The sequence below is a fragment of the Panicum virgatum genome, chromosome 9N (genome assembly GCF_016808335.1).
Source record: "Panicum virgatum strain AP13 chromosome 9N, P.virgatum_v5, whole genome shotgun sequence".
NCBI lineage: Eukaryota > Viridiplantae > Streptophyta > Magnoliopsida > Poales > Poaceae > Panicum > Panicum virgatum.
Genome location: NC_053153.1, coordinates 56,888,726 through 57,029,199, shown reverse-complemented (window position 1 = coordinate 57,029,199; position 140,474 = coordinate 56,888,726). Strand labels below are relative to the sequence as shown.

Genomic DNA, 140,474 nt, shown 5'->3' with positions numbered 1-140,474 from the left:
CTCTATCCGTACCCGGATCATCTGGCCTAACCAAGACCGTAGCATAACTTATGAACGATCTAAGCATGGATTGATAAACTATCAAGATAGTAAAGCAACCATGGCAGAATTCTATATTATGAATAGAAGTCTGACAAGTTGGATACAAAGCCATACCAGGAGCCGAGGATTGCTCAACGACTCCGATGACGACTTGCTCGCTAAAGAGAACTAGCATAGCTCCACTACCTAGCTAAGAGAGCAAGAGAGAGGAGAGCCTTCTTGGAGAGAATGGAATGAAGTGTGTGTGTGTTGAGAGAGGGGGGGGGGAGAGGCCCTATTTATACTACTTAGAGGTTGGTTTCCCGCCAACGCATATATGGAAGGTGATCAGGTGCCTTGGCCGTGACTCCTCCTCGAGATGCACCAGGACGCGTTGCAGGCCAGGTTCGGCCGACCCCACCTGTCAGCCGTTCGTGCTGATCCTTTGCTGGGTGGTTGATTCGTTGGATCTTATCCTTATCCTCTAGTGCATTTTGCGTGGAGGCCCCGTTTCCTATGACATGTGGGCCCTCTTTGTAAGGGTGTGACGCCGGATGCGATATTCTGCATAGTTATGTGGCGTATGCTGCCTGTTTTCGTCTTATTCCGCTCTTGCTCATCTGAAATGTACAAAACTCGAAAACAACTGTGGAGCGAGGTTAGTGATACAAATATGTGAGTAAGGCATGTAGTTTTCCTTTATTATTGGGTATAGTTGAAGGGTGAAAATGGCACTTAAGCACCGTCAACAACTCCCCCAAGCTAGCCCTTTGCTCGTCCCGAGCAAAGTTTTAGACTTAGGTTGTTGATCAGGAGTTGCTACAATGTCACATTCCTGACTTATGCCCAAGGCACAACCGAGTGTTCTTACCTTTATTCTGAATAAGTTGGCCTTGTTCGCACCTTTTACCTGACTCCTGTGGGGCTTATAGCATCATCCTCATCTTTGGCGGTTGAGGGTCAGAACGGCTTGTAGAGTACCACTTACCACTCCTTTGTTCAACCGTCAATCCGGAGTTTTTTATAAAGTTTTTGAAAAGAAATATTGTAGTTCCTCGGGTGATCTCTCGGATCGCTCAAATGTGTTTCATTCCTCACCAAGGCCTTTTTATGTGCCTTTGTTTTTCCATCCTACTTCTAATGGCTCTTTTTGGCGGATCTGTAGGTATGGAGGATATAATGGCAAACTTGCTTCTCATATTTCGCTAAGTCAAAGACCGGATCCAAAGGAGAAACAAGTCATAAGCCTTGATCGAGATGTGCAAGTGTGTGGATATTTTTTTTGGTGGATGGTGGATGAAACTCCTTTATATGATTTCTCTCTCCCTTGTAATATCTTTGGTATGGGCTATATTTTCTTTTTCTTCTTTTTTTTTGACATGCCTTGTGGCATGTGGCATACCTTCTTTGGGTATGCGTCTTTCCTCTCTTTTTTTTTGACATGCCTTGTTGGCATGTGGCATACCTTCTTTGGTATGCATCTTTTATTTCTTCTTGTATAGCCCATACATTATGATGATAACTTTAGAGAGAGATAAACATGGTACAACATGGAGTTTTATTTGTGGATGATGGGGGATGTACTTGCTATCTTTCATATTTGCTCAACTTTTATCCATTCTTGACTAATCATGTAAATTAATCAAACATCTTATAGCTCGCGAGTGGTGGTGACCTTGCCACCTCTCGTCTTGTACCGTAGCTAAGCATGGCTAAGCATATAGTTCGTGACACCTATTCAAGCATACTCATCTAAGAATGACATCCTAATCAAGGTTGATAATGTATCAAATAGGTTCTACACAATCAATGATATATATATAGTAACTCATGCGCAAACAAAACACATATACTTCATTGATCCAAAATAGGGTGTAAGAAATTCTTAGGGGCCTGTCTTGAGTCTCGACGGGAGTAGAGTCTCCAACGATCTCCGGTTCAAGCTCCTCTTGCTCCGGCGTCACGGTCTCTACACGAGTGCAATGATGTATGATAAATAAATATGTCATGAATGATTGACACAGCATGCAAATGGTATGAGAAGGTATGATTTAACATTGCAAAACTATGATAAAAGGGGCTAGACATATAGTACATATGTGGATTAATCATAGCTAAGTGTAAGGGTAAAGAACAACTAAATGCGGACCGTCCGGCTTGGGAGAAGCGGACCGTCCGGCTCTAAACGGCGGACCATTTGGCGGACCGTCCGCCGGTCAGGTGCGGACCGTATTGGGTGAAAACATGCTGTCTGACTAAATTGCAGACCGTCCGCGTAGGTTAAGCGGACCGTCCGCCTCTCAATTTGTGAAAGGCTAAGAATCGTGCAGAGTCTCTGTTGGTTTTTGTCAGGATTTGGCGGACCGTCCGGCCTTGTTGGGCGGACCGTCCGCGACACGGCCGAGGCTCACCGGCGAATTCGCCGCTGGTGATTCCGGCCACGGTTCGAGGTGGGATTTGTTTCTAGAGGTTCTTTGGAGTTTAGGGAGTTCACTTTGGCAACTAAACTTCACATGCATTAGGGTTTCGAAGCTCTAGGTCAACAATGGTGATTGGGCTCTAGGTGAGTTTTTGGCCTCAAATCCTAGGGCAATGGGGGATGGATCGGGGAGGGGAAACACTCACATGCGTCGAGTAGGATACCGGCAAGGGCTTCAAGGCGACGGGGTAGGCGTGGAGTAGCTCGGGGTCGTCTTCCTTGCTTGGGGCTTGAAGGAGGTGATGGAGTAGAAAAAGAACTCGTTGGGGAAGATCCTCCCCAAGGAAGAAGAGGAGATCGGGGCGGTGTAGCTCGTCGGCGTCGTTTCTTGGCGATCTCCGGCGATGCTCCGGCGAGGTAGGGCTTCAATGGCAAGAGAGGAGGAAGGGGAGCTCCTCCATGGCTTAGCTAGAGAGAGAAGTGTTTGGGGAGAGTGGGAGGGAGAGAGAGAGGGCTGGGAGATGGTTCCCAGGGGAAGAGGGGTCGGGCTGACGAGTGGGGCCCGAGGGTGGGACGTGGCGCCCAGACTCTGCGCGCATGACACGCACCAGAGATGCATTGGCGGACCGTCTGCGAGTGAGGAGCGGACCGTCTGCGGATGGGTGACGTGGCAGTGATGTCGATGTGTCCGAGGTTAACTGTGGTCGGCCACGTGGCATAACTGCGGACCGTCCGCCGTATAGGGGCGGACTGTCCGCCACTACCAAAAATAGTGGACTAGTCTAAGGTTTAATTCTATCCTTAAGTGTGAGCTAATTATGTTTAAAGCTTAATGATGCACATGATACCATGTTTAACTCGTTTACAAACATAGGGCTGTTACATTTAAGGACTATTATGCGTATTTTAAAAGTACCGGAATGGGAATAAGAACTGAGATAAATTTAAGAATCGTCAATCAATAATAGCTTAATATCTTAATATAAAATAACCTGGCCGTTCTGCTGTCGAGTCTTGAAGAAGACGAAGAGAGATCCCGACCAAATCCACGAGATCCACGCCATGATCTATCCGTCATTGGAAAGGACGACCTACCACTGAACCAGCTGGTGATCGATAGTAGAATTTGTGCCGCAAAAGAAAAGAAGCCGGTGACGTCGTGACGACACAACTCGCACATCCGATCCGTATTACTATATTCCTCGTTTCCATGGGCTGCTGCTTCTAGAATCAATCGTAAGCAGGGCCCTGCCATGCCCAACTGCCCTAGCAGCAGTATTCCCAGTGATGATGATAGGCCACGCTGCAAGCATCGCAAAACTTCGTCGCAAGGACAGATTAAAGGGCACAACATGCGGCACCACCAGCTCTTGATTTGATTGACGCAAACTAAATGACCGGACCAGCTCCTGATTGGCTTGCTCATGATTCAATATATGAAATTTACCAGAAAACGTTTTTAGGGGCGGGTAGATTGGCATTTTCAGTCCCTATCTCACACAGCTAGAAATCAAGTTTTCTAGAGGCGGGTATAGGCCCTGCCACTGAAAATCAATTTCTAGGGGCGGACCATGGCACCAACAGCCCTTGAAAATGATGTTTCCAGGGGCGGCTGATGCCATCACCCGCCCCTGGAAAATGTTTATAGGGGCGGCTCAAAGCATGAGCCGCTCTTGAAATTTATTTCCAGCCAAGCCGAAATTTGAAATTTCATTCAAATTTCTATTTTCCGCCAATCTATTATAATTCATTTTCCTCTGTATTTACTTATTCTATTTTTTATTTCCCGCCAATTTTCACCTGTAAAGCAATTGCCCGATTCGATTCAGGTTTTCAAAATTCTATTTCCGCTTTATTTAAATTTGTGTTTCCCGCCAATTTTCACCTGAGCTAGTGCGCTATTTAGGATTTTTTTGATCGATGATGAATATATTTCTTAAACATTACTAATTACAAATTCAACATAAAATCATATAAAAGTATCATTACATACATCATTAGATTACATCCATCATAAATGTGCGTAGAGTACAGACATCATGTACATTGAGAAATGCTAGTAGAGCCGGCCCGAAGATCCTGATTTTCCCACTGACGGAGGCTTGCATATTTTGGGTCGGTTGATAATTCATGCCCAGGGTGAACATGTTGGAAATATGCTCTTGATGCAATCATATTTCCTTGTATTCATGGTTAATAAAGTGTACCTTGAATATTCATGGATGACAACTTGTATTGATTAATGCTTATGTGAAGTATTTGTGAAACTCTATACTTGTATGAATATTCTAAAATGTTCATAGTTGGAGTTCATGCGAGGATACACATGAATATTAGACTAGCACATGTATTAGTTGATTGACTACGTTTCACAAGTCATGGACATGGGGATGTCAAACTAATAATGTGGGCTCATGTGAGATAGGAGACTGAACTGACCCAACACGAGATGATGACTTCTCATTACACAATATGTATGCTGTGTCCTAAGACCTGAGATTGTCGTATGTACTCAAGATGTGAACCGACTTACTTAGGAGCCATCAAACGCTGCACCGTAACAGGGTAGTCATAAAGGTGGCTTTCGGGTCTGTCAAGAAGCATGCTGTGAGACATAGTTGGTCAAGATGTGATTTGCCCTTCTCTACAAGAGAGAGATATCTCTGGGCCCCTCGAGTGATTTGGATCAGGAAATGCATGGCCATGCTGGGTTAAGAGTTAACCAAGTATTCCGAATCACAGGATCGAGAAAGAGTGGTCGGCTTTAAACTAGACCAAATATCGTGAGGCAAAGGGAACATCATGTATATGATATTGTGGCGGCTCGTCTGATATGATCTTTGTGTGCGTATAGTAGTTGACATGTCTTGCTAGAGGCCACTGTCTACTATTGGGCCAAGTAAGGGTACTCGGGCCATGTCTATTCGCATGTGAGCCCATAGGATCACACACTTAAGGGAAAGAAGCATGATAAGAATGCCCTTAGGTGCGCTAATGGGCCATTTTGGCCCAAAAGGGGGCACCCAAGGTGGGGCCCAAGGCAGCCCACCTAAGGGGCTATATAAACAGAGGAGAGGGCGCCTAAAAACCCTAACCCTGGCTACTATTCATGCGGATAATGGCATGAATTTAATATCAGAATCACTAACCATCCTAACCTCGGCCCAATTATTGGTCGTTTTCGCGTTTGCACATATATTTTGGAGGTACTTCATTTTTGCAGGTTTTTGACCAATTTTGGAGCATGAAATGGCGAGGCCCACGATCACGCGATGACACGAAGAAAGACGAAGGCCAAAGCCCGAACAAAGGATCGAAGGCCATGATGATTAGAGGCCCGTTCATGCACATCCACCCTCCAATGAAGCCCAAAAGACAAAGCCCACAAGATAAGATCAAGATACTTCGGGGCTAAACAAAGCAAAGAGATATTTAAGTAAGTATTTTCCATCCTATCCTTCTCCTCGAAGAAATCTCAAAGATAACGACGTCTAATGGGGTGCAATCGTGAAAGACATAAACTCTAGAAGATTCCAGGAGACTTGGGGAGAAAGATGAACACGAGCTGGCAAAGGAAAGTGCCAGGCCGGCCAGCCTAGGCTCATTGGGCCGGCCGGCCCAGCCCTTTTTTAGGTCGGTTCGACCTCCCCTTTGACCGAGGGTTCCCTGAGGCTATTTAAAGACCCCTCCCCAAGGTTCACGCAGAGATCAATTCGGGAGACGACGCCAAGGAGCAGAGAAGATAGAGGGACACCTCTCGGAGAGCCGAGGGTCATGCTAGTTGTCTAGGGTTCGCCCTAGCCGACGTGGGAACCTTGCAAGGAAGACCACGTCGGAGTTCTGGAGCTAGGATCATCAAGATCATGGTAGGGCCCCGGTTGTGATCTTGTGATGTACTATCATTCATGGTGAAGTTATTTGTGATTCCGAATGTTTAGCGACCATGTTCTCTCTTTCGATTTCATTCTTTTCTTTGGGTTCGCTTCATCCTAGATCTATTATCGAGATAGATCACTTAGCATGATCTTGTAGTCATGGTGGCTAGAGGTTCATGACAGAACTACCAAAGGGGGTTCGACTTGCTTCAGGGTATTTCATTCAAAAGGGGGGCGTCGTGACAGGCCGTCTCCACAGAGTAGGCGGAGTATCGAGGGATCGGATTGGAGATTTTGGGTTTAAAGAGGCTTTTCATTGAGATTCACATCTATCTTACTTCACTTTATCTAGCTGGAATTACAACATATGCATGATCTAGGTGATCTAGATTGGTTATCTCTAACTTTCTCTTGCTACCTTCGGTGTTTGTCGTGTTTTTAATAGATTAGATTCGTTTTACACCACATCAACACAAAGAAATTTCTATGCTAGTAGATTGTTTCTTGTTTCTTTGGTTTCGTGGATTGATAAACCTTGGGGGAATACTCTAAGGGAAAAGCTACACGAAACCGTGCGCTTGCGGTATATAAATCGGGGGCGCTAAGGAGTGTTAACACATATGAATTGTTGCATTTGATGTAATGGCCTGCGTGCCAACCTGTGATGATCCAAGTCGTGAATGTAATTTTATTTACTAGCTATTAGGTGTAATAGCAAGTTCTAGTTCTTGGAGTTTTCATCACATGAAGGATGGTGCACATGTACATGGAGATGGAGATCAACATGGTGAACAAGTTCCATGAAGATGGAGATCTACACGGCGAACAAGTTCTATGGAGATGGAGATCACCAGAAGAACAAGAGCCATACTGATTCACAATTATGTGCTTGCCGTTCTTAATGTTTTACTACTATGTGCATCATAGTAGAAGTAGAACGATCCCTCACAAATTTCGAGCTATCATGCCCTACCAACTAAACCTTTCACTGTTACATGTCTTGTACGATTGGTGGTGGGTCTATGAAATTAGGGTGCCACTGGTTTTCCTTGACTAGACAGGCTGTATCAAATACATGCATGCATAAAGGGTTGGTTAGCTTGACAAGGTCATCTTAACGGTTAAGGACCTAGGGGCATAAAGGTTGGGAGCGAGACATGAAGATGTCACCCAACAATAAGAGTCATATGTGATATGATTAGCAAAGAGTTGCTTACCGATCTATCTAGTCTTTTAGCGGTGATGCTAAAGCTCACTAGTCGACTTGATAGTTGTGGGTCTTGAATCGCTAAGAATCAATAGAGGGATATTGATTTTAGTGGGAGTAAATTCTGTTAATTGCTTAATATCGTTTACTCCATCATGAATATGTTTGTCTTAGTATTTTGCATTATTATTTTGTTGTAGATCATGGTCCGCAATAACACCCAATCCTTTTCGTTGCGTTCGGTCCTTGAGAAGGACAAACTGAATGAGACTAACTATGCGGATTGGATCCGCAACCTGAGAATTGTTCTCAGGGTTGAGAAAAAGGAAGATGTTCTAGATACCCCATTACCAGAAGATCCTGCTGATGATGCACCTGCTGAGGAAAAGACTGCTTACAGAAAGGCTTGTGACAACAACCTTGAAATAAGCTACCTTATGCTCGCTTGCATGGAACCTGACATACAGATGCAGTTCGAGACAAACCTTGAGGCACACGATATGATCGTGGCTCTTCAGGACATGTTTCAAACTCAGGCAAGGACTGAAAGATTCAATGTGTCCAAGGCCTTTGTCGAGAGCAAGCTGGCAGAAGGCACTGTAGTGGGTCCGCATGTAATCATGATGGTTGGTTACACACAGAGGTTGGAGAAGCTGGGCTTCCCACTTGGCCAAGAGTTGGCCACTGATTTCATTCTCGCCTCTTTACCGCCAAGCTATGGGAACTTCATCTCGAACTACCATATACATGGGGCTGAAAAGGGCCTGACTGAACTGTGTGGCATGCTCAAGGCAGCAGAGAGTGACATCAAGAAGAGCACAAGCGGCGGCCATGTGATGGCTGTCCAGAACAAGCCTGCTTTCAAGAAGAAAGGTTCTTCTTGTAAGAAGAAGGGCAAGGCTAAGGTTGCGAACCCTAAGCCAAACCCTGCACCCAAGGCTAAACCTGGACCAGCTGCAGATAATGAGTGCTTTCATTGTCACGAGAAGGGACACTGGAAGAGGAATTGCAAGCTGTACGTCGCCTCGTTGAAGAACCGTTCTTCCACCTCAGGTACGCTTGTTATTCATATTACAGAAATATTTCTCGCTGATTCTTGTGTTAATTCTTGGGTATTTGATACCAGATCGGTTGCTCACATATGCAATTCAATGCAGGGACTAACAAAGAGTAGAAGCGTTGCAAGAGGAGAAGTTGACTTCCGCGTCGGCAATAATGCAAGAGTTGCTGCTGTGGCCGTCGGGACGATGCAACTTCACCTACCATCAGGATTTGTATTGGAGCTTATTAATTGTTATTTTGTTCCTAGTTTGAGTCGAAACATTCTGTCTCCTTCATGTTTGATGAAGGATGGTTATTCTTTTACGAGTGAAAACAATGGTTGTGCTATCTCTAAGAATAATATGTTTGTGGCTTTTGCATCCATTGTGAATGGGCTATTTGTTTTAAATTTTGATGATTCACCTATCTGTAATATTAATGCTAGAAGGCCTTGGCTTGTTGATTTGAATCCTACCTACATGTGGCATTGTCGTCTCGGTCATATAAGCGAGAAACACATGAAGAAGCTCCATTCGGATGGACTTCTAACTTCGTTTGATTTTAAGTCATACGAGACATGAGAAGCTTGTTTGCTAGGCAAGATGACCAAGACGCCATTCACAGGTTTTCCAGAGAGAGCATCGGACTTACTGGAACTCATACATACTGATGTATGTAGACCAATGAGCTCGATTGCTAGAGGTGGATTCCAATACTTCATAACTTTCATTGATGATTTGAGTAGATATGGCTATGTCTACTTCATGAAACAAAAGTCTGAAACTTTTGAAAAATTCAAAGAATTTCAGAGTGAAGTTGAAAATCAGTGTGGCAAGAAAATTAAAGCTTTACGATCTGATCGTGGAGGCGAATATCTGAGCCACGAGTTTAGCAATCATCTAAAGAGTTGCGGAATTGTTCCACAACTTACGCCGCCTGGAACACCTCAGAGAAATGGTGTGTCTGAGCGACGTAATCGAACTCTGTTGGACATGGTTCGATCAAGGATGAGCCAGTCGGACCTACCGTTATCATTTTGGGGTTACGCTCTAGAAACAGCAGCTTTCGCATTAAACAGGGTACCATCAAAATCCGTAGACAAGACACCATATGAGATATGGACCGGCAAGACTCCCCGTTTGTCTTTTCTGAAAATTTGGGGCTGTGAAGCATTTGTCAAACGTCTGCAGTCTAACAAGCTTGCACCCAAATCGGATAAGTGCATATTCGTGGGATACCCAAAGGAGACCTTAGGGTATTACTTCTACAATCGATTTGAGGGCAAAGTGTTTATTGCTCGGAACGGAGTTTTCCTGGAGAAAGATTTTCTCAAAGGAGAGAAAAGTGGAAGAACGGTACAACTCGAAGAAGTTCGAGATGAGCCAATAGGACTAGACTCTACAAGTGACACTAATGTAGCTGAACAAGTTGAGATGCCTATGGTAATAGAAGCACCTCCGCAACCATGAAGGTCAGCAAGGCTCCGCGCAATGTGGGAATTATTATTGTTAGACAATGATGAGCCTGCGACATATGCAGAGGCGATGGCAGACCCTGACTCCGAGAGATGGCAAGATGAGATGAAATCCGAAATAGAATCCATGAAGGAAAATCAAGTTTGGAACTTGATAGATCTGCCTGATGGTGTGAGAACCATAGAGTGCAAATGGATCTATAAGAAGAAGAAAGATATGGATGGAAATGTTCACATCTATAAAGCTCAACTTGTCACAAAAGGTTTTCGACAAGTTCAAGGAGTTGACTACGATGAGACTTTCTCGCCCATAGCGATGCTTAAATCTGTTCGGATTATTCTAGCTATTGCTGCATATTTCGATTATGAAATATGTCAGATGGATGTCAAAAAAGCTTTCCTCAATGGAAATCTGACCGAGGACATGTATATGATGCAGCCCGAGGGTTTTGTCGATCCGACCAATGCTGGAAAGATATACAAGCTTCAAAAATCCATTTATGGATTTAAGCAAGCATCTCGGAGTTGGAATATTCATTTTGATCAAGTAGTCAAAGGGTTTGGCTTCATTAAAAACGAAGAAGAAGCTTGTGTTTACAAGAAGGAAAGTGGGAGCTCTGTTGCATTTCTAATCTTGTATGTAGATGACATACTGCTGATTGGAAATAATATTCCTATGCTTGAGTCTGTAAAGACTTCACTGAAAATAGTTTTTCGATGAAGGATTTAGGAGAAGCAGCATACATACTGGGCATCAAGATCTATAGAGATAGATCAAAGAGGCTTATAGGATTAAGCCAAGATACTTATATTGACAAAGTGTTGAAGCGGTTCAACATGGAAGAGGCAAAGAAAGGGTTCTTGCCTATGTCACATGGCATACATCTTAGCAAGACTCAATGTCCTACGACGACTGATGAGCGAGCGCATGAGCAAAGTTCCATATGCCTCAGCAATTGGATCTATCATGTATGCAATGATAAGTACACGCCCAGATGTTTCTTATGCTCTAAGTATTATGAGCAGATACCAGTCTGTTCCGGGTGAGAGTCACTGGACAGCTATGAAGAACATTCTTAAGTACTTAAGAATAACTAAGAATGTGTTTTTGGTCTATGGAGGTGAGGAAGAGCTCGTTGTAATGGGTTACACCGACGCTAGCTTCCAAACTGACAAAGATGATTCAAAGTCCCAATCAGGTTACGTGTTCACAATAAATGGTGGTGCTGTTAGCTGGAAGAGTTCCAAGCAGGAAACGGTGGCCGATTCTACGACAGAGGCCGAGTACATCGCAGCTTCGGAAGCTGCGAAGGAAGGTGTTTGGTAACAAGCATTAAATCAAATATATAGCTAAATAGATCTAAAATTTCTCAAACTTGTGCAACTACAAGGCTTTAGTGACATGCATGCATGGAAAATGTTTCACACTCAGAACTTTAATATTTCTACCAGCATAAATACATTAGCAAAACTAGTAGATCTAGGAATCTTGAAAGTTTGACCTAGTTAAAGATGTCAAAAAGGGTTCAAATTTTTACCAAGCACTAGCAACACTGCAAGACACATTCTAGCCAAAAACCACATGAAGTTACTGAGTACAACTCCTAGAACAATTAAAGCTTATTTATTCTATTCTTTTTCTTGGATTAACATGCAGACCAAAACTGAAGATGTGTATGTAACAAAATTTGTAGGTCTTGTAACAAGGATTCCAAAACATTTGGATTTGTATTTTTCTGATTTTTCTACGAATTTCTAGGCATTTTCAAATTTCAGCCTAGAAACAAAAGGAAAAGAACTGAAATCTTGCAGATAGGTCCGTAGAAGAAAAAGAAGCTTTGTAATGTAGCCCCTGGCTCGCCTGAGAAGAAGACAGGGAGGGGAATCAGCCAGCATTCCGGCTAGGGGACTCACCGGCGGCGAGCTAGAGGTGGCTAGGGAGCACGAGGAGGTCAAGGCGCATCGGTTGGTGGTTTTGGTGAGGGCTGGGGCGGTTGGCTGGGGTGTTTCCCACGGCGAGGTGCGGCGGCGGCTCGGACAGCTCACCGGCGGCCGTGCTGCGGCGGTGGAATGGGGGTGTGGAGGGGTCTGGGAGCTGCGCGACGCTTGGGCGGTGCTAAAGGCGGGGTCGGCGCGGGCAGAGGAGGTCTGGAAGGGTGGACCCGAGGCGGCGTCGAGCTCGCCGGAGTTGCGGAGGAGGGGCGGTGGTGCTCTGGGTGCCTGGAGCGCGAGATCGGGGGTGTGAGGGGCGGAATGGAAGGAGAGGGATGAGGCCGTGCTCGTGCGCGTGCGCCAGAAGGGGAACCGAGGCTCTTCCCCGAGCTGGCCACGGCGGCGGCGAGGTGGCGGCCGCGGAGATGGCCGGGGCGGCGTGGCGAGGGAAGGAGGGCTCCAGCGCGGGTGGGAGTGGGGCCAAGGGGTCGCGTGTCACAGAACAGTCCAGATAATACCAATTAAGTGTAGTAATTAACCATTTAACTTAAACCTCTGCTACTGCACTTCACCAGTACACCCAGACTGCCTGCTATAACCAGGATCGATTACACGGGAACTCTCGCCAAAAGACGAGCACAGGTGATTACAAGCAACAAAAGTTTTCAAACTTAACTTACAACCAGAGTTAAATAAAAGTCTCCAAATTAATTTACAATAAAGTTTTACAAGCCAGAGTTACATTTCGAATACAGAGTTCAAATGCAGCGGAAAATACAAACAGTTTGAAACAAGTTTCAAAATACCGTATAGTAGATAACGTCGATGACAAAAGACGAGCTTCACATCTTGCCCACTGATGTGAGGCTCACCTGCCTGCACTTCACGGAGAAGACAGAACCCACTCGACCGTCCAACCTAGAGGAAGAGGCTGACCAATCCAGGACGCACCGATCTCTTCGAAGTCTTCCGGAAGAAAGCCTGCTCAGAAGGGTTACAACCAAACCCTGAGTATTCTAATACTCAGCAAGGCTTACCCGTCTATGGGTATACTTAGCCCATTATCTAGACATGCATAGCTCTTTGGCTCTGGAGTTATTTTGCTGAAAAGCTACTAATACTGGATCCTTACTTTCAATATTTTAGCTCCAATTGTGTTGATAGCTAGAAACTAGGTTTGCCTAGTTCTCTAGAGCATACATGGTTAATCATATTATCTTTTCAAGAACATCAACATAAAACCATCTTTTCTCTTTCTGTCCTTTCAATCCTTACTACGATGCGACGCATTGACCAAGGCTCTCATATCCGTGAGTTACGGCGAATCGATCCGATTTAACCTTGCAAGGTAGACCTAACTCACACGACACGTGAAAACCCCGTCGGGCCACAAACGTCAACTGTTCCCACAATTACCCCGAAGTCTGAATCAAGCCCGCAAACACCCGGATGATGAGCCCCGCATGTGCGAACACTCGGTGAACCCGTGGGCCACTTCACCATCCGTCAACCCTACCCAGCACCGCAGGTCGAGACTCAGAATCCGACGCAATTTAGGTAATTAGCTTACCGGTTTCAACTACCTCCTACTTCCGGCATGTGGTTAGTACTGTTCAATCCTCAGTCAAAGGGCCAACAACGGAACGGTCCTCAATCGACACAGGCGGAGACTCACTTTCTTTACTCACAAACATGTCCAACTTTCCCTCCGCCTGGTCTCCAATTCCCTTCTCATTGCATTATTTCTCACAACACTGCCTGAAGTAACAACCCTATATCTCGCGGGTGACAGGAAATCACCCGTCTTCTACCGAGTTTACTTAAGCATAGCGGTGCTAGCGATAACTGCACTAGTAAAGACGCTGGGTATTCTAGATTATGCATCTATGGTTCCAATCAATTCCTTGAACGTAAATGCACAATACTTTAAGTATAACATGGAGTAATTAAAATAAGGGATATGCTCCGGGGCTTGCTTTGCAAGTCAGCGGGGTTAGTGACTTCTTCTGGAGTGTGCTCGACTGCGTCCTCCTGCTGTTCTCCTGCTTGTGGCTCCCGGACCGGCTCGGCAATTAGCTTGTAGGCGACTTCGGTTTCAGCGTCTATACGAATAAAATGTGCCATGCATGAGACTCAAGAAAAGATGCAATGCACTGCAGTACCCGCAACTAGAATTATAAATAAAACCGATGAACAGCACTCTCAAAACTACGGTCCAAAGGAATGGTGTAGTGCTGAGATGGGATTTCGGTTGCTAATTCCTTTTAGCCTGAAGTGTTGCCTCCAAACAACAACTACTAAACTTGCTTCGAAGGTTTAAATACAACCCTAGAGCAACATGGATCAAATATCCAGGGGCTTGTTTTGTTGCAAAAACACATGCATGCATGAAAGAATTAAATATAACAATTATAAAAGAAACGAGCCTCACTAGGAACAAAAATAAAAGCAAGAACTTGACTTGCAGATATGAACAAGCCGCAAGAATTTATCAGCAAACATGATTTTGATAAAGCATGCCACATAAATTTTCCAACATTTAATGATGACCGGAAAATATTTATTTCACTCTAGCAAGGTAAACTAAACATAAATAGATTTACACAAAAGTGTACAACACCAGCATATGAAATTTTTACAGTGTATTACACATGCAAAGAGTAGGTTACCACAAAAATTTCAGGATTTTTAGACAAACAGAACAACCGGTACAAAATAATCTAGATTAAACACAAACCATAAATTTAGCAGGGGCAAAAGTGACATTTCACCTGCATAACTATTTTCCCTCTGAAGATTAGGATTTAAGAAGACTAACAAAATTTGGTTTGCATTTTTAGGATTTTTCCTTGATTTTATACAAACTTTCAAAGATTTCAGCTGAAACAACAAAAAGAAAAAAACTCTCCTTAACCTCTTGACCCGTGGGCCCCACTTGGCGGTGGGAGAGAGAGAGCAAGGCGAGGGAGGGCGCTCCCCTGCTCTGCCTGCCTCGGCCGCGCGCCGGCGGCGCGCCTGCGCGAGCGCGGCGGTCCTGGGCCGGCCGGCCGGCGGGGTAGCGCAGGCGGCAGCGGCGGCCCACACACAGGGAGGCCCGCGCGCTCGCGGCCCGCGCGGGGCAGCGCGAGGGCGGAGCCCGGCGGCGGTGTTAGCGCGGCGGCGGTGGCTCGTGGCGGCGCGGGGTGGCGGTGTGTTCCAGCCGGCGCGACACAAGGCGGCGGGGAGGCGGGGCAGACCGGCGGCCAGGGAGCCTAGGAGACCCCGGGGCACGCGGCGGCACAGCTGGAACCCGGGCGGAGGCGGCCCACGACGGCGGCGGCGACTGGAGCTTCGACCGGCGGCGGCATGGCCGTGTTCCAGCGACGCCGGCGCAAGAAAAGGAGGGGAACGGGGTCGGGAAGCACGAGGGAGGCACGGGGAAGCTCACCGCGGGCGCGAATCGACCGGAGGAGGGCCGGAAGGGGGTCGTCGACGGCGAGGGCGAAGCTTTGACGGAGACGGCGATGGTGGCCGGTGGCGCAGGGGTCGATTCGGCCCGGTAGAGGGTCACTCGAGCTTGGGAAAGGGGCGGAGGAGACGTGAGGTGAGGTTGGGCGGCTTGAGGCGCGGGGAATCTAGAAGGGGCGGCGAGTTTGGCCGAAGGGGACACCAGCGATGGCACTGAGCTCGAGCTCGGCTCAGCGTGAGCGTGTGGAAGGGAAGGGGATGGCGAAAACGAGCGCGACTCCGTGCGGATATGGACGGGCGTGTGAGCACGATGGGCGAGGTTCGTCGGCGCGACGTGTGGCGACTCCAACGTCGAGGCCGGCGAGGCACTGACCAACCGAGGAGGCACAGTAACCGAATTTGAGTGATTTTTAGCCGACTTTGACCGTCCAAAGCTCCAAATTTCATATGGGAACATGAAATTTTGCTAAAATAAAAGTTGTAGAGGACGAGAAAATCTACAACTTTGTTTTTGGGCGAAAGTTGATTTGAAGCTCGGACCATTGAGAAAAATGCGCTCGAACTCGGCTAAACCGATGTTTACCGCGCGAACTCGATTAACGCTAATGACCGTGATTAACCTTGATTAGCGATTAAGCATGATATTAACGTCACAACTAACACCGGGGTGTTACATCGCGGGGGTGCCGCGTGTGGTGGTGGGCAGCAGGAGGTGGCCTCCCAGCCTCCCTGAGCGGCGGCGGCACCGCTCTGCGCCGGCGGCAGCGGAAGCAGAGAGGGAGAGAGGAGGAAGATGACAGCTGGACCTATTTGCAATTTCTGAAAAGTTTAGGAGTCCCACTGTAAAACAAAAATAACTCCTAAACTAGGGCTCAAATGAAAAAGTGCCCAACAGGAAAGTTGTTCAACTTTTCAAGATCTACAACTTTGGTGTTGTGCAAAAATTGATTTGACCAAAGGTTAAAGAGTTATTTTGAAAACATAGAAATGATTTTGAATTTAATGGACTTTTGTCATTTCCAAAGAAAATTCACCTTAATTTCAGACTGAAAAGTAAAATTTTCTGCCATGTAATGATTACACTGAATTTTACAAAGAAACCCTCCACAAAAGCAATATTTGCCCATCCTATTCAAATTAAATTATAGAAAGGTCCTTGCATCAAATCATATTTACACAATGAGCCTTATATTTTTAAAATAAGACCCTTGTTCAAGCAATTTAAGCACATGATGCATAAAATAAATGCAGTTCTACTGTGCAGACACCTAGGGTGTCACAGGAAGATGGCGACAGATGAGGCATTTACGACTTCTCCATTAAACGAGGATGGCCAAACGAGTTTAGTCGTGTCATACGATGGCCGTCATGCGGCAAGGGAGACGTGAACGGAATGCGACATTAAACGAGTTGTGTCATGTGAGGATTTATATATATATATATATATATATATATATATATATATATATATATATATATATATATATATATATATATACAACAATGTTGTAATAAAATAATATACACAATAAAGTCCTCGCAACTAATAAGAAAGTCAACAATTTATATATATACACAATAATAGATTTTTCAAGTCAATAATGCTAAAATCCTTAATTCCACAACTTATATATAGGGCTACAACAATAAAGTCCTTTAAGTCCACAATTAATATATATACACAATAATAAAGTCTTTCAAATTATTTCTAAGACAAATAAATAATTATAGGAATTATTTCTAAGACTAATTAATAACTATATTATTTCTAGAAATTCTAAGATATATTTATCAACATATATAAAAATTATTTGTAAGACTAATAAATAACTATAGGAATTATTTCTAGGAATTCTAGGATACATTTATCAACATATATAGAAATTATTTCTTAGACTAATAAATAACTATAGAAATTCTAATATATATTTATCAACGTATACAGAAATTATTTGTAAGACTAATAAATAACTATAAGAACTATTTCTAGAAATTCTAGGATCAACATATATAGAAATTATTTCTTAGACTAATAAATAACTATAGGAATTATTTCTGGAAATTCTAAGATATATTTATCAACATATACAGAAATTATTTCTTAGACTAATAAATAACTATAGGAATTATTTCTATAAATTCTAAGATATATTTATTAACACATACAGAAATTATTTCTTAATGTAATATATAACTATAGGAATTATTTCTAGGAATTTTAGGACACATTTATCAACATATATAGAAATTATGTAAAAAACATATATCGGAATTCTAGGACACATTTATTTCTATGTACAAAAAATTGAAAAAACCTATACTGTGTCGCGGAGCAAGGGGCGGAGAGGGGCTCGACGGCGCGGGTTCGACGGAGGAGAGGGCGGCGGCGGCGGCGGCGGCGGCTGGGGTCCCGCAGAGCTCGAGGACAACCGGCATGGGGAGGACGCGGTGCGGAGGACGGCGGCGCGGAGGACGGGATCCGGAGGAGAGGACGGCGGCAACGGCGCAGGTCCCGCAGAAGGTCGAGGCCAGACCGGTGTGGTGGCAGGGACGGCGGCACGTCGCTGGTGCAGGTGGAGGAGGAGGCGGCGCGGACGACCGGATCTGGAGGAGAGGGCGGCGGCGGCAGCGCGGATGCCACTGGAGCTGGAGAACGGCGGCGGCGACGCTCACCCTGGGCATTCGGTGTCGGTGTTTACCTCCAAACCTGCTCAGGGATACCCTTAGCAGTAAGGTTTGTAGGTAGGGATCGACTGCTCTGGAACTCAATGGTGCATGGAACACAAAGATTTAGACAGGTTCGGGCCGCGAGTTGCATAATACCCTATGTCCTGTGTGGTGGTTTGTATTGCCTCAGGTGTTGATGATTGTTTTAAGGGGGTCCCTGCCCGCCCTTATATATCCGGGGGGACATGGTTACATGGAAAGCCCTAGCCGAGTACAGTTGGAGTCCTACTTCAACAAGATCGGGTAGTTTCCTTTGTACTGCAGCTAGTTCTACGCCTATTCGGGTAGTTACAAGAGATGTAAGACACATCCATGATCTATCCCTTACTCTAGAACATTCTATGCCTATAAGCAGTCCCTCTGCCCCGGGTCTGACAAGCCCCCGAGCTCTTTGTAGCCGAGTCCTGCAGGCATCGAGTACTTGTCTGGGCGTCTTCGAGTACTTCAAATAGTCAGAACATCCTTCTGGTTTCTTTTTGGCCTTCCTTCAGATACGTCGAGTAGTCCTCAAGTACTTCTAGTTCCTCCGAGGCTATGAGGTGCTCAAGCCCCGAAATCTTGATCATATATGGTGCGCGAAGTACTCGCGCTCCATATGGAGTAGCCCCCGTGCCTTAGGTTGAATCGCAGAATCAGGCTGAGGGTCACTTCAGTTTTTTTCCTTTATTATTTTTCAAAAAATTTGAAAAATAAATCTCTAATGCACATATCCTACAGCCTCCGAGTCTTGAATTTAAATATCTCAGTTTAGATTTAAGAATCAATAACTCGTGACAAAATTTGTGATGAAACTTTTCCGAGAAGGAAACAATTTGTTGATCTTCCAGGTATTTATAAAATTGCAATCAGAGACCATATAAACCCGTTCGGTAACTCCTAGGGCTTTTATCCTCTTGACACCTGGCCGTAATCAAACTCAGATTTACACTTCCTGTGACATCCATTAGCCCCTCCCGTAGCCCCCTAGCCGAAACTCGTGACATTGAAATGGCTCCCAAGATGGACAAGTCCAAAGTTGAAGATGAAGCAGTTGCAAATCTTTCAACGGGCTGGCATAAGAGCAAAATGTCTCAAGCAACAGTGCAAGAACTGGAGACTATGGGTCTTCTCCAAAGTCAAACTATGATCCAATGGCGCGCAGGCGAAGGTACCCTTGAGACCGTTATATTCCGTGATTTCGTGGAACATGGCCTTGCCATTCCTGTTTTTGAATTCTTCCATGCTCTTTTGCAATTTTGGGTAATTCAATTGCATCATCTCACTCCCCAATCCATCTTGCATCTTTCCATATTCACTCATTTCTGCGAAGCATTCCTTGGGATTCTTCCCCATTTCCATCTTTTCCAACATTTCTTCATCCTTGTACCCATTCCAAATGCCACTAAACCTTCCGTTGTTGGCGGATGTGAACTAATACTTCACCCTGAGACTCGGGATGAGTACTTAGCTTATGATCCAACGGGTAAAGGAATCAAGTGGAAAAAATTCTGGTTTCACGTCGGGAACTTTGAATCTCCATTCCTAGAAAGAGTTTCTGGCGCTCCCCTGTAAGGATCACCGGGGTGTCCGATCCTAGAGGGGGAGGGGGTGAATAGGGTCGCTAATCGCTTTCTATCCTAGGGCTCAATCTATTTGCATAAGATAAACCTAACACGTCCTACACATGCTAGTTATGACTAAGGTTTATCTATGCTACTCTCTACTTACCCCTAAAAGACTTGCAACCTATAGCCAATCCTAATCAAACTAACTAGGAAAGTAAAGGCACGCAAGATAGAGCAAATACGGAAATGTAATATGGTAAGTAAAGAGGTAAGGAAGAGAATATGCAAACTCCCGTGAAGACACCAAGACACACGATTTAACGTGGTTTGGTTAGGACACCAAGTCCCTCCCTACGTCCACGGCCACTTGTCCAACACGAACAAGTGTGATGCCGAGTCTCTTCGCTTGATCACCGTCTTGCGTTCGCCACCAAGGCTTCCGGCAAGCAAAGGCTAAGTGGCGCCAAGTCACCAAGACAAGGCCACCACCACCGTCTCTCTCAAAGCGTCACCAACGACACCGTCTTCACTATTGGAGCTTCTCACCAAGAGGGGTCTCCTTCCCCGCACAAAGTGTCGTTGCCGCTCCACACCAAGTCGCAGGGTCACACGACGAGTACATGGTTGCTTGCCGCAGCAAGACTTTGCTCAAGGGAGCTCTCGCAAGAACTAATGCCTATACAAGTGCACAAAGCACTCTCTCAAAGCTTCTCACAAGTTAGATATGACACTAAGCTTTGCTAGGATGGTTGGAGATGTTAGTTTGCTTGGGCAACACTTCCTTCAACTTTTCTGGCATCCAACATTATGCAGCAACCGGCCTTGGGGGGTATATATAGCCCACGCACCCCAAAAGAGCCGTTGGAAAAGTGGTTGACAAAAAGCGCTATCATCGGTTAAACCGATGATCCACTTTGTGTCATCACCGGTTTAACCGGTGAGCACCTTTTTCCAACTAGCCGTTATACTTCAACGGCTACCTTAATCAACCGACGTAATCAACCGGTGAATGTATCTTCATCGCTGGTTTAACCGGTGCATGTAACTGTCCTAGAGTTCCCGAAAACCAACTCTCTGGACAACTACACCGACGTTCACTTTGCCTTGATCGCCGGTTTAACCAGTGCCTGTAAAACTCCTGCTGCTTCTTCGGCCTCCAAGTCCATTACACCGGTGAGTGTAAAACACCCAACGCCGGTTAATCCGGTGCCAAACCCTAGCTCGCAGCTTCTGTGTTCATTGCACCGATGAGTGCAATTTGCTCATCATCGGTTTAACCGGTGATAGCAAATTGTCTTCGTTTTGATCTTTTCGACTTGGATTTCTTCACGATCTCTTCAATTCTTGTCCTTTGTCATCACTTGAACCTAAAAGCCTGAGAATTGTCATCTTAACAATCATATTAGTCCAAGTGTTGTGTTGTCTATATCAATCACTAAAACATTATATTGAAATATGGCATGAGAGGCCATTTTCGCTACATCCCCAGGTCCAAGAAAACTGGTCGAGTACAGGACCTGGTGGCAAGCAAGTCGAGTGCATCCTTGGAGCTATTGCAAATTGGAAAAACAAAGGAGTCACTGGTGATCATGTGGTTTTCTCCTTTGTGAGCCATCGGATCCAGCCGCTCCAGCATCGAAAACATCCTGCCTTCATATATGAAGGTACAAAGGATCCCACCAAACTGTCACCCGAAGCAATGGCTAATTCCGAAGCAATCAGAAGATGTTGTAAAGTACTCAATAACTTTGACAAGTCTTTGAAGCTACCAGCACTCTTCTGGGTAGCCAATCCTCCCGAGAAGACCAGGGTAAGTGTTGAAGAACACTGCCAAGTACTTGTAGATAAAGTTTTTAATCTTCTGACAAATTCTTGCCTCTTTTGCTGAAAAACTATAAGACATGTTATTGTATGCCTCCAACTTCAGTAGATGCTGCTCCTTCTAATGATGGCAAGAAGCGGAAAGCAGCTCCTGGAGCTATGTTGCAAAGGAAAATACGTCGTCTCGACAGTGGACAGTAAGAATCTGACATTCTTTAATTAGATCATGTTTGCCTCAGCTTTATTATTTCAAATTTCACTTGGCTAGGATCCAATATCTCCCAGCCCATGAGAAGGACTAGATCCAGGACTTCCGTAACTGGATGGAGAGTAGTCCAGAGACAAGTACTCGATCCACCCCCGAATCTCCAATAATTGGGTTGATCGAGAACTCGACTACTCTCTCCCCGAATGCGGACATACCTGAGACATCAAAGGAGCCGGCTCTTGAGGTACCCGCACCTACTCCTTCTGCAGCTGCTCAAGGTACTTCAAGTGCTGCTAGAATTGGCAGTAATAGAGCTGAGGGGTCGAGGAATCCCACTATTCGACTAGTACCCTTTCAATCTATGCCCCACTCTACACAGGAGGAGTTGGGAAAGGAGCTCTTTGATGATCCATTGCTATCTGTAGACAATGTAAAGAAGCTCGCAGATTCCATGCAATGGTGCTTTAAATATACCAAGGTAAACCTTCTTTTGCTGCTGCTTGTTTGTGTCGAGTAGTTGGTGACATCTGACCAATCTCACTTTGGAATTTTATAGGAAGTTGCCAATCGGTCTTTCTTAAAGTCTCATGCCTTGTATAAAACTGTGGACAATCAAAAAACCTTGGAGCAGAAAAATGCTCTAATTGCCAAACGACTAGATGAATCTCTTGCTGCTCGAAACAAGCTGTATGAAGCAAACCGAAAGCATCATCAAAAACTTTGAGACATGAAGCGGCAGATCAAGAGCCTCGAGGAAGAAAAAGCCAAGCTCCAAGAACAGTTACAGATTGCTCAAGCTTGTGAGTATTTTGATCCTTATCTTGATATTGTTCATCAATGCTTTGAATAATCATTAAGATATCCTGCCATCAGGCTCTCCAAGCGACCATAATCGACTAGTAGGAGTAGCTCAGGTTATTGTGGATATGGTAGATTCTGAAGAGGGGTCGTCGAGTAGTAAATCTTTGGTAGAGCATCTAGAGGAGGCTCCCATGAAATTCTTCGACGTCATGACGGCCACCTCCAAGAATTATATGACTCATATGATTGGAGTTGTCAAGTCTTACTTGCCTCAGTACAATTTAGCTCCCATAGCTAAAGGAATAGCTCCTAATTGTTCTGATGAGAAATTATAGGGCTGTTGTAAAGAGTCGGAAGTAATTGCTGAGGAGATTTTGAAGAACTTGGCAGAATGATCTGCCTGTAACAGTTTCTGTCATCTTCTGTAAGATCTTGTCGTTGTATATATATTGCTTTTATCCTGTTGGTGTGTCTTCAGAAGTATTATCTGATACCGTAGGATAAGTAGAAACTACTCGACCAGTCGAGTAGAATGTTAGCATGGAGTAATCTCTACAGTTGGTCAATTAGGATGAATCCCGTCGGATTACCTAGATAGAAAAAACTGTAAAGATATCCATAAACTACTCGAGCAAGCGAGTAAGTTGTCCTGACCACAGACTGGAGTAATTTTTAAGATAGATCTATTAGGATGAACCCTGTCGAGTTATCCAAGACAAAACCATCTTAGAAATATCCAATACCTATTTGAACTGGCGAATAGGGTGTCTAACTTGTAGACTGGAGTTACTACTAAGATTGACCGGTTAGGATGAACCCCGTTGGGTTACCCCAGAAGGACAAAATTTAGTAGTATCCATAACATACTCGAGCAAGTAGTTTTGTCTTTTTAAAGCAAGGCTAGAGTTCCTTATAGTTGATCTGTTAGGATGAACTCCGTCGAGTTACCCAAGATGGACAAACTAGTAAAGGTATCCATATTCCTTCTCGAGCTAGTGAGTAGGTTGTGTCCTTATATCGAGGACAAGGATGCGGCTTGTATAGTTATCCCGACAGAGAACTGTGTAAGCTATCCTGAACTGGTTATCCAGTCAGTATGAATCTGTACAAATTATCCTGGTTGGAAAAAACCTTTTGGGGAGTAGTCAGAGATGATGGTGTCACATTGAAAACTGCCTTTAATGTAGTCGAAAAGCTGATGAAAACCCTTGCTTTATTAAAGAGATCAACTGACATCACCATGTTACTTGGATCAAGGATAAAATCTGCGCAAGTGTTCAATATTCCGGGAATTGGGTACCTCATTGCCATTTGCATCAGTAATTCTATATGATCCGGGTCTTGTGACCTTAGATATGATGAAAGGTCCCTCCCATCTGGAATTTAACTTGTGCAATCTGTCTCATCTTGAATTCTTCGTAGAACTAGGTCTCCAATATTGAAAGATCTTTGCTGGACATTGCGATTGTGATAGCGCCTGACTCCTTGAAGATATCTAGCCGATTGAGTCAAAGCATTGATCCTGACCTCTTCGACTGAATCTAACTCAAGTTGTCGAGCTTCATCTGCCTCTCCTTCTTGGTAGGCTTCTACTCTAGATTTCCATATGATATCAGTGGGTAGTGTAGCCTTTGACCCATAGGTGAGGAAGAAAGGAGTTTGTCCAGTTGCTTTGCTAGGTTGCGTTCGCAACCCCCAGACCACATGGAGTAATTCTTGAATCCACTTGCCACCTTTCTTTGTGTTGGCATCGTAGAGTCTTTTCTTCAAGCCGTCGAGTACTAAGACACACTACAAGAAATCATTTAATCTATGACGAAACAAATTTATCACAGATCACTAAAAAAATGTCACAAAATAATATCTATGACAGTTTCGTGACAATTTTGGATAACGTCATGGAATGAGCGTCACAGATTAAATCGATCGACGTTTTTTGCGTAAACGTCACGGATTAACACAATCTATGACGTTTCTAAACCATCACAAAATGACCCAAAGCCCACTTAGCCCAACCCAAACCCAATATCTATGACAAAAATAAACGTCACGGATGTTGTCACGAATAATGCCACGTGTTCAAACATCAATGACATGGACATTGACGTGGCATCCGACATGGCGGCTGACGTGGCTGATGATGTGGCAGCTGACATGGCTAATGACCTGGCAGCTGACATGGCAGCTGGCAAGTGACATAGCAGGTGCTGCCAGCCCAATTTTGAAAAGGCACAATTCAGAGTGGGCCTAATTTCAGCCCAACATTTATTATCAACTAACCAGATTCAGCTTTTTACACAGCCCATATAAAAAACAACCCACCAGTTTTTCCAGCCCACTTATTAAAACAAAAGTTCCATCCCAGAAATCACAATAAGCAATTACAACCCATTTTCAGAATTACAACAATTTTCACAAGATACAAGACAATATGCAGTGACATTTCATCATAATCATAAATTAGAAGGTAAGAAAAAAAAGTAATGGATCAACCCCTTAGTTGCCATCTTCAAATTTTCAATCTCTTGCAATGGCTTGTTTCAAAGCATCTCATCCTCTACAAATCTTTTCTAACAGTTTGTTCCTTGCTGCATCTCATCCACAACCTAAAGAGAGCACATCGCCAAACAATTATCAGCACGCAATATTTGCAATGGGAACTATTGGCCAAATATCTACTGAAACTACAAGCATAAATTCAGACAAACACTTAGACCTATATTACTTTCACAGCAAAAGTAATGATTGAAACATATTTGCATTTAAATGTTAATGTATTAACTTTCATATTACTTTCAGAAAAAAGTAAAGATAGGAACATAAAACTCTAGTATAAGGTAACAAATTTAGAAATATGTGTACTGAGTGGTTGAACTTAAAGGTAGAAACTCTAGTATAAGCTAACAAATCTAGTATAAGGGTTTAGAAATATGTATAAGGTAGCAACAGTAAGTGCTAGCAGCCCTTGATCCTGGAAAACTAAGATGGACTAGTTCCATTGTTATCAACTAGCTAGAGCAGCTAAAAATGTAAGGAGCATGTTCACAATGTAATTAAGAGGGGGAGTAAATAGTTCAGGGGATCTATTGCGCTTTAATATCAGTCAAGGTGCAGATGCTTCGCCAAACATGTAAGACTTGGGTCAAGGATAACAATGCTGAATACTAGGATAATACATGTACAAATATTCAGTTATGGGATCAAAACAAATTTGTACATAAGATATAGTACTGTCCCTCTTTGAAGTTGCACCCAAAGCGTTTTTACTACTCGATTTTATAATACAAAAATAGAGGTAAACAATCACAGAGGGTTGTAATTTGTAATAGGCATTACATCTTTCTGATTTAATCCAGCGAATTGGCACAATGTGATTAACAGAAATTTCATTGAATACATCAAGTGCAAGATGTAAAAAGCTAGCAGCAAACAATCACTCAATCTCCAAAAGCACGCATCAAATCAAAGGTTAAGCAGTCGCTTACCTTGGCACTAGAAAAGCCAGCCACACGCATGGGTGCTCCCAGGTCTGAAACCAAATCGATTTGGAGGACATCAGTAAACAAATCGGAGAGACATATATGGAGGGAGAGCAAGAGAGAGATGCGGCCATAAAATTGCCAGGAGAGGAGACGAAGTCTGGAAGAGAGGGACGAGGGAGCAGGGCGTGGATCTTGGAGCAGAGAAGCGGGTAGTGGTCGCCGCCGGTGAGGTGGGCGAGGAGCCGCCGATGAGGTGGGCAAGGAGCCGCCGGAGATGTCGGACACAGGAGCCGAGGTAGGAGACGTAGATTGACACAGATTCAAGGACGAGCGAGGTGGCTGACCGCGAGTCCTTGAGGTCGAGGAGGCCGTCGCCGCATCCATCCTCCATGCACGGCTGCCTCCACAGGCCACTGATCCAGTCAAGTTGGCTCCGCGAGGGTACACCTGCTGATGCAAACACTCAAGATTAGAGCAGGGCACGAACAAATCAGCAAAGCGAAATTGAAAGAACGCGAGCCCCATAAGCCGCCGCGCCCCCATGCCGCAAGCCGCCGCCCCGCTAGCGAGTCGGAGGAGCAGGCCGCTACCGTCTTCCACGCGCTAGTGCTGACTGCCGGTTGTCGCGCCGAATACTGACGCTGCGGCCCTCCTCATACCATGCCCATGCAGCCGGATCTGAACCTGGCGCGGTCGAATTTGGTGCTGGCCAGTCGTCCATGGCATGAGGCGGAGGGGGAGCAGAAGTGGATCTAAGGAGGACGGACGCGCGGCAGCGTAGGAGTCATGGACGATGTGGTGGGGCGGCTTCGTTGGAGGACTCGGGGCCGCCACGGCGGGATGACGGAGGAGAAGATTGGGGTGCGGCAGCGGAGGAGGAGATGGGGAGCAGAGGCGGATGAGGGTTATGGGAGATGCGGAAGATATGGGTGCGGTGGCGTCGGATGAGATAAGATTACCAAGAAACCCTTCTAGGGTTTTGCTGGAAGCCTATAGACTATAGAGTTAGATGAAGCTGGGGTAGTATAGACATTTGCCAATACTTTTGGGCTGCCTCGTTACTGAAAGGAGGAGGCGGAGGAAGCCCAAAATGAATTCAGCCCGCCTGCCTAATTGGTTTTTTCTTTTATTTAGTGAAAATTTGACCTTTTCATCTCAATTTGAATTGCGTGTGCCTCCGATGAGAGTTTAAAAAATGTAAAAAATATATATTTAGACTCATATGTTCCTTTTTATGCATTTTCCAGTAGATGGGTGGAAAAATCTATTGCCTGCTATGGACAAATCAAAATTTTGTTTGCAATGAACCACATAAATTATCAACAAAAAATCTAAATGTGATTAAAAAATGCTAAAAATTGGCATGTCAACATATATTTGGGTCATAAGTTTGCCACAAAAAAATAGATGATTTAGATGAAGTGGTATATACATTGTTCACAAATGGATACATGTCTTATAGAGTTTCTTACAACTCCACTCAAACTTCGAGATTTAAGTATCATATAACATTTTACGAAAATGTATGAACTTCAAATTTAGATATAACTTTATATTTACCATAACATTAGAAAACATGAGGTTACATTAACAATTCTTATGCAAAAATATATTTTCGTGTTCTCCTCTAAGTTGGGAGAAATGAAGCCATATTAATACGACTCATGAAATAGTGATGAACATGCAAAAAAAAATACTATTAAAAGAAAGTTGGTGTTTTTTGAAAAATTTAGAAAAAAAGAATCGATAAATTTGAAGTTACTGTGACTGAGAAATACTACTTTCAAGTTTTTACTACGGATTAAAAAGGAAAATATGATGTATCCAGCAAACCAGGCAAGCCACGTGTCCTGTTCATCGCGCCAGTCCCCACCTGTGCCTATTTATGTATATATATGTGAACCATGTCACAATATTCACAAAATAACTAGCAGTCCAGTGGTAGAGCTGTGGACCTTGGACAGTCAGGTCCCTGGTTTCGACCTCCGGTGGCAGCATTTTTTATTGTGTTTGCGTCGATTTTTAAATATCGGAGGGAGGACAACGAGGCCAACGCGACGAATCGCTGGTTTTTTTATGGTAGTTGGTTAGTTGAATTAAGTAAAAGTAAATAGCAAGTTTGATACAAATACAGAGATAGCTTGGTGGTAGATGCGCGCCGGTCTTAAGCATTAGGTGCTGTGTTCAAACCCACCTCCACTAATTATTTTTGACCTCCACCCAGGAAGTTTGGAGTCTAGTCGAGCTGGGCCGGCAGAGCCGCCGCGGACCGGCGGGGTGAGTAGAGTTGGGCCGAAAAAAAAGAGTAGCGCCGGGCCGGGTGACTGGGCCGCATCGCTATTAAAAAAAAGCCTGTGTTGCTGCTAACCGGCGCCGGTGATGTGAATGCTCGTATAGGTAAGTTGGGTGATGTGGCACTATTAGAAAAAAAAATTGAAAAGCAATTGGCGTGATGAATTTGAAAAAACGTCACGGTGTTTTGGGCTTTAGTTTGTTATTCGTGACGAATTTTTTTAAACGTCACAGTATTTTGGGCCTGATTATAACGAAATTAATAAAATGTCACAGTTTTTGGGACGAGTACCCATAATAGCGAATCCATGACGTTCTCAAAGAACGTCATGCAAATTTCATCACAGACTAAATAGTTTCTTGTAGTGACATTGATACGCTCTACTTGACCATTTGCTCTAGGGTGAGCTATTGAAGTATATTTGACCTCTATGCAAGAATTGTCGCAGAAATCCCAGAAAGACTGTGATATGAAGTTAGAGCCAAGATCTGTGAGGATAGTATGAGGAAATCCAAACCGGTGGATGATGTCAGAGATAAAATCCACTGCTCTGTCTGACGAGATCTTGACAATGGGCTTGTACTCGATCCACTTAGTAAACTTGTCGACTGCTACTAGCACATGATTAAATCCTTCTGGAGCTATGGTTAATGGTCCGATCATGTCCAGACTCCAACAGGCGAACGGCCATGAAGGAGGGATTGTTATCAAGTTATGTGCTGAGACATAAGTTTTCTTGCCGAAGAATTGGCAGCCGGGGCATCGTCCGACAAGGTCTTCTACGTCTGAAACAACTGTTGGCCAGAAGAACCCTTATCTGTAAGCCTTGCCGACTAGTGTCCGTGATGCGGTGTGATTGCCACAGACTCCTTCATGTATCTCCCTGAGGATGTCTTTGCCTTCTTCGAGGGTAACACATTTCATTAGGAAGCCAGATGCAGAACGCTTGCAGATGTTGTCGCCGACGAGGACAAAACCCTTGCTACGCCTGATGATGCGGGCAGCTTCAGTGCACTTGGGATCGACATGTGGTGGAAGCTTGAACTCCTTGATGAAGTCAGTGAACTGAATCTGCCAGTCTTCTTCAATCATCAGTACTTCTCTGACTGTGGCCGAGGCCCCTGCATCAGTACCTTATTGGCTTTGTACCTTGACTGATGGATGATGTAGTTCATGAACAAAGACTCCCGGTGGAACAGCTGCTCGAGTAGAACCAAGTTTGGAGAGGACGTCGGCTCCCACGTTGTTGTCACGATCCACGTGGTGGATTTCCAATCCTGAGAATTTTTTTGCGAGCTTTCTGATTTCTTCAACATATACATCCATTGTGTCCATGTTCATGTCCCATTCTTTATTTACTTGTTGGACGACGAGTAGAGAATCGCCGTAGACAAGTAGTCGCTTGATGCCAAGAGCGACTGCTAGTCGAAGGCCGTGTAGCAGTGCCTCGTATTCAGCTTCATTGTTGGAGACTTTGAATAAGATTTGGAACACATACTTTAACTATTCGCCCTTGGGGGAGATGAACAGAACTCTCGCGCCGCCTCCGTCGAGCTTGAGTGAGCCGTCAAAGTACATTACCCAATGCTCAGGGATGTTGTGAGGTGCTGGGACTTGATTTTCCCGCCATTCAGCTAGAAAGTTGACTAGTGCTTGTGACTTGATTACTGTTCTTGGCTTAAAATTGATTTCCAAGGCTCCCAGTTCAACTGCCCACTTTGAGATTCGTCCAGTGGTATCTCGATTGTGGAGTATATCCCCCAATAGGAAGTCAGTTATTACTAAGATCTTGTACTCATCGAAATAGTGTCGAAGCTTCCTGGAGGTGATTAGGATTCCATATAGTAGTTTATGAATTGATGGATATCTAACCTTTGATTCAGAGAGTACTTCGCTAATGAAGTAGACTGGTCTCTGGACGCCGTAAGCATGGCCTTCCTCTGGGCGTTCGACTATGATTGCCGTACTGACTGTAACACCCCTGTGTTAATTGTGCTCGCTAATCCCATGTTTAATCACAAATCGTGGCTTAAACACGTCATTAGCGTTAATCTTGTTCGCATAGTAAACATCGTTTTAGCCATGTTTGACCCCGTTTTTCTCGATGATCCGAACCTCAAATCAACTTTCGCCCAAAACAAAAGTTGAAGATCTTCTCTTCCTCTACAACTTTTATATTAGCCAAATTTCAAGTTGCTATAGGAAAATTTGAGTTTTGGATGGTCAAACTTGGGTCAAAATTCATTGAACGTTACTGTGATGTTCCTGTGCGTCACTGTTCTCGCCGACGCCCATACCGCGACCGACGCCGGTGACTCCATGCGTCGGCCATCAGCGATCCTCGCACGCTGCGCGGACGCCTCCTTATCCGCTCACGACGCCCATCCTCCATTCCTCCTCATCCCCTTCTCCTTCCTTCAAGCTCTCGCGCACGTCGAGCCGACGCGAGCAGAGCTCATCACGCCAGTTGTAGCTCGCCGCCCCCGCTCGATTCCTCATGCCCCAACCTCCCTCGCCTTGCCCTGCACCCATGCCGCCCCTCCACAAGCTCATTTGTGCCAATCCCGGCCGGAATCGGGCCTCGCCGCCGCGGCCACCATTGAAGCTCCACCGAAGCTCCGCCCTTGCCGTCGAACTTCCCTTTCCGGCCTCCCTCTGCCCAAATCAAGCCCACGGTGAGCTCGGTCGCGACCTCCTCTCCATCCCCGACCTCTTCCCCGCTCGATTCCAGCGCCACCGACGCCGGGAACGTGCCGCGCTGCCGCGGCCACCCGAGCGCCGCCGCTGCACCCGCCGTGGGCTGCCTTAGCGCGGGCTCCAGCTGCGCGTCCGCGCACCCCAGAGCCGCCTGAGCCCCTGGTCGTCGGCGCACCCCGCCTCCGCCACGGCCGGCCGTGGCCGGGCCGGAACGCCGGGGACCGCCGCGGGCCGCCGCACGCGCGCCCCCTCTGCGCCTCCCCGCAGCCGCCCCTGCTCCGTCCTGTGCCGGCCCCACTGGGCTGCTCCGGCTGCGGGTGGCCCAGGCCGCGCCGCCGGCGAGCTGCCGGTCGGCCGCCGCCGCTGTGGCCACGGCCATGGCCCCAGCACGGGAGAAAACAGGGGAGGGGGAACCTGGGAGCTGGGCCGGCGCCCACTGGCATGTGGGGCCCGGCTGTCAGCCCCCTTTTATGTTTTCCTTTATGGTTATTTCGGCTGCAGACTTTAAAAATGTGTAGAAAAAGATAGAAAACTGTGAAAAATGTAAAGTAAATTTTTTTAGGTTTCTAAAATCAAGATCTTCAAAGGAAAAATACTCAAGCATGTGAAATGTCAATTTTGTCCCTGCTAAAATTGTGGTTTGCGTTTAAGCTAGTTTATTTGTAGCTGTTGTTCTATTTGTCTAAAAATCTTGAAAATTTACTGGTAGCTTACTCTTTGTATGTGTAGTCCACTGAAAAATTTTCAGGTGCATAGCTTATGTGCATGTTTGTGGATCTGTTAGTGTTTGATTTCCTTTTCTAGGGCTAAAAGAAATGCTTTTCTATATCAATAAATGTTGGTAATTTTATTTATGCACTCCTTATCAGTAGTTTTTCATGATAGAAAGGTTGTGCTACTAGATCCTTGTGGAGTATTAAGTTTTGATCTTTAATTATTTCCTAGCTTCGGTTTTTATCCCCGATTCTCGTGGTTAGTTAAAATTTAAGTCCGTAGTTTATGTTCTCCTTGTGCTCTAGAGGTGCGATTAGTCGTCCTAGGTAAATTCAATAGCCTTGCTTGAAAGGAAACACTTCAGGCTAAAAGGAATTAGCAACCGAAACCCCATCTCAGCACTACACCATTCCTTGGACCGTAGTTTTGAGAGTGTTGTTTATCGGTCATGCCTATGCTTCCAGTTGCGTGTATTGCATTTCATTGCATCGTTTCCTGAGTTTCGTGCATGGCATATTCTTATTCGTATAGATGCTGAAACCGAAGTCGCCTACGAGCTGGTTGCCGAACCGATCCAGGAGCCTTTCGCAGGAGAACCGCAGCCAGGAGAAGTCATTGATCAAGCTTCCGAAGAAATCACTAACCCTGCTGACCTGCAAGGGAAGCCCCGGAGCATAACCCCTACTTTCAGTATCCAATGTTATTATTTAAGTATTGTGCATTAAGTTTTCTAGGAGTTGAATGAAACCCTAGTATGCATGTCTCCCTAGGTACCTAGGAGTCTCTACTAGTGTACAGGTCGTTAGTACTGCAATGCTTAATCAGGATTCGGTAGAAGTCGAGTGATTCCTGTCACTCGCGAGATATAGGTCCTTGTTACTTATGAAAGGGTTGCTAAAGAATGAATCTTCGGGAAAGAAAGGAAAAATGGAGACCGGGCGGAGATGAATTTGGTTATGGTTATGGAAGGTATGGAAAGTGAGTCTCCGCCTGTTTCGATTGAGGACCGTACCGTTGTTGGCACTACTGATCGAGGATTGAACAGCACTAACCACATGCCGGAATTAGTAGGTAGTCGAAACCGGTAAGCTGTGTACCACTTTACAACGATACTTTGAATCCCTACCTGCTACGCTGGGCGTGGGAGTTGGCGGGTGTTGGATGGATGCCACCTTCGGGTTCTCTGGGAGTTCGCCGTGAGGGGGCCAACACCTGGGTTTTAGCAGGTGCGATTCAGATGTCGTGGTAACGATGGAAACAGTTGATGCGTGTGGCCTGACAGGGTTTACATGTGTCGTGTTGGTTAGGTCTACCTTGCAAGGTTAAATCGAATCGATTCGCCATGACTCGCGGATATGAGAACCTTGATCTCTCTATCACATCGTAGTAAATGATGGAATTGGGAATGGAAAGTTGAGAATATGAGGTATAGCTGTGGTGTTATGAAAAGATAATGTGATCAACCATGCGTGCTCTAGATGTACAGGCAAATCTAGTCGGTATTTGTATAATAAACTTGAGCTAAAATACTGAAAGTAAGGATCCACTATTAGTAGCTTTACAGCAAAACAACTCCAGAGCCAAACAGCTTTGCATGTCTAGGAGTTGGCTAAGTATATACTATAGTCGGGTAAGACTTGCTGAGTATTAGTATACTCAGGATTGTTGTTGTAACCCCTTTGAGCAGGTTGTGTCTCCGCTGACTTCGAGGAGGTCTGTGCATCCTGGATTGGACAACCACTTCCTCCTGGGTGGACTGTCGAGTGGGTCCCATCTTCTCCGTGAAGGTCGGCAGATCGGCATCACATCGGTGGGCAGGATGTGGAGTTCACCTTGTATCCTCGTTTGCCTCTACCGTATTGTTTTTGAAACTCCGTTTTAAACTTTCGCTGTACGTTTAAAAACTCTGTATTTTGATCTAGCTAACTTATCCGTATAACTCATTATTGTAGTTTAATTTGGGTTTTGTTGTATGCTTGTATCACTTGTGCTCGTCTTCGTACGGGTCTACTAGTGCAATTGTGATCCTAGAGTACAGTAGTTTAATCGGGATTTACCTGACAGCCTGTCATATTACACAGTTTTAAGTGCACAGTAACTGGATTAAGTATTAAGATGATGGTTAGTGCACTTAAGCCGGTTTAATTTAGGCGGTGCTGCTACACTGACTACGTGAGTAGTCGCGGTGATGTAGAGGAGTAGCTCCTCGCCTGGTAGTGGAGCTGTAAGAATTGGCGGTGACTGGAGATGATGTTTGAGGTTCTCGAGTGCTTCCGCGGCTTCTGTAGTCTACTCAAATTTGTCTTGTCGCTTGAGGAGCTTGAAGAAGGGTAGGCCCCGTTCACCAAGTCTGGACAAGAACCGGTTCATGGCTGCCATGCAGCCTGTAAGCTTTTGGACATCCTTGATAGTAGCTGGGGCATCCATGGCCATGATGGCAATGATCATCTCTGGGTTGGCCTCGATTCCTCAGTTGCTGATGATGAACCCGAGTAGTTTTCCAGACTGTACGCCGAAGACACACTTGGTTGGGTTGAGTTTCCAACGGAATTTTCGGAGGCTATTGAAGGTTTCTTCCAGGTCAGTGATGAATTGATCTTGGGTCTTGGTTTTGACGACAACATCGTCAACATAGGCTTGAATATTGCGATGTAGCTGGTCAGCGAAGCACAGTTGTATCGCACGCTAGTAAGTGGCACCAGTGTTTTTCAACCCAAAGGACATGGTCTTGTAGTCGATTACTTGATCAATGCGGGGTAGCCCGAAAGGATCCTTTGGGCAATGCTTGTTTAGATCGGTGTAGTCGACGCACATCCTCCACTCATTGTTGTTTTTCTTCTGGACGAGTACAGAGTTGGCCAACCATTCTGGATGGTCGACTTCTTTGATGAACCCTGCTGCGAGTAGTTTCACCAGCTCCTTCTTGATGTCTTCTCGCTTGTCCGGGGAGAAACGTTATAGCCGCTGCTTCTTTGGTGTAGCTGTGGGGTCAACTTTCAAGGCATGCTCGATCAACTCCTTGGGCACTCCTGGCATACCCGCTGGTTTCCACGCGAATACGTCTCGGTTGGCCCTAAGGAAGTTGACGAGCTCGAGTTCCTATTTGTCGCCCAAGCCAGCTCCGATGACAGCAGTTTTGGAGTCATCTCCCTCTTGTAGCTGTATAGTCTTGGTGCCCACATTGCCAGTTGGTTTAACCGACGACTGGCTTGATTTCTTGGATGGCATTGAGTCCTTGTTGAGTGAGAGTTCCTTAGCTGTAGCAAGTATTTCGCTGATGGAGCTAGGAACTCGGATTGTGGCAGCATGATCTATTGCTTCCTTGTCGCATTCAAAGGATTTGAGGAGGTCTCCTCGCGGGAGAGTACTCCTGTGCTGCCTGGCATCTTGAGGAGCAGGTACACATAGTGTGGTGCTGCCATGAACTTGGCCAGCGCAGGTCTTCCCAGTATGGCGTGATAGGAAGATTCGGAGTCGGCTACTTCAAACTTGATGTACTCCGTCCGGAAGTTTTGTTCTGTACCAAATGTTACCGGGAGGGTGACCAAGACAATCGGTGTAGAAGAATTTCCGGGAATAATGCCACAGAATGGGGCCTTGCCTGGAGTCAGTAGGCTCATGTAGTTGAGACCCATCTTGGCCAATGTACTCGCGAAGACCAAGTTGAGTCCGCTGCCACCATCGATGAGTACTCGAGTGAGCTTAAATCCTTGGACAACTGGGTCGAGAACCAGCGGGAACTTTTCGGGTTCAGAGAAGCTGGTCCATTGGTCCTCCCTGGAGAAGGTGATGGGGACCTCGTTGTATTTTAGTGGCCTCTGAATTGCTGGCTCGACTGAGAGGATTTCTCTAAGTAAAAGCTTCTGGGCTCGCTTAGACAAGCTGGGGTCTCCGCCGAATATGACGTTGACGACATTTTGAGGCTGTTGGAACCCATCGGGGTCTTTCTTGTCGTCTTCGTTATCCTTGTTCTGCTTTTTCTTAGGAGCATCTGGAGGCGCCGACAGGAAGGATTTACGCAGGATCATGTACTCCCACATCGAGTGGTTGCTCTTGGGGTGGATTGGGCAGCTTTTGTTGTGAAGGATCTTGTCGAACTGATCCTGCGGCTTATCATTCTTCTTACCACGCGGGGTGCAATCCATAGTACCGACGGTATCGTCAAGTTTGCGCTTATGCGTGGGATCCCGCTGGTTACTAGGGCCTCCACGGTCGTTGTGGCGCTTCCCATTGTTGTCGTTGTTACGGCATGGGAAGCGGCTTCGTTCTTGCTCCTCTTTGTCTGCCCATCGCTGCATCATGTCGCGTAACTCCACTACTGTTTTGGGGCGGTTGTGCCTAAAATCACAGTATAGAGGCCGGACGGTAATGCCGCTCTGGAAGTAGTCGATGACATCATTGTCGGCGACGTTGGGGATGGTGACTCTTGTGTCGAAAAAGCGCTTGACGTAGGATCTGATCGATTTGCCTTTCTCCTGCTTGCACATAGGCAAGGCATGTCGGGTAGCTACTCGATGTAGCGACCCTTGGAAGTTGTCGATGAAGGCCATCTTGAGATCATCCCATGAGTGTATGGACTCGCGTGCCAAGCTCTCGAGCCACGTGAGGGGTGCGGGCTCTAGGGCCATCGGGAAGTAGAGGACCTTGGTGTTGGTGTCTCCTCCTGCAACACTAACAGCGATCGAGTATAAACGTAACTATTGAGAAGGGTCTTGCTTACCGTCGTACTTTTGGATGTTCGTTGGCTTGAAATCCTTCGGCTACTCGACATTATCGAAGACTCTGCTGAGGGCTTGGAAGCGATCGGAGTTGTCTGCAAGCTGTGATCTGCGTCTTGCGTTGATGATGTCCCGTGCGTCTAGTACGGAATTGGTTACTTCTTCCCTGTTGTGGGCGCTGTTGTTGTTGCGACTTGGTTGGGGCCCAAGAGCTTTGTTTGCTGGTGGTTGGCCACCCCTGGGGCGATGGATGCTTGCGACTTCTTGATCCTCTTGATTTCTTTGATTTTGCTGCTCCAGCTGTTGTTGTTGATGATGGCCTCCAGGAGTACGGCTTGCTTGAGGTATGACTGTTGCGGTGGCCCTCGACCGAGTGCCGTGAAGTGAGGACAATGGGTTTTGTCTCTCGAGTTGTTCAACAGCATTTTTGGTAAGGTGTATGACATGTTCCATCTCTGGGTTTTGAGGCATCTGCATGAGACGCAGGGTTGCTTCTGACATCGTGGCGATTGGGGTTCTGAAGACTGGATCCGCAACATTGTTGAATTCGTTGTTGAGATTGCGCGGGGGAAGGCGAGCTCGCTCAGCAGCTCGGACCCTGTGTTCTCCTTTGCGTTGATTTCTTGCCCTGCGAGCTATGCGAGTGGCTTCGTCCTCATCTTGTGGAGCGTCTTGGGTCAGATTGTCTTCTGAAATCTTATCCAAAGCTTCATTGGGGTCATGCTGGCTTGGAGCACCTCCGGCTTGTTGGATGATCACCGGAACTAAACGTTTGGGGGAGAAGCTTTCTAGATCTGATTTGCAATCAGCTAGGACAGTTTCCCCGGAACCCGTCTCCCTCTCGGTTGCAAGGGGAGTACCGTGTTGAAACGGGAGATCATCAATGCTGGCAACTTCTCGAAGGTTATCGAGTAGTTCTGTGAGAGTATGACTTTGGCAGGACTTGAGTTGGATTTTTGCCAGCACATTGGTGATGAAATCCAGGCTATCTTGAGATGACTCGACTGGATCAGTCGAAAACGGGTGCCTCCCGGCTAGTGGTCACTGAGTGGTTCTTGACGTAAAGGAGACGATCCAAGCTATTTCAATAGATGGAGCTGATCATCTATTTGTAAGTAGAGGATGCATTGCGCAACCCAAGGACGGGTTGAGCGAGAGGAATCTCAATCCGAGTAGAATTCGGTTTGAGATCAATCTGAGTCCGAGTAGAACCCGAGTTGTCTTCGATCTCCTTGGCAAGGTCGGGAAGCAGCATGATGCCATGATCATCTGATCCGGCGAGCTTGTTGGAGCTTTCTGACGTGATGGTCTTCAGCGTGGGTGAGTTGGTTAGGTGGCTGTCAAAGCCGCCCGAACCGTTGGCGACGCAGACCCATGAACCGAAGACGAAGGTGGCACCTTGAGGAGGTGCCATGGTGTTGAAAGTGAAGGTGGCCATCAAACTCGCCGATGAACTCACCGAGTCCCCTACCTGGCACGCCAGCTGTCAGTGTTTACCGCCAAGCCTGCTCAGGGATACCCTTAGTAGTAAGGTTTGTAGGTAGGGATCGACTGCTCTGGAACTCGATGGTGCAAGGAACACAAAGATTTAGATAGGTTCGGGCCGCGAGTTGCGTAATATCCTACGTCCTGTGTGGTGGTTTGTATTGCCTCAGGTGTTGATGATTGTTTTGAGGGGGTCCCTGCCCGCCCTTATATATCCGGGGGGACAGGGTTACATGGAAAGCCCTAGCCGAGTACAGTTGGAGTCATACTTCAATAAGATCGGGTAGTTTCCTTTATACTGCAGCTAGTTCTACGCCTATTCGGGTAGTTACAAGAGAGGTAAGATACATCCATGATCTATCCCTTACTCTAGAACATTCTATGTCTATAAGCAGTCCCACTGCCCCGGGTCTGACATTCGGTAATACAAATTCGGTACCCATACAAATTCGGTTCCTCAGGAAGTCGGTACCGATTGGTTACTGCAGAAACTCGGTACCGAGGAAATTCGGTATCGGTACTTTCGGTTCGGTTCCGGTATTTACCGAAAGAACCGAACAGACTACAATGACATGCAATATCAAGTTTCAATAGCCAACTTTGACACAAATTCAACATGATTCCATAGAGAATAATAGTGTAAAAATCATACATATAAAAGGCCACAATACTACATGAGTAGATTACTGTAAATATGTAACAAAGTTGTCCATAAATACATAACAAATACGTAACATGAGCTGCTACATGCGTAATTCGGTACTAGTTCGGTACTTCGGTTTACCGAGGTACGGAACCGAATATACCTCGGTAAATTTGGTTCCCCAGAACTAGGAACCGAACAGGGAACCGAATATTTCGGTTTTGGTACTTTCGGTTCGGTTCTCGGTAAATTTGGTTCGGTACTCGGTATTCGGTATTTCATGCCCAGGGTTAGGCAGCGCGGATCCCGCTGGAGCTCGAGGACGGCGGCGGCTGCGTGGCTGGATGGCGGCGGTGGCGTGGAGAACGGGCGGCGGCGCGGGCTCGGGTCGAAATTTTGGCAGCCTGCCGGCGTCCCTCTGTTCCAAATCGAAATGTGGCTAAGTCCCCAGGCGCCTCGATATTTATAGGAGAGGTATTTCCAGGGGCGGGTGACGCCACAACCCGCCCTGGAAACGATCTGTAGGGGCGGGTGACATCACCACCCTAGCATTTCTTCACAATCTCGAAGTTTTCTAACCCCTTTGCACTACCAACCAACAGCTCCACTTTAGTGTGACGCAACAACTGTCTCAGAAAATCACCATCATCAAGTTCATTGCTATCATTATCACTGCCAAAATCGATGGGACTCCGGTCGACACCATCAAAATAACCACCACCAACACCTTGATCCTCACAGCTAGCATTATCAAAGGCATCAAAACAATATATTAAACTCGGGCTCTTGCATTATTTCATCGATTGAATTCTCTCTCTGTGGTTGTTCTTCTTCACCATGCTTATTCCAGATCATGTAGTTGTCTACAAAACCACTAATCAACACATGCGATCTAATTATAATTGTGTTGCTGAATAATCTCATATTTTTGCAGGTTCTGCATGGAAAATGTATCATTTGTGTCTTCTCAATTCTTGCATGGTTTTCCGCAGCTTGAATGAATTTATCCACTTCTACACAGAAATATGCATCCGTCCTTCGTGCTTTGTACATCCAAGTTATATCCATCTCTAAACACCAACAATAGAAAAACAATACATGATTCAAACGAATTAAAACAAGATCTTAAATAATTTGTGAAATATATGCCAAGTAAATCTACACATAAACATAAATATTGGAAAAAGTCAATTTACTATGTCATCCGATATAATAATAAATCTTTGAACAAGGGTTAATCCTAGGGTTAAAGTCTTGCATTTTCTGAAGGTATTTTGTTATTCTTTCGGATTTCACATAATTTCAAACAAGAGAAATAATTATTCGTGTAAAAACATAGGATGGAAAAAAATATCTTGCATGTGCATAAATAAATGAGGGAAATCATATCATTTTTTATCTCCTGTATATTTTTTGGAAATATGTTCACATCTAAATGAGGCTAAAACTTAAAGATTGGGCCCAAATAATTACCTAATCATGTGCACCAACTAAAATAGCGTAGGTTTATCCAAAAAGTTAAAGTAATTCGTGGCTTAAATGTTAAATCCACCTAATTTAGATCTACATCTAGCTAGAGGAATGAGAGCACAATTTGACCATTAAAATTAATCCAATAGCTTAAAAAAACATAGAATTAGGTGCTACTTACCTCCTAGAGCCTCCAACTTCAAGAAAATCGAGTTTAAAACCTTCCCCCTATTTATGATGCATGGAAAATTCGGATAGCACCTCCCCCGAGAGAGCACTGTTCTATCGGGAGGAGGAAGAAGTGGCGCGCCCAGATATTTATGGTGCTTTTTAGGGGCGGGTGGCATTACCAGCCGCCCCTAGAAATGGTTTTCCAGGGGCGGCTGATGCCACCAGCCGCACCTTAAAATGGGGCACATTTCCAGGGGTGGCTGATGGCACCGGCCGCCCCTGAAAATCGAATCTTTAGGGGCGGGTGACGGCACCACCCGCTCCTGAAAAGGAGCCCTGTTTTCAGGGGCGGGTGGTGCCATCATCCACCCCCGAAGATGCATTTCCAAGGGCGGGCGAAATGCTACAGTACCCAGTTTCTGTTGTAGGAACGGGGTACATTTGCACCCGCCCTGGAAAAAAAACGAGGTGTCCCTGGAAATCATTTCTGTAGTAGTGTTAGGAAAAGATAATTATATAACTTTAAAAATGAACTAATTCTTTTGCCATAGATGTCATATATTTAAAAACGCTTGGGGTATACTAAAGCAAGGATCTACATGTGATGTTTGATTGTTTGTGCAGTTACAAATATGTGTTTATGAATTTGTATATGTGCTGCACAGTAAAAACTCATAAAAATACTATATATGAACGTAGCTAGCTGCTGCTACATGAAGCCAAGGCGGCATTTTGCAGTGTTAGCGTGGTTAATTATACTTAACTGTGGCGAAAAAGCATGTAGCCTAGTGGTTACAGGAGCCTCAGTAGCACCTCAGGTTCTGGGTTCGACTCCATGTGTGAGCGAATTTTCTAAGATTTAACGGCGTTGTGTTTTCAGTGGTAACAGAGATTTGAACTTTCTATGATTTAACGGCGTTGTGCTTTTAGTGATACTTTCTATGATTTAACGGCGTTGTGCTTTCAGTGGTAGGCGATGTTTCTGTCGACAGCAAGGCGCAATTTCGTCAATCTCAAGGATTTGCCGGCTCAGTCTTCGAAGATGTTTATAGAAGTATGGTTTATGCGTACGTGTGTTGGGTGAGTATGGTGCGCTGTGAGTGTCTGAGTTGTTCTGTGTAATCTAAAAAAATTATAATTAACACGAGTTAGTGGGATGTGTCCATCTACAGTACTGCAGAGGAGGCTCGTCCATTTTGGTCAGTAGTTAACTTTGATGGTTTGCATGTTGAAACGTACGAACGTATTAGCACTTGTTGGTCACTAATGCGCGCGTGTTACGTTGAGGCTGTGCTTCGGGCTTTTAAGTTGCCACCAGGCACTGCTTAATATGATTAGTGATCACAGTGGAAAAGACAAGCAAGTCAACGAAAAAACTCGGCATATACGTAGATTCAGAGGCGAAGCTACATGAGCTTTCTCTGATGCACAAGCACCATGGTGACAAATATTTTTCCTAATAGTTAACTGAATTTTACCATATAAATTATACTAGCTTCATTGATTGTAAATTTGTAATGGAGGGTGCACCAGGGTCAAAATCATTTTGGCTTCGCCACTGCGTAGATAATTATGAAGAGAATAATTAAGGTAGAAAAAGAAGATAAGGGAGAATGAAAACTTGCAAGAAGCAAGAAGTTGCTATGGTGTAACTGAGATTGTGCGACATATATATCACACAAATAGCTAATCGTCCTATGCATGCATAGAAAAAAAATCGATTTTTTTCGGGGCTAGTAACAACGAAAGTGTGGAGTTAAGGCAAAAGAACAGTGCTGTCAAGGTCAAGGGATAGAAGAAACTATTATTATTGGACCTAATAAGGAATTGAATGGATAAAACACAAGCTTTCTGACTGTGACTTGTAGTTGAAGTTAAGGAAAGTCATTGGACCTAATCCTACGTATAACTTGTTAAAAACGGACAACTATAGTTGGAGAGAGGAGGAAGCGACCACATAGAATTGTCCAACCAGATAGCCAGATCGGATATATGGAGACAGAGAGAAGCAGATATGGGCCGGTGCGATGGAAAGGGATGCGAATCCTGCTGATGGTGGTGTGCAACACATGCAAAAACAATCCTAATTTTTGTTTGCCTATGCAAGTGGAAAATGCTACGGATTACCAAACCACAAATACCAGCGCAAAGCAATCAGCCGTATAAATAGGCGGCCTACTGCATACCAGCGGTGCCAAATCGGGAGGTGCACGCACACACTAGAACAGGCGAACAGCTGAACAATGGAGGTTGCTAGCGCGAAGCTCGTCAACAGGGACGAGATCACGGGCGCCGCCCTGTCCACGTTCGCCGGCGACTCCACCGACATCCCCGAGAGTTACATCAGGACGGACGAGGTCCTTGCCGCCGAAGTGGTCGGTGAGGACGAGGCCTACGAGCTGCCGGTCGTCGACATGGCCAAGCTTCTTGACCCTGATTCCTCGGCCATGGAGACGGAGAAGCTTGGCTATGCGTGCCGGCACTGGGGATTCTTTCAGGTTCATTTTGGAACCCATGCTGTGTGTGTGTGTCAAAGTGCGGTTCCAAATGAACCCTGATTCTACACTACATGCTCATGTGCAGCTAATGAACCATGGAGTTGACGAAGCTGCAGCACAGCTTATAAAGGACAGTGCTGTGCAGTTCTTCAGCCTGCCACTGGACATCAAGAACAGAGTGGCAGTGCCGGAAAAGGGTGCTGGCATTGAAGGATATGGCCACCACTACAGCAGGGGGCGAGGTGACAAATTGGACTGGGCGGAGGGCCTGATCCTCATCACGCAGCCAGTCCAAGAGAGGAACATGAACCTGTGGCCCACCAACCCGCCCGAATTCCGGTCCGTCTCCTGTTCCGTTCATTCGGGTTTCATGTCTTTTCCTTTGGGCGTGTAGATTAAATGTTTCAGTTTCATACTCAACAGAAATCGTGTGATAGAGGTTGGTTAAATAAATGCAAAAATGTTCCTTTGGTTTCTAGCGATGCACTCGCCACGTACTCAACGGAGATGACAAAGCTCGCGAGGCGGCTGCTGGGCTTCATGGCAGCCGACATCGGAGACGAGAAGGAGGAGCTGGTGGAGGCCTTCACCGGGAAGCGGCAGAGCATGGCGATGCACTACTACCCGCCGTGCCCCCACCCGGACAAGGTGCTGGGCATCACGCCGCACACCGACGGGCTGGGCCTGACGCTGCTGCTGCACGTGGACGACACGCCGGGCCTGTAGATCAAGAAGGACGGCAGGTGGTACCCCGTGCGGCCGCTGCCGGGTGCCTTCCTCGTCAACATCGGCGACATCCTCGACGTCCTGACCAACGGCGCCTACACGAGCGTCGAGCACCGGGTGATCCCGGACGCCGGGAGGGGCCGCACCACCGTGGTCTTCGTGGAGGAGGGCACGGTGCGAGGGATGGTCGCGCCGCTCCCGGGCCTCCTCAAGGAGCAGGAGCCGCGCTACAATTCCATCGAGCTCCAGGAGTACGTCAAGGGCATCCTCAAGGCGATCCCCGAAGGGATTCGGTTCGTGGGCACCCTCAAGATCTAGCAAGAGATGCGTCGTCCTGCCTGAAGAATGTCGATCAAAACGGTGAGGTGCTTCGCGTCCTGTCTCGTGTCCACAGTCCAGTATTATGTGCGCTCTTGGGAAAAATAAAGGCACCCTGGGGTCAAGTGTGTACTGCATGAACCGTCTTGCGTGTGTCAAAGTTTGCTTGCTGTTGCTTTCACCTAAATTTCATTATCTTGTTTACTATTATGTCAAGTGTGTACTGATATGCATCAAGTGAGTATATTTTTGTTGTTTGGCCCTCATTTGGTTGGATACCAAAAATCTGGATAATAACAAAATGTTCATAGATAGGTATGACTTCAATACAAGCAATATTTCCTATCATTTTCGAACTTTGGTTTGGCTTCTAAGGGCATAAACTAAACAACTCCAACTCTTTTTCTGTGTATCACAATCATCTGATCTAGACTCCATCATACAAAAAAATAACGTAGTTTTGGTAATGAAAGTGGGTTGGGTGGGTGTGTTTGGGGGGGGGGGGGGGCATGGCGGCGGGGTAACTTGACGTTTGACATGAACCAGCAGTCTTCACTGGAGTATACGTAATATAAGTTCAATCCTGCTTAAAATCCTGTCGCTTTTGAAATGAACTAGTAGGGGAGTATGTTTTATTTAGAAAACATCGATGGCAAACTTGTTACTAAACTTCCCCAGGTGATTATATATCCAACTTATATATTTGGGCACTGTACTAACTTTTTGTTACTAACTTAATTCAAACCGAACCTGCCTAACCTTATATTATTAGCTTTCATGGAACACCAGAGAGTCACTAAAAGGAAAAAGAACCTGCAGTTTTTGGACTATATACCTTCGGTGTCGTCCTTTCTTGCAACAATGTTTCGAACATTCTACATTTACAGATCAGTTCAACTTGTGAGCCTTTAGAGATCCTGAATCTTTTAAGCAGCAACTGTGTTGGCCTTATTTCATGGAAATTATCGTCATCATGGGGTGGAGTATCTTGACTACAAGAAATGGTGCAATTTTCAATAATCAACAACCTTCGGTTCAAGGGTTGCCCATAAAGCAACTTTTAAGAAAGAATTTTCCATGGTTATACATGACGTAACAAAAAGTACTTCCTCCACATTTTAGAATGTCTGGATCACATTGTGCAAATCTATTTCTTTTTTCTCTGTTAACTCTTTATTTATTAATATAAACAAATAGGGGCTTGCCCCTCCTATTTCACTAAAAAGCCTCATACTTGACGGGTATTGATAGACAGTCTCCAGTGCATTGCTTTTAGCAAGCGTTTTATCTAATTATTTTGCTCTTGGTGTAAAACCGTACCATTAACTATAACCATATAAACTACCACATATTGATTAAATTTATAATATGGCTAAATATGTGAGAAATTAGACACAAAGCTTAAGGTTTATTAGTGTGCTTCACTATGATTTTTGTTGGTTCAGGGGCTAGCAAAGACGTGTGCTAAAAGTTTAACCTGCAAAACTACGAAGGAGGTAGGTTTACCCAACCTGATCGACTAAAAGAACTTTAGCTCGATCCAAAACCAGTGATCGCGTTCTTCCACCAAAACTCGTGGAACACGAGCACCCCACTCTTTCTATATTCAAATGTTAGATGCAAAGTACTCCGTCCATTTCAAAATGTATTGGTTTTTTAAATTTATAGTATTTGTTATGTACCTAAATATAATGTATATCTAATTGCATAATAAAATATACGAATTTAGAAAAGACAAAATGACTTACACTTTGAAACAGCGAGAATATACGATTAACTGATTGGCTCCTTTTACAAAACAAACTCTTAGCTAGAGATAGTTTAAGTAAAAGGGGTCGATGAGTGATGACACACCTGTCGATGAGTTCATGGGAGAACATTAAGCCCATGTGACTTTTAAGCAAATGGATAGTAAACTTGCTAAACAGCGAAGGCACATGGCAGTCTTTACTTAGAAATAAATATTTGAGCTTAAAATCTCTAACACAATCCAAGCTAAACCGAACGACTCTCTTTTTTGGAGAGGGTTAATGAAGATTAAAAAAGAAATCTTGGCATGTGGATCCAGAAACAATCGAAATTTTGGGAGGACACTTGGGTGGGCCAAAGGCCATTCAAAAAACAGTATCCATCAATTTACAACATAGCTCACCCAACCATATGCATCAATAGCAAGTGTGTTAAGTTTAGAACCCCTAAACATTTCATTTAGAAGGGCATTGGTTGATGAAAAACTCCAATAATGGCTTGATTTGGTAGCTAAGATAACCAACATCAATTTAGTTGAAGGGAGTGATCACTTTAGATGGAATTTACATAAAAGACAGTGGTCTTTACTGTTAGATTTATGTACCTCCACAAGATAAGTCAAAATGCTCTCTTTCGCCATAAATTCATTTGGAAACTAAAAATTTCTCTCAAGATAAAGATCCTTTTTTGGTTTCTCCAAAGAGGAGTTATCCTAACAGAAGATAATCTAGCGAGAAAGAATTGGCAGGGGAGTTTGAGGTGTTGCTTCTATAATTATAATGAATAAATTATACATCTCCTCTTTGATTGTCACCATGCAAAAGAGATTTGGAAGATAGTCTATTTAGCCACAGGGTTAACCCCGCCAAGAACGATTTCCCATGTCCTAGGAAATTGGCTCTCAAATTTTGATAACAACGAGAGACGTGTCATTTTGGTGGGGGTAGCTGCATTGCTTTGGGCTATTTGGAGATGCCATAATGATATTATTTTTGACAAAATTAAGTATTCGTCGTTTATGCAGGCTATTTTCAGGGGACCTACTAGTTGTACTTATGGGCGCAACTGCAGCATAAGGTACGATAAATGTGATGTTCCGAAGGGCGAGTCTTACATTGGAGACCGTTGCCTTGGAGATAGCCAATCATGGGTGGAAGCATAACCTTAGAATTGGTTTAGATTATTTTTCCTTTGTTCATTCCCCAGTTAACCAATAGATGTCTATGTTTGTAATAATTATTGGGTTGTTTATCCATTATTTAAAAATATGTACTTCAAGGCTCAAGGCCCTGTTTAGATCCAAAAACCCAAAATACAAAATTTTTGTAAATCGTCTGTATAATGTATTAAATATAGTCGAAAAATAAATCGCATTACACAAATGGAATGTAAATCGCGAGACGAATCTAATGAGTCTAATTAGGGTGTGATTAGACACTAAATTGCTATAGTAAATCTACAGTAAGTGTGTGCTAATGATGAATTAATTAGGCTCATTAGATTCGTCTCGTAGTTTACAGACGAGTTATATAATTAGTTTTTGATTAATTTACATTTAATACTTCTAATATTGAAGATTTCCTTCAAAAAAATCCTAAAATTCAAAATCCAACGTGATCTAAACAAACCCAAGTCCAGTTCTCTTGTCACAGCTCTCAACGAGGCCCAAGTCCACACGAACCCCAAGCACTTGCGCTCCGCCGCTCCCGGCTCCCCCAACCTTGTTTCCCCAGCGCCGCCGTTTCGGTGCTAGCCGCCGCCGCCGGGGAGAGCAGCCGTTGGCCACACTCCATCACATTCGCAAGCAAGAGTAATTGATTCGCACAGCATCGCTTAGTTTGCTATTGGCTTATTCCCTTCATCATTCATCGGATTACAGAGGCCTTATCCAGTTATCCAACTGCAGGCCGACCACATCACCACGGCGGCTCCTGGGTTCCACGAGATGGAGGAGCTCCCCAACGGACGAGCTTCTAGTGGAGATCCTCTGCCGCCTCCCCGTCCGCTCGGTGTGCCGCTTCAAGTGCCTCTCCCGGTCCTGGCGCAAGCTCATCTCCGACCCCGACTACCGCGAGAAGCTGCCCCAAACCATGATTTTAAATAGCCGGCTATAACTTTGTTATAGCTACTCTATAGCATTTTTAGAGAGTTTCCGCTACGCTATTTGTATTTGTGCTGCTATGTCAGCTATGGCCGCTAAATTGGGCTATAGCTGCGCTAAATGGTGTAGCTATAGCACCGCTATAGCTTTATCCTTAGCTCAATGCTATTGTTTTGGTCTTTTGGACAACTGCATATTTGATTGTATGAATTTTATTATATTGTCAACTTAAATAATGTTCCTGTAGATAACTGAATATTTGATTGTATGAATTTTATTGTATTGTCAACTTAAATAATGTTCCTATAGCTCTAGAAATAGAGTTATGTTTATGAAATTTGATAATTATAATATTTTTGTGCATTTATTACTTGCATTTTTTATGATTTAGTAGTAAACCGCTATTTGCCATATCCTGCTATAGCCTCCAAAAAAAATACGCCGCTATTTGCTATAGCCCGCTATTTAAAACCATGCCCCAAACCCTGGTTGGATTGTTCTACCAGAGCTTCAGTGGCGAGCGTTACCCTTGCGTGGCTAATCACTTCACCAACGCACCGGGAAAGGCATTCTGTGAGGAACGAACTATTCCGACTATGCTATACTACTCTAGATCGATGGATCGGAAGAACAAAAGCAAAATTCAGCTGGAAATAACTGCATTAAGGAAATTCAGTACCGATACACAGTAGTGGTCTGATCTCCACGCCGACAGGGAGACGGCGCCTACAGCTAAACCCTAGCTAACAGAATGAGTTCTTCATCCACGATAAAGATCAACAACCCTCCTACTCCGCCTTTTAACAGTTGGCGGCCTGATTACATTTAGGACTTAATTAAACATATGCTTAAAAAGATGCTAAGTTCAGTGCTTAACAGCTACTCATCGACGACAGCTCAACTAAACGCTGTAGCCCGTCATCAGTTATCGGAAGCCGTTAGATGACGATCGGACGATGATGATGAAGTCGTTGTTGCTGAAGCGGTATGATGAACGCCGACTTCCCTTGGTGCTATTAGACTGAATACTTCTGAAGACTGAATGGCAATGCCTTGCCTGACAAAGCCCCCGCCCCCGCCCCCGGTAGCATCCTTGTCCTCAAGGATGGAAGGATGGAAAAACCTGCCTAATGAATGATGCATCCTCCCAAGTGGCTTCTGAAGCTGGCAAATTTGACCACTGAATTAACCATTGGACGACTGGTTCATTATGACGAGGGATCATCCTTCTTTCCAGAATGTCAAGTGGAGCAACTTTGATATTGGCATGAGCATCAATCAGTGGAAGATCAGGTGTGGGTACTACCTTGGGTCCAATGTGCTTTTTCAATTGACTTACATGGAACACAGGATGGAGTTGACAGGTGTCAAGTAGTAATTAGATTTTGTAGGCCACTTTGCCAATCTTCTCTAGCACTCTGAAAGGACCATAGTACTTGGAGTGAAGTTTGAGGGATCTGTGAATGCTGAAATAAGAGTGTCGATAGGGTTGTATCTTCAGATAAACCATGTCACCCACGTCTAGCTATCTCTCAGTGCGATGTTTGTCAGCTTGATGTTTGATACGAACTTGTGCCTTTAATAGATTATCCCTGATGAGTTGGTTTGCTAACTGCCTAGTCTGCAAAATGGTTCTTGCTGCATCTTCAGGGCAGTTAGGTAAAATGACTTCAGCAACTTGTGGTGGAGGAAAACCATACAGAGCTTGGAAAGGTGTAATATTGAGAGATGTGTGGTAAGATGTATTATACCACCATTCAGCAAAATAAATCCAATAATACCATTTTTTTGGTGTGGTGAAACACATGCATCTCAAGTAGTTTTCTAGACATTGGTTAACTCTCTCAGTCTGCCCATCTGTTTCTGGATGGTAAGTCGTGCTGAGATGAAGTTTAACTCCCAATGATTTGAACAATGCTTGCCATAAGTTGCTAGTGAATATTATGTCTCTATCTGTCACTATAACAGTGGGTAGGCCATGCAATTTAAAGATGTGGTCCAAAAAGAGGGTAATGACATCTTGTACTTGAAAGGGATGACTCAATGTGAGAAAATGAGCATATTTTGTAAATCTGTCAACAACAACTAGTATCACATCTTTGCTGTTAGATTTGGGCAAACTCCACAAAATCCATTGAGATATGAGTCCATGCCATTTCTGGTACTGGCAATTGTTCCAACAGGCTAGGATAGGGATTACGTTTAGATTTGTTTTTCTGGCATATAGGGTAGGCCTTGACATAATCCATAACTTGATGACGCATACTAGGCCAATAGAAGACAGATTTGAGTCTTTTGTAAGTAGCTCTCTCACCAGAATGCCCCCCTAGTGCAGATTGATGGAAACTGTCCAACAACTGAAGTTTCAGATTTCCAGTGCTACCAATGAGTATTTTGCCCTTGTACCTGAGTATACCATTCTGCAGGGTCATGGATGGAACAGCTGCCTTGTCAATGCTGAGTTTGGCAATAAGATCTTGACACTTTGTATCCTCATTATAAGAAGTAATTACTTGTTCAATCCACACAGGAACTACACAAGAGATGGCTAATAATTCAGCATGGCTAGCTCTGGATAAAGCATATACTACTTTGTTTTCTTTTCCTTTCTTGTATTCCACCACATAGTTAAAGCCCAACAATTTTATCAGAAATTTGTGCTGAATTCCATCAACTAGTCTCTGTTCAGGAATATATTTGAGGCTTTGCCGATCAGTTCTGATCACCACAGAGGAACTAGCCAAATAATGTTTCCATTTTTTGAAAGCTTCTAGGATTGCTATGATTTCCTTGTCATATGTAGATAAGGCTGCTGCCTTTGTGCCCAATGTTTTACTGAAGAAGGCTATTGGCTTGCCCTGTTGTATCAAAACAGCACCAATACCATGTCCACTAGCATCAGCTTCCAATACAAAAGGCAAGGTGAAATTTGGTAGAGCCAAAACTGGGGGTGTTGACATAGCCTGTTTTAGAAGCTAAAATGTTGTCTCTTGTTGGTCAGACCAAAGAAAAACATCCTTTCTCAGTGCATCATATAATGGTCTACAAATCACTCCATAACCTTGCACAAATCTTATATAGTACCCAGTTAATCCTAAAAATGCTCTGAGCTGAGTGATTGTGGTAGGTGAAGGCCATTGCTTGATGATACTCAATTTGTGGGGATCAGTGGCTACTCCATCTTTATTGATGATATGACCGAGATACTCTATTTCACTTTGAGCAAAAGAGCACTTGCTCATTTTAGCATACAACTTGTTGCCTCTCAGAACTTCCAAAACAGATCTCAAATGAGTCACATGATCAGTCATAGTGGAACTGTATATCAAGATATCATCAAAAAATACCAATGCAATTTTTCTGAGATGCTGAGCCAGAATTGAATTCATTAGTGACTGAAATGTAGCTGGGGCATTGGTTAAGTCAAATGGCATCACCACATACTCAAAATGACCTAGATGTGTAGAAAATGTTGTTTTATGGATATCTTCTGCCTTCATTCTTATCTGATGATATCCAGACCTCAAATTAATTTTGGACAATATCTGAGCTCCAAACAATTCATCCAACAAGTCCTCAATGATTGGTATGGGATACTTATTTTTCACAGTGTTGGAATTCAGCTGTCTGTAATCGACACAAAGCCTCCATGTCCCATCTTTCTTTTTGACCATAATGACTGGGGAAGAGTATGGACTCAAGCTTGGCCTAATCATTTGGGATGCCAACATGTGCTTGATCAATTCTTCTATAGCAGTTTTCTGATGAAATGGAAGTCTGTAGGGTCTCTGATTAACCACTTTTGTGTTATCCAGCAGAACAATGGAGTGATCCACTTCTCTTGGGGGTGGTAAATCAGTAGGTTCCTGAAATACATCCTGGTATTCCTGTAAAACTTTGGAGATAGCAGGTGGTAAATCTTGGAGATTCTCAAGAATAGTATCTTGGGATATAGTGTTGAGTACAACTATTGATGAACAAGCTTGCTTCTTTAAGAGGTGGCACAACTTCTTTGGTCTTATTAATAATTCTAATGAGTTATCTTGGAATTTGGAATCACATAGGGCTTATGAGCACAGTGGGGTGGTAGATATTCATCCTGGGAAGTAATGTGCTTAACACAATTCTTGGTTACAGTGAGTTCTCTAGTTCTCAAGTTGAAGCCCACTGGGCTATGAGCAAAGATCCAGTCAGCTCCTAGGATAATGTCATAACCTTGGAATTCTAAAAGTCTGAAATCAGAACTGAATTCCTGGCCTTGAATGGAGTAAGAACAAACAGAGCAAGTTGTTTCACTTAGCATTGTAGAACCATTGGCAGCTGCTACTTGTAGAGGTGTGGTAGCCGAAATCTGAAACTTGTGCTTTGTAGCAAATTTTGCATTGATGAACGAAATATCACTGCCACTGTCTATCAAAGCAATAGCTGTGATTTTGCCAAACTGTAATTTCAGTGTAAATACAGTTGCAGAGGGAGTAGAGCCACACAGGGCATGCATAGAGACTTAGGCCACAGGAATGGGTGGAGCATCAAAAAACTCGCCATCTTCTGACTGAGTTGTATCATCAATGACTGCAACCTCCTCTTTGCCCTCTTCATTTTCAACAAGGATCATAGAAAATTTTTGTTTGCCTTTATAAACCTTTGTATGTCCTGGAACCCAGGGTTCCCTACATTTGAAACATTTCCCAGCTGCTCTCAGATCAGCTATAGTACGGTTAACATTCTCTTTAGGCTCAGATGGTTTTTGTTCCTTGGGCCACTGTTTAAATGGTTTCTGCAATTGAGGATACATGGTGTACTTCCTAGGTGGAGGATTAGCCTGTTCTAATATTCTAGCAAACCAGAATGCTTGAGTGAGGGAGGATGGTTTGTGGCATTGCAGATGGTGTTGGATATACTCCGTAAGGCCTGTAATAAAACTGGAGACAAAATAATCTTCCTGTAGAGATGGATTGTTTCTTTTCACCAGACCCATGAACTCCTCAAACTTGTCAATGTATTTTGGGACAGTAGCTATTTGATTGAGATTGTGAAATTGGCCAATAATCTCAGTAGTGGAAATTTCTAGAAACCTATCTTTCAACAATCGACAGAATTGGTGCCAGGGTAATGTGGAAGGATTGCATCCCGTGCCTTGCCACCAATACTCAGCTTTGCCAGACAAGTACATGACAGAATTCACCTCAGTAGGGACAAGTACATGACAGAATTCACCTCAGTAGGAACAACAGCAAGCTCAAAGAATTTTTCAGACTTCCTAATCCATCCATTAGGGTCAGTACCATCAAATTCAGGAAATGTCAGTTTGGGTTCCTTTGCTACTACCTTTTGTTGGAACTGCATCTGGGATGCAAAGTGATGTTGCCTATGATTGATTTGGGGCTGGTAATCCATTTGTTGGGTTGGTACAGTATGAACAGCAAGGTGTGGTGGTTTGTGGGTATACAGAGCAGATGGAGGCAGTGTATTGTTCTGGTCTCTGTTGGCTGCTTCATAGAAGACTGCTAGTTCCATCTCACTCCAGGGGCAATCATGCAAATCATACTCTGTTTCTCTCATATCCTGATCTCTAGTAGTCTCTCCATGCTCGGAACCAGTGAAAAACTGGGCTTTGGTTGAGTCAGGAGGGATGTAAAAATAGAGAGAGCCTTGTTTATGTGGGGGACGAAAATGAGTAGACTTGTGGATGTGAGTAATTGGCTTACCCTTGACATTAGAGCCCTTATCTTCAGCAATTGGGGTTCTTCTCGGAGGGACAACTTCTCAATTTTGCCAAGGATCTTATCCAGGGTATGCTCCAGTGCAGTGTTGCGTTCTTCCTGGGTCTTCATAAAGAATCCAAGGTACGGCGAATTCCATCGACTTCCACCGCTGTTGCATAAGCAACCACATCAGACTCACTTGGGTGCACCATCTCCTTCTTGCAAATTCGGTTCAAGACAAACTCTCCCCAAGAAAGATCTGCAAGATTGGTCTACCATCACCTGAGTTACGGAAGTAGCTGCGGAATTTTACACAAGGACAAGCCTTGCAACCCTTGCTACTGGTAACTCGCCTCCAAAGCCTCCTCGGTTCTGAATTGACTTTGGCTCCTGGAATTTTACACAAGAACTTGTCTTGCAACCCTTGCCTCTTTCAATTCAACCGATAATGAATGGGATTTTGGGGGTGTTGTTCATGGATCCGGGTGGGATTTTGCACGAGTGAGTCGAAACCACCTATCCACTGCGCCGATCGGACTAGATCCAGAACTATGGCTTTGGAAAAGAGAAAAAAAATTCTGACCAAGGAACAACTAGCTTTGATTACCAATTGTGAGGAACAAACTATTCCGACTATGCTATACTACTCTAGATCGATGGATCGGAAGAACAAAAGCAAAATTCAGCTAGGAATAACTTCATTAAGGAAATTCAGTACCGATACACAGCAGTGGTCTGATCTCCATGCCGACAGGGTGTTGACGCAAAAATCAACACACTGGAATTTGAAGGCACTGTTCGCCAAGCTTCAGAATGCAAACCAAGCGTGCCAGTCAATCTGACCTGCTGATTGACAAGGAAACAGGGTAAATGTTAAATTCGAGGGTGTATCGGCTGGATTTCCGAATAACCCTCACGCAGCGTATCGGCAAGGAGCTGCCGATACAGAAAACAACAGATCGAACGAGATAAACAGGTATTAAAAGCGATCTGCGGGAGATCGACAAAAAGCTGCCGATATAGGTAGCAACAAACGGCTATATCTAAAGCCGACACGTGCCAGATAACAATGCACAAACCCACGAATGTATGGATCTGAGCAAAGCTAAGCTTACAACCGATCTAATCAGCTTTTCAAGATCTAACGCTACAACAAAGGAACTAATAGCCAATTAAACAGATTGCTAAGCCGGACAAATTGTGAATAAATCTAGACAAGAAAATAGCGATGCGCCAGAGATCAAAGCCTAGATGAATTCGATAACTATTGAATAGATCTGAATGAAGCAACAGTGATGCGCCCGAAAGCTAAAGCTCAGATTTACTCGGTAAACAAAAAAACTTACTAGCAGATCAAGTCGCTCGAATGTGAGGCGTCCTTAATCAACTCGAAAGAACTCGCAGAAAAAGAAAATAGCGAAACCACAGACAGAAAAGTAAATTATAAGGAAAAAGTAGAGTTTGTTGATTGGTCATATGACAAACCTTTTACAATTGGCGGGGTACATATTTATAACCTGAACTAACTTGCCTGACAAGCAAAATTTAAAATAAAAGGAAATACTAAGATAAATGGATTCTAACTTCCCTTACGTAGAGTCCTTGCTAATTAAGCTTCCTCGCCGATCCGTCCGTGCAGAGACTGATCACATACGCAATCATCCTAGATTCCTTCTGTGCGGCACCTTTGCTTCCCTATATTTTAATCAACTTGCCATGCACGGGCTGCCCTTGATCTCCTCATACATGAAGTCTTCTTTATTTTGTCTTGCATGCTAATCGATAATTACCCGGACAGATTAAGCTAAATAGCTCCTGCATCATTCGCCACACAAGCCAACAAATACATACACGTGCAGACTGCATCTTCATTTAGCTTGCCTTCAATATCAAATAAAATAAACCGGCCAGGGTACTAATCACGTTTGCCTTCTTCTCCTTCCCACGTGACTTTACATACATATACGCATGCAAGTTCCCATTAGCCTTTTGTTTCAATCGCTTTCATGCGTGAATCTCCAGCTACCAGACTTCCGGCTTCATCGGCAACTGTTGCTGACTATCAGCGTTCCTATTAACACAAAAAGCGGATTGCTTCGTAATTCAGAGTACATCGAATTTACCAAAATTCGGTGTCAACACAGGGAGACGGCACCTACAGCTAAACCCTGGCTAACAGAATGAGTTCTTCATCCACGATAAAGTTCAACAACCCGGCCTCCTACTCCGCTTTTTAACAGTTGGCGGGCTGATTGCATTAAGGACTTAATTAAACAGACAATTAAAAAGATGCTAAGTTTAGTGCTTAACAGCTACTCATCGACGACAGCTCCACTAAACGTTGTAGCCCGTCATCAGTTGTCGGAAGTCGTTAGATGATGATCGGACGACGATGATGAAGTCGCTGAAGCGGTATGATGAACGCCGACTTCCCTTGGCGCCATTAGACTGAATACTTCTGAAAACTGAATGGCAATGCCTTGCCTGACACATTCCTTTCATCTACCCCTCTTTCTCCTTCTTGCCCGTCTGCAGCAGCGATGTCGTCCCCTTGGACTGCTGCAATGGTCTTCTCCTCTGCCACTGTTTGCATCCGAGTCCTCATGACAGCGAGGGGAATAGGCCGTTCCTCTATGCCGTGTGCAATCCTGCGACCAAGAAGTGGGTGATGTTGCCAGTTGGCAGCTGGGCCATCAGCGAGGTTCGCACTGCCCGCTTGGGATTTGATCCCACTCTCTCGTCGCACTTCCATGTGATCGAGTATCTGGAAGGTGAGGGTGAGTACATCACAGGGGTGGATATTTACTCATCCAAAACTGGATCATGGAGTTCCATGGAGAGTGAATGGAGTCATAATGCTAGTCTGTGCCATGGTTCAAGAAGTGCCTTTCTTCATGGTATTATGCATTCTCTCGTGCTTATGAATGAAATTGTAGCGGTGGACATGGAAGGAAAGAGATGGAGGACAATTCTTACACCTCCCAGTGACGAATTTGGCTTCATCCATCAAGCTCAAGGGTGCTTGTTTTGCTTGGATGTGCATAATAATGATTATTACAAACTGTCAATCTTGAGTCTCGAAGACTATGGTACAGACAATGTTGAAATATTAGGCAATTGCATGATTAAATTCTGGAATAAATAAATCATGAACATAACTATATCTAGCATGAACAACTCTATCATACTAGTGGCAAGGCACAATAGGATGATTAGCTCTGAGAACATGATTAAGAACTGGATGGAAAAACAGATTACGTACTGAGACTTGGCTTTTGGGAAGACGAACGGAGATGACCGGACGAAGACAGTCCTGTTGACGGAGTGCAGCAGCCGATGTCGAAGACGACGGTTCGCCGCGGTGCCTGACTTGGATGACGGACGAGCCGTGATGAAAACCTTGGAGCAGTCGCGCCGGGCGCTTCCCAAAAACCTTATTCGTCCTCTCTCGGTGCAGGATCTCGAGGACGGAGGTTCTGGAGACCTGCTCTCCCGATCGTCGGTGCACACCGACCCTCGGGATGGATTAGACTATGATGGCGGCGCAGCAGTGAGAAAGAGGCAAAACTCTAGATTTTGTAACCCTAACTCGGTTTTGTAACCTTAGCTTGAGTTGATGTTGTTCTCTGGTGGTAGCCTATGGGTTAGATATATAGAAGATTCATAGGACCTCCTCAACTTTCCCAAGCAATGTGGGATTAAAGATTTGCACCCCTACACCACTTCCTCATGCCCACATGGGCCTTGAGATTTATTTGGAATAGCTGAAATATTTAATGGGCCAAACCCAAATTCGAACAATCCCCCACCAGATCTCAAATGCCCATTTAGATATTTGTATGTTTCTCACTACTATTTAATATACTAATACTTCGATGAGGACTGTTAAGTTGAACTCACATCTAAAACTTCAAGCTACACTTATCCACAACTTGAACAATGGACTATGCCTTGAATTGCAAGTTTGGTGCAGACAAGTTTCACTGAAAGTCCTAACCAGTACACGGCTGCCAGTAGCCTTCTCCGCGGGTGGAGCATATACGTCATACTCCCTGGTCTCTTCATGAGCTTGTTAGAGATTACCCAAATCTCATAGACTGCGATGTTTAACAGTCGAACTCATATAGGTATATTTCTTTCAAGAATGCTCTGTAGGACAACATCTTTGCTTATCAAAGCCAATAGAAACACATTAAGGCGTATAGCCATCCTACCTTACAGTATTTGAGAGTATTGCATCTTCACTTAGAGAGGGTTTAGAAAGAATTACTCTCCTCAGTTCACCAATAGCTTGTTCTTCCCAGGTACTAATTCACGGGATCTCCGATCACATAGGTTGGGTTACTACTTTGGCAACTTACACATGTCTCATACCCATCTCCCTCGATGCACCTTCTATCACATTCCGTGATAGCCCTTTTGTAAAGGGATCTGCCAGGTTCTTCTCTATTGAAATATAAGTCACACTTATCACTCCGGAGTTTCTCAACTTCCTGACAGACTTCAGTCATCTCCTGACATGTCTTGATGACTTTGCATTATCCTTAGCACTATTAACTTTGACTATCACTGTTTGATTGTCGCAGTTCATAAGGATAGCCGGCACTGATTTTTCAACCACAGGCAAGTCCATCAAGAGCTCACGCAGCCACTCTGCTTCAATAGTAGCTGTGTCCAAAGCAGTAAGCTTTACTTCCATGGTTGACCGCATCAAAATGGTCTGTTTGCAAGACCTCCATGATATCACACCACCTCCAAGGGTAAAAACATACCCACTCGTGGCATAAAGCTCATCAGCATCAAATATCCAATTCGAATCACTATATCCCTCAAGCACAACGGGGTGCCCAGAATAGTGAATCCCATAACTCTTAGTACCAACTAGATAGCGCATAACCCTTTCAAGTGCATGCCAATGATCAATACCTGGGTTGGACATGAACCTGCTCAATTTGCTCACAACAAATGATATATCGGGTCTCGTTGCGCTAGCTAAGTACATGAGTGAACCAATTATCTGAGAGTATCTTAGCTAATCTTTAGCAATTTTCTTGTTCTTTCGGAGTATCACACTGGGATCATAAGGAGTCGAAGAAGGCTTGCTATTCACATAGCCAAAGCGGCTCAATATCTTCTCCACATAATGAGATTGCGAAAGAGTAGTCCCATTCTCATCCTTGATCAGCTTGATGTTCAGAATCACATCAGCTTCACCCAGATTTTTCATATCAAAACTCTTTGATAGAAAAGACTTGACATCATTGATCACTTCAATGTTCATTCCAAAACTCAGTATGTCATCCACATACAAACATAATATGACTCCTGCACCCCCACCATAGCGATAGTACACATATCTATCAGCCTCGTTTATGACAAAGCCCGCAGAAGTTAAAGTTCTGTCAAACTTCTCATGCGGTCATGCCATTGCTTAGGCGCTTGTTTCAGACCATACAAAGACTTTAACAATTTGCACACCTTGCTCTCTTGACCCTTCACTATAAACCCATCAGGCTGATCCATATATATCTTCTCATTCAACTCTCCATTCAGGAAAGCTGTCTAACGTCCATCTGATGAACGATAAGACCATATGATGCAGCCAAGGAAAGGAGTGCTCGAATAGTAGTCAATCTAGCAACAGGTGAGTATGTGTCAAAAAAGTATTCGCCTTCCTTTTGTGTGTAACCTTTGGCCACAAGTCTAGCCTTGTACTTCTCAATAGTACCATCAGGCCTAAGCTTCTTCTTAAACACCCATTTACAACCCACAGGTTTGCAACCATAGGGTCGTTCAGTGAGTTCCCACGTACCATTGGATAGAATCGAGTCCATCTCACTTTGGACAGCTTCTTTCCAATCATCTACATCTGGAGATGCATATGCCTCAGCAATAGTAGTAGGTGTGTCATCCACAAGGTACACAGTGAAGTCATCACCAAAGTATTTTGCAACCCTTTGTCTCTTGCTCCTTCGAGGAGCTTCACTGTCATCCTTGTCAACGATTTCCTCACGCTCAACTGGTTGTTCAGAAGTCTCAGTAACATTTGGAGCACCAAGTTCAGAAGTTATCTCAGGAGAAAATCTAGACGTGCTATGCATATCTTTCATAGGAAAAATATTCTCAAAAAATATTGCATCACGAGATTCCATAATACTATCAATATGCACATCAGGTATCTCAGATTTAACTACTAAAAATCTGTAAGCTATACTCCTTTGAGCATATCCTAGAAAGACACAATCCACTATTTTAGGTCCCAATTTGCGCTTTTTGTTGATTGGAACATTGACTTTCGCCAAGCATCCCCATGTACGCAAGTAAGAAAGCGATGATTTTCTCCCTATCCATATCTCATATGGGGTATGATCTTTATTTCTGTTTGGAACTCTATTCAGGATATGACTCACAGACAATAAAGTCTCCCCCCACTATGCTTTAGATAAACCAGCAGTGTCTAACATGGCATTAACCAAGTCAGTCAACGTGTGGTTCTTTCTCTCAGCAACCCCGTTTGACTCGGGTGAGTAGGGGGCGTCCTCTCATGAATAATACCATGTTCCTCACAAAATTCATCAAAGATTTTAGGAAAATATTCACCACCACGATCTGACCTTAAACGTTTGATCTTTCTCTCTAGTTGATTTTCAACTTCGGTCTTATAGATTTTAAAATAATCAAGCGCTTCATCCTTAGTTTGCAACAAATAAATATAGCAAAATCTAGACGCATCATCAATCAAAGTCATGAAATATCTTTTTCCACCCTTTGTCAACACACCATTCATCTCGCATAGATCAGAATGTATGAGTTCGACTGGTGCCAAGTTTCTCTTCTCGGCTGCCTTGTGAGGCTTTCGAGGTTGCTTCGATTGCACACAACTATAGCACTTCGAACCTTTGACAATAGTGAAATTCGGAATTAAACTCATGCTGGATAATTGAGACATTAAGCCAAAATTAACATGACATAAACGAGAGTGCCAAATACTCGCATCATCATTAACAACACCGCAAATATGGTTCACAGACTTATTACCAAAATCTGCAAGAGAAAGGCGGAACAAGCCTCCGCAATTATAGCATTTACCAATGAATTGTCCATGTTTCGACACGACTAATTTATTGGACTCTAACACTACCTTAAACCCATCCTTACACAGAAGGGAGCCGCTCACTATATTCTTGTTGATAGTTGGGACATGCTGCACGTTCTTCAGCTGCACGATCTTTCCTAAAGTAAACTTCAGATCTATTGTACCAACACCACGAACAAAAGCATGTGACCCGTTTCCCATCAGCACGCTTGAACCTTGGACGGCCTGATAAGAAGAGAACAAAGAGATATTAGCACACACATGAACATTAGCACCCGTATTAAACCACCAACTCATGGATTAAAATACTAAAAGAACAGTAGATAGATTACCGTACCCATCCTCAGTACTTGCTAGTGTCGTCATGTTGACATCCTTGGATCATGTCCCAGGATTAGCCTTTGCCTTGCGGTCTGCACGATTTGGATAGTCTCTTGCGAAATGTCCCCCATCACCGCACGTGTAGCAACCTCCTTTGGAGTTTGTTGTCTTCTTTTTCTTGAAGGTAGTAGTCTTGACAGGCTTGTGGACAGCCTTCTTGTTCTTGCTGTGTGGGTGGTGCTTCTGCACCATGTTGACGCTAGAGTTACCCTCACCTCCATTCTCATAAACATCCTTAGCCCAAGATTTCTCCTCAACATCAAGAGATGCTATCAGATTTTCAACTGATATTTCCTGTCTCTTGTGTTTAAGAGTAGTGGCAAAATTCCTCTAAGAAGAAGGCAACTTTGCAATTATGCACCCAGCCACAAACTTGTCAGGTAAAGGACACTTAAGGAGTTCGAGTTCTTTGACAACAACTTGTACCTCATGAGTCTATTCTACAACAGAACGGTTGTTCACCATCCTGAAGTCATAAAAGCTCTCCATGGTGTACAGTTCACTGCCAGCATCTGTTGCATCATACTTAGCAACCAATGCATCACACAACTCTTTTGCATATATTATGTGTATGTACACATCAACCAGACGATCAGCGAGAACACTTATCACGCATCCCACGAAAATGTTGTTGGCATCCGTGAACTTCCTCCTCTCCTCAGGAGAATGTTCACCTGCTGGAATACCAAGCCTCGCTTCCCATGCATGCAGCACAGTAAGCCAGAGACGAACCTTGACTTGCCATCTCTTAAAGTGCACACCAGTAAACTTGTCTGGCCTCAGTGCATTAGCAAAACCAGCCATAGTAAAATCAACAGATTGCCTATAATAATATTTTTAGATTGTTGAAATATTAGGCAATTGCATGATTAAATTCCGGAATAAATAAATTATGAACATAACTAGATCTAGCATGAACAACTCTATCATACTAGTGGCAATGCACAACAGAATGATTAACTCTGAGAACATAATTAAGAACTGGATGGAAAAATAGATTACGTACTGAGCCTTGGCTTTTGGGAAGACGAACGGAGATGACCGGACGAAGACAGTCCTGTTGACGGAGTGCAGCAACCGATGTCGCAGACGACGGTTCGCCACGGCGCCTGACTTGGACGAAGGACGAGCCGTGATGAAAACCTTGGAACAGTCGCGCCGGGCGCTTCCCAAAAGCCTTATTCGTCCTCTCCTGGTGCAGGATCTAGAGGACGGAGGTTCCGAAGACCTGCTCTCCCGATCGTCGGTGCACGCCGACGCTCGGGATGGATTAGACTACGATGACGGCGCAGCAGCGAGAAAGAGGCAAAACTTTAAGTTTTGTAACCCTAACGCGGTTTTGTAACCTTAGCTTGAGTTGATGTTGTTCTCTGGTGGTAGCCTATGAGTTAGATATATAGGAGATTCATAGGACCTCCTCAACTTCCCCTAGCAATGTGGGATTAAAGATTTGCACTCCTCCACCACTTTCTCATGTCCACATGGACCTTTGAAATTTATTTGGAATAGCTGAAATATTTAATGGCCCAAACCCAAATTCCAACAAAATGGGTATTGAAGCCTACAGTCAGCACCTTGTGGCTGTTGGGAGGGAAGAAATTGCGATTTGATCAGGACTGCAAAGTGATTGCAGTTCATCTGCAGTGTAATTTGATTTTCTTTGTTTTGGGGTGGGACAATACGCTGATGGCATATGAAATGGACCGCAGGGAAGTGCGCATCACCCGCAATCTTGGACATGACTCCTGGGGTTCCTATCTTCCATATGTTCCCTTCTGTTTGCTCCACTGTTTGCTCCATTGGCAGACGAGTACTGAAACGGACATCGAAAGTGCAGCTCCACTGTTTGCTACTGCAATACCGTACCAATGTTTCAGGGAGTATATGTCATTGAGCATTTCTATCAGTTCTAGCAATAGCAATCAGTCAGTCAGTTGAGTAGACCTTCTGTTTGAACTCTGAAGTTTTGTTGTACTCTTTGTGCTGTTTTTAGCTAGACCAATGTTGTCTAATTACTGAAGTATCCATACTGCCTCTATGAAAGGTTTGCCTTATTCTTTCAGTTAAATTAGTTATATTCCTTGTTTTCTTTTGGTTTTCTTCGTGGATGATTTTAAGGTCAGTGTGTGCTTCTGGGGATAAACAGTGACTGTCTTTCTGTCTCAAATATAGCTGAATCACTTTATTAGACTGGTACTTTTGCGGGTAGTTTGTCTATGACTCTTGCTTCATTCATGCATCTTTTATGTTGGAGAACCACTGTCTAACAGTTTGAACTTTAATCAGTCCATTGAGTATTTAGCTTTCTTGACACTTTGTATTGAACTCTTTCATGTGTGCTGAACACCCTGAGCTGAAGCCTGAAAGTTACAAGACATACCACTATACTTTCTGTTGGTGCAGATGTCTCCAGAGATTTTCAGTGCCCTACGTTAATTCAAATTGCAATCACTATTTACCTGGTAATATAATGTAGTAACACAAGCTCTGAAAACTTTGAACCAGTGATGTATTGTGGCCTGAAATGGCTTTGTATGGCATGCATGGAACATTCTCGTTTGCATGAAGTCTCTGAAAGCAGTATCTAAAATTGGTGGCCAATCTGGGTAGAGCTTTAGCTGGTTAGCAGGAAGAAAGTGAAATGGAGGAACCAAACCACTAGCATTTATTGCAGTTAGCTTTGATAGTTTCTACAATATGTTAGCCGGGTATTCAGGGCATGTTTGAGTTTTTTGGTATATCTTGGTGTCCAACTGAAACAAGGTTCGATCTTGCTTCCCAATTTCTTTGTTTTGGTATCATTTTGTGCCTCTTTGTTTTTCAGATCTGTATAAATGTCACTTTGGCCTGTAGCCATGTTTTGGTCACGGTCCCTTGTTCTTCTCTGTTTTGTATGACTGTATACCACAATTAGTCATGTTTTTTTTTCTTCCCATGGATACCCATAGTTCATCTTTAATCTGATATAATTGAGATAAGCAGCACCAATTTTGTTTCAAACGTACAGCAAAAAGATAGCCCTAATTTTATTTCATTTCCATTATACCGAAGTAAGTAGAATGGAATGGTTGAATAAAGGAGGAGCAAATACATATACATTGGTCTAGAATCAACATGTACTCTTACTCAGGTGCATTTTCTCTCCATATGTATACAAATGATTAATGAATCAACATGTACTTTTACTCTGCTAATTGAATCACTCTATTTGCAATGTCTGAATGCCGAAAATTGGTATCTATTCAGTTAATTTGGGCGTCCACCCGGAACGCCCATCTTACACAGTTGTAAAATTCTGACAAAGCTGCGGATATGTCTTCCATTTCTGCAATTTACACGAGGTAGGAGTAAGCAGATAGCAAAGCAGTGTAGTGGACTGTTTAGTGACTGCCAATGCCCGAAGCGACACTCTTTCATTGCTGGAGGGCTTAGTAGCGAACGAAAATGAAAAAGTGTCGCCTTCACCGCTACGGCCTACGGCCCTCGGCCCAGGTATGTTCTGTACTGCCGTCGGCTACCGGCCCATTCCTCTCTTTCATAGCCCATGCCATCTAACCTCAAGGCCCAGTGGCCCACTGTCCAGTTCCCACGAGCACGAGGGCAGCAAAACGGCACCCAAGCGCGCAAACCCTCATCCCCCCAGTCCTGCTGCCTTCTTCGACAGCACTGCCGCATCCGCCGCCACCGCCGGCGCTGCCGTGGCGTCGGCCTCCGTTTCCGTCTCCGGCCGCGCTCCGCCAGATCCAAAAGGCAAGCTAATCGTTCCCCGCCTCAACAATTCTGAAACACAGAAGCTGTCTTATTCTCCTCACAACTCATCAGAGCACTAATTAGCGGTGATCCAACTGCAATGCAGGGCGACCTCGACCTCACGGCAGGGGGATCCTGACTCCACGAGATGGAGTCGCCCCCCGAGAAGAGGAACCCGGCGTCCAGCCTCGCAGACGAGCTCCTCGTGGAGATCCTCCGCCGCGTCCCCGTCCGCTCCCTGTGCCGCTTCAAATGCGTCTCCCGGTCCTGGCGCAACCTCATCTCCGACCCCGACTACCGCAAGAAGCTGCCCCAGACCCTGGTTGGCTTCTTCTACCAGAGCCTCAGCGGCAAGCGTTACCCTTGCTCGGCTAACCACTTCACCAACGTCACCGGGAAAGGCATTCCTTTCATCTACCCCTCTTTCTCCTTCTTGCCCGTCCCCAGTGACGATTTAGTCCTCTTGGATTCCTGCAATGGCCTCCTACTTTGCCGTTGCTTTGAGCCTGATCCTCACAAGGGCGATGAGATTCCACCGTTCCATTATGCTGTGTGCAATCCGGCGACCCAGAAGTGGGTGATGTTGCCGGATGGCAGTTGGGCTAGTGGTGAGGCTCGCACAGCCCTCTTGGGGTTTGATCCGGCAGTCTCCTCGCACTTCTATGTGGTTGAGTACGTGCTGGACGAGGGTGAGTGCGTCATAGGGGTGGAGATCTATTCATCCAAAACTGCAGCATGGAGCTTCAAGGAAAGTGAATGGGGTGATGATGTTATGCTATATCGTAAAGCGAGAAGTGTGTTCCTTAATGTCTTCATGCATATGCTCACTTTCTCTGATGGGATAGTGTTGGCGGACATGGAGGGAAAAACATGGAGGACAATTCCTGTGCCGACTGATGGTTGGTCTGGTGGCTGCATCCATCAAGCTCAGGGTCGCCTGTGTTTTATTAATGTTGATGATGCTGATGTCTTCAAACTGTCGATCTGGATCCTTGAAGACCATGGTACTAATGAATGGACATTAAAGCATTCCGTCAGAACTCTACTGCTGTTTGGGTGGAAGAACCTTCAATTTGAGTGGCGTTACACAGTGATTACAGTTCATCCAGAATGCAATTTGATTTACTTTGTTTATGGGTGGAACAGGACACTGATGGCATATGAAATGGACCGCAAGGAAGTTCGTGTCATCCGCGATCTTGGACATGATTGCTTGGAGCCCTATCTTGCTTATGTTCCCTTGTTCTCAGAGGCATTAGCAGATGAGCAGTGAAACTGTCACATTCACTGCAGCTATGTTTTTGTTACTGCCATGACAATTTCATATTGATGCAGATTAAATGTGACATTCCTCGTAGCAGTCTGATTGTTCTAGGAATCAGTAAGTCGAATAGTCTGGCAGAAATGTTAAGTTCTGTTTTCTTGTTGTATGCATGGGAGCATGCCTCTTTTGTGCTCTTTTGATTTGGATCAATGTTGTTTAACTGTTGAGATCTCGTTAATTGCCTCTAGGAAGGCTAACTGTGCTCTTTCTATTACACTTTTCTTTGGCTGTTCTTATTAACTATGACAGTACGCGCGCTCCGCTGCGTGAGCTCCACCGAATTGAAAGAAAGATAGCACAAAAAAATGAAAAGAAAAAAAAAACTGACCAGCTCAATCCCTATTGGAATCATCTCCTTCTCCACCGCACAGCTTGGCCCCCATGGTGCTGCTCCCATCGAGTGCGGAGTCGTCCGCCGCCCAAACCCACCACCCAGCACCTCCGCCACCAGGCCACTGCCCTCGTGGCTCCGCCTCGCCGCCGCCGCCGCAAGAACCACCGCCTCCGGGGACCAAAAAAAGGTGAAGAAAAAAAATTCCAGCACAGGTCCGCCGGACGCCGCCAATGACGGCCGGATTCGTCGGCCGCGCGCCTCCTCAACTTCGCCGGCCAGATGCACCACCGGTCGGATCCCTCGCGCCTGTAAGCCGAGATCTGCCAGGGTGGAGGCCCACGGCGACCGGGGTGAAGCGGGGAGGGGGAGGGGGCGGGGATCGCGACGGACGACGGCGCCGGAGGGCGGAGCTGACCAGATCCGCCATCGTCACGCCGCCGGTTGGATCCCCCCGTCAGTGGCGGGGTGGACTGGACGGCGGGGTTGGAGCGGTGGCGGCGGGGGTCGAGGGGTGGGGAACCCGGGAGGGTTCGGCGGCCAAGGGAGGCGACCGGCGGCAGGGGAGGAGGGCGAGGGGCTGAGGGGTGCAGGGCGGCGGCGGGGGCGGAGGGCTGCGGGGTGGCGGCGGGGAACACTAGGGTTAGGGTTAAGGGAGGGGACGCGGGAGGTCGGGGGAGGGGGCGCTGGGGGTGGGGAGGCTTGAGCGGGGGAGGGGGGGTGGCGCGGCGGGTTTTTTTAAAAAATACATGGACGGCGGGTTTGAATAAAAGAACTTGGAGGGTCTATTTGTAAAATGACCAAGGAACGGTGTGGATCAACCCCATACGACGGATCGGACGGCTCGCGTCGCGCTACTCTCTCCGGGGACACGTGTCGCTCCGGGAGTAACGGAAGGCTTCTCTTCCCACGGTGGATAGAAGTTAGAGTAAGTCAGTGTGTCCCTCTGTGGAGATATCACTTGCTTATATGAATCAAATGATTGCAGAATCGGATTATTGAACCATGACGACTGTTTGCAGGTAATTTGTCATGTCTTGCTTCATGCTTCTTCTATATATCCTATTGATGTTCTTAGTTCATGGCACAAATGATGTGTGCATGCTGTTTTTGATTAATATCGACTTCATCCTGTTACTTAGTATGAATTGCTCTATTGTATCCCGTCATCAACCTCTTGGTGGCATGTGTGAAATGGTGATGTCTCTTATGTGATTTGTGGTAGTTCTTGATTTTTTTTTTTTTGGGCGGTAGTATGCTTTGGTCCTGCGAAAACTACTTCAGTTTCAGATGGTGACCAACAATATATTGCATTTTGTAGTACTAATATCATTGTTTGTATGTCAAGTGTTATCCAGCCTGTCTGTGCAACCAAAGGCATGCTTGCTCTTTATCAGATCCGGTTTACGTCGCCAGAGTTAAAAGTTTCATCTAATGAATTAATGATATCAACTTCCTTGGACTACCTCCAGTTAACTGGATGGGGTAGAGCATGCAAGCACTTCTTCCTTAGGTTAGGAGTTCGGACAAAGCCAATGGAATTGGCCTCCAGTTTTTCTTTCTTCTTCCTTTTTTACAAGCAAATGTTGTTACTCCTTTCATTTGCATATAGCCGCTCGGTAATCTGGGTAAATATTTAGCACTGAATACACCCCTAGTAGTCTCACTACAGAAATGCTTTGGTTTTATGTGTGTCCCTAATAATGTCCAATTGTCCACACTCTGTATCCAGTGTACAGTACAGCCAAACCGGTTGCCTGTCAGTTTGTATGTGCATGAGCAGGGGGCGCTAGGGCAGTCTGCCAGGATGTTTCCATTTGAGTTTATTGGCGGGACTGCTGGGGTATACTGGGACCCTAGGTGGGGTACTCGCGGCCACAAATCCTCTTATCTCCAACTCCAATCTTGTTCGTTTGCTCCAGTATTTAATTTGGAGCCCTGTATCTAATCTTTCCAATCACTCGGGCCCCGTCCTTTCGAACAAATTCAAATCCATCTATCCACCAGTCGCGTTCCTCCTCGCCGCGGCCGCCACTTGGCAGCCGGCACCCTCCGCACTGGCGCCGGCGCCGGCGCCAGCCTGCCACGGTGGCGCAAGGGCGGAGCAGGCGGAGGTGGAGTTCGTGCGCGGCTGCTGCGCGCGCACGCTCTACCCGCGCCTCTGCCACGCGGGGCTGGCCCCGCACGCGGCCTCCGTCCACTCCAGCCACGCGCGCCTCGCGGTGGCCTCCGCCAACCTCACGCTCGCGGCCCTCGGCGCGCTCGCCGCGCGCATCCCGCCGCCGGGCCCCGGCGCGCCCTCCGGCGCGCTCGGCGACTGCGCCAAGGCCGCCGCGTCGGCCGTGGACCAGGCGGCGCGCGCGGCCGAGCGGCTGCGCGGGGTCGAGCAGGCCGTGGGCCTCGAGGTGCTCTGGCGCGTGGACGACGCGCTGACGTGGCTCAGCGCCGCCATGACCAACGAGGACACGTGCGCCGACGGCCTGTGGCCCCGGAAATCCGCGCCGGCGCCGGTGCGGGCCGAGCTGCGCGCCAGGGTGCGCCGCGCCAAGCAGTACACCAGCATCGCTCTCGCGCTCGTCAACATGTTAGTCGGCAATAATCCAAGAAGTTAGCCAGACGCCCGAACCTTGGTCGCTTATCAGTTGTAACTGCGATGTAAATTGACAATCTCGCATTGCTCTCTGTCTGTGTTAACTTTACGTCTACTTTACATAGGAGTAATAAGAAGGGATGAAGCTATGCGCCCTGGATTGTAACTATCCACATACTACTTTATTACAATCATCAAATGATATTGCTTTTGCAGATCCACCATCGTTTTGAGTTCCTCACATGTAAAAATTTTGCGTTGGAATCTTCTGGTGGCGGCCAAAGCTGCAGCCCTTGAAATCCCCACGTTGACGATAGGTCGTTGCATCATGCTGGGTTAAGTGAGAGCACTAGGGCCGCGTTTAGTTCTTTACATGTAAAACTTTGCGTTGAAATCTTACTAATTTGAAGTATTAAATGAAGTCTATTTACAAAACTTTTTATATAGATGGGTTGTAAATCGCGAGACGAATCTAATGATGCTAATTAATCTATAATTAATTCATAATTAGCAAAAAGTTACTGTAGCATCACTGTTGCAAATTATAGATTAAGTAGGCTCATTAGATTCGTCTCGCGATTTACAGCCCATCCATGCAAAAAGTTTTGTAAATAGACTTCATTTAGTACTCCATACATGTGTCCCAACATTCGATGTGACATTTTTTTTTGTGTTTACGGAGTTTACGGGTAAAGATCTAAACAGGGCCTAGATTGTCCTGAGTATCTTGCCTTCGAATCCCCTAGCGGTCATCTAAGAGCAAGTTTAATAATAGAGTGAACTGTTTGACTATTGGTTAAGTTGTAAGATTAAAACTATATAATAAAAAATTTGACATGCGGGGAAAGACCGCCCCCACGACATTGTATTAAGAAGAAGACCTTCTCACACAGGTCAAGAAAACTCCTAAACCCCTGCCCCCACCCATATATAGTGGCCCGTCGCCTGGTGAGTTAGGCCAGACACAGGCTATGCTTTGGACATGGGGACAGACGAGGGGATTTTTTACCCCTGCACTACCAACCGGAAAATCCGCCCCCGAAGGGGACCGAACCCCGGCCGGCAAGTAGGGGCCGCTACTGAGCGCTGCTAGCCAGCGTCGTGGCCGTTCGCAAACTATATAATAGTGGTATCTTATTTGCCTATAATTTTTATATTCTATATTTCATCTTCTCTTTTCTAATCCTCCTCACATTCACATGTATGGTCCATTATTTGCGTACGCTTCCACGTCCAGCTTGATGCTTGCATGGAACCAAGCTCTTCTCTCTTCTCTTTTTTTTTCGCGACCGTGTCTGAGTACGTTTTTCATTAAGAAGAAAGCAGTTATAGACACAACCTTGTTGCGGCCAAACAGAACTTGGACCACATAAGAACACAAAAAACTAACAAAAAAAACACTGAAGAAAAAATACAGACAAACTCACAACCGGCCACATACAACAGAAGAAACACGGAGGGGGAGGACACTCCAAACAAGCCACCCAAACAAAGGCCACCCGAGGAGCTGGACCTGCACAAAAAACTGACGCCAACATGAAGTAGGAGATGGTGGCGAAGCATCCACCGAAAAGCATGACCATAGCGGCAAAGCATCCGCCAAGCTCGAAGTAACGATAGGTGGTAAAGCATCCACCAAGCAACACGATCACGGTGGCAAAGCATCCACCAAAGTACGGCGGCAACGCATCCGCCAATGATCCACCATCTGCAAGCAAAAGCAGACATCGCAACAGGGCGGCAAAGCATCCGCCGCAACCTATGCTTCCAAGACGACAGTGCATAAATCAGAGCGAGGCAGGTACAGAGGAAGGTGACCAGCCATGGTGGGCACGGCGGACGAAGGAGCGAATGGATGATGCCTCCAAGAAGGAAAACGGCGCCCGAAGGCGTCGCCATCATCGGCCTGCGGACAGGCAAAGGCTTTCGCCTCAGCTCCACCCCAGAGCACCCACCCCAGTGACGACGACCCACCACAAACCGCACCGAAATGATGGAGACCGCAGCGAAGAGGTGGAAGGACGACGTCTCCCAGGACAACATAACAACGCCTCCAGCGAGGGGAACGACGCCTGCAAGCGCCGTCGTTGTTGGCCCAGCACATCACTAGGCAAAACTTTCACCCGAGATCCTGGGAACTAGATGAACGCCACCCGCCACGAGTGTCCACCAACGGTAGCGCCAACGGATGGCGCCCCCACCGGCAGAGGAACCCCCACGACGACCACGGGCCGTAGCGAAGGGAAGGGAAACCCCAACCCGCGGCCACGGGAAGGGGATCCCCAGGCCCGGAGGCCACCACGACGAGAAGGGGCGGCCCGGCGGACGAAGGCGCGCGAGACGCAACCACCCGAGACGAGCGGCGCTGGCCACGGCCCCGGAGCAGCACCGCAGTGGTGAGGCCACCCGAAGCCACAGGCGGCCGCGACACCGAGACGGCCGCGACGCCACGGTGCCCAGGCCGGCAAGAGGCGGGGGAGGGAGCAATCCAGCCGGAAACGGCTTGATCCGGCCCGGCGGACCCCGGATCCGGCGAGGCCGCGGCCGGATCCGACCCTGGCGGCCGGCGGCGAGTCGACGTCGTGGGCAAGCTTGGGGTCCAGGAGGAGGGAGGCGGGGGAGGAGGAAGGGAAGAGGGAGGGGGAGGCGCGGGCTGCCGCCGCCGCCGGACGGACGCCGACGGCGGCGGCGGCCACCAGGGGCGGCCCGGGGAGGAGAGTTTGCCGGCGGCGCGGATCGCCCCCCAAGTCGCCAGGAGGAGCGACGCGGTGAGGGGGGGAGGGAGTCAAAAAGTTTCTCTCTTCTCTTCGCTACATCGACATTTGCTTGCCTATAAGCCAATTTTTATACTTTCTATAAGAGGTAAGTGGTGAAGCTAGAAACTTTAAGCACTGACATCGTCTAAATATACTAAATCTTGTTTTCCTACGGGGTTTTTTTCTATGGAATAACAGTGAGAAGGTATTTTTGGCGAAGGTCATCGGAGTAGCCGGATTGATGGATCAAAGAACGTGGAACGTAAAAAGTGAGTAATTTTAACACTATTAGAACGAAAATGTACTCGCATTTCTAGTACGGAAACGACATTCTCGGTACGAGGAACGTGGCTGGTGACTATGAGCCGGACCTAGATAAATTAAATGATAGCAGTTTCACCCCTGATCTATATGTGTGCTAGTATAGGTTGATGCGGTGTCATGAGTGGTTTCTGTGGTGCCACTGGGGTTGGCAACGTTGAACCAGTGATGAGCCGATGTAAGGGCTAGTAACATTGGATGACGAGGAGATTTAGCCATGGCGAGGTTGATCTCGCTGCCCCCACCGTCCAATAGAATACCATCCTACAGTATAGAGCGGCGGACGACGGAACTCACCAGGGGAGCCAAGTCGACGATGCGGCCCAGGCACGGTTTGAAGGCATGTTATCGATGCTGCCGTCCCGATATCGCATACGGGCTCTGCAGGCCGTGTCGGCCCGTGAGCTCATGTAGCTATTTAACTCCTTTAATCTAAATTGTCTCAAAATTTCAAATTTAATAAAAAAAATTATTGAAATATTAGCACATTTTCAAATTCAACCACTTTTATTCACACATACACATTCAAATATACATATACATGAAGTTAATCAGGCTCATGGGCCTTAATAGGCCTCTCGTGCTCGGGATGGCCCACGTGCTTGGTCGGACCGAGGCTTATTCATGACGGGCCAGCCCATGTACCGAGGCTTCAGCCTAGGCACGACATGAGGATCGTGCCAGGTCGGCCCGGGCCTGATTAACTTCGTGCCAGACCGGGTTCGTGGCAGGCCAAAAAGTCGTGCCATGGGCCAGCCTATGGGCCTCGGTCCGGATGGCCAACTATAATGGAGAGAGTTATCTTGGGGTGCAGTTGTGTTGAGCCTGTGGAATTTAGGTCTAGAGGGTGTTGTTTGGGTGGTGCTGAGGGCGAAGAGGGTGTTGTTTGGGTGGTATTCGGCTCGGTGCTCTAGATGCTTTGAATCTAGCTAAAAAATGAGAAAAGAAAATGAGAGAGTGAGAAGAGCGAAAATGTACTATAGCTTAAATAACATTTAGCCCATGTACTTTAGTCTTAGTGGAAACCTATCGAGTTTTGTAAAAAGATTTTAAAATTAAGTTTCAGATAATGAACATCATGACATACAGCCTGTTCGGCGGGCTGGAGCCAGCTGCCAATGCTGGCTGGGAACTTGTTCGCAACAAGAGCAGAGGCAAGTCGAGTCAACAGGCCACACACGCACACTGTCCTCTAGCCAGCGTTGGCGGCGGGCTCCAGCCAGCCGAATAGGCTAATAAATGCTAGAAAGATATATTATAGTTTCTGATAGTTTAATTAAGATTTATTATAGTCTCTAATACTTAATTTGTTTTTGTAAGAGTAATTTTATTTTCAAATGATTACACACAATTCCTTATAAATTTATAAAAATATCAAAATCCTAGCACATTTAAAACTAGGATGTCACAGCACGCAAGTTTTTTTTTTGAAGGACACAGCACGCAAGTTGATGACACAACGAACTGCTTGATGCGGGTTTCAAAGGCGGCTGCTATATAAGTCTGGAAACTAAGAATATAATCGTGATACATAATTATCTTCAAATCACAGCTTGTGTTACGAATCAAGAAATAAAATTTACCTTTTACAGTTGTAGACTAAAAGTAGCAAACGAGATGTTCCATATATATATATATATATATATATATATAGCGTCCGTGTAGTTGTGAAATCAACTTTTGCACGGAGGAAAAAAAGGACCCATTTGGTGACTGCTGATTAGACCTATTTATGTTTCGGAATGGTAAATAAAATGACTGCTTTTTTTTTGTTTCTTGTAAAATACAGTGCATCATGCTCCTTGCGACAGAAAGAAATAAAATCATGCGGCCGGCAAATTATAAAGAGAAAAAAGAATCTCAAAGATCACGTGCGGCCACCTCCTGGCTGGCTGCGCAAACAGTTCGGCGCTCGATCGCCCATCACGGCGCACCAATAATCCCGGGATATTTCCATTTCCTCCCATATTTCCCCTAGAAAAAAAAAGGGAATTAAGGAGCAACCGCCTCCGGTAATCTCTCACTCCGTGCGTGGTGCAGGAGAGGAGTTGAAGTGGCCAGTCAAAGATCCAAAAGACGCGCTCCGCCTCGCCGCAGCAGCCGTCGCTAGTCGATCTGTTGGTTTGTTACGCACTAGTCGATCGTACTCGATCGGCAGCGCCCCGTTCCCTGCGAACCGCTCGTCTCCGGCCTCCTCGGTCGCTGCCTACCTCGCCGTGTTTATAAGGAGCACGGGGCTCCCTCGCTTCCCTCCTGTTTCCTTCGAGGAGAAGGGAGAGGGGGGAGGATTTGGATTCCTTCGAGAGGCGGGCTCTGATCTCTGGGTGCTCCCGATCGATGCCAAGGAGCCGGTAGGGTTCGCTGCTGCTGCTCGGGTGGCGGCGATGGACTTCCCGGAGCTCGCGAAGCTGGCCTTCTCGAGGGTGCAGCAGATGGAGCCGCACAACGTCGGCAAGATCCTCGGCTGCATCCTCCTCAGGGAGCCCGACGAGGACGAGATGGTGCAGCTCGCCTACGGCAACGACGCCGCCGTGCACGCCAAGATCAGCGACGCCAAGGCCACGCTCGCCGCCATCTACGCGCGCTGCTCCGCGCCGCACCACCACCACCACCAGATCGGCGCCGCGCACAGGGCTGCCGCCGCCGCCGCAGCCGCAGGGTACCACCCAGCCGCCGCCGCCTCCGCCGCCGGGGTGCGCCACCACTTCTCCCCCGGGGCCGCCGCCTTCGGCATTCAGTACTGGCCGGAGCCCGCGCCGGTGCCCAAGGCGCAGTCGGAGTTCGGGCTCGTGGACGCCGGCGCCGGCGCCGAGGGCCACTACGCTCTGCATCAGCAGCAGAACCACGGCGGCCTCGACGACCACCACCACTACGACGCCGCCGGAGGGTACTACTACGCCGCCGCCGAGGACGCGTTCCACAATGGCGGCGGCGCCGGCGGGGGCCTGCCGCCGAGGGCCGCGGCTCGCCGGGCGAACGGCGTGACGACGCGGCGCGCCTGCCACTACTTCATCAAGGGCGTGTGCAAGAACGGCCAGAACTGCCCCTTCTCGCACCACCACGCCTACTCCGACGGGTTCGCCGACGACAGCCACCACAACGGCGGCAGCGGCGGCGGCACGCCTGGCGCGCTGGAGAAACTTGAAATGGAGATCACCGAGCTGCTCAACTCGCGGCACGGCCAGCCTCTGTCCATCGCGTCGCTGCCCACGCTCTACGGCGAGAGGTACGGGAAGGGCCTCCAGGCCGAGGGCTACCTCACCGAGAGCCAGCGCCATGGCAAGGCCGGCTACAGCCTCACCAAGCTGCTCTCTCGCCTCAACAAGATCAGGGTCATCGAGAGGTACGTAACAACAAGACTGTACAACCATAATCCAACAAAAAAAATTGATGTCATCATTCAAGTTTACCAGGCTCCTAATCATTGGACAATGCACACATCAGGCCGCATGGGCAGCACTCGGTGGTTCTCGCTGAGGACGCCCCCAGGTACACGGAATTCAGGGGCGAGAGAGGAGGAGGTGACATTGGCTCCGTCCCGGCCAGCTCGCACCAGATATACCTCACCTTCCCTGCCGAGAGTACCTTCCAGGAGGAAGACGTTGCCACTTACTTCGGGTATATATATGTTATCTATATATATATATATATATATATTGAAGGAAAATGTATATGTGTGCATATGGATAGCTACTACTTTTGTTCTCAGTTTTGAGGTTGATCGAGGATGCATTATACTGGGTTTCAATTATGAATAACGTTAGGTGTTGTGTGTGGACCTGCATTTTGCAGGCAGTATGGTCCAGTGCGCGACGTGAGGATCCCGTGCCAGGAGAGGCGCATGTTCGGCTTCGTGAGTTTCCAGAATCCGGAGACAGTGAGCACCATCCTCATGAGGCGCAACCCGCACTTCATCTGCGGAGCAAGGGTCCTCGTTAAACCCTACAGGGAGAAATCCAGGTGCTTAGAACGGTAATGCTGCATGCCTGATGCAATGTACGGGAGCGACAAGAAACTAATTAGTTAGTTGGCCATAATTTGTTTGTTTTCTCCCTTCTTTTTCGATAGCATATGCTATGTGTGTTATGATTTGAGTATAGTGACAACCTAAGAGTTCCAGTACGTCATCCCATTCCCAGGACGTACTCGGACAGGATCAAGCCGTTGCACTACTACCCTACTACTCGCTTCTTCGACATTGATCCCGACTTTTATCCTGGTAAATGATAAAGAAACCTGTACATTTCAACCATTCACAGTCAATCGATTAATAACACAAGTTTCCTCGATCGCATTGACTTTCTCGCTCCAGATGAATATGAAGCTTCAAGCAGGATCGTGAGGAAGCAACTCGCGGAGAAGCGCGAGAGGCTGATCGAGCTCGAGAGGAAGCGCTTCGCAGGGATGAGGCTCGAACCGCTGTCGCATCAGTTTGCTTACTTCGATTGCAGCATTGAGGACGGAAATCCCCTCAGTTGCCTACCAGCAGGTCGGCAATGCCACATTTTCTCTCTTTGGAATGAATTTCTTCCATCTTGAATGATCCTAGAGTTAAGTTTTCAATTTTTTCATGCTAATCAGATTCCAAAGATGTCGACCTCAATGCGCCGGGCTCCTTGGAGATTGTATCCACGAGCCAAGCTCCGCAAACGCAGGCAAGCAACAGCTACGATGACAAAGAGAGGTACCACATTACGAAGCACGGTCAATGCCACATTGGTCTTGTTCATCGTCTGTAAGTTTTCAATGGGCACATTCTTCCTAATTGCAGAACCGAAATCGAACTCCTCCCTGAAAGTCCATTCGCATCGGCAGCGCCTTCTGGGAACAGCGTATCCTCATCAATCATATAATGGGAAGGAAAAGGGAGAGAAAGCATCCTGGACCCTCAACTAGTTCCGTTTGATATCATCTCAATAATATAAGGTCTAAAGGGATGAGTGCATTTTTTTTACACAGGAGACCATAAAAAATAAACAGTTGTTGTAGTTGGAGAAAGGGATCAGAGAAGAACTCGCACTGTTCTTAATTAGGAATCACAGGGCAAAGAGAGAGCACGTGTTCATTTTATACTTTAGAAGCGGGATGGAAAAAGCAGTAGTAGTATGCAGGTTGAGGACAGAGGAAAAACGGCACACTGGTAAGTTTTATACAAGTGTGTAGTCTGACTACATATAAGTTATAGCAAATAATGTGATATGATAGTTGTTGTAATAAGACATTATGATACATGCAAATTGGTGCTCTAGCTACCATTTGTTTCCAAAGATTAGGAACCAAGGTTAATTATATTTACAGAGGTGAAAGTCGTTGATCCAGGGCGTCTATTATTTGTACTTTTGGTTATAGTAATGAATTGAAGACACAATTTCTGTTCCATGCTCTGTTGCTTGTAAATTTGCGGCATTCATGATATATACTTGACTGCATAGTTCGTTCTGAAAGAACCTTTTAGATACATAAGAATCTGTCCAGTAGGCTTTAATTTTGCTCTCACGCCGGCACCATGACCTTACGCAATGTCACTTCGACAACCCATATGCTGGTCTAATGTTACTCATGCGCCTCGGCAGCAATAACCACTTGGAAAAAGGCAACCTAGTGCTTTCTCTGATAGGCTGCAGTCATGGGACTCGCCTGATCTCTGTATGAACCTTCAAGTGATTCTTTATGTGCTAGCTTCCCCTTTGTCATTGAGAAACCACCTAGTATAAGAACGCTGAAATCCTGAAGGGGCACAAAAATATCTGTTGGTGCCTGATGTGACAAGGTAATGAATTCGTGATGATAACACATAAACAGTTGCAATCCCCTTTGTTGCCCAAAGGGCATCATGAGTTGAGGTGCCACCGGTGGAGGGAAATCTTGTGTGGATAGTGTTATGGATCTAGTGGGGTCGTGCTCTACCTTTTGTGGCTCTCATCCTTGGAGGTGGCCTCCAAGTAGGATAAGACTGATGTGACCAACTGAGACAACCAATGATACTAGTATTTCCAGAATAAATCCAATAATATATAGGACCACATATAAAAAAAAGTTATAGTTTCAACAAATACTGGAATGTTTCCGTTATAGAAAAAAAATGACTGCACCAGCCTTGTCAATACGAATCCCCTTCAGATCACCTGGATCCCACCTCCCACGTGGACCCTGACTGTGACAACATGCAAAAGCAGAAACACATGTCGAGGACTGCGATTGTCTAGGGAAGTTGTTGCGGGTGTGTTTAGTTCGCGAAAAGTTTGCGAAAAAGTTACTGTAGCACGTTTCGATTTTATTTGGCAACTATTGTCCAACCATGGAGTAATTAGTCTCAAAAGATTCGTCTCGTCATTTACAACCAAACTGTACAATTAGTTATATTTTTTAACTACATTTAATACTCCATGCATGTATCGTAAGATTCGATGTGATGTGAGTCAATGAAAAATTTTGGAAAATTTTCGCGAAACTAAACACAGCCAAGTATGGCGACTGATTTGTCATAGTGCTTTGTTGGTGAAATAATGCTCTTGCTGTGTCGTAGTCCATGCCTGAGACCGCTTCGTCTGTCGTTGAGGAACCTGTCCAGTCTGCTTGTAGTCAGTAGATGAACTGATCACTTGTAGCAATGAAACTACTGATTGGAGGCCCACATGACAAATGTAAATAATTGTAAAACTGTTGCCATCCTTACAATCCTTCATTTGCATGGTGTAGTGTAACTAACATGACAAATTAGTATCTTCAAATCAATAACAAAATACTCCCTTCATTCCACAAAGATTGCAATACTTACAACAACCACCTGTCCTATCCTTTCAAATATATTTTTAGGATTTAAATTTTTTTTTTGCATGGTGTAGTGTAACTAACTCTATGAAAATTGAAGATCTTCCATGCCTAAATTAATGGGATTGAGAGTTTGAGACAAATACTGAGGGTAGCATGGCCATTTGCCAATAACATTAATTTATCTAAAAAAGAATTGGACTCTTTATGAGATGGAGGGAGTATATTTCCATGGTGTATTTCTTTGATTTCATATATATGTGAATATTTTTTCTAGAAATAGCTTAACTTCAGACAAACTAAAAAATAGTTATATTTTGGGATGAAAAAGTACTTTGTGCAGGGGTCCTAATCAACATTAAGATATCTGAGTATAATTTCATCAATTAAAGGGTGCACTATTTACGCACTTAAGTTCATGAATACATACCACCATTCCATTGTTGTTTCCAAAGTTTGTTCTCAAATACGTACCCTACCCTCTTTTTATGTACACCACTAGGAACTAAAGTAAGGCGACCCAACAATTTTAGAGCAAATACTAACAATATGAATGTTTTAGTCTTTTAGATGGGGCAGGCATAGCTAGTCTTTGTGGAATGATTGTTCATTGTTCTATGGATGTATTATCAGGATATCCTGATGAATCCACTTGTACCGTAGTTTTCAGATTTATACAACAGGGCGTATGCGCTGGCACTGGACATATAGTTGTTTGGAGGGGGTGGGGTATTTGTGACACCTGGTTCAATTTGGATGTAGCCTAGTGGTAGCTCATGAGTGTTGCATGCATATTTTTACTAGAGTAAAGTCTATTTTTTTTTGCCATCCAACTATCGTGTTGATTATCGTGTCGATTTGAATTTAGCCATACCGAACTACAAAACCAGAAATATTTGTCCATCCAACTATTAAAACCGTTCAAACTTAGCCATTTGGCAGTTTGGTGGGTGGTTTTACTGATTTGGACGCCACATGGTGGTGGGCCTACCTGTTAGTATCTCTCTCCTCTCTACCCTGTGCTCTTCTCTCTCTGTCTTGTCCATTGATATCAGAACTTGAAATAGGCAGCCTTAAGCCTAGATCATGTTCAGGGGGGACTAGCATCATCAACTGGTGGTTCCGCTTCTTTAGGCAGCCCTTCATCCACTGGTTCTGGTTCTTCTTCAATTTCAATTGACTCGTCATTCAGTTGAACTATCATCCACAACCGGATTTGAATCTGAACCACTAGCATCATCCACAACTACGGGTGTACCTGAATTACTGCCATCACACACAAATGGAGTTTGATTTGAGCATGTACCACTGTCATCATTTATGGCTGGGACCATAGATAGCTCTAGCTTATGCCCATCAACTAAAATCGAAATCCGTGGGGAAGAAGAAGCAATCTTCTTTGCTTTTCGCTTCATGTTTCTGAAAAAGAAAAGCAATGCTTCCATTCTTCATGACTCAAGTGCAATGTTTCTGAAAAAATAAAGAAATGTTTCAATTAAGTGAGATTGAGATGAAATCATAGAATCACTTCATGTTTCTGAAAAAGAAGTACTTACCAATGAGAAGATAGCAATTGGGCAATGGAGTTGTTCAGCTACCTGCCTAGCTACTCCAACTGGGCACCGACTTGAACGGTCAGGGGAGGGGGTGGGGCGGTCACAGCGCCGCACGGATGCGCGGGACGGTGGTAGGCAGCAGGCCTACCAGGTTCGCCACGGCACATGCCTGTGCACGGCACCGGCTAGAGGGTCGAGATTGACCAGGCGCCCAGCAGGCACCAGCAGGCGAGCACCGAGGCCGTGGGTAGCTTGGCGTAGTGTGGTTGGCAGGAGGCACGACTATGCGGGTGGCGGCGGGATGCGTGGGTGGCGGCTTCGGCGGTGCAATCGGGGTTGCAGAACAGCTGGAGAGACTGAAGCCAACGCTTTAGGGAGAGGTGACCAGTTGTTGGGCTAAGGGAGTTGTTGGCCTAGTCTTGATCTTATTTTTTTGAATAACTAAAAATTTTTATGTAACATCTTGCCACCCCGAGGCTGGGCCCCCTTATATCTAGTAGCTTTCCTAGGACATAGACTGCCCTCACAGACCATCCCAAGTTTTTTCTGCACACTTTATCCTCACTCGTCCACACCTGGAAAGAATTTCCCGGTCGATCACACATTTTGATATTGCTCTAGGCCAAGCGCGCTTAACTTCAGAGTTTTTTCGAGATCGGCTTCTAGAAAAGAAGTTACAACTTGTTGGTATGAGTATTCTATTAATCCTATTAAGCCCTGGGCCAGGATGTGACATCCTCACCCCCTTAAGAGACCGACATCCTCATCCTATTAATCCTATATTAAGCCCTAGGCCAGGATGACACATCCTCACCCCTTAAGACACCGACAAGTCAACTCCAAGCCAGGAACGTCCTCTCTTGCCCACGTCCGTGTGTCTAGTGCTAGCGCATGTGTCATGTGTGCAACCACTCCAGGTTCGTACCAGCCATGCGTACCATGCCTGTGCAACTGTGACACACACGCCAATGTGTTGGTGTTTTTTTAGCACCGGCTAGTGATTCTCGTGGATGCGCGTTTAGTGGCGGATGGTAATGCATGAAGACACAAGGATTTATACTTGTTCGGGTCGCTCAAAAGTGTAATACCCTACGTCCAGTTCGTGTTGGTCATGTATCTTGCACTTGTTTGTAGTAGGCGATTACAAACTGGCGAGAGAGGGACGAGCATCCCAAGTCTTTGAGATTGGTGAGAAGAAGGTGTTCTTGGGAGAACGGATCGCCCTCGTCTGGTTAGGGCAGTTGCCAGCATGAACTGCTCGGAGTTCTTGCCTGCCTCTTTCCCAGCGGCGAGAGAGTGTCCGTGTGTTTCATGGTCTAGTCGTTGGGTTGTCTAGTCACTCAATCGGGGGTCGATCTGATCGCTCGATTGACCTCCTTCATCTGGAAGCCCATCCTCCTCTCTTTAGACTACAGAGAGAAGGACAGAGTACAAGAGAGAGAGAGAGAGAGAAAGAGAGAGTCTACATGTTGCCTCCTCCATTGCTCTAGTCTCCATGGGCCCTCCTGGCCCCGTCATCGCCATCCTCCTCCTCTGTGGCCGGGTTTGCCTGTCCGCGCGGTCAGCGGAGTGAGATACGTGGTGGTACTTTGGATGCGGTGCGGCACGCACCTACCCTATGACCTACTCCGTTGTAGGCAGCGATGGGGAGGGGCGCTCCACTGTGCACTATGTCACCGCATGCCGTGTCAGCGCACACCCGGTCGCCTGTCAGCCCATGCCGCTATCAGACCTGCAGGGCATGGGTCGTGGTGGGCTGTTACTCCAAGTCGGGCGCGTTTCCCTCGCCTAGCTGGTCGCATGACGAGGTGGAACCCTTCCCGTAGGTCGGGCGAGGCGAGGACTCCTCCTTTTGTCAGGAGAGGCGGAGCACTCGCACATAGGTCGGGCCGGTCGGCTCTACCGCATCTATCAGTTCGCCTGATAGAGTGGCTTAACCGTCTAATCCCTCATCTTTGGGTATCCGGAATATTTATACCCGACAGTAGCCCCGAAGCGCTTGTTGAGATCCTTCACTGGATCTCACAAGGGGTCTTGCCACCGAGTATACGTGCCCTTAGCCAAAGGTACCGTTCGCGCTGGGTGCACGCAAGTACCCCCAGTGGGTGTAGCCCCCGAGCCACTGGGTGAATCAAGAATTCACGCAGAGGGTTATCTCGTCACGGGCTTGCCTCTTGCCGTCGGTCGGATATGGCCGAGGAACGGTTGGGTCCTTCTTGAACTCCAGTGGTTGACCCCTCCCTGGCACTCATGCTCTTGTCAGTTACGAGCATCGCTGCTTGTCTCCATAGCCTTCCTCTCCATCTGTGCGGCCCTGGCGGTGATGTGAATATCCTGGCATCTAGGGGATGGATCACAATGCGGTCATCCGTGCTGATCCTCCTTCACCAGGAAGGCGCTCTGCCTAGGCTTTCGGCATCATCCATACAGACGATGCTTTAGTAGTTTGTTCTTGTACATGACCATAGGTTGGTTATCATCTAATTATACTTTGCATTGGATTTTATTCGAAGAATGGAAGATGTCATTATGCTTTGTGCCAGGGTGTTTTTTCGCTCTTTTTCCTCTTATCTCTACTTTTATGGTTTATGCGGTTGTGGGTCGGCCTCCTTGCGAGTTCGCTCTCCGGGCCTCCGCATGTAGAGAGGATTCTACCAGGAGGTGTCTCGTCTTTCCATCGTCTCCCTCGCGCATCCCTTTTGATCAGAACGGGGGGGGGGGTTGAGCCATGCCATGCTTTTCCTTGATGGATGAAGCTTGGTGCTCATCGACCTACTAACGGGTAGTTCGAGTGAAGCCCTGGTTCCTATTCTCAGGGATCCGACATAGACCAGGTTGTGGTCGACTTCAGACTCTTGGTGCCCGATCCATATAGTTACCAGGTCCGTTCGACCGGACCCAGCGGCTCATTGCTTTTCTTCGGGGGGAATACCATGGGTCATTTTCGCAAACCAAGACTCGAACGCGGGTTCAGATGCCCACGGTGTTCTGCACGCTAGGGTATTGACTGCTAGCGGACCCATCCGTCCTGTGTATTGCCATGCTCAGGGATACCCTTAGCAGTAAGATTTGTAGGTAGGGATCGACGGCTCTGGAACTCGATGGTGCAAGAAACACAAAGATTTAGACAGGTTCGAGCCGCGAGTTGCATAATACCCTATGTCTTGTGTGGTGGTTTGTATTGCCTTAGGTGTTGATGTGTTTCGAAGGGGTACCTGCCCGCCCTTATATATCCGAGGGGGGACAGGTTTACATGGAAAGTCCTAGCCAAGTATAGTTGGAATCCTACTACAACATGATCAGGTAGTTTTCTTTGTACTGCGGCTAGTTCTACACCTATCCGTGTAGTTACAAGAGAGGTAAGGTACATCCATGAGCTATCCCTTACTCTAGAACATTCTATGCCTATAAGCAGTCCCGTTACCCCGGGTCTGACAAGCCCCCGAGCTCTTCGTAGCCGAGTTCTGTAGGCGTCGAGTACTTGGCTGGGCGTCTTCGAGTACTTCAAGTAGTCAGAACATCCTTCTGGTTGCTCCTGGTCCTTACTTCAGATACATCGAGTAGTCCTCCAAGTACTTCTGGTTGCCTCGAGGCTGTGAGGTGCTCAAGCCCCAAAATCTTGATCTTATATGGTGCGCGAAGTACTCATGCTCTATATGGAGTAGCCCCCGAGCCTTAGGTTGAATCGCAGAATCAGGCTGAGGGTCACTTCAGTCTTTTTTCTTCTTTATTTTCCAAAAAAAATGAAAAATAAATCTCTGATGCATATATCTCGCAACCCCCGAGTCTTGAATTTAAATCTCTCAATTTAGATTTAAGAATCAAAGAAAACTCGTGGTAAAATAAGTGATGAAAACATCCCTGAAGAAGAAAGAATATGTTGATCTTCCTGGTATTCACGAAATTACCATCAGAGACCATATAAACTCGTTTAGTCACTTCTAGGGTTTTAAACCTTCTAACTCCTGGCCGCCATCAAATTCGGATTCACAGTTACTGACTGCCTGTGCCATCCATTGCCCCTCTCATAGCCCCCGAGCCAAAACTCATGACATTGAGATGGCTCCCAAGAAAGACAAATCCAAGGTTGAAGACGAAGCAGTTGCCAATCTTGCAACGGGCTGGCGCAAAAGTAAAATGTCTGAATCAGCGGTGCAAGATCTGGAGAATATGGGGCTCCTCCAAACTCAGGGCGTGATCCAATGGCGTGCAGGGGAAGGAGAGGATTACCCAATGGAAGGTACCCTTGAAACCGTTGTGTTCCGTGATTTCGTGGAACGTGGCCTTGCACTTCCCGTGTCGGAATTTTTCTATGCTCTTCTGCAATTCTGGGGAATCCAATTGCATCATCTGATTCCCCAATCCATTTTGCATCTTTCTATTTTTACTCATTTCTGCAAAGCATTCCTTGGCATTCTTCCCGACTTTCACCTTTTTAAACATTTCTTCATCTTTGTTCCCATCCCAAATGCCACCAAACCTGCCGTCGTCGACCGATGTGAACTAATACTCCGCCCTGAAACTCGGGATGAGTACTTAGCGTATGATCCAGCAGGTAAAGGACTCGAGTGGAAGAAATTCTGGTTTCATGTCAGGAACTTTGAATCTCCACTTCCAGAAAGAGTTCCTGGTGCCCCCCAAGTCCAAGAAAACTGGTCGAGTAATGGACCTGGTGGCAAGCAAGTTGAGTGCATCCTCAAAGCCATTGCGAATTGGAAAAATAAAGGAATCAATGGTGATCATGTGGTCTTCTCCTTTGTAAGCCGTCGGGTCCAGCCTCTCCAGCATCGGAAACATCATGCCTTCAGATATGAAGGTACAAAGGACCCCACCAGACTGTCACCCGAGGCAATGGCTTACTCTGAGGCAATCAGAAGATGTTACAAACTACTCGATAACTTTGACAAATCTTTGAAGCTACTAGTACTCTTTTGGGCAGCCAATCCTCCGGAGAAGACCAGAGTAAGTGCTAAGAAACACTGTCAAGTACTAGTAGATAAAGTTTTTGATCTCCTGATGAATCCTTGCCTCTTTTGCAGCAAAATTATAAGACATGGTATTGCATGCCTCTGACTTCTGGAGATGTTGCTCCTGATGAAAGCAAAAGGCGAAAGGCAACTCCTTGAGCTTTGTTGCAGAGGAAAATACCCCATCTCGATGCTGGCCAGTAAGAATCTGATACTTTTTAATTACATCATGTTTGCCTCAGCTTTCTTATTGCAAATTTTGCTTGGCTTGGATTCAATATCTGCCATCCCAAGTGAAGGATCAGATCCAGGACTTCCGTAACTGGATAGAGAGTAGTCCAGAAACAAGTACTCGATCCACCCCTGAATCTCTAATAATTGGGTTGATTGAAAACTCGATTGCTCTCTCCCCGAACATGGACATGCCTGGGATGTCAAAGGAACCGGCTCTTGTGGTACCCACACCTACTCCTGTGGATGGTACTTCAAATGCTGCTGGACTTGGCAGTGATAGAGCTGAAGGGTCAAAAAATCCCACTGTTCGACTAGTACCCTTTCAGTCTATGCCACAATCTACTCAAGAGGAGTTGGGTAAGGAGCTTTTTGATGATCCATTGTTGTCTGTAGACAATGTGAAGAAGCTTGCCGATTACATGCAATGGTCCTTTAAGTATACCAAGGTAATCCTTCTTCTGCTGCTGCTTGCCTTTGTCGAGTAGTTGATGATATCCAACCAATTTTGCCCTGTGTGTTACAGGATATTGCCAATCGGTCTTTTTTGAAGTCTCATGCTTTATATAAGACCGTCGATAATCGGAAAACCTTGGAGCAACAAAATGCCCTGATTGCCAAACGACTAGATGAATCCCTTGCTGCTCGGAACAAGCTATATGAAGCAAACCGAAAGCATCATCTAGAACTTTGTGACATGAAACGACAGATCAAGAGTCTTGAAGAAGAGAAATCAAAGCTCCAGGAAGATAAGTCAAAGCTTCAAGAACAGTTGCAGATCGCTCAAGCTTGTGAGTATTTGATCTTTTGTCTTGATATTGCTCTGCCAATGATAATCATTGAAATATCCTTCTATCAGGTTCCCCAAGTGACCATATTCGACTGGTAGCAGCTGCTCAAGTCATTGTGGATATGGTAGATTCTGAAGAAGGGTCGTCGAGTAGCAAGTCCTTGGTAGAGCGTCTAGAAGAGGCTCCCAAGAAGGTCTTTGACGTCATGACGGCCACCTCCAAGAATTATCTGACCCACATGATTGGAGTTGTCAAGTCTTACTTGCCTCAATTTAATTTAGCTCCCATAGCCAAAGGAATAGCTCCCGATTGCTCTGATGAGAAATTCCAGGACTATTGTAAAGAATCAGAAGTAATCGCTGAGGAAATTCGAAGAAATTTGGCAGAGTAAACTGTTTGTAACAACTCTTGTAATCTTCCATAAGATCTTGTCTTTGTAGATATTGTTTTTATCCTGTTGGTGTGTCTTCAGAAGTATGATCTGATACCGTAGGATAAGTACAAACTACTCGATCAATCGAATAGAATGTTCACATGGAGTAATCTCTATAGTTGATCAGTTAGGGTGAATCCCGTCGGATTACCCAGATAGTAAGACTGTAAAGATATCCATAAACTACTCGAGCAAGCGAGTAGTGTGTCCTGACCAAGGACTGGAGTAATTTCTATGAAAGATCTGTTAGGATGAACCCCGTCGAGTTATCCAAGATGAAATCCTCTTAGAAATATCCAATACCTATTCGAGCTTGCGAATAGGGTGTCTCATTTATAGACTTGGAGTAACTACTAAGATTGACCGGTTAGGATGAACCCCGTCGGGTTACCCCAGAAGGACAAAATTGAGTAGTATCCATAACATACTCGAGCGAGCGAGTAATTTTGCCTTTGACACAAGGCTGGAGTTCCTCATAGTTGACCTGTTATGATGAACTCCGTCGAGTTACCCAAGATGGACAAACTAGTAAAGGTATCCATATACCTTCTCGAGCTAGCGAGTAGGTTGTGTCCTTATATTAAGGACAAGGATGTGACTTGTATAGTTTTCCTGATAGAAAATTGTGTAAGCTATCCAGAGGGAGTTATCTAGGTCGGTATGAATCTGTAGAGATTATCCTGGTTGGATGAACTTTTTGGAGAGTAGTCAGAGATAATGCTGTCAAGTTGAAAACTGCCTTTAATGTAGTCGAAAAGCTAATGAAGACCTTTGCTTTTTTAAAGAGATCAACTGACATCACCATGTTACTTGGATCAAGGATAAAATCTACGCAAGTGCTCAATATTCTAGGAATTGGGTACCTCATTGCCATCTGCATCAGTGATTCTGTATGATCCAGGTCTTGTAACCTTAGTTACGATGAAAGCACCCTCCCATCTGGAATTTAACTTGTGCAATCCTGTCTCATCTTGAATCCTTCATAATACTAGATCTCCAACGTTGAAAGATCTTTGCTGGACATTGCGATCATGATAGCGTCTGACTCCTTGAAGATATCTAGCCGATTGGGTTAAAGCATTGATTCTGGCTTCTTCGACTGAATATAACTCAAGTTGTCGAGCTTCATCTGCTTCTCCTTCTTGATAGGCTTCTACTCTTGGAGATTTCCACATGATATCTGTGGGTAGTATACCCTCTGACCCATAAGTGAGGAAGAAAGGAGACTGTCCAGTTGCTTTGCCAGGCTGCGTCCGCAGCCCCCAGACCATATGGGGTAGTTCTTGAATCCACTTGCCACCTTTCTTGGTGTTAGCGTCATAGAGTCTTTTCTTCAAGCCGTCGAGTACTAAGCCATTGATGCGCTCTACTTGACCATTTGCTCGAGGGTGTGCTACTGAAGCATATTTGACCTCAATGTAGGAGTTGTCGCAGAAATCCCAAAAAGATTGTGACGTGAAGTTAGAGCCAAGATCCAAAGATTGTGACGTGAAGTTAGAGCCAAGATCCGTAATGATGGCGTGAGGAAATCCGAACTGGTGAATGATGTTGGAGATGAAGTCCACTGCTCTATCCGATGAGATCTTGACAATGGGCTTGTACTCGATCCATTTGGTAAACTTGTCGACTGCTACCAGCACATGATTAAATCCTCCTGGAGCTACTATTAGTGGTCCGATCATGTCCAAACTCCAACAGGCGAACGACCATGATGGAGGGATTGTTATCAGGTTGTGTAACATGAGTCTTTTTGCCAAAGAATTGATAGCCAGGGCATCATCTGACAAGGTTTTCTACGTCTGAAACAGCTGTTGGCCAAAAGAAACCTGACCTGTAAGCCTTGCCGACTAGTGTTCTTGATGCGGCGTGATTGCCGCAAACTCCTTCGTGTATCTCTCTGATGATGTCTTTGTCTTTTTCAAGGGTGACGCACTTCATGAGGATGCCAGAAGCAGAGCGCTTGTATAGGTTGTCACCAACAATGACGAAACCCTTGCTACGCCTGATGATGCGGGCAGCTTCAGCGCTTTTAGGATCAACATGTGGTGGAAGCTTAAACTCCTTGATGAAGTCAATAAACTGGATCCGCCAATCTTCTTCAATCATCAGTACTTCTTTGATTGTGACTGGGGCCTCCGTGTCAGTGGCTTGTTGGCTTTGTACGTTGACTGATGGATGATGAAGTTCATGGACAAAAACTCCAGGTGGAACAGCTGCTTGAGTAGATCCGAGTTTGGAAAGGACATCGGCTCCCACGTTATTGTCACGATCTACGTGGTGGATTTCCAATCCTGAGAAGTTGTTTTCGAGCTTTTTGATTTCTTCGACATCCATTGTATCCTTGTTGATGTCCCATTCTTTATTTACTTGTTGGACGACGAGTAGAGAATCGCCGTAGACAAGTAGTCGCTTGACGCCGAGAGAAACTGCTAGTCGAAGGCCGTGTAGCAGTGCCTCATATTCAGCTTCATTGTTGGAGACCTTAAACAAGATTTGGAACACATACTTCAATTGTTCTCCCTTGGGGGAGATGAACAGAACTCCCGCGCCGCCTCCGTCGAGCTTGAGTGAGCCGTCAAAGTAAATTACCCAATGCTATGGAACATTATGAGGTGCTGAAATTTGATTTTTCCCGCCATTCAGCTAAGAAGTCGACTAGTGCTTGTGACTTGATTGTTGTTCTTGGCTTGAAGTTGATTTCCAAGGCTCCCAGTTCAACTGTCCACTTTGAAATTCGTCCAGTGGCATCCCGATTGTGAAGTATATCCCCTAATGGGAAGTCAGTTATTACTGAGATCTTGTACTCGTCGAAGTAGTGTCGAAGCTTCCTGGAGGTGATTAGAATTCCATACAGAAGTTTTTGAATTGATGGATATCTAACCTTTGATTCAGAGAGTACTTCACAAATGAAGTAAACTAGTCTCTGGATGCCGTAGGCATGGCCTTTCTCCGGTCGTTCGACTACTATCACCGTACTGACTACATGAGTAGTCGCAACGATGTAGAGGAGTAGTTTCGCGCCAGGTAGTGGAGCTGTTAGAGTCGGCGGTGACTGGAGATGATGCTTGAGGTTCTCGAGTGCTTCCGCGGTTTCTGTAGTCCACTCGAATTTGTCTTGTCGCTTTAGGAGCTTGAAGAAGGGTAAGCCCCGTTCGTCAAGCCTGGACAAGAACCGGTTCAAAGCTGCCATGTAGCCTGTAAGCTTCTGGACGTCCTTGATAGTAGCTGGAGTGTCCATGGCCATAATGGCGTTGATCTTTTCTGGATTGGCCTCGATTCGTCGGTTGCTGATGATGAATCCGAGTAGTTTCCCTGAGGGTACGCCAAAGACACACTTGGTTGGGTTGAGTTTCCAGCGGAATTTTCAGAGGCTATTGAAGGTATCTTCTAGGTTACTGATGAATTGATCCTAGGTCTTAGTTTTGACGACAACATCGTCGACATAAGCTTAAACATTGTGATGTAGCTGATCGGCAAAGCATAGTTGTATCACACGCTGGTAGGTTGCACCAGCGTTTTTCAACCCAAAGGACATGGTCTTGTAGGCGTATGCCCCGTAGGGTGTGATGAAGGCCGTCTTGATTTGGTCTTCTTCTTTCAGGGCAATCTGATGATACCTTGAGTAGCAGTCGAGGAAAGATAACAGGACACATCCTGCTGTAGAGTCGATTACTTAATCAATACGTGGTAGCCCGAAAGGATCCTTTGGGCAATGCTTGTTTAGATCGGTGTAGTCGACGTACATCCTCCACTCGTTGTTGTTCTTCTTCTGGATGAGTACAGGGTTGGCCAACCACTCAGGATGGTAGACTTCCTTGACAAACCCCGCTGCAAGTAGTTTCGCCAGCTCTTTCTTGATGGCTTCTCGCTTGTCCGGTGAGAAACACCGCAACCGTTGCTCCTTTGGTGTGGCTTTAGGGTCGACCTTCAAGGCATGCTCGATCAACTCCTTGGACACCCCTGGCATATCCGCTGGTTTCCACGCGAATACATCTCGGTTGGCCCTAAGGAAGTTGACGAGCTTGAGTTCCTATTTGTCGTCCAAACCTGCTCTAATGATGGCGGTTTTGGAGTCGTCTCCCTCTTGTAGCTGGATAGTCTTGGTGCCCCCGTCACCAGTTGGTTTAACCTATGACTGGCTTGGCTTCTTGGAAGGCATCAACTCCTTGAGTGAGAGTTCCTTAGCAGCGGCAAGTATTTCGCTGACAGAGCTAGGAACCCGGATTGTGGCAGTATGATCTATTGCTTCCTTGTCGCACTCGAAGGACATGAGGAGGTCTCCACATAAGGAAAGTACTCCTGTATTACCCGGCATCTTGAGGAGCAGGTACACATAGTGTGGCACTGCCATAAACTTGGCTAGCGCTGGTCTTCCCAGGATAGCATGGTAGGAAGATTCGAAGTCGGCTACTTCGAACTTGATGTACTCTGTCCGGAAGTTCTGTTCTGTACCGAATGTGACCGGAAGAGTGACCGAGCCAATTTGTGTGGAAGAATTTCCGGGGACAATGCCATAGAATGGAGCCTTGCTTGGAGTGAGAAGACTCATGTAGTTGAGGCCCATCCTGGCTAATGCACTTGTGAAGATCAGGTTGAGCCCGCTTCCGCCGTCGATGAGTACTCGAGTGAACTTGGAGCCTTGGACGACTGGGTCGAGTACTAGCGAGAACTTTCCAGGTGCAGAGAAGCTGGTCCATTGATCTTCCCTGGAGAAGATAATGGGGACCTCGCCGTATTTCAGTGGCCTCTGAATTGCTGGCTCGACTGAAAGGATCTCTCTGATTAGGAGCTTCTGGGCTCGCTTGGAGAAGTTGGGATCTCCTCCAAATATGACGTTGACGACATTTTGTTGCTGTTGGAAACCATCAGGGTCTTTCTTGTCGTCTTCATCATCTTTGTTCTGCTTTTTTCTTAGGAGCGTCTGCAGGTGCCGACTGAAAAGATTTGCGCAGGATCGTGCACTCCCACATCGAGTGGTTGCTCTTGGGGTGGATTGGACACCTTTTGTTGTGAAGAATCTTGCAGAACTGATCCTGCGGTTTGTCACCCTTCTTACCACGCGGGGTGCAATCCATGGTGCCGACAGTGTCGTTAGGCTTGCGCTTACATGCAGGATCCCGCTGGTTACTGGGCCCTCCACGGTCGTTGTGGCGCTTCCTATTGTTGTCATTGTTATGGCGTGGGAAGCAACTGCGTTCCTGCTCTTCTTCGTCCGCCCATCGCTGCATCATGTCTCGTAGCTTCACTACCGTTTTGGGGCGATTACGCCCGAAGTCACGGTACAGAGACTGGACGGTGATGCCACTCTGGAAGTAGTCGATGACGTCGTCGTCGGCGACGTTGGGGATGGTGGCTCTTGTGTCGAAAAAGCGCTTGACGTAGGGTCTGATCGACTCGCCTTGCTCCTACTTGCACATGGACAGGGCGTGTCGAGTAGCTACTCGATGTAGCGACCCTTGGAAGTGGTCGATGATGGCCTTCTTGAGGTCATCCCGCGAGTGTATGGACTCGCGCGCTAAGCTTTCGAGCCACGTGAGGGGTGCGGGCTTCAGGGCCATCGGGAAGTAGAGGACCTTGGTGTTGGTGTCTCCCCCTGCAACACTAACAGCGGTCGAGTATAAACGTAACCATTGAGCAGGGTCTTGCTTACCGTCGTACTTTTAGATGTTCGTAGGCTTGAAATCCTTCGGGTACTCAATGTTGTTGAAGACTCTGCTGAGGGCTTGGAAGCGATCGGAGTTGTCTGCAAGCTGCGATCTACGTCTTGCGTTGATGATGTCCCATGCGTCCATTATAGAGTCAGCTACCTCTTCCCTGTTGTGCCCGCGGTTGTTGTCGTTGCGATTTGGCAGAGGCCCAGGGGCTTGGTTTGCCGGTGGTTGGCCACCCATGGGTCGATGGATGCTTGCAACTTCCTGATCCTCCTGGTTTCTCTGATTTTGCTGCTCCAACTGTTGTTGACGATGATGGCCTCCAGGAGTACGACTTGCTTGAGGTATGACTATTGCGGTGGCCCTCGACCAGGTGCCATGGAGTGAGGACAATGGATTTTGTCTCTCGAGTTGCTCAACAGCATTCTTGGCAAGGTGTATGACACGTTCCATCTCTGGGTTTTGAGGCATCTGCATGAGCCGCAGGGTTGCTTCTGTCATCGCGGCGATTTGGGTTCTGAAGACTGGATCCGCGATGTTGTTGAATTCATTGTTGAGGTTGCGCGTGGGGAGGCGAGCTCGCTCAGCAGCTTGAGCTCTGCGTTCTCCTTTTCGTTTATTTCTTGCCTTGCGAGCTGTGCAAGTAGCTTCATCCTCATTTTGTGGGGCGTCTTGGGTTAGATTGTCTTATGAAATCTGATCCAATGCTTCATTGGGATTGTGCTGACTGGGAGTACCTTTAGGTTGTTGGATGATCACTGGAACCAAGCGTTCAGGAGAGAAGCTTTCCAGGTCTGATTCGTAATCAGCTAGGACAGTTCCTCCGGACCCAGTTTCCCTCTCGGTTACGAGGGGAGTACCATGTTGTAATGGGAGATCATCAATGCTGGCAACTTCCCGAAGGTTGTCGAGTAGTTCTGCGAGAGTATAACTTTGGCAGGACTTGAGTTGGATTTTTGCCAACGCATTGGTGATAAAATCCAGGTTTTCATGGGATGACTCTACTGGATCTGGGTATATGTCGAAAACAGGTGCCTCCCGGCTAGCGGTGACTGAGTGTCTCTCGACGTAGAGAGGGTGATCCGAGCTATTTCCATAGATGGATCTGATCATCTGTCTGTAAGTAGATGATGAATTGCACAACCCGAAGATGGGCTGAGCAAGAGGAGTCCCAACCCAAGTAGGTTTCGGTTTGAGATTGATCTGAGTCCGAGTGGAACTCGAGTTGTCTTCGAGTTTCGCCTCGATCTCCTTAGCGAGGTCGGGAAGCAACATGATACTATGATCGACTGATCCAGCGAGTTTGTTGGAGTCTTCCAATGTGGTGATCTTCAGTGTGGGTGAGTTGGTTAGGTGGCTGTCGAAGCCGCCCGAACCATTGGCGACGCAAACCCTTGAGCCGAAGATGAAGGTGACGCCTTGAGGAGGCGCCGTGGTGCTGAAAGCGAAAGTGGCCATCGAACTCGCCGATGAACTCACCGAGTCCCCTACCTGGCGCGCCAGCTGTCGGTGTTTACCACCAAGCCTGCTTAGGGATACCCTTAGTAGTAAGGTTTGTAGGTAGGGATCGACGGCTCTGGAACTCGATGGTGCAAGAAACACAAAGATTTAACAGGTTCGGGCCGCGAGTTGCATAATACCCTACGTACTGAGTGGTGGTTTGTATTGCCTTAGGTGTTGATGTGTTTCGAGGGGGTACCTGCCCCCCTTATATATCCGGGGGGACATGTTTACATGGAAAGTCCTAGCCGAGTACAGTTGGAATCCTACTACAGCACGATCGGGTAATTTCCTTTATACTGCAGCTAGTTCTACACCTATCCGGGTAGTTACAAGAGAGGTAAGGTACATCCATGAGCTATCCCTTACTCTAGAATATTCTATGCCTATAAGTAGTCCCGCTGCCCCAGGTCTGACAGCGACTGTTGAACCCGTTGGAGGGCCAGTCTCCGAACCCCATGTGTTAACAAGCCCCTATGACCCGTATACAGCCCCGTATCCCAAGTGCAATTTTTCCTGCCATCTTGGCCCGAGGAGCCGAGATCGTGTGTGTTGTGGGGTTCTAGGGGTACCCACAGCCGGGTGGCGGAACGCACCCGCCTATTCCCAGTGAGGGAGTACTCGGGGGAGTACTAGGCGATGGGGCTGGATCTACGCTGAGAAAGGGACTCAAGAACACACGATTTAGAGTGGTTCGGGCCGCCGGAGCGTAATACCCTACGTCTACTGGGAGATGTATTGTTCTTGGTGGTGTGTATGAACCTATCCTCTGCTGGCCTTGGCTCTTGCCCAGCCTGAGGTTTTCTAGCGGCGCCCCCCCTTTTATAGATCAAGGGGGAGCGGATACATAGGACGTTGGTGCCCCGATAGGTGGGCCCAACGTGACTGTAGCTACAGTGGTAGCGAATCTTTCCTCCGATATGCACACTGCTGCTTTCCTGACTCAGGGGGGTCTTTTCTTGTCCCGTCAGCTAGGCGCCCGTTGGAGTAGCGTAGCTTGCGGCGTGGCCTGCTGAGGCTATTATGTAGCGTCATAATGGGCGAAGCTGAGCCGTCGTATCCATCTGGCAGACGCAGTATGGGCGGCGCCAGCGGCTCCACTGCCTTGGTAATACGCGATCAATAGTATCCCCTGGTCAATGAAACGCCTCAGCTTCTGTCATATCAATGCAGACGTTCATCTACCGCAATAAATGCAATGGTGGGTGAACGTTGGTATGGAAACCCAAACGGCCATGTCTTGCAGACACGTGGCGGCCCCGGACCACCCCGACGCGGGGCATCGATCTCTTCCCTTAGTGAGGGGTCCGGTTACTATACAGGGGGTCCGGGACCCCATGAGGGGTCCGGGACCCTGCGGGGGTCCGGTCTCCTTGGGAGGTCCGGAGCCCCGGCAGCTGGCGCACGAGTTCCTGCCTCTTCCGGGACACGTGGTGTCTCCGGACCTTTCCCGACTATGGAACGGTCCGGGCCGCTGCTGGGAGAACAGGACTCCGGACCGCAGGGGTCCGGCTGTTTGGATGTAGTTAAGGATAACTACAAGATCCTTGCCTAGACACAGCAAGAGGGGCTACCCCAGTCCTGGGGTACCGACAGTGTGCTACTGGGGATCTTGCTTACGGTCTGCCAAGGCTTCACCGGCATGCGATCTCCGCGATTGGCGCCCAATTCGCGATCGTCGAACCTCCCTGTCAATCGTGCATCTAGAGAGGAATTCAAAAAGGAAGGGTTAAAGGCTTGTACCTTGATTACCCAACCATCGCTCATTACCTAGCTGTTTGTGTGTCAGGAAGCCGCGGGGTCATGCAATGTAGAAGTCGAGGAGTCGTGGGGGACACAGTTCTGGAGCGCGTCTATAAATGCTCCGCTCTCCCCGTCGAGGGTACTTTGCCTGTGATGTTCATCATCCTCTCGCATTTAGTCAGAGGGAAAAGAAGTCCATTCGACGCGTACCACATTGCCGCAATTGCCGCAGAGAAGTGGCCTGCCGATGGCGATGCCTTGTGCGAGGCGTTTCGGAGACCCCCGCGCCTTCGTGCTGTCCTTCATTGCCAGGGGTGAGCTCCTGTGATTGGGATCTTCGTCTTGCTTGCGCTGGTCGTTCCTGTCTACTGACTCAAACACATTTATCTTTTTACCTTTTCTCTTTGTCCTAAAGTTTTCCAACCCTATGTGTTGTTCGTCTCTCGTCTCCATGGTGTGAGGGGGCGCGTTAGCTGGCCTGCTGAGTCTAGGGCAATCCAGCGTGCATTTGCCTTGACGGGGCCGCTCCCGAGCGAGCGTTAATTGGATCTTCGTTGGGCTCCACGGCGAAACCGGTCTAACCGGCCCACCAAAACGGTCTGACCGGATCTCATGGAGGTGCTGTAAGGAGCCCTCTACGAGGTGCACGTGACGTGATCGTGCCACAGCGTGTTTTAGCATCAACACACTTTTTGGCGACTTCGCTAGGGAGAAAAAAATCTGGCTATCATGGCCGATCCATCAAACTCCAGCGATATGACGGCACTTGAAGGATTACCAGAAGACCAACGCAAGGGCATCGACATAAATATTCTCACTGTTAATGGGTAACAGAAAAAGGCATCATCATGATGAAGATATTTGTCATCGATGAGTTGAGGATGTACGACCTACCAAAGTATAGTAAGTCCACAACCAGCTTTATAAGTGGTTTGCTTAATTTTGTGGATGATCTGATTGATAAAAAGAAGAGCGTGGATCCAATTCCTGATATTCAAAAGTTAGCTATCGAGAATCCAGCTAATAATAATTCTTGTGAAACTTTGCCTAATATTGCTGGTCAAGATGAAATTCAGCCGTCTCAAGCTGAAATTGTTAACCCAAAATCCCCTAACGGGAGCAGCTCGGGGGCATAAAGGTAAAGATAAAGGGGCCGATTGTGACAAAACCGGTCTGACCGGTTTCAATACCGGTCAAACCGTTTAATCCAAGGTTTTGCAAAATAAATCAAAACCTAAAATGGTTAAGCCTAAAAAACCCGAGATCGTTGTTTGAAAAATTGTTGAATTCAAAGGCCGTCATAAGCATAAAAAGAAAAGGGTTGAAGCCAAATAAGGACCTTCCGACTAAATCCTCAAAACAGATGGATATCAAACGTGCTAGTCAGCCTAAAAAATGTCTGGCAAATTCTAAAACATCGAGTCCATCATCGGAATCGGCAATAGAATAATTTGTCTACATTGATTTCGTTTCCATCATATGGCTCACCGATGAATATGCCATGGGTCTCTTATTTTAGCATGCTTTAGTCTTGTCCACTGTGATTTAATAATTCATATATGTCATTTCTTTCTAGATATTTATATATAGATTATATTACCTATAGGGTGCTGGTAATTAATGAGCCACCACCTATGCATAGTGATCGTTTTGAGAAAGAAAAATGATCTATAAAGGAAAAATAAGCGTAAGGTGGTCAAGCAGGTCTATCGTGCCAAAAAGGATGGTAGAAGTTTAGATTTGACACTAGACATAGAAAAGCTAAAAATTGAAAAATCATCGGCTAGTTCTATTGATCAAATTGCCCCTGATATTGAGCATGTTTCAAACAATATATCTGAACAAGAGTCAAGTTCAGCTGGGGGGCAACACGAAAAGGAAAATGCCCGATCTGCGAAGACCGGTCTGACCGACCCTAGAACGGGTCCATCTGGGGATTTTAAGAACAGCTCTAAAACTGAGAGGAAGGAAAGGCCAAGTAATGAAGAACTTTTGGCCAAATATAACAAGGAAGAGGTTTCTCATAAGTAGAAGAGTCAGCCAAATAAAAATGAGATGGCGAAGTCATTGCCAAAACATCAAGAGCAATCAGATCTTCCTCAACAACAAGGTATTCATGTATTTGCATCATATCCTTTCGATGGACCGTTGATGCCTTGGTTTTGGTCACATTCGGATTATTATTCACCTTACAATTATAACATGATACGCATGCAACTATATGGTATACAATATCCTATCTCATATTCAAATTATGGTTCATCACAACTACCGATTGCTGCTAGTAGTAATCTGACCAAGATCGGTGCATGTGCTAATCTTAAACAGTATGAGAACAACAACAAGCCAGGTTATAAGTACACAGCCGAGGTGGCGCCCCTTGGGTTTATCTCATACCTAAAAGAGAAGACTACAAATAATGCGTTAGAAAGAGGCAATAGAGCGACCAACTGAAGAGCAGCCAGCTAAGCCGACAAAGATCAGGAAGGAGTGGAGTCCCAAGCAGGTTAATCCAGTTTCAGCTTGAGCCAATCAAGTTATGGCCGATAGTGTCTATCGTCCTTAGAAAAGTATATGGCATATGAATTGTTCATCAGTGTCCTTAGACAGTTTTGGTCCAGAAGATTATTTTTTAACATGCAAGCATTGTAGAAAAACAGGAGGACATATGTTGACGACCAAAATTGGCAGCAATCGGTCTGACCGGTACTCACAGGTGGTCTGACCGGTCTGAAGTAGCGGATCGTCCACGGCCACAGGTGGACCATCCGCAAGTCAGGACGTTCGGATATCCGAATGTTCTGACTTGGTTCTACTGCTAATTCTAAAGGTGCAGACCATCCGCAAGTTCGGACATCCGAACGTTCTAGCCTGTTCACAGTGGAATTCAACGATCGGACATCCGAACCAAGGCGTGGACCGTCCGCGGTCTGTAGGCGAACAGTCTACCTTAGACCAACCAATCTAATCGATGGGTCAGACCGGCCCAATGCAGAATCCGAGTACAATTAAAGATTTTCATAGATTTAGATGTGTAAAAAGATTTCTTGCGGTGCAAGCCCTCCCCACCCTATAAATATAAATATAAAAGGGCTACTACCGATTGAAAATATCCAATCGAATTTATCAAACACATTTATCTTTTTATCTTTTCTCTTTGCCCTAAACTTTTCCAACCCTATGTGCTATTCGTTTCTCATTTCCATGGCATAAGGGGGTGCCCTAGCTGGCCTGTCGAGCCTAAGGCAATCTAGCGTGCACTTGCTCTGATGGGTCCCTCCTGGACGAGCGTTCATTGGATCTTCGTCGAGCTCTCCGGCAAAACTGGTCTAACCGGCCTACCAAACCGGTCTGACCAGATCTCGTGAAGGTGCTACAAGGAGCCCTCTAGGAGGTGCACGTAATGCACTCGTGTGATGGCGTGTTTTAGCATCAACACCTTCTCTACCGGTTTGAGCTCTCACTCTTCCGTTTTGCCGCCTAGCAGGTCCTCCTCGGCGATGAGCTCCGCCTGCTGTCGTCTCCGTTTGTGGAGCGTTCTCGTTGCTAGCCCTGGGCATTCGGGTATTTCGGGTTGGGTAATTCGGGTAACGAGAAGTTCAGGTAATTAGAAATGCTACCCGAAATCTACTCGAGAATATCGGGTTCGGGTTTTCCTGAAAATCCCGATCAACAACTAAGTCTTTGTCTCTCCCATTAGGCAACAAGTAAAAAAAGGATCACATACAAAAGAAAGATCAATATATCACTATTATTGTACAAATCAAACAAACAAGCAATCAACAAATCAAACTAATAAATTTCTTATTTAGTTGTTGGGGGTCAAGTGAGTGGGTTAGGCCATGATCTATTAGGTTTTCAATAAAGTTCGGGTAATTCGGGTATCGGGAGTCAATACCCGAATTAAATTCGGGTTTCTTAACTTACTATCCGAAATAGTGATCGGGTATATCAAGTTCGGGTAATTCGGGATCGGGTTCGATCTTCGGGTTCGGGAAATTTTGCCTACCCCTACTCGTTGCCAAGTTTTCCCACGCCGCGACCCCAAGGAGAGCCTCGCCGCGTCCCCATACAGCCCCTGTGCACATGCCCCTACCATTCTACCACCCCTCGCCGCCGGTGAGGCCACGGCTGCCTTGCGCCGCGCCATGTGCGGGCCACACCCCGCGTTGCAGCTGTAGCGCCCCAAGCCAAGATGTTGCAAAGATTATTTTCGAATTTTACAAGAGATTATTTTCGAATTTTACAAGAGATGATTTACATTGTTGCAATGGGTGATTAGTTTTTTTAATATTTTCAATTTATTATTTCTAATGTTGCAACATATATTTTTGAATATTCCAAAAGATAAATGTTAGTGTTGTAAATATTGTTTGCATGTTACCATTTTGAGTGAACATTGCATGTGACATGCTGTACTATGGGAATTTTATATCTCGAAATTAATTGTAATAGTTTTTATATCTCGAAATTAATTGTTATAGTCAATTTCACCTATATTTTTCTATGTTGCAAGGTATCCGATATTATCTTAGTGACTTTCAATGTTGTGATGGAGCATTTAGTGAAAAATTTTCTAGACATCGGTAAGAGCATCTCCAGCAGTCCCCCAATCTCCAATCCAACTACAACCCTGTTTGGTTCATGGGTCTTTTGCATAAGTCACAGGGATTTATGGGGCTAAACAACCAAACAGAGGAGATTTTTTGGGGCTAAAAGTGTGTTTGGGGCTAGAGAATAAGAAGACCCCCCTTTAGGAGTTTTTTTTTGAGACGTTTAGAGCCCGTTTAGTTACTAAAAATTTTCATCCAAAAAGTTTTGACTCCCCTTTTAGATACATGCATAGAGTATTAAATATAGTTAAAAAAATAAAACTAATTGTATAGTTTCGATGTACACGACGAGATGAACCTTTTGAGCCTAATTAGTGCATGATTAGCTATAAATGCTACAGTAACCCATATGTACTAATGATGCGGTCAAAAATCTCAAAAGATTCGCCTCGCGGTTTCCAGGTGAGTACTGAAATTAGTTTCTTAATTAGTGTCCGAAAATCCCTCCCAACATCTGGTCAAACATTCGATGTGACATCCAAAATTTTTTATTTCACCAACTAAACACACCCTTAGCCTACATGAGGCCTACTATTTCATTCCCTGCCCTGGTCCCCACCTTTTGGATGCATGCATATTAAGGGTAACATGGTATTTTGTGCACTCATTTATTGACATCTTGTCCCTTTTAGTCCTTGGAACCTATTTGGTAGGGACTAAAGTTTTTAGTTTGAGGACTAAAATTAGGTCTTGTTTAGATTCCAAAACGCAAAATGTAAAATTTTTGTAAATCGCTTGCATGATGTATTAAATGTAGTAAAAAAATAAATCGCATTACACAAATGGACTGTAAATCGCGAGACGAATCTAATGAGCCTAATTAGGACGTGATTTGACACTAAATTGCTACATTAATGCTACAGTAAACAAGCTCTAGTGATGGATTAATTAGACTCATTAGATTTGTCTCGTAGTTTACAGACGAGATATGTAATTAGTTTTGTGATTAGTCTACATTTAATACTTCAAATATTGAAGATTCCCTTAGTATAGGGACTTTTAGCAACCAAACACCACCTACCATATTGGGAAAGTAGATAAGAAACTAATGTTCCAACAGTCTTTTAAAATATTTTCTTTTTTTCAATAGTTATTGGGACATCCCAACAATCCACTTTACCTCTCCCTAAATAAATAGGGAGTTGTGACGCTACCAATAAGATAGTTGAACTGAGAGAGGGTTATTGGGAGATTGCAAAAGCAACCCCAATAATGCTAAAACTATTATTATGACATCTCCTAATACTAATTATTGAAAAAAATTATTGAGAAACTGCTAAAGATTTTTTTAAATATGAAAAAACTGTTGGAGATGCTCTAGGTCGTTTCGAAAACCAAAATCCACCTTTTTTTGGTATCAACGGCTCCCGAGAGGCCGAGACCCGCATTCCTCAAGATACGCGAGAAAAAGAGAACCGCCAGCCTAAAGCCCTCAACCAAATCATTGGGGAGCAAAACTCTTCGCTCGCCCACCAAATCAGCAGATCTCACTTCCACCGATACCTCGCTTTCTTCGAAATCAGGCAAATATTCGAGCATTTCCATCAATCCATCCAAGATTTGCTCCCATATTCCATGTAGGAGTCCCGTTTCCCTTGGCGATCGGTACTGCACCGGGTTGGGGGTGGTGGCGATGGAGTGCCCACCACCTGTTCGATGTGAGGACGGCGAAACAGAGTGGGCGGAGGTGGCGAGGAAATACCTCCATGTGGTCTCCTCGGGCGACGAGGCGGCGGCGGTGAGGGCCACGCTCGAGATCAAGCGGCTGGCCTGCCACGCTCCGGATTCTGCCATGCGGGTCGCGGCCCGGGCGCTTGTCGGCCTCCGCGCCCGGTCGCCGCCTCCTCGTCTGCAGGCGGCGGCATCGCAGGCCCTGTGCTCCGTCGTTGGCGTCGACGGTGGCAGGTTCGCCGCCGAAGCTGTTGATGCGGGTTTCTTCCCCGTGGCGCAGAGGCTGCTCCCGGAGGCCGAGGAGGTGCCCCAGAGGATCATGTTGAGGTGCCTCAGCTGCATCCTGACCTTACACGCAACTAGCCGTGTGGTATTTGGGAGGGGCGGTGGCGCAGAGGTTATCTTGGACCTATTTCCGGGCTGCTCTGGGGCAACGAAGCGGCGCTTGGTGGAAATTTTGAGCGCGTTAGCATTGATGAAAGAAGTCCGGCGCCTGCTCCTAAATGATGGAAAGGTCGAATACCTCGTTGCGGCCATTTCGTTGGGTAACTTGGCGTCAAGGACCAGAGCAGCTCAGGCTGCTGGCCTGCTTGGTGCATCAACTATAGGCCGATCTTTGCTGGTTGAGATGGGTGCGCCGGTGGCACTAGTTGGCCTCATGAGGAATGGTGATTCCTCAGCAAACCTTGTTGCCGCTAATGCGCTTGGTATAGTCTCGTCAATTGGACCCCATCTCCCATTGATTCATCAGTCTGGCGCCATACCTTTATATGCTGAGCTGCTGAAAGAAAGCCATCCACTTGCAAAAGATATCGTCAAAGATGTATTCTGCATTTTAACTTCAATCAGGGACAGTGCTGGAGTGGTTCTGGAGAATCTGGCTGCAATCCTGAGGGGTGAAGATGACCTTGCAATAAGTGCTGCTGTTGATGTTTTGTTGGCTCTTGCTAAATATAAGAGTGTCACTCCACTCCTTAAAAGTTCTGGAGTGATAACTGTTCTTGTGGATCTTCTGCGGAATGGGAATCATGATGTTATTGAGAAAGTTACAGGAGCTGTTGCACAGTTAAGCTATGGGGAGTATATCAGAGAAAGTTTGATGGAAGCTAGTGCTATTCCTGTTCTTTTAGGCTTGCTCAATGGACGTTTAGGGGTCTTGACAGAGACCGCAGTGGCAGAAGCTTTGGTTAATTTCTCTGAAGATCCATCATGTGCAGAGTATGCACCAATGCTACAAAGGGTAGTACGATAACTTTCAGCATTTTGAGATCACTTGTTTCATTTCCGCACTTCTCAATAAGAAGTTTCATGACTTATGGTATGTATGCCTTTGTGGCCTTTTTGAGTATCTATGATACACACTTCTTTTATGTGATAGTATTCTTGATTATGTTTGATGGCTATTCTGACTTCTTGTGGAAGTGGTCTTCATGGAGTTTTGAGTTTAGTGTATATTTACATGACCCAAGCTCAAGATTGGACTTTGGAAACCTCCATGAATTTGAGAGACAGCAGTATTTATTCAAGAAACTTAACAAATATGTTTGTAATCATAATCCATGAGTAATGCAAAAAAAAAAACTTCGATTCTAGAAGTTTTAGGAAGATAATTTGCTCTAGATAGATCTTCATCAAGTGTTTACTGTGGCAGTTTATGGTTGCCTAATATCTGTATTCTATCCAATGGAAGCTAAATTAATTCAAGACTGAACAGTATGGGCAGTTGACATCCTGAACTAAAACCATATCAATTTCAGTCGTACTGATACTTAGAGCTTGTAAGAAAAAACAATCATTTTGATTTCACAGTGAACAGTCAGCTAGTAGGTTATTACCATCTGTTAGTTGGTACTGGAGATGTTGGATTTATTTAGTGAACATTACTGATATGTTATATGTATGTCTAGCAACTGACGTTCGCCTACATACGGCTGTAAAAAATCAGCAAGTCTAAGCACAGATGGCCCTCTAAGCATGTGACAGACAGTACCACACAACAACGTCGAAAAGTCCAAGCAGAAGACAGACGTGTGCAGTAGTACTGATACCAAGGTAGTAATTCTTTCCAGTTTAGCGAAAATAAAGAAAAGGAAATGGTTTTATGATAGTTCACTGCGTTCGGCAGGTGGCTCCAGCTCCAGTCCAACAGTATTTTTCTCTCACACCACTCCAGCCATAAGCTCCAGCTCCAGCCAGTCCAACAGTATTTTTCTCTCACACCACTCCAGCTCCAGCCTCCAGCTCCAGCCTGCCGAACGCAGTGACCACTCCAGCCACCAGCTCCAACTCCAGCCAGTCCAACAGTATTTTTTTCTCACACCACTCCAGCTCCAGCCTGACTATGCCTCAAGGATCGCATGGAAGTGTAACAAGTGTTTAATTAGTTCCTGTCCCATCGGCTGTCGTTGATACCATCAATGAGGAGTATACGCGTACGTAGCATGCTGGTTTTTGTTTAACAAGAGCACATGGCCCGCGCGGGTAGACGACGAGATGGAAGGGAGCTTTTTAAAGCTATGCTAGCTGGGGTCGTGCACACCTGCTGACATGTGGCTCTCTGTCGTTCTCCGTGCATGCCTGGCTAAGCTTTGACGACGAGTGTGACAACGAATCTTTGGAGTATTTAAATATTTGTAAGGAATAAAATGGAGTGATGCGTTTGACTCTTGACTTCGCGTGCCGGCGGCTCTGCCGTCTTGATTGAGCTAAATTAAACAAGCGTCATCTATGGAGATAGATATATACCACCTCCGGCCGTCTTGAAATATATACCATCTTTTTTTTATAACTTAGTCAATGATTTAGAATGAACTAAAATAATTTATATTTCAGAATGGATGGAGTATGCATATATTGTATTGACATGTGGGGGATATGGCTAATTTGTTTTTTTTTCTCGGTTAGGGCAGCCCGGCCGGGTTCTCTGCTGGTGATGAAGTAATCCATCCTACAATTCTAGGCGAACATGAATTCATGAATCTTTTTTTTTTAATTTTGGTTTAGCCACCAAGAATGATTCCAAGCAACCCAACAGGTTTCTGATGTTAGGTTTGAGCAAGTAAATTTTATAAACGCAAAACGTACAGATAATTGGCTATTTCGACACAAGACAATCTCATGTATACTGCAACAAACCGACGCCAATATTGTCCCAGATGGTCGATCTCTACGTACGTATACTCAAAAGTCCCCGATCAGATGTGTCCACCGCCTGCTAAAGCTGCTTAGCTTAACAACTCAACTAAAAACAGATTACCACCGCAAAGACGACGGCACTGGAAGTCTGCAACAGTAGGTATCATATCATCCAACTTCAAAGTTGACACGGAAACCATCGTCATCGTTCTCTCTGACAACGAGTCCCGTGGGCCCACATTTGTCAGGATCTTCCTGTGAAGTTCGTATGCTCCCCTCCCTATCGATCAAAGACGACGGCACTGGAACTGTAGGTATCATCATACATCCATCTTCAAAGTTGACACGGAAACCATCGTCGTCGTTCTCTCTGAGGCCACGTACAACGCACCGTCGAGAGCTGTCGACTTGCTTCCGTTTTTTACAAAAAAACCCCACGGAGCAGCAGTTACTCCCGACCCGTCGCCACATCTGTCTACGACCCCGTCTCGTGCTCCCAGGCGAAACGGCGACAATAGCGCCCGTTGTACGGCGCCGCTGCGGGGAGTCGACGGAGGCCGGGATCCAGTGCGCGGTGGTGGATTCGTTTTGCGCCCAAGGTTCGTGCCTTTCTCTCCCGCGAAAATCCCTTCTGCGCTCTCCCTCAAATACTCCCTGTGTGTCCTCCCCATCCAACCCTAGCTTCTATTCCGGCCACCATGTCGCGGCAGGAACGGGCGGCGGCGGCAACGCAAAATCTGCTGAAGGTGGATGCGGCTCGGGTGCGCAAGGCAGCCGCGACGCAATCGCGGAAGGATGTGGCGGCGCCGATGCGGAAGGCCCCGGGGCAAGTTCGGGATTGGGCGGCGTCGATGCGGAAGCAGAGGACTTCGGGCGTAGCGGCGCATGTGCCGGAGCATAGGACTTTGGGCGGAGCGGCGCTTGTGGGTGCATATGGCTCCGGCAGCTTCTTCAATGGGGGCGCCGACGGTTTCTTTGGCAGTGGTGGACAGAACCCCATTCAGCCATGGATGTCTCAGTCTTCGGATCCTTCAACATGGTAATACTCGATGTTACTCAATTTTTGGCTTATTTGATCTAGTATATTTCTTTCTGTAAGGCAATGACCTTGTTCAGTACAGTTTGCTCTTTGCTCTGCACGCTGCACACTTTGCTCTGCTTTCAGTATTCAGTATTCTTTCAGTCAATCCATTACACTTCCTGGTTGCAGGGGTCAAAATGCAACACCTCCCGGAGGTTTTACAAACCTTATGCAGCCTACCTTGTCTCAGAATTTTAATTTTGTTGGAGAACATTCTCAATTTGCCCCATTCAAGCCGCCACGGACTTTGGAAGACGATATACCATCAGAGGAAGAATTGTCCACTCCACCAACAACAAAGGGTAATAATGCATATGTCAATGTTGACAGCAGTGATGAGGCACCCAGGACTGAGAAGCGAATCTTTTGGTCTCAAGAAGAAGATGTTAGGATGGTGAGTCTCATTGCCATTTGTTGGTGTTTGAAGTTTTTACTAACCATACTAGCATGAAGATAATATATCTGTTTATTACATTTACAGATGAGCTCTTGGTTGCTCAACTCAACAGACTCAACCATTGGTGCTGATAGGAAGAATGACCAATATTGGTCTGATATTGAGGCAACGTACAATGAGACTACACCAAGTCATAGGCGTAGAAATGCCAAGCAAATCAAGGACCGTTTTCATAAGGTAAATAAGTGGACTGACCTTTTCCATAGTGCTTGGTTGAAGGCTAGAATGATTTATACAAGTGGCTATAATGATCAAATGTGGATTGAGAAGGCCCATGTATTCTATATAAAAGACAATGAGAAACTCAACCTAGGTCCTTTTGTGTTGATGGATGTATGGAACATATTAAAAACTGAAGCAAAGTGGATTACATACAACAATGGGCTGAAAGCAGCAAGGAAAAGAAAGGGTTCAGGCAAGGAGAACGAAGGAGAGGATAGCAGGGCTATAGATGTAGATGAACTTGAGGAACAACCAAGACCAATAGGCCAAAAAAAGCTAAAAAACTAAAATATGCCCAGAGTAAGGTGGGGGACCATATAGACCTTGAAGAGCTGGATAAATTTGGTAAAATCCAATGTGAAGAGCATGCAAATAGGCTCAAAGTACTAGAAGTGCAGGAAAAGTTATCATCTGAGAAGATTGAACAAGCCAAGCTTGCCCATCTTGCAGCAAAGGAACAAAAGGAGGCAGCACAGCTACAAAGGGAGGCAAAAAAATATGAACTAGAGTGTAAGATGTTTGACACATATAATCGCCTTTTGTCAATGGACGTATCATTGATGTCCGATGAAGAAAAGTTAGATCATACAAATACTATGAAGTACTTGAAAAAGAAATTATTTGTTGAGAATTGAGGTGAGTTTCCTACACATAAAAAGAAATATGTCATTTTATCATTTCTGAAACCTGTTCTCATTTCTGAAATCTGTCACTGAATTTGCATTTTTCAGGGTTGCTGTCAAGTGTCAACTGAATAAATTAAGAAGTGTCATTTTTATTTTCTATCCAGTGTCATTTCTATTGTATCAAGTGTGAACTGAAAATTAAATAGTGTGGTGGCTATTTACATTCATGTCTGCTGACTGTTTATTTTCATCCATGGGAGTGTGAACTGAAAATTGTGAGTGTGAACTGATACATGTGTGTATGTGTGAACTGAAGGGCATGCGTGTATGTGTGATCTGAAGGGTTGTGCTGCCGCAAGTATAAATAGGTGCCTAGTGTTTTCTGTATGGGCATATCTCCCACTCACATTTCAATCCATGTCGACTAGTGATGATCCTGCTTTGCCTGATGGTGATCCTCCTCTCCTTGACGGTGATTCTTCTGATGATGGCGCTCATGTGGAGGCACAAGAAGTAGAGCCTGTACCTCCTGATGATGGCGCTCATGTGGAGGCACAAGAAGTAGAGCCTGGTGTTGATGGTATGACTCAGTTTTGCAGTACCTAAATAATACTTTGTTCAATTTTTCTTGTGCGTATGGTGTGATTGGGTGCTATACCTAAATAATGATTATGCCTAAATAATGTTTACGCAGAGGATGACGCTTACAGTGACGATGCAGCAGCACTAGAGGACGAAATTGATCCAACAAAAGTATATACGATCGACGATTTCATCGCCGAGAGTGAAAAGTTGGACACATTTCGAAGGAAGATTGGCGAGAAATTGAAGGCCAATATGGAAGGATCATCATCTGAACCACCACGACAGCGCCAGCGTCAGAGTGGCCCACGGAGGTACATACCTAGGCCGAGAGAAAAAGGACATGATGATCTAGTTGCTAATTATTTTTCAGCAAATCCTATCTATACCGACGAGATGTTCCGTAGGAGGTTTCGGATGAATAAGAGTTTGTTCCTTCGAATTGTCGATGCCCTTAGTGCTTGGGATGTTTTTTTTACACAACGAGTTGATGCAACGGGTCGAGATAGCCACTCACCTCTTCAAAAATGCACTGCGGCTATTCGAATGCTAGGATATGGCACACCAGCAGACGCACTTGATGAGGTCTTGAAAATTGCAGCAAGCACGTCTTTGGAGTGTTTAGGAAAATTTGCTGAAGGGGTAATTGAATGTTTTGGTGGCGAGTACCTCCGTGCTCCGACAAGTGATGAACTAGAAAAAATTATACAGTAGAATGAGTCTCGTGGCTTTCCAGGCATGATAGGAAGTATTGATTGTATGCATTGGCCGTGGAAGAATTGTCCAAAAGCATGGGCTGGCATGTTCACTCGTGGTGACAAAGGAAAACCTACCTGATCCTTGAGGCGGTAGCATCTCGCGACCTTCGTATATGGCATGCTTTTTTCGGTACTGCTGGGTCTCAAAATGATATCCAAGTGTTAAACAAGTCACCATTATTCATTCAAGCGATAAAAGGAGAAGCCCCCCGAGTGAATTATATTGTAAATGGAACGCAGTATGACATGGGTTACTATCTTGCCGATGGGATATATCCTGAGTGGGCAGCCTTTGTGAAGACAATAAGAAAGCCCCAAACGGAGAAATATAAATTATTTGCGCAGCGACAAGAAGGGGCAAGGAAGGATGTCAAGTGCGCATTTGGCGTGTTGCAATCTCGTTTTGATATTGTCAACCGTCCGGCACGGTTATGTAAAAGGAATGATGTTGTTAATATAATGCAAGCTTGTGTTATCCTGCATAATATGATAGTGGAAGATGAGAAAGAGTTAGTTCGAATTCCATTGGATTTGAATGAGAATCCGAGTGCAACCATTGTCCTACCACCGGAAGTGAGTACAAATGAGAACCCTAATCCATGCTTTGCGGAGGTGCTTAATAGAAACTCAGCTATCCGGGCTAGCTCCACACATAAACAACTCAGAAATGATTTAGTTGAGCATATATGGCAACATTTTGGCCCAAGACAAAATTAGAGCCGCATGTCCAATGTAATGGCGACTTTATTATTATATCATATCATGTATTTCTAAGACCATTTCATATATATATATATATAATATACTCTTATTTTAAGAGTCATACGAATTAATTTATTGTATTGTTCATTCTCTCATGTATGCAACAAAGTGGCTACAAAGATCAATTATGTACTAGATCACCATGAGTTTGTGTGTCAAAGTCTGAATTAATCACCCTGCAGACAGCCAAACAGACAACTCATTGTACAACCTGTCTGTTCAGTTGTCTGTTTGTGACAAAAAGACAGCGGCTGTCTACACTGTTGTACATGCACTGACAACGAGTGCCGTGGGCCCACATTTGTCAGCCTCTCCCTGTGAAGTTCGTATGCTCCCCTCCCTATCGATCAGAGGCGTTCAAATATATCTCCAGCTTCTGGCCCAATCGCGCCTATATATATGCACGGTCCCTCCACAGCGTCTTTTGTTCGTGTCAGCTAGGGAGCAGGGACATGTAAAACAACTTGTGCACCACTATATAACTAGCAGCAGCCACCTAGCTCCTGGTCCAAGTGCAGTAGCAGTGCACGGTTAGCGTTCACAAGCTCCCAAATAAGCAGAAGGTAACAATGGCAGAACAGCACAAAGAATCAACAAACACGGCAGCAGCCTCCGATGGCCTTCCGGCCGCCGTCGCGCCGCGGAAGAAGGGCAACGTCCGGTTCGCCTTCGCCTTCGCCATCTTGGCCTCCATGACCTCCATCCTCCTCGGCTACGGTATGTACATCTTTTTTTTTTTTTCTCTCCCCCTGCAAACACATCTTATTACTTTATGTTTTTTTACTACTTGTATATAGACTCGTTGCTGCTAGTTGAAGAACTACGTGTGCATGATGTTTTATTAGCTAGTGATGATCATCACTTCATGTTAATTGTCTCTAACATTTTTCTGCGTGCTTCTAATTAGACATCGGGGTGATGAGCGGCGCGGCGCTGTTCATCAAGGAGGACCTCAAGATCTCGGACGTCGAGGTGGAGGTCCTGCTGGGCATCCTCAACCTCTACTCGCTCTTCGGCTCCTTCGCGGCGGGGCGCACCTCCGACTGGATCGGCCGCCGGCTCACCATCATCCTCGCCGCCGTCATCTTCTTCGTCGGCGCCCTCATGATGGGCTTCTCGGTCAACTACCCGATGCTCATGGCCGGCAGGTTCGTCGCCGGCATCGGCGTGGGCTACGCGCTCATGATCGCGCCCGTCTACACGGCGGAGGTCTCGCCGGCGTCGTCGCGGGGCTTCCTCACCTCCTTCCCCGAGGTGTTCATCAACCTCGGCATCCTCCTCGGCTACGTCTCCAACTACGCCTTCTCCCACCTGAGCTTGAAGCTCGGCTGGCGCCTCATGCTCGGCGTCGGCGCCGCGCCTTCGGTCGTCCTCGCGCTCATGGTGCTGGGCTTGCCCGAGTCGCCGCGGTGGCTGGTCATGAAGGGCCGCCTCGCCGACGCGAGAGCGGTGCTCGACAAGACCTCCGACACGCCGGAGGAGGCGGCCCTGCGCCTCGCCGACATCAAGGAGGCGGCCGGCATCCCGGCCGACGCCGACGGGGACGTCGTCGCCGTGGCCAAAAGGGCCGGCGGCGAGAAGCGCGTGTGGAAGGAGCTGATCCTCTCCCCGCCACCGGGCGTCCGGCGCGTGCTCCTGTCGGCGCTCGGCATCCACTTCTTCCAGCAGGCGTCGGGCATCGACTCGGTGGTGCTCTACAGCCCGCGCGTGTTCCAGAGCGCCGGCATCACCGACAAGAACAAGCTGCTCGGCACGACGTGCGCTGTCGGCGCGACCAAGACGCTCTTCATCCTGGTGGCCACGTTCACGCTGGACCGCTTCGGCCGGCGGCCTCTCCTGCTGACGAGCACCGGGGGCATGCTCGTCAGCCTCGTGGGCCTCGGGGCCGGGCTCACCGTCATCGGCCACCACCCGGTGGGCACCACCATCCCCTGGGCCATCGGCGTCTGCATCGCCTCCATCCTCGGCGTGGTCGCCTTCTTCTCCATCGGGCTGGGCCCCATCACGTGGGTGTACAGCTCGGAGATCTTCCCGCTGCACCTCCGGGCGCTCGGGTGCGCGCTGGGCGTGGGCTTGAACCGCGTCACGAGCGGGGTGATCTCCATGACCTTCCTGTCGCTCTCCAAGGGCATCACCATCGGGGGCAGCTTCTTCCTCTACGCGGGCATCGCGTCGCTCGCCTGGGTCTTCTTCTTCACCTACCTCCCCGAGACACGCGGCCGCACGCTCGAGCAGATGGGCGAGCTCTTCGGTATCCCCAACATGGCCGGCGACAGCTACAAGGAGCAGCAGTCTCCGGAGAAGGAGAAGAACAGCGTCGAGATGTCATCGACGGCCACTGGTGATGTCAGAAACGAGTGATGAAGCAGCATTACTACTACGAGGCAGAGAAGGTTATCTGAAGCAGGATAATGGCGAGTTGAGAGGATTCGCGCAGCTGTAGCGGTGGCGAGAAAAGGACGCGTGGCAGACGCGCGCGAGCGAGAGACCTCCTCTTTTAGTGTTTGTTAAACTAGTAGACAGAGGATGGCTTTCTTTTCTTTTCTGGCTTGTCGATCTGTATGGGTAAGCAGGGAATTATTGGACTTGCAGTTGTACGTGTGTGTTGATGTGTGCCGTGTAAGCAATAACTAGTGACGTAGTGCAATATGTTGTGTATCAGTGACCCTGTGTATGCTGTATGCATGCATATGGTGGTTGGAGAGACATGTTGTCAGTTGCATCAAGAAAAAATAATTTATTCTCAGCCACTTCCTATGAAATCAGGGATGTGTAACATGTGTTCCAGCGTAGGTGTTTTTTTCTTCTAATTTTTTATACAAAAAATCCTCTTTAATTTGCTCTCATTTCTTCTTCACGGGATTCCGTACTAGCTCGCACATCCCACCTTCTCTAGTCACTGTGATATTTTTGTTCCATTTGTGCTGCCCTGCCTCCACAACCATCTTATCAGTAGTAGCAGATGCACCACATCATTGAAGAGGGCAAGCTGAACTCCATCCACCTCCAACTCTCTATTCTTCTTCTTCTTTTCTTCCCTCTTCTCTTCCATCCTTATATCTTGTATAAGTGCAACCCACTAAGATTCATTAATGGCTATTTCTCTCATGGTGAAGCCACGTCATCATTTTATTTCCACCATTGGATCTGAATGAAAGCTCATATCCTGACCTTCCGCAACCCACCAAGAGTTCTTACTTTTTTACTTAGTTTTATTATTGCCTTATGAATAATTTTTATGACATAATAATTGTAATATTGCAAATATTATTATTACTTTGTTTTAGCAACAAAATTATTGTAAATTTCTAATTTAATATTACTAATATAAGTTGCACATGATGATTGTTCACTATATGTGAAAGGGGCAGTCATATCGACTTATTATTTTTAGTGATGAGGACTCCAAGTAGTTGAAAACTTTGTTTTCTCAATACAATAATTGTTCACTCAATGTGAAAGGGACAACCATATGTCCATACTATTTCTAGTGAGGAGGACTCCAAGTATTGAAAAGTTTGTTTTCTCAATAATTTTAAATTTCATTCCATATATAACCTCAATTGTATTGTACCCAAGTATCTGTTAATTAAAAAAATTTGATATCATGTCAAAAATAAAAAATGTTAATGATTTACTATTTATAACATCATCCGGTAATAATAGTTAAAAATTATAACGAACATCCCACAGCAACGCTCGGGGAATCACCTAGTTGTCTCAATTGATGCACCAGCCCTAGGGGTGATGGACCCCCCCTCCCAAAAAAAAGAAAAAGAAAGAAAAAAATCCTAGATCCACCCTCTTATTTTATAACCTAAGTTGATTTATTTTAAATTCAGAAAATAATGTGTTTTTCCTTTTAAAGGATTTCAAACACCCTCTTAATAAATCTAAAATTTTTCGATAAGTCAATCAAAATCCTAGCATATTAAAAGTAGGTGTTACGCTCTTGCATCGCCGACCTTCACAGTGGGCCGATGCAGCCCGCCACGCTCCGCCTTCCTCGAGGCTTGACATGCTCCAGTCCCACACAACTCCTCTAGGGCTCATCTTCCTCCGCCAGTACCACCAGGGGCAGAGCCACAGGGGTGGCGCGCAGGGGCCTGGCCCCCCTAATGCTCACGTAGCACGACTAGTGCTCCCTAATTTCTCGAACGGCGCAGGAGGACTGCACGTCATTTCATTTAAGATAGAAAAAAGGAGAGAGCACAGAGGTTAGACAACCCCTGTACTCCATACAGTACACACAAAAAGGTCGACTCTTACAAAAGAGAAATAAACCATGACCACGCGCCTAGGACCTAAGGTGGCGGGGGCATCGACCTATCTAGGAGCTCCTTGAGTTTGGATGCTCCTGCCATGCATCAAAGAGCACACTAGCTAGACATAGTCTAGAGGAGCAACTGAACACTTGGACGAGCACCCTCGAACACACAAGCATTGCGGTGCTTCCAGATCTCCCATGTGACCAGGATGATGAGGGAATTCATGTAACACCCCTGTGTTAATTGTGCTCGCTATTCCCGTGTTTAATCGCTAATCGTGGCTTAAACGTGTCATTAGCATTAATCGTGTTTGCGTAGTAAACATCATTTTAGCCATGTTTGTTCCCGTTTTTCTCGATGATCCAAGCCTCAAATCAACTTTTGCCCAAAACGAAAGTTGTAGATCTTCTGTTCCTCTACAACTTTTATTTTGGCCAAAATTCGAGTGCCAATAGGAAATTCTGAGTTTTGGACGGTCAAAATTTGATCAAAAATCACTCAAACTCGGTACTGTGCCTCCCCTGTTTTGCCACGGCGACGGCGTGCAAGGCCGGCGACGCCACGCGTCACCGTGCCGACGACCACCACCACCGCTTAACCCTGTCGTTGTGTTGCGATCGCCAAGTCTGTTTTTGCTACTTCTCGTTCCTCTTCCTCGCCCGCGCGGAGTACCCAGCAGAGCCGTGCAACCCTAGCCCCGCCGCTCGCCGCGCCGACCATCCATCGTCACCGTGCCTCGATTCCTCGCGCCCCAAGCCACCTCACCTCGCCCTCCACCACCTCCGCCCATCCCCGAGCTCGGCCGAGCCACACCCCGGCCGAATCGGCCCTGCGCTACCGCCGGCCGCCATTGTTGCCGCCCGAGCTCCGCCCCCTCTCGTCGATGTCCATCTTCCGGCCTTCCTCCATCCAATCCGAGAGCACAGTGAGCTTCCCTATACCCTACTCCACCTCCCCGACCTCTTCCCCACTTGATTTCGCAGCCGCCGGCATCGGGGTGCCGTCGCGCCGCCGTGGCCGCTCGGCCACCGCCGCGCGCACGACGCGAAGCCGCCCTGCGCGCGCTCGCGGAGCGCTGCCATGTGCCCCACCGCCGCCCGGCCACCCTGGTCGCGGCTGCGCCGCGCTCCTCCGTCGCCCTACGCCACGCCGGCTGGGAACACATCGCGCCGCCACGGCTGCCGCGTTGCCACCGCCCGCTCGTGGCCCGCCTCCCTGTGATGGGCTCTTGCGCCATGGCCGCGCCCACGGGGGCCGCTTGCCTCCGCTGGCACCACCCCCGCCCTTCCTTGCTGCCGCCCTAAGCCCCGCCGGCGAGGATGCCGCCGCCGCCGCCCAGCTGGCCGCCGCGCCGGCCACGGCCGTGGCGTGCGGGCGCAAAGCAGAGGAGGGGGGCGGGCTGGGCTCCCTGACGGGTGGGGCCCGGCTATCAGGCCCCCCTTTTAATGTTTTCTGTATTCGTTTATTTTGCCTGAAATCTTCCAAAATTCGTAGAAAATCCTAAAAAATGCTAAAAATGCAAACTCAATTTTTTTTGTTTTAGTTAAATTCCAAACTTCAGAGGAAAATTATCCTTGCTTGTGCTACATCAGTTGTATTTGTGCTATAAATTGCCTTGTGTTTAATGTTAATTAATTTATTCCTGTTGTTTCGTTGTTCTAAAAATCATGAAATTTATGCAGTAGCCAAATCTGTGCATGTGTAATCCACTGTAAAAATTTCATGTGTTGGTGCTGTGCACTTTTGGGTAAATCTATTTATGTTTAGTTTAACTTACTAGAGTTAAAATAAATGTTTTCGGTCAGCAATAAATGTTGGAAAAATTGTGTGGCATGCTTTATCCAAATCATGTTATTTTGATAAATTCTTGTGGCTTGATCATATCTGCAAGTTGGGTACTTGCTTTTAATTTGTTCCTAGCTAGGCTCTTTTCTTTTATATTGTGGTAATTAATTCTTTCATGCATGTGTTTTTGCAACAAAACAAGCCACTGGTTATTTTGATCCATGTTGTTCTAGGGTTGTATTTAATTTTTCGAAGCGAGTTTAGTAACTTTTGCTTGATAGGAAACACTTCAGGCTAAAAGGAATTAGCAACCGAAACCCCATCTCAGCACTACACCATTTCTTTGGACCGTAGTTTTGAGAGTGCTGTTTATCGGTCATGCCTATGCTTTTAATTGCGTGTGTTGCATTTCATTGCATCGTTTCATGAATCTCATGCATGGCATCGGGTTCTTTGGAAGTTCGTCGTGAGGGGCCCAACACCTGGGTTTTAGCAGGCGCGATTCAGATGTCGCGGTAACGATGGAAACAGTTGATGCGTGTGGCCCGACGGGGTTTACATGTGTCGTGTTGGTTAGGTCTACCTTGCAAGGTTAAATCGATTCGATTCGCCGTGACTCGCGGATATGAGAACCTTGATCTCTCTGTCACATCATAGTAAATGATGGAATTGGAAATGGAAAGTTGAGAATATGAGGTATGGCTGTGGTATTCTGAAAAGATAATGTGATCAACCATGCGTGCTCTAGATGTTCAGGCAAATCTAGTCGGTATTTGTATAATAAACTTGAGCTAAAATACTGAAAGTAAGGATCCACTATTAGTAGTTTTTCAGCAAAACAACTCCAGAGCCCAACAGCTTTGCATGTCTAGGAGTCGGCTAAGTATATACCATAGTCGGGTAAGACTTGCTGAGTATTAGTATACTTAGGGTTGTTGTTGTAACCCTTTTTAGCAGGTTGTGTCTCCACTAACTTCGAGGAGGTCTGTGCGTCCTGGTTTGGACAACCACTCCCTCCTGGGTGGACTGTCGAGTGGGTCCCGTCTTCTCCGTGAAGGTCAGGCAGATCGGCATCATATCGGTGGGCAGGATGTGGAGTTCACCTTGTATCGTCGTTTGCCTCTACCGTATTGTTTTGTGAAACTCCGTTTTAAACTTCCGTTGTACGTTTAAAAACTCTGTATTTGATTTATCAAACTTATATGTAAAACTCAGTGTTGTAAATAAATTGGGTTTTGTTGTATGCTTGTATCACCTGTGCTCGTCTTCGTACGGGTCTACTAGTGCAATTGTGATCCTGGAGTACAGTAGTTTAATCGGGATTTACCCGACAGCCTGTCAGATTGCACCGTTTTAAGTGTACAGTAACTTGATTAAGTATTAAGATGATGGTTAGTGCACTTAAGCCGGTTTAATTTGGGCGGTGCTGCTACAGCTGGCATCAGAGCTAAATTGCACTGGGGGTGATTACTTGTGTGCTTAATTATGTTAAGCAACTCTTGTTTTGCAAAACTTTCGGGTTTTTCGAAAAGTTGACGCTAGATGCGCTAAGGAATAGGATAGATAGTTCGTATACCCTAATTATGTGTTACAAGTTAGGTGGCATCTAAGTATCTATTTTATTCCAACACTTCCAGCATTTACTTTCCGTTAAACCTTACTTTTGTGCACAACTACTATTCTGTAACGATGCACCTACGCTGAGGTAAGCAAGGTAAGCATTCTGGTAGTCCTTAGAATAGCCCACGTGTCTCATACGTGCACGGGTCCCATATGATGAGCATACAAGGAGGTCATAAGGCTCAATTCAAATGAGCTTGTCGCTATCTGCCGCCTGATATGGAGTGCGTATTTCATATCGTGTGATTGTAATCACGGTCATCTCGTAAGACAATGTTACGAGATGTAAACATGCTATGCGGTTGGCCATGACCATGACCCTTGGGACACGTCTACCCTTGGATGTCCCGTAAGGCGAGTGTATGGGAAGTGAATACATTATTATGGCATATGCAGCGCTGCCCATTCAACGTCGAACGTCTGGGTGCCATCTCTATAGTGGATGGTAATGTATGTGTGAATATGTGGGAAACTGCATATGCGTTACCCATGTGGCGTAGGACACATGGGGGCCGTTCGTGAGTGCTGGCACGAAGGGTCCAGAAGTGGTTATATACTCTGTGTTCTTCTGCAGGAAATTAACCACGTTAAGCGCGTTATGAAATCTTTGATCGTAGGAATGACTAGTTTATATATAGGGAGAGTACGTAATTGTGCCACCGGTTGTCCTCGTATACCATATTTTGGTACTTGTTTGGGTGAGAAACGCTAGAACGTGCATGCATCTTGCATCTTGCATATTCGAGTTGGTTGGTCGCTTCGTAGTTAATAGTTGTGTAACCTTAGGACTACAACTTTGAGGCTAGCCGAGTTGCTAACCGGCTATTCAAATCCAAATGGATACGGTTTCCAATTGAAACAAGCCATTTCATTCTCTTGGTGAACCATATCGTGAAGGGAACAATTCATGCTGTGTGTTCATATTAATTATGCACATTCTTTATTTGCATGGATTAGTCGCGATAGCGGAATGGCTAACCAAGGGATGGTGCTTTTGCAGATGGGCAATAACAACGCTGCTAACCGTGGAAATGGAGGTCAAGGAGCACAGCCACCACCACCTCCCTCCTTGCCTCAGGCTATTGCAGCTCTTATCGCCGACCGCAATGAGCAGACTGAGTTGATGAGGCAACTGGTGCAAGCCAATGCCGACAGAGGTCGACAAGCTCCGCCACCACCTGTAGAAACCGACTATGTTGGTTTTCTGGCCACCCAACCACCTCTATTCCATAAGGCAGATGATCCCATTGAAGCCGATGCCTGGATTCGTACCATTGAGGACAAGTTCAGTATCCTCAACTGTACAGAAGTAGACAAGGCCACCTTTGCAGCGCAACAACTGAGAGGCCCAGCGAAGATATGGTGGGTTAATCACCAGGCTCTACTTCCCGCTGGTACACGTTTCACCTGGAATGAGTTCGTGATAGCTTTTAAAGCCCACCATATCCCTACTAGCTTGATGAGAAGAAAGATGGCAGAATTCCTAGCACTGAAGCAGGGAAGTCAAACTGTTCTTCAATATGCCCAAACTTTCAACCAGTTAGCTCAATATGGTGGTTATCATGTGGATACTGATGAAAAGAAGCAAGATTGCTTCAGGAGGGGACTCAATACAAAGTTTCAGGATAAGCTAGCTCTCACTACTTGTGACAATTTTACTGAGCTAGTTAATAAGGCCATCATTCAGGAAGATGCCACGCTAGCACACAAGGCTGACAAGAAAATAAAGGCACCTGTGGGGTCCTCTAGCAATGCACCCTAGAGGTACAAGCTAGTTCAGACAGGGATTCAGCTGGCTCCAAACCGCCCTCCGCAGCAAGATCATTGGGTCGTTAGGCCACCATAGCAACAGCAGCAGTGGGCACCACGTCTTCTACCACCGCAGCAGGGGCAGCGGCCTCTAGTGCCACAAGTTACACGCCCCAACAACTACCCCTGTTACAACTGTGGTAATCTGGAGCACTTCGCACGTGACTGCCCAATGCCACCTAGGTAGAATAACTACAAGACTCCCGTATTGGGTCAAGGTTCCAGTCAGCAAGATCAAAAGAAAAAGATCGTACCTGCTAAAACCGGACGTGTGAACTACACCACACTGGAGGATGTTCCTGAGGGTACTCAAGTGATGGCTGGTATGTTTTCCATTGATCACTACCCTGCTACTGTGTTATTTGATTTTGGAGCATCCCATACCTTTATCAGTGAAGCATGTGTTGCTCGACATCAATTACGAGTAACATACTTAGAAAGACCCTACATTATTCAGACACCGGGCACACGGTTAACTACCGGCAGGGTAGTTCGGAATGTGACTCTTAACTTGGGTGGGAAAAATTTTCCGATCACTCCCATTGTCCTTCCAAGTCAAGGGATAGATGTCATACCTGGAATGAGTTGGATGAAAAAGCACGGTGCTATCATTAATACCACTTCTCGCATCATTCGGTTAAACTCTTCTACATATGGTCCGATGGATGTTCATCTTTCTCGTTACGAGATCCCAGAAAGTACAGTCTATCATGTGGAAGGGAAACATTTAGAAGGAATTCCTGTGGTTTGTGAATACTTCGATGTGTTTCCGGAGGAATTGCCAGGCATGCCTCCAGATCGAGATGTTGAGTTCGTTATTGAATTACAACCTGGCACCGCTCCAATATCTCGAAGGCCCTACAGAATGACTCGGAGTGAGTTAGCTGAATTAAAGCTTCAGTTACAAGATTTACTAGATAAAGGTTTCATTCGACCGAGTACGTCACCTTGGGGATGCCCAGCTCTATTCGTCAAGAAGAAAGACCAAGGGTTGAGGTTATGTGTGGATTATCGACCCCTGAATGCGGTCACCATCAAGAACAAATACCCACTCCCTCGTATTGACCTTCTCTTTGATCAATTAGCCGGAGCTAAAGATTCTCAAAAATAGATCTCCGATCTGGCTATCGTCAAATCAAAATTAGACCGGCAGATATACCAAAAACAGCTTTCTCCACTCGTTATGGTCTATATGAGTATTTGGTTATGTCTTTTGGATTAACCAATGCTCCAGCTTACTTATGTACCTCATGAATTCGGTATTCATGCCGGAGTTAGACAAGTTTGTCGTGGTATTCATTGATGATATTTTAATCTACTCCAAGAATGAGGAAGAACATGCTCAACACCTTCATATTGTACTTCAGCATCTCAGAGAGCATCAGCTATATTCCAAATTCAGCAAGTGTGCTTTTTGGCTGAAAGAAGTTCCATTTCTAGGTCATGTCATATCCGCTGAAGGTATTTATGTTGATCCCAGCAAAGTACAAGATGTACTGGATTGGGAAGCTCCGACTTTAGTTCCTCAAATCCGCAGTTTCTAGGGTTTAGCTGGTTATTATCGTCGGTTCATTCCGGAATTTTCCAGAATAGCTAAACCTATGACTGAGCTTCTGAAGAAGGGTGTCAAGTTCTATTGGAGTAACCAGTGTGAGGAAGCTTTCCAGAAATTGAAAACACTTCTCACTTCGGCTCCAATCTTGGCCCAACCTGATACTGCAAAGTCATTTGATGTCTACTGTGATGCCTCAGGCACATGACTTGGCTGTGTTCTGATGCAGGAAAATCGGGTGATTGCTTATGCTTCACGATCACTCAAGCGTCATGAAGAAAATTATCCCACTCTTGATCTTGAATTAGCAGCTGTAGTTCATGCTCTGAAGATTTGGCGACACTATCTTCTGGGTACGTTGTGCAATATCTATACTGATCACAAGAGTCTAAAATATCTTTTCACTCAAGCTGATTTGAACATGCATCAAAGAAGATGGCTTGAGCTGATTAAAGATTATGAGCTCGAAGTGCATTATCATCCTAGCAAGGCAAATGTAGTTGCCGATGCGCTAAGTCGCAAAGCTCATTGTCATTGCATTTCAGCTATACCATTAAGCGAGTCTCTTTGCTATGAAATGGAAAAGCTGAATTTAAACATTGTACCACATGGCACATTGGCTCATCTAGAGCTTACTCCTACTCTTCGTGATCTCATCATCGCAGCACAAAAGAAAGATAAAGGAGTAAAGGAAATTCAGAGAAGAATCTCAGAAGGAGATCCGAAAGTAAATTGTTTCCACCAAGATAGTGAGAATGTACTATGGTTTAAGAGCCGATTAGTGGTGCCTAAAGATTTTGAGCTCAGAAAGCAGATTCTTGATGAAGCTCATACCTCACGACTATCCATCCATCCTGGTAGCAACAAAATGTATCAAGACCTGAAACAACAATTTTGGGGGACCCGGATGGAAAGGGAAATAGCCAAATATGTATCCGAATGCGACATATGCCGGAGAGTCAAAGCTAGTCATCTCAGACCGGCTAGAACTCTACAGCCTTTAAGTATACCTGAATGGAAATAGGAAGATATCAGCATGGATTTCATATTCGGTTTACCTCGAACTCAAAAGGGTTATGATTCAATCTGGATCATTGTAGATCGCCTTACCAAATCAGCACATTTTCTTCCAGTTAAAACTATCTATCGAGCAAAGAAGTATGCTGAGTTGTACATGGATCGCATTTTGTGTTTAGATGGTGTGCCAAAGACCATCATATCAGATCGAGGGACCCAGTTCGTTGCTCGCTTTTGGGAGCAACTACATACTTGTTTGGGGACCCATCTTATTCGCAGCTCTGCATATCATCCTCAAACTGATGGCCAAACGGAGAGAATAAACCAAATCTTGGAGGATATGCTTCGTGCCTGTGTCTTAACCTATCCACAGAAATGGGATCAATGTTTGTCATTAGCTGAATTCTCTTATAACAATAGTTATCAAGAAAGCATCAAAATGGCACCATTTGAAGCACTATACGGTCGTCGATGCCGTACACCTCTCAATTGGTCCGAAACAGGGGAAAGAACTATCTTTGGGCCCGACATGGTTCAAGAGGCCGAAGAACAAGTCCGTCTTATCCAAGCCAACTTAAAGATTGCACAGTCTCGGCAGAAGAGCTATGCGGATAAAAGAAGAGATCCACTCGTCTTTGAAGTCGGTGACCATGTCAATTTAAAAGTATCACCTTGGAAAAGGTGTGCAAAGGTTTGGAATAAAAGGAAAGTTAGCTCCCCGCTACATTGGTCCATATCCAATTTTGGAAAAATGCGGTCCTGTGGCTTACCGATTGGATCTGCCAGCAAATCTCTCTGCAATTCATAACATCTTTCATGTATCACAACTCAGAAAGTGCCTTAGAGTTCCGACTGAAACTGTTGATAGCGACTCAATTCAATTAGAGTCTGATCTCACTTATCCTGATCATCCTATCAAGATTATTGATCGCAAGGATCGAGTTACTCGCCGCACAACCAACCGATTCTACAAAGTGCAATGGAGCAATCACTCTGAAGATGAAGCTACTTGGGAAAAAGAGGAATTTCTGAAATCCAAGTACCCAGACTTTTTAAACGCTCATTCAGGTATTTCACCTTTGAACCTTCTCACCTTATGCATTCTATCGTGCGTGAATCTCGGGATGAGATTCTTTTAAGGGGGAAGGGCTGTAACACCCCTGTGTTAATTGTGCTCGCTAATCCTGTGTTTAATCGCTAATCGTGGCATAAACACGTCATTAGCGTTAATTGTGTTCGCATAGTAAACATCGTTTTAGCCATGTTTGATCTCGTTTTTCTCGATGATCCAAATCTCAAATCAACTTTCGCCCAAAACGAAAGTTGTAGATCTTCTGTTCCTCTACAACTTTTATTTTGGCCAAAATTTGAGTGCCAATAGGAAATTCTGAGTTTTGGACGGTCAAAATTTGATCAAAAATCACTCAAACTCGGTACTGTGCCTCCCCTATTTTGCCACGGCGACGGCGTGCAAGGCCGGCGATGCCACGCGTCACCGTGCCGACGACCACCACCGCCGCTTAACCCCGTCATTGCGTTCCGATCGCCAAGTCTGTTTTTGCTACTTCTCGTTCCTCTTCCTCGCCCGCGCAGAGTACCCAGCGGAGCCGTGCAACCCTAACCCCGCTGCTCGCCGCGCCGGCGTTCGCGCCGACCATCCATCGTCACCGTGCCTCGATTCCTCGTGCCCCAAGCCGCCTCACCTCGCCCTCCACCTCCTCCGCCCGTCCCCGAGCTCGGCCGAGCCACACCCCGGCCGAATCGGCCCTGCGCCACCACCGGCCGCCATTGTTGCCGCCCGAGCTCAGCCCCCTCTTGTCGATGTCCATCTTCCGGCCTTCCTCCATCCAATCCAAGAGCACAGTGAGCTTCCCTATACCCTACTCCACCTCCCCGACCTCTTCCCCACTTGATTTCACGGTCGCCTGTGTCGGGGTGCCGTCGCGCCGCCGTGGCCGCTCGGGCACCACCGTGCGCACAACGCGAAGCCGCCCTGCGCGCGCTCGCGGAGCGCTGCTGTGTGCCCCAACATCGCCCGGCCACCCTGGTCGCGGCCGCGCCCCGCTCCTCCGTCGCCCTGCGCCACGCCGGCTGGGAACACATCGCGCCGCCGCGGCTGCCGCGTTGCCGCCGCCCGCTCATGGCCCACCTCCCTGTGATGGGCTCTTGCGCCATGGCCGCGCGCACGGGGGCCGCTTGCCTCCGCTGGCATCACCCCCGCCCTTCATTGCTGCCGCCCTAAGCCCCGCCAGCGAGGATGCCGCCGCCGCCGTCCTGCTAGCCGCCGCGCCGGCCACGGCCGTGGCGTGCGGGCGCAAAGCAGAGGAGGGGGCGGGCTGGGCTCCCTGACGGGTGGGGCCCGGCTGTCAGCCCCCCTTTTAATGTTTTCTGTATTTGTTTATTTTGGCTGAAATCTTCCAAAATTCGAAGAAAATCCTAGAAAAATGCTAAAAATGCAAACTCAATTTTGTTGGCTTAGTTAAATTCCAAACCTCAGAGGAAAATTATCCTTGCTTGTGCTACATCAGTTGTATTTGTGCTATAAATTGCCTTGTGTTTAATCTTAATTAATTTATTCCTGCTGTTTCGTTGTTCTAAAAATCATGAAATTTATGCATTAGCCTAATCTGTGCATGTGTAATCCACTGTAAAAATTCATGTGCTGGTGTTGTGCACTTTTGGGTAAATCTATTTATGTTTAGTTTAACTTGCTAGAGTTAAAATAAATGTTTTCGGTCAGCAATAAATGTTGGAAAAATTGTGTGGCATGCTTTATCCAAATCATGTTATTTTGATAAATTCTTGTTTCTTGATCATATCTTCAAGTTGGGTACTTGCTTTTAATTTGTTCCTAGCTAGGCTCTTTTCTTTTATATTGTTGTAATTAATTCTTTCATGCATGTGTTTTTGCAACAAAACAAGCCACTGGTTATTTTGATCCATGTTGTTCTAGGGTTGTATTTAATCTTTCGAAGTGAGTTTAGTAACTTTTGCTTGATTGGAAACACTTCAGTCTAAAAGGAATTAGCAACCGAAACCCCATTTCAGCACTACACCATTTCTTTGGACCGTAGTTTTGAGAGTGTTGTTTATCGGTCATGCCTATGCTTTTAATTGCTTGTGTTGCATTTCATTGCATCATTTCATGAGTCTCATGCATGGCATATTTTATTTGTATAGACGCTGATACCGAAGTCGCCTACGAGCTGATTGTCGATCCGGTCCAGGAGCCTTCCGCAGGAGAACCGCAGCCAGGAAAAGTCGTTGATCAAGCTCCGGAAGAAATCACTAACCCTGTTGGCCTGCAAGGCAAGCCCCGGAGCATAACCCCTTCAGTATTCAATGTTATTATTTAAGTATTGTGCATTAAGTTTTCTAGGAGTTGAATGAAACCCTAGTATGCATGTCTCCCTAGTTACCTATGAGTGTCTACTGGTGTACAGGTCGCTAGTACTGCAATGCTTAATCAAGATTCGGTAGAAGTCGAGTGATTCCTGTCACTCGCGAGATATAGGTCATTGTTACTTATGAAAGGGTTGCTAGAGAATGAATCTTTGGGAAAGAAAGGAAAAATGGAGACCGGGCGGAGATGAATTTGGTTATGGATATGGAAGGTATGGAAAGTGAGTCTCCGCCTGTGTCGATTGAGGACCGTACCATTGTTGGCACTACTAATCGAGGATTGAACAGTACTAACCACATGCCAGAAGTAGGAGGTAGTCGAAACAGGTAAGCTGTGTACCGCTTTACAACGATACTTTGAATCCCTACCTGCAACGCTGGGGGTGGGAGTTGGCGGGTGTCGGATGGATGCCACCTTCGGGTTCTCTGGAAGTTCGCCGTGAGGGGCCCAACACCTGGGTTTTAGCAGGCGCGATTCAGATGTCGCAGTAACGGTGGAAACAGTTGATGCGTGTGGCCCGACGGGGTTTACATGTGTCGTGTTGGTTAGGTCTACCTTGCAAGGTTAAATCGAATCGATTCGCCGTGACTCGCGGATATGAGAACCTTGATCTCTCTGTCACATCATAGTAAATGATGGAATTGGGAATGGAAAGTTGAGAATATGAGGTATGGCTGTGGTATTCTGAAAAGATAATGTGATCAACCATGTGTGCTCTAGATGTTCAGGCAAATCTAGTCGGTATTTGTATAATAAACTTGAGCTAAAATACTGAAAGTAAGGATCCACTATTAGTAGTTTTTCAGCAAAACAACTCCAGAGCCCAACAGCTTTGCATGTCTAGGAGTCGGCTAAGTATATACCATAGTCGGGTAAGACTTGCTGAGTATTAGTATACTCAGGGTTGTTGTTGTAACCCTTTTTAGCAGGTTGTGTCTCTACTAACTTCGAGGAGGTCTGTGCGTCCTGGTTTGGACAACCACTCCCTCCTGGGTGGACTGTCGAGTGGGTCCCGTCTTCTCCGTGAAGGTCGGGCAGATCGGAATCACATCGGTGGGCAGGATGTGGAGTTCACCTTGTATCGTCGTTTGCCTCTACCGTATTGTTTTGTGAAACTCTGTTTTAAACTTCCGCTGTACATTTAAAAACTCTGTATTTGATTTATCGAACTTATCTGTAAAACTCAGTGTTGTAAATAAATTGGGTTTTGTTGTATGCTTGTATCACCTGTGCTCGTCTTCGTACGGGTCTACTAGTGCAATTGTGATCCTGGAGTACAGTAGTTTAATCGGGATTTACCCGACAGCCTGTCAGATTGCACTGTTTTAAGTGTACAGTAACTTGATTAAGTATTAAGATGATGGTTAGTACACTTAAGCCTGTTTAATTTGGGCGGTTCTGCTACAGCTGGCATCAGAGCTAAATTGCACTGGGGGTGATTACTTGTGTGCTTAATTAAGTTAAGCAACTCTTGTTTTGCAAAACTTTCGGGTTTTTCGAAAAGTTGACGCTAGATGCGCTAAGGAATAGGATAGATAGTTCGTATGCCCTAATTATGCGTTACAAGTTAGGTGGCATCTAAGTATCTATTTTATTCCAGCACTTGCAGCATTTACTTTCCGTTAAACCTTACTTTTGTGCACAACTACTATTCTGTAACGACGCACCTACGCTGAGGTAAGCAAGGTAAGCATTCTAGTTGTCCTTAGAATAGCCCACGTGTCTCATACATGCGCGGGTCTCGTATGATGAGCATACGAGGAGGTGATAAGGCTCAATTCAAATGAGCCTGTCGCTATCTGCCGCATGATATGGAGTGCGGATTTCATACCGTGTGATTGTAATCACGGTCATCTCGTAAGGCAATGTTACGAGATGTAAACATGTCATGCGGTTGGCCATGACCATGACCCTTGGGACATGTCTACCCTTGGATGTCCCATAAGACGAGTGTACGGGAAGTGAATACATTGTTATGACGTATGCAGCGCTGCCCATTCAGCGTCGAACGTCTGGTTGCCATCTCTATAGTGGATGGTAATGTATGTGTGAATATGTGGGAAACTGCATATGCGTTACCCATGTGGCGTAGGACACATGGGGGCCGTTCGTGAGTGCTGGCACGAAGGGTCCAGAAGTGGTTATATACTCTGTGTTCTTCTGCAGGAAACTAACCACGTTAAGCGCGTTATGAAATCCTTGATCGTAGGAACGACTAGTTTATATATAGGGAGAGTACGTAATTGTGCCACCAGTTGTCCTCGTATACTATATTTTGGTACTTGTTTGGGTGAGAAACGCTAGAACGTGCATGCATCTTGCATCTTGCATATTCGAGTTGGTTGGTCGCTTCGTAGTTAATAGTTGTGTAACCTTAGGACTACAACTTTGAGGCTAGCCGAGTTGCTAACCGGCTATTCAAATACAAATGGATACGGTTTCCAATTGAAACAAGCCATTTTGTTCTCTTGGTGAACCATATCGCGAAGGGAACAATTCATGCTATGTGTTCATATTAATTATGCACATTCTTTATTTGCATGGATTAGTCCCGATAGCGGAATGGCTAACCAAGGGATGGTGCTTTTGCAGATGGGCAATAACAACGCTGCTAACCGTGGAAATGGGGGTCAAGGAGCACTGCCACCGCCACCTCCCTCCTTGGCTCGGGCTATTGCGGCTCTTATCGCCGACAGCAATGAGCAGACTGAGTTGATGAGGCAACTGGTGCAAGCCAATGCCGACAGAGGTCGACAAGCTCTGCCACCACCTGTAGAAACTGACTATGTTGGTTTTCTGGCCACCCAACCACCTCTATTCCATAAGGCAGATGATCCCATTGAAGCCGATGCCTGGATTCGTACCATTGAGGACAAGTTCAGTATCCTCAACTGTACAGAAGTAGACAAGGCCGCCTTTGCAGCGCAACAACTGAGAGGCCCAGCGAAGATATGGTGGGTTAATCACCAGGCTCTACTTCCCGCTGGTACGCGTTTCACCTAGAATGAGTTCGTGATAGCTTTTAAAGCCCACCATATCCCTACTATCTTGATGAGAAGAAAGATGGCAGAATGAAGCAGGGAAGTCAAACTGTTCTTCAATATGCCCAAACTTTCAATCAGTTAGCTCAATATGGTGGTTATCATGTGGATACTGATGAAAAGAAGCAAGATTGCTTCAGGAGGGGACTCAATACAAAGTTTCAGGATAAGCTAGCTCTCACTACTTGTGACAATTTTACTGAGCTAATTAATAAGGCCATCATTCAGGAAGATGTCACGCTAGCACACAAGACTGACAAGAAAATAAAGGCACATGTGGGGTCCTCTAGCAATGCACCCCAAAGGTACAAGCTAGTTTAGACAGGGATTCAGCTGGCTCCAAACCACCCTCCGCAGCAAGATCATTGGGTCGTTAGGCCACCACAGCAACAGCAGCAGTGGGCACCACGTCTTCTACCACCGCAGCAGGGGCAGCGGCCTCTAGTGCCACAAGTTACACGCCCCAACAACTACCCCTGTTACAACTGTGGTAATCTGGAGCACTTCGCACGTGACTGCCCAATGCCACCTAGGTAGAATAACTACAAGACTCCCGTATTGGGTCAAGGTTCCAGTCAGCAAGATCAAAAGAAAAAGATCGTACATGCTAAAACCGGACGTGTGAACTACACCACACTGGAGGATGTTCCTGAGGGTACTCAAGTGATGGCTGGTATGTTTTCCATTGATCACTACCCTGCTACTGTGTTATTTGATTCTGGAGCATCCCATACCTTTATCAGTGAAGCATGTGTTGCTCGACATCAATTACGAGTAACATACTTAGAAAGACCCTACATTATTCAGACACCGAGCACACGGTTAACTACCGGCAGGGTAGTTCGGAATGTGACTCTTAACTTGGGTGGGAAAAATTTTCCGATCACTCCCATTGTCCTTCCAAGTCAAGGGATAGATGTCATACTTGGAATGAGTTGGATGAAAAAGCACGGTGCTATCATTAATACCACTTCTCGCATCATTCGGTTAAACTCTTCTACATATGGTCCGATGGATGTTCATCTTTCTCGTTACGAGATCCCAGAAAGTACAGTCTATCATGTGGAAGGGAAACATTTAGAAGGAATTCCTGTGGTTTGTGAACACTTCGATGTGTTTCCAGAGGAATTGCCAGGCATGCCTCCAGATCGAGATGTTGAGTTCGTTATTGAATTACAACCTGGTACCGCACCAATATCTCGAAGGCCCTACAGAATGACTCGGAGTGAGTTAGCTGAATTAAAGCTTCAGTTATAAGATTTACTAGATAAAGGTTTCATTCGACCGAGTACGTCACCTTGGGGATGCCCAGCTCTATTCATCAAGAAGAAAGACCAAGGGTTGAGATTATGTGTGGATTATCGACCCCTGAATGCGGTCACCATCAAGAACAAATACCCACTCCCTCGTATTGACCTTCTCTTTGATCAATTAGCCGGAGCTAAAGTATTCTCAAAAATAGATCTCCGATCTGGCTATCGTCAAATCAAAATTAGACCGGCAGATATACCAAAAACAGCTTTCTCCACTCGTTATGGTCTATATGAGTATTTGGTTATATCTTTTGGATTAACCAATGCTCCAGCTTACTTATGTACCTCATGAATTCGGTATTCATGCCGGAGTTAGACAAGTTTGTCGTGGTATTCATTGATGATATTTTAATCTACTCCAAGAATGAGGAAGAACATGCTCAACACCTTCATATTGTACTTCAGCATCTCAGAGAGCATCAGCTATATTCCAAATTTAGCAAGTGTGCTTTTTGGCTGAAAGAAGTTCCATTTCTAGGTCATGTCATATCCGCTGAAGGTATTTATGTTGATCCCAGCAAAGTACAAGATGTACTGGATTGGGAAGCTCCGACTTCAGTTCCTCAAATCCGCAGTTTCCTGGGTTTAGCTGGTTATTATCGTCGGTTCATTCCGGAATTTTCCAAAATAGCTAAACCTATGACTGAGCTTCTGAAGAAGGGTGTCAAGTTCTATTGGAGTAACCAGTGTGAGGAAGCTTTCCAGAAATTGAAAACACTTCTCACTTCGGCTCCAATCTTGGCCCAACCTGATACTGCAAAGTCATTTGATGTCTACTGTGATGCCTCAGGCACATGACTTGGCTGTGTTCTGATGCAGGAAAATCGGGTGATTGCTTATGCTTCACGATCACTCAAGCGTCATGAAGAAAATTATCCCACTCATGATCTTGAATTAGCAGCTGTAGTTCATGCTCTGAAGATTTGGCGACACTATCTTCTGGGTACGTTGTGCAATATCTATACTGATCACAAGAGTCTAAAATATCTTTTCACTCAAGCTGATTTGAACATGCATCAAAGAAGATGGCTTGAGCTTATTAAAGATTATGAGCTCGAAGTGCATTATCATCCTGGCAAGGCAAATGTAGTTGCCGATGCGCTAAGTCGCAAAGCTCATTGTCATTGCATTTCAGCTATACCATTAAGCGAGTCTCTTTGCTATGAAATGGAAAAGCTGAATTTAAGCATTGTACCACATGGCACATTGGCTCATCTAGAGCTTACTCCTACTCTTCGTGATCTCATCATCGCAGCACAAAAGAAAGATAAAGGAGTAAAGGAAATTCAGAGAAGAATCTCAGAAGGAGATCCGAAAGTAAATTGTTTCCACCAAGATAGTGAGAATGTACTATGGTTTAAGAGCCGATTAGTGGTTCCTAAAGATTTTGAGCTCAGAAAGCAGATTCTTGATGAAGCTCATACCTCATGACTATCCATCCATCCTGGTAGCAACAAAATGTATCAAGACCTGAAACAACAATTTTGGGGGACCCGGATGGAAAGGGAAATAGCCAAATATGTATCCGAATGCGACATATGCCGGAGAGTCAAAGCTAGTCATCTCAGACCGGCTAGAACTCTACAGCCTTTAAGTATACCTGAATGGAAATAGGAAGATATCAGCATGGATTTCATATTCGGTTTACCTCGAACTCAAAAGGGTTATGATTCAATCTGGATCATTGTAGATCGCCTTACCAAATCAGCACATCTTCTTCCAGTTAAAACTATCTATCGAGCAAAGAAGTATGCTGAGTTGTACATGGATCGCATTTTGTGTTTACATGGTGTGCCAAAGACCATCATATCAGATCGAGGGACCCAGTTCGTTGCTCGCTTTTGGGAGCAACTACATACTTGTTTGGGGACCCATCTTATTCGCAGCTCTGCATATCATCCTCAAACTGATGGCCAAACGGAGAGAATAAACCAAATCTTGGAGGATATGCTTCGTGCCTGTGTCTTAACCTATCCACAGAAATGGGATCAATGTTTGTCATTAGCTGAATTCTCTTATAACAATAGTTATCAAGAAAGCATCAAAATGGCACCATTTGAAGCACTATACGGTCGTCGATGCCGTACACCTCTCAATTGGTCCGAAACAGGGGAAAGAACTATCTTTGGGCCCGACATGGTTCAAGAGGCCGAAGAACAAGTCCGTCTTATCCAAGCCAACTTAAAGATTGCACAGTCTCGGCAGAAGAGCTATGCGGATAAAAGAAGAGATCCACTCGTCTTTGAAGTCGGTGACCATGTCAATTTAAAAGTATCACCTTGGAAAAGGTGTGCAAAGGTTTGGAATAAAAGGAAAGTTAGCTCCCCGCTACATTGGTCCATATCCAATTTTGGAAAAATGCGGTCCTGTGGCTTACCGATTGGATCTGCCAGCAAATCTCTCTGCAATTCATAACATCTTTCATGTATCACAACTCAGAAAGTGCCTTAGAGTTCCGACTGAAACTGTTGATAGCGACTCAATTCAATTAGAGTCTGATCTCACTTATCCTGAGCATCCTATCAAGATTATTGATCGCAAGGATCGAGTTACTCGCCGCACAACCAACCGATTCTACAAAGTACAATGGAGCAATCACTCTGAAGATGAAGCTACTTGGGAAAAAGAGGAATTTCTGAAATCCAAGTACCCGGACTTTTTAAACGCTCATTCAAGTATTTCACCTTTGAACCTTCTCACCTTATGCATTCTATCGTGCGTGAATCTCGGGACGAGATTCTTTTAAGGGGGAAGGGCTGTAACACCCCTGTGTTAATTGTGCTCGCTAATCCTGTGTTTAATCGCTAATCGTGGCATAAACACGTCATTAGCGTTAATTGTGTTCGCATAGTAAACATCGTTTTAGCCATGTTTGATCCCGTTTTTCTCGATGATCCAAACCTCAAATCAACTTTCGCCCAAAACGAAAGTTGTAGATCTTCTGTTCCTCTACAACTTTTATTTTGGCCAAAATTCAAGTGCCAATAGGAAGTTCTGAGTTTTGGACGGTCAAAATTTGATCAAAAATCACTCAAACTCGGTACTGTGCCTCCCCTGTTTTGCCACGGCGTCGGCGTGCAAGGCCGGCGACGCCACGCGTCACCGTGCCGACGACCACCACCGCCGCTTAACCCCGTCATTGCGTTGTGATCGCCAAGTCTGTTTTTGCTACTTCTCGTTCCTCTTCCTCGCCCGCGCGGAGTACCCAACGGAGCCGTGCAACCCTAACCCCGCCGCTCGCCGCGTCGGCGTTCGCGCCGACCATCCATCGTTACCGTGCCTCGATTCCTCGCGCCCCAAGCCGCCTCACCTCGCCCTCCACCTCCTCCGCCCATCCCCGAGCTCGGGCGAGCCACACCCCGGCCGAATTGGCCCTGCGCCACCACCGGCTGCCATTGTTGCTGCCCGTGCTCCGCCCCCTCTCGTCGATGTCCATCTTCCGGCCTTCCTCCATCCAATCCGAGAGCACAGTGAGCTTCCCTATACCCTACTCCACCTCCCCGACCTCTTCCCCACTTGATTTCACGGCCGCCGGTGTCGGGGTGCCGTCGCGCCGCTGTGGCCGCTCGGCCACCACCGTGCGCACAACGCGAAGCCGCCCTGCGTGCGCTCGCGGAGCGCTACCGTGTGCCCCACCGCCGCCCGGCCACCCTGGTCTCGGCCGCGCCTCGCTCCTCCGTCGCCCTGCGCCACGCAGGCCAGGAACACATCGCGCCGCCGCGGCTGCCGCGTTGCCGCCGCCCGCTCATGGCTCGCCTCCCTGTGATGGGCTCTTGCGCCATGGCCGCGCGCACGGGGGCCGCTTGCCTCCGCTGGCACCACCCTTCCTTGCTGCTGCCCTAAGCCCCGCCAGTGAGGATGCCGCCGCCGCCGCCCTGCTGGCCGCCGCGCCGGCCATGGCCGTGGCATGCGGGCGCAAAGCAGAGGAGGGGGGCGGGCTGGGCTCCCTGACGGGTGGGGGCCGGCTGTCAGCCCCCCTTTTAATGTTTTCTATATTTGTTTATTTTGGCTGAAATCTTCCAAAATTCGTAGAAAATCCTATAAAAATTCTAAAAATGCAAACTCAATTTTGTTGGCTTAGTTAAATTCCAAACTTCAGAGGAAAATTATCCTTGCTTGTGCTACATCAGTTGTATTTGTGCTATAAATTTCCTTGTGTTTAATCTTAATTAATTTATTCCTGCTGTTTCGTTGTTCTAAAAATCATGAAATTTATGCAGTAGCCTAATCTGTGCATGTGTAATCCACTGTAAAAATTTCATGTGCTGGTGCTGTGCACTTTTGGGTAAATCTATTTATGTTTAGTTTAACTTGCTAGAGTTAAAATAAATGTTTTCGGTCAGCAATAAATGTTGGAAAAATTGTGTGGCATGCTTTATCCAAATCATGTTATTTTGATAAATTCTTATGGCTTGATCATATCTGCAAGTTGGGTACTTGCTTTTAATTTGTTCCTAGCTAGGCTCTTTTCTTTTATATTGTTGTCATTAATTCTTTCATGCATGTGTTTTTGCAACAAAACAATCCACTGGTTATTTTGATCCATGTTGTTCTAGGATTGTATTTAATCTTTCGAAGCGAGTTTAGTAACTTTTGCTTGATAGGAAACACTTCAGACTAAAAGGAACTAGCAACCGAAACCCCATCTCAGCACTACACCATTTCTTTGGACCGTAGTTTTGAGAGTGCTGTTTATCGGTCATGCCTATGCTTTTAAATGCATGTGTTGCATTTCATTGCATCGTTTCATGAGTCTCATGCATGGCATATTTTATTCGTATAGACGCTGATACCGAAGTCGCCTACGAGCTGATTGCCGAGCCGGTTCAGGAGCCTTCCGCAGGAGAACCGCAGCCAGGAAAAGTTGTTGATCAAGCTCCCGAAGAAATCACTAACCCTGTTGGCCTGCAAGGCAAGCCCCGGAGCATAACCCCTACTTTCAGTATTCAATGTTATTATTTAAGTATTGTGCATTAAGTTTTCTAGGAGTTGAATGAAACCCTAGTATGCATGTCTCCCTAGTTACCTATGAGTGTCTACTGGTGTACAGGTCGCTAGTACTGCAATGCTTAATCAGGATTCGGTAGAAGTCGAGTAATTCCTGTCACTCGCGAGATATAGGTCCTTGTTACTTATGAAAGGGTTGCTAGAGAATGAATCTTTGGGAAAGAAAGGAAAAATGGAGACCGGGCGGAGATGAATTTGGTTATGGATATGGAAGGTATGGAAAGTGAGTCTCCGCCTGTGTCGATTGAGGACCGTACCGTTGTTGGCACTACTGATCGAGGATTGAACAGTACTAACCACATGCCAGAAGTTGGAGGTAGTCGAAACCGGTAAACTGTGTACCGCTTTACAACGATACTTTGAATCCCTACCTGCTACGCTGGGCATGGGAGTTGGTTGGATGGATGCCACCTTCGGGTTCTCTGGAAGTTCGCCGTGAGGGGCCCAACACCTGGGTTTTAGCAAGCGCGATTCAGATGTCGCGGTAACGATGGAAACAGTTGATGCGTGTGGCCCAACGTGGTTTACATGTGTCGTGTTGGTTAGGTCTACCTTGCAAGGTTAAATCGAATAGATTCGCCGTGACTCGCGGATATGAGAACCTTGATCTCTCTGTCACATCGTTGTAAATGATGGAATTGGGAATGGAAAGTTGAGAATATGAGGTATGGCTGTGGTATTCTGAAAAGATAATATGATCAACAATGCGTGCTCTAGATGTTCAGGCAAATCTAGTCGGTATTTGTATAATAAACTTGAGCTAAAATACTGAAAGTAAGGATCCACTATTAGTAGTTTTTCAGCAAAACAACTCCAGAGCCCAACAGCTTTGCATGTCTAGGAGTCGGCTAAGTATATACCATAGTCGGGTAAGACTTGCTAAGTATTAGTATACTCAGGGTTGTTGTTGTAACCCTTTTTAGCAGGTTGTGTCTCTGCTAACTTCGAGGAGGTCTGTGCGTCCTGGTTTGGACAACCACTCCCTCCTGGGTGGACTGTCGAGTGGGTCCCGTCTTCTCCGTGAAGGTCAGGCAGATCGGCATCATATCGGTGGGCAGGATGTGGAGTTCACCTTGTATCGTCGTTTGCCTCTACCGTATTGTTTTGTGAAACTCCGTTTTAAACTTCCGTTGTACGTTTAAAAACTCTGTATTTGATTTATCGAACTTATATGTAAAACTCAGTGTTGTAAATAAATTGGGTTTTGTTGTATGCTTGTATCACCTGTGCTCGTCTTCGTACGGGTCTACTAGTGCAATTGTGATCCTGGAGTACAGTAGTTTAATCGGGATTTACCCGACAGCCTGTCAGATTACACTGTTTTAAGTGCACAGTAACTTGATTAAGTATTAAGATACTAGTTAGTGCACTTAAACCGGTTTAATTTGGGCGGTGCTGCTACAATTCAGACCCCACGTGACCTCGAACACACTAGTGCTCCCTAATGAAATCTACTAATTGCCAACATTAGCTTATACTGCCCCCTCTCGAAGCCAGCCCAACCAACCACGCAGGTAGGTAACCAGCCGCACCTTAAGACCATGACCCAATTGTTCAATAGCAAAGCAGCCTGCCGGAGCACACAGGCACGGCGATTCATGCTGATTAGTAATGCATATGCATATCTTATTTTGTTATCGCTAAGAGCTAATCTGATTTACTTTTTAGCAATGCTCTATTTGAGTTAATATATGTGCTTATGTATGTATTATGTCGTATTTTTGTTATTCGTGCCCATGACTGTTTGGCCCCCTATATCCAAATCCTGGCTACGCCCCGAGTACCACTCACCCCTAGGCCACGGAGCACAACTTCCACTACAGTCCACCTAACTCTACCATCGTCCAACTTTCTACTTTAGAAAAAAAAAAATCTCTATAACTTCTTGTGGATAACTTTTCACTATACTTTTAAACTTGTTTCTGTAAAAGTTTTTCTAAGAAGCCCCTTTCTTCTCCTGAATTTTTTTTATTTTTTCTTAAAAGTTTTTGTTGAAAAATTCAGTGAAAGGTTATCCCAAAAAGTGGGCATGTAAACACTTTTTTATCTTAGAGATTGGTCAAGTTATCTGCAAAAGTTGGGAAGGAAAAGCTTTAATTCTAGAGGGTGGTCGGCTATCTTAGGGATGGTCTATCTTAAAGATAGTCCAGATAGATGTTGTGAATTCTATTATTCATAATTATACATTTTTATTAATCAAAAAGGGTGCCGGATTTCAGGTTGAGGGGGGGGGGAGATCATCCAAAAGATATGCCATCCATATACGGCACATTTTTATGGTGTGCACAAAACTTTGGCCCAAAGATATGTTGCTGCCATTTATTACTAAAGATATATTAAAAGACAGCTAATATATATATTACTGATTTTGTATGCTTATCCCTTGTAATAAAGCACTAACACATATAGACAATATTGATGTCTGTCAGCGTTTATTACGCTGAACAGAAAGTGAAAAACAGTAAGAAAATACAAATTGAACAGCTGTTATCCCCCCACACGGCACTCAACCAAATTGAACACTCACATGTTCCACTTGGACTTTGCCATGACTATATTATACAGAAGACACCAGGTCTCCTTCTTCCTCTTGACTAGTATGCTGGCCCCCTGGCCTCCATTCTTTCTCACCCTCCCAACTTGTTCCTCTCAAGACAGCAGCGTCGACGTCGTACTTTTTTCTGCCCACAGCCGTCAATGCCAATCTTCTCCAGTCGGATCGGTGTCGAAATCTAAGTTGGTGGCTGCTTTACTGTAGGAATTCCTCAGAATTATTCCTATTGGCGCTGCAACTGTACGTACATCCTTCTTGTTCAGTCTATTTTGGCAATTTTCAGCGGAAAGAATCCATTTAAATTTTGGATGGGGGTATGTGTATGGTGAATGAGACATCAGGCAGGGGCAAAGCTACGTGGAGGCCGTACTAGGCTCCGACTCCCCTGGCTTCAGCAAAACCAAGGGAACAAACCCAGGGCTGGTTTGGGAGTAAAGGGTTATTAACCCAGGGAAGAAAAACCCCCAGGGGGTATTCATGGCCTAATTAATTATCTGAGGTTGCCAGGGAGGCGTTGACCTCCTTTCCTCTTCCATTGCTGTTTGGCAGCAGAGAAACAAATCACAGGGAAATTATATTACACAACCACCTGCCTGTTTGCCTGACTCACCAGTGCCACTTTAGCTGATGGCCTACTGTACCATTGGTTACCAACGACCATGATAAAACCATACTACAGATTAAGTGGCGGATCTAGTATAATTGTTAGGAGGGGCTTTCTTCCACCTCTAAACAACATTAGCCTTTCCTGCAGTGCATTCATATCAAAAAATTATAGGGAGGGGAGGGGGCGGGAGGGCTTAGGAGGGGCTCCATGGATCCAGCGGCGTTAGGAGGGGCTCCCGCCCCACCAGACCCACCACTGGATCCACCCCTGCTACCGAACAAGCTCATGCATACCACAAAAACAGCCTTTGTTGTCTTAAATACTATGGAGCAACCATGGTATAAAATCACATGAATAACCATGATCGGCTCCATTTTCATGGATGGAAGTCATACTACAAAATAACCATGATAACTATCTTGTAAGAAGAAACCCATAATGCAGAATAAACATGATAAATTCAAACTACGGTTCGGCATCATTTCCATGGCTGGAAGTCAAACAACAACACATAGCCTCCAAAGAGTAATCATACAGAATTATGCATTGCTTGCAAAACCATCCTCCATACACCATTGCCCAACAGAGATGAACCGCTAAAAATATTTTAATGTCAAACAAAGAGAATAAACATGGAGATGTAGATTATTAGCTAGGTAATAGTTTCTTAAAGCCACCAGCAGCGCAATAATCAACTGTAAACAAAACTTGCACCACTCCTGTAACAATTCTAGATTCTATGCATTGCTTCCACAAAGTGCTCTACAAGTAACACAAAGAAAACCTCAAAAGCGGAATGCTAAATACTGAGTGCATTGCAGTGACTAAACTTAAGAAGCTGGAATGCTGAATACTGAGCTAGAAACTAAAAATAAAAAATCCAAATATCATGCTGAATGTTAACAGATGTTGAACCAAAATTTCTTTAAGCTAACTAACATTTGAGTTGAGATGCTAACATACATTGAACTAGTAATAGAGGTTTTGTATGACTAATGCACCAGCCTTACGTGAGTGCCACAACAAGAGCATGTAACCATATCAATAAGGTGCCACCAATATTTTCCCAAGCCAACAAGGACCCCCCCCCCCCCCAACTAATCACTTGAGTGCTACCGGAGTATCACCATGCATGGGATTACCATGCAAGACCAGCCAATCGAGATTTCTGAAACCATGTGGTACTAGACATACACCAGCTTTACAAACATCAAGTATGGCACATTCTTCAAACAACTCACAGTTTTCTGACATCGAGGATTTTAGAACAAGTTCACTCCTTAAATACCAAAACAAAAATGCATCCGAATGGGCAGAGCAAAGTTAATTTGGAACGGAGGGACTACAGTTGAGTTACTTTGTTGACTGTCCTTGAGACCTAGAATTTTCGAGTCCTTAATCATGCTAGTAGCAGCAGGGTATGATGCAGTTTAGTTTACCACATCCTCCCCTACTTGTCTTTGGTTGAGAATTTGATATGCCTTGCTAATTTCGTAACCCGGCCTATTGATTTGTTGATATCTTTTTGATACTTAATTCATTGTTTACTTGTTGGCTTGTTTTTAAAATCTGGAATAGGTACCAACAGTGTCATATACAACATAGTTTATTATGAATTAAAGTTGCTATTTTAACTTCATATAGAAACATATTGTGTCCCCATTTTTCTTCAGGTTCTGCAGATATGCCTCCAGCACAAGGAGGAAGTACCTCAGGAAATGTTGATAGGGCTGCAGTGACAACGAGACGTCGCCGCTGCTACAGGCGTTCCACAGAGAAGATAAGCCCTGCCAATGCCGAATTTGTATGTCCAATTTTGGGATGGATCTTATGTTACAGTAGGCAAAGATAGGTTTATTTCTTCTGGAATTCATTTCTTTTTTCTTTGTTTTTTCTGCTCATTGATATTGCAGGAACGTCAAGTAGCTGCCTTTGCGGCCAAGCAGGAAGAGGAACGAACAAGACAGATGTATGGTCATATTCTTTCTATATTTATTATTCCTTTTCCTGATGCGCTAAATTGAATCTACCAACAACAACAACAACAACAACAACAACATAGCCTTTTTTCCCAAGCAAGTTGGGGTAGGTTAGAGATGAAACCCGAAAGAAATAAGTTCAAGGTTCAGGCACATTGATAGCTAGTCTCCAAGCGCTCCTATCCAAAGCTATCTCTTTAGAGATATTCCAATCCTTAAGGTCTCTCTTAACCGACTCATCCCACGTCAGTTTAGGTCTACCTCTACCCCTCTTTACATTGTCGACCCTCTCAAGAACCCCATTACGCACCGGCGCCTCAGGAGGCCTTCGTTGGACATGTCCAAACCATCTCAGCCGATGCTGGGTAAGTTTCTCCTCAATTGGTGCCACTCCAACCCTATCCCGAATAACTTCATTCCGGACTCTATCCCTCCTTGTGTGCCCGCAACATCCGCATCTCTGCTACACTCAGTTGCTGGACATGTCGCCTTTTTGTAGGCCAACATTCAGCACCGTATAGCATCGCCGGACGAATTGCTGTCCTATAGAATTTGCCTTTTAGCTTTTGTGGCACCCTCTTGTCACAAAGGATGACAGAAGCTTGCCGCCATTTCAACCAGAAATGTAGAATTAAATGTGCCATGCCGCCCCCAAAATGTAGAATTATGTATAGATGATTCGTGCGTGCTTAAGATGATTTATAGATTAGATTAAAATTTTATAGGGAATGAGATGTGAACTGTATAGCAAAATGATCATTTTAAAAATCTTCTGAGCAGCAGTATCCTTGTTCAAGTAACAAAACTAAAAACCATAAGGGCTTGTTCAGGTACAATCATTTCCCATGTGGATTGGAGGTAAATGGGACTATGGGAGGGGTTATTGAAGGAGAAATTAGTTTATTCTCCCCTCAATATATATATACTCAGATCGAGAAGGTAAATGAATTATCCAAACTAACTCTAACTGCATCTATCTAATATAAAATCTCAAGTTCTCAACCCAAAAGATAAATGTAAGTTGGGCCTAATTTTGTCAGACACAAGCTTAGCCTAGCCATTAGCACTTAATAAACTCATGGTTGGATGGTTGTCACACAACAAATCCGGTTAATGTCATTAATTCAGTTTTG

At 45.8% G+C, this 140,474-nt stretch overlaps 6 protein-coding genes and 2 pseudogenes across 8 annotated transcripts; all 8 read left to right on the top strand.

Annotated features, from left to right (window-relative positions):
• The first annotated feature begins 42,380 nt into the window (after positions 1-42,380).
• Positions 42,381-43,978, top strand: LOC120691721 (annotated as a pseudogene).
• A 2,649-nt stretch (positions 43,979-46,627) lies between these two features.
• LOC120689155 (F-box protein At5g07610-like) lies at positions 46,628-62,702 on the top strand. The gene is made up of 6 exons (XM_039971479.1): positions 46,628-46,654; positions 47,134-47,291; positions 47,388-47,560; positions 48,057-48,150; positions 55,778-56,387; positions 62,313-62,702. Exons 1-6 carry the CDS (start codon positions 46,628-46,630, stop codon positions 62,700-62,702), a joined length of 1,452 nt encoding a protein of 483 aa, XP_039827413.1.
• Positions 62,703-64,376: 1,674 nt separating this feature from the next.
• LOC120692737 (F-box protein At5g07610-like) lies at positions 64,377-66,052 on the top strand. 2 transcript variants are annotated; one of them, XM_039976121.1, is made up of 3 exons: positions 64,377-64,514; positions 64,621-65,474; positions 65,520-66,052. In XM_039976121.1, exons 2-3 carry the CDS (start codon positions 64,663-64,665, stop codon positions 65,785-65,787), a joined length of 1,080 nt encoding a protein of 359 aa, XP_039832055.1. In that variant the 5' UTR covers positions 64,377-64,514; positions 64,621-64,662; the 3' UTR covers positions 65,788-66,052. The 2 variants fall into 2 exon arrangements, with proteins under 2 accessions (XP_039832055.1, XP_039832054.1); XM_039976120.1 differs by having other exon boundaries at positions 64,621-66,052.
• Positions 66,053-67,174: 1,122 nt separating this feature from the next.
• On the top strand, positions 67,175-68,993 carry LOC120689154 (21 kDa protein-like). The gene is made up of 3 exons (XM_039971478.1): positions 67,175-67,191; positions 67,968-68,813; positions 68,976-68,993. The coding sequence occupies exons 1-2, from the start codon at positions 67,175-67,177 to the stop codon at positions 68,779-68,781; spliced, it is 831 nt and encodes a 276-aa protein (XP_039827412.1). The 3' UTR covers positions 68,782-68,813; positions 68,976-68,993.
• A 4,876-nt stretch (positions 68,994-73,869) lies between these two features.
• Positions 73,870-77,215, top strand: LOC120692141 (zinc finger CCCH domain-containing protein 54-like). 2 transcript variants are annotated; one of them, XM_039975383.1, is made up of 7 exons: positions 73,870-75,179; positions 75,281-75,454; positions 75,629-75,796; positions 75,976-76,055; positions 76,149-76,325; positions 76,418-76,520; positions 76,608-77,215. In XM_039975383.1, exons 1-7 carry the CDS (start codon positions 74,221-74,223, stop codon positions 76,687-76,689), a joined length of 1,743 nt encoding a protein of 580 aa, XP_039831317.1. In that variant the 5' UTR covers positions 73,870-74,220; the 3' UTR covers positions 76,690-77,215. The 2 variants fall into 2 exon arrangements, with proteins under 2 accessions (XP_039831317.1, XP_039831316.1); XM_039975382.1 differs by having other exon boundaries at positions 73,872-75,179; positions 75,629-75,808.
• Positions 77,216-101,480: 24,265 nt separating this feature from the next.
• On the top strand, positions 101,481-103,822 carry LOC120693076. Its single transcript, XM_039976478.1, has 2 exons — positions 101,481-103,081; positions 103,671-103,822. The coding sequence occupies exon 1, from the start codon at positions 101,726-101,728 to the stop codon at positions 103,013-103,015; it is 1,290 nt and encodes a 429-aa protein (XP_039832412.1). The 5' UTR covers positions 101,481-101,725; the 3' UTR covers positions 103,016-103,081; positions 103,671-103,822.
• A 1,468-nt stretch (positions 103,823-105,290) lies between these two features.
• On the top strand, positions 105,291-109,393 carry LOC120692146 (annotated as a pseudogene).
• Positions 109,394-109,810: 417 nt separating this feature from the next.
• Positions 109,811-112,159, top strand: LOC120692147 (putative polyol transporter 1). The gene is made up of 2 exons (XM_039975390.1): positions 109,811-110,103; positions 110,294-112,159. The coding sequence occupies exons 1-2, from the start codon at positions 109,956-109,958 to the stop codon at positions 111,745-111,747; spliced, it is 1,602 nt and encodes a 533-aa protein (XP_039831324.1). The 5' UTR covers positions 109,811-109,955; the 3' UTR covers positions 111,748-112,159.
• Positions 112,160-140,474: the final 28,315 nt, after the last annotated feature.

What these genes read in the sequence shown, in the direction of transcription:
- LOC120693076 (XM_039976478.1), top strand. Translation starts at nt 101,726, where the DNA reads ATGGAGTGCCCACCACCTGTTCGATGTGAGGACGGCGAAACAGAGTGG.
- LOC120692147 (XM_039975390.1), top strand. Translation starts at nt 109,956, where the DNA reads ATGGCAGAACAGCACAAAGAATCAACAAACACGGCAGCAGCCTCCGAT. An exon ending in CTCCATCCTCCTCGGCTACG is followed by an intron (nt 110,104 to 110,293) that starts GTATGTACATCT and finishes GCTTCTAATTAG; the next exon opens with ACATCGGGGTGATGAGCGGC.
- LOC120692737 (XM_039976120.1), top strand. Translation starts at nt 64,663, where the DNA reads ATGGAGTCGCCCCCCGAGAAGAGGAACCCGGCGTCCAGCCTCGCAGAC.
- LOC120692141 (XM_039975382.1), top strand. Translation starts at nt 74,221, where the DNA reads ATGGACTTCCCGGAGCTCGCGAAGCTGGCCTTCTCGAGGGTGCAGCAG. An exon ending in CCTCAGTTGCCTACCAGCAG is followed by an intron (nt 76,326 to 76,417) that starts GTCGGCAATGCC and finishes CATGCTAATCAG; the next exon opens with ATTCCAAAGATGTCGACCTC. An exon ending in AGCTACGATGACAAAGAGAG is followed by an intron (nt 76,521 to 76,607) that starts GTACCACATTAC and finishes TCCTAATTGCAG; the next exon opens with AACCGAAATCGAACTCCTCC.
- LOC120689155 (XM_039971479.1), top strand. Translation starts at nt 46,628, where the DNA reads ATGGGTGGAAGCATAACCTTAGAATTG. An exon ending in CATCACATTCGCAAGCAAGA is followed by an intron (nt 47,292 to 47,387) that starts GTAATTGATTCG and finishes ATCCAACTGCAG; the next exon opens with GCCGACCACATCACCACGGC. An exon ending in ACCAACGCACCGGGAAAGGC is followed by an intron (nt 48,151 to 55,777) that starts ATTCTGTGAGGA and finishes CCTTGCCTGACA; the next exon opens with CATTCCTTTCATCTACCCCT.